At 45.1% G+C, this 141,849-nt stretch overlaps 1 protein-coding gene and 1 long non-coding RNA gene across 2 annotated transcripts; one reads left to right on the forward strand and one right to left on the reverse strand.

Moving 5' to 3' along the window:
• Window positions 1-2,706: 2,706 nt before the first annotated feature.
• On the reverse strand, window positions 2,707-95,790 carry LOC129810660 (single-stranded DNA-binding protein 3). Its single transcript, XM_055861396.1, has 18 exons — window positions 95,590-95,790; window positions 88,005-88,077; window positions 80,478-80,539; window positions 68,047-68,131; window positions 21,401-21,490; window positions 8,562-8,645; window positions 6,953-7,012; window positions 6,802-6,868; window positions 6,646-6,713; window positions 5,941-6,005; window positions 5,676-5,718; window positions 5,522-5,557; window positions 5,338-5,392; window positions 4,276-4,346; window positions 4,084-4,162; window positions 3,520-3,548; window positions 3,183-3,284; window positions 2,707-2,828 (listed from the first exon to the last, which is right to left on the reverse strand). The coding sequence occupies exons 1-18, from the start codon at window positions 95,643-95,645 to the stop codon at window positions 2,799-2,801; spliced, it is 1,155 nt and encodes a 384-aa protein (XP_055717371.1). The 5' UTR covers window positions 95,646-95,790; the 3' UTR covers window positions 2,707-2,798.
• Window positions 95,791-104,545: 8,755 nt separating this feature from the next.
• On the forward strand, window positions 104,546-108,070 carry LOC129869281 (uncharacterized). The gene is made up of 4 exons (XR_008761877.1): window positions 104,546-104,698; window positions 105,094-105,208; window positions 107,437-107,537; window positions 107,661-108,070. It is a non-coding gene; the product is annotated as an uncharacterized LOC129869281 (long non-coding RNA).
• Window positions 108,071-141,849: the final 33,779 nt, after the last annotated feature.

Below are 141,849 nucleotides of genomic sequence, written 5' to 3' on the forward strand. Positions count from 1 at the left end.
ATTTCTATTGGTAATAGAAGACAAGGACAGAGTGAGGATGCTCCAATTGCAAGAATAAACAGCATCATTGACATCATACATCCCCTTCACCGCCCTCTGTCCTTACAAGATAATAAAAGGACGCCTCAAACCCAGCTAAATGGATGACAGTTTATTTTCACATATGTATCCCGACCAGAAATAAGTGTTTAGGGTGCAGTTACTCTATGTTCACATGTTCAAGTAAATTTACATGCATATTTCATTTTTACCACAATTTTGTTTTGGCCAATCAAAATGTCCAGCACATCGTCTCTTTATTATGAAAACATGGACAGTTCATTTATAATTTACTTTCAGCTGTATTCATTGGTAGTGACTGACATATCAAAACATGTCAATGATATCAAAATGCATTATACAGTATTTACAAAAAGGAAATCAAAGGAAAGGAGGGCTCAAGAGTGTGAGGATGGGGCTTGTAGGGGGCGGGTGGGGGACAGAGGGCTGTGTGCCAGTCAGTCTTCTAGAGGAACACTGGAGCTAGTCGTTCCTCAAAACAACTTACCCAGAAGATGTCCCTGTTCAGCTCTGAATCCAAGCTACTCCATAAAGTATCTGCCAACACTATAGCAAGGTCACTGGCAAAAGACCAATCACAGACAGAGGCCAGAATGATATTAAATAAGAACAGAAATATGTAGCTTGTTGAAAAATGACTTTTTGAAATAAATGGTATCTGCCACTTAACAGGTTAGAGAAGCACAACACATAAGCAAATCACATGAAAGTTTGAGGAACAGCCTTGGGTCAATTCATTCCTTAGGTGTACATATTCTATGGCCTTTTTTGCACACAATTTCTTGAATAGACTTCATAGAAATGAAAACAAAACAAAAAACTAGAATAAAAGACATCGTTTGACTCACAATTCAGTCCAACCAGGTGGAATTCTCTAATTTCTCAAAGTACATATTCAAGTGTGAGTAGGTGGACTAAAAGCTACTCGGTTCTATAGAGCACTCCTTTCTTGTAGCAGGAGAGTGAATTAAGCCACACCGTGCAGTCACTCCAGTCATTTCACACTCCCATCACCAGTGGTGCTACAGCCACCCCATACCCAGGATCTAGCAGCCCATGGACAGGCCCAGACCCACAGAGGGAACAGGTGGATGGGAGCTCTGTGGAGTTGGCCCCTCTCTAAACTATGGTTGCATGTGAGAGGGGTCAGACACCGGATCATAAGGATCTGTGAGTTCAACCCTAACTGGAAGGAAGCAGATAGAGGTTTGTACACCAACAACAACGACATGAAAACCGATAGAACGTGGCCTGTATGACATAATCAGTAAATAAAGATTGAGCCTCGAGATTGTATGCAGGGAAGCAATGCAGGACGAGAAGGATCCACTTTCAGGATTCACAGACAAGTTGTATATCAAAACAACAAATAAACAACCACAATACAAGCTAAATATGTTGTATTTACAGGCAAGAGCAAATCCATAGAAGAACATAGAGGGTCTGTAAAACCCTTTCTGTCTTTACTGACTTGGAAGGACACAGGTTGCAAGACAGAATAATACATGTTCAAAGCCACCTGAACTGAAAGTAGAATTAGCAATTGTCCAAATTACATTTGATCAGTCCATCTTTGCACAGTAATGCAACAAGCCTGAACAAACACTTATATACACTGACTCAACATTTTGGGAGGGGTACGTGTGACCAGACATGTAGAAGACTGACAGACTAGAGTACCAAAGGATAAAGAAGTTTATGATATCGCCTCCATTTTCACATTCACGTTTTGGGGAACTCCAGTGCTAACATGGATGGGAGTCTTAGGAAGGATCATTCCTAGATGAGTGATTTCAAGCAGGTGAACAGCTATTCTTGTACTCCTATCACACTCTGCTTGAGTGTTTACATTTTGGTGCCATGGTTTTCTGGTAGTAAAGACATTGGCTACAAGTTCTGCGAAGAACAGAACAGAGAGGTATGCGTAGGGCGTTGAGACAAATAAACAAACAAGAAACATCAAATACCTAAAATCATGTAAACAGAAGTGTCATTGTGCATTTTATGAGTGTGTGCTTATTCTGTTGTCGATGTTGTTGAGATACAATGTGCCCTTAACATGAAATGATAACTACATCATTACAACAATATCAATTATGAAAATGATATCATTATTATTAATAAAATAAACATATAATAAACTGTTCTTGCCCTAATGCATCACCAGTTAAGCTTTTCATTTCAAAACAAGGACACATTAACTGAATGAAGGTGAGCCTCAAACCTCGCAACTGCTGCATGCAAAAACAACATTTGAACAAACAAATAACATGATAAAGTAGAGTGGCGCCACCAGCCTTGATGCTGAGAGAACTGTTGCTGAGGAGGGTTCCTGCAGACAAGACAGCCAGAGTCCCCCACTCTCACTGTCCTGGGCCTGTGAGGAAACCAGGCAGACAGGGAGAGTCACTGAGCTGGCTCTTCCTGTGGCTCTGAGACTGTTTCCTGCTCAGAAGCCCCACTTTGCACACACTGGGATGGGTGATCTAGATGGGAGTCCTGCGCTCCAGTGACATCCCGGGGGAGGGGGGACTGCAAAACACAGCACGCCATCCGGGGAGGGGGGGCTGCAAAACACAGCACGCCATCCGGGGAGGGGGGGGCTGCAAAACACAGCACGCCACCCGGGGGAGGGGGGGGGGGGGGGGGGCAATGCAAGATGCAGTGGGGTGGGGGGGTAAGGGGGAGAGATAAAAAAGAAACAAAATAAAATAGAATAAAATAATATAAAAAATAAATCACACACTCATCGTCATGTTGGGTGAATACTGCAAAGAGAGAAGAAGGGAAGGGGGGAAATAGATGAGCCAATGCTATATTACACTGTTTATATGATGCTAATTCAACATGCAAGCAATAAGCAACTTCACTCAATGTAATTACGATTTAGTCAACGTAAAAATGTGTTAACAAGCAGACTGCTTTATGAGAAAGCCAGGTAATTGGGAATTTTCTACGTTGACATTATAAAACAAATCCCATTTCGACAACGTGAAATAAAGACCGAAGAGAAAGTGTTTAGGATATAGGAATAAAGTCAGCAGTGAGATGAGAATTTGTTCAAAGAAGCACGCTGACTGATGGTTGCAGGTTAGGGAAGAGAACCACTGTGGAGAACTCACACTTTCACTTTGGAATGGGTTTAAAAAGTTGCCTGCCATCTCCCCATCATCCCGCGGAGTTCCCGGCGGGTTATTCATGCCTGCCATGTTGTTGGGAGAATTCTACACAAAACAGAGAAAGAAACAAATCAAGATTTACCAAGACAGGCCTTTCCACTCTCATCAGCCTTTTCTAGTGACTGGATGTCATCATAAAGTGCCATTATTGAATTTCTGGCAGCTTTGGGTCCAAACCAAATCATCAGTATTATAAGTGCTTTGGATAAACTTTAGCTGATGGGTGTGCGTTGAAATGAATGTAAGTCTATCTAATATGGAGTCTTTTATAGAGGCTTACCTTTGGCAACCCATCCATGTCACCAGAGCCTGAAAACAACGAGAGAGAGAGAGAGATTGACATGAGAGAAAAGCTCATCACTGTAAAGCTATAATCAACATCTCTGGCTGGGGATCACATTCAACACTTAACACAGCTAATGTACTTTAATTAAGCTATTTGTTTCAAATACAGATGAGACTCAACTTCATTGGCTTCATCGATCATGTCTCACCTGTCTACATAATCAATGTGCCTGCGTGCTGCCCACATAATCTGCTTCCACTTCAATCAATACTACTATGAAGGGAGCATTCCCTCTACCATCCACAAGAGGGCATTGTCACAATAGGAAAGTGCTACTTCTCACAGAACTCAGCTACCGATTTTCAACAATTTTAACTAGATTCTACGGTAGTTCTACGGTAGTTCTAAATTACTGCCTAATATTGACACACAATTTTCTGAAATGTAAATGGTCCAGTTCATCACAATGGTTAAACAAATTCCAGACACAAGTTGTACATGCTGACAGAGAAGAATATTCTAAATGATTGTCAGCTGATCGCTGCTGTTAAAACTCACCTAGCGATCCGTTCATATGGTGTGGCTCCATGCTTCCCATTCCACCCATTGGGCCATCAGGGCCCGGCCCCATCGGGAACTGTAAAAAAGTTACAACTTACTGAACTTTGTCATTATCATATTCAATTGTATAATGATCATCTCTACCGATTTGAAAACAGGAAACTCATGAAAAACAAAGAGCCCGCTTACATTAGGTCTGTTACCACCAGGGCCAATAGGATTCATCATTGTGTAGATGTTTTCACTGGAATTTGTGGAGTCTGGTGAGAAGGAAACAGTTAGTCCAGGCTACAGTAACTGAGCACAACTACACAGTGTTGTTCTGTATTTCCTTCAGCCACATGCATGGACAGCTTTGAGATTGAACTCTACAAAACCACCAAACATGACAATGCTCCATACAGACACATGCAGGTTGTAATTCATCTAGCCACATGGATTGGGAAAGCCTAATGTCTCACACTTTTCATATCTCATGTTTCCATGAACTTGGGGTTAAATCCTGATGACTACAGTAGAAAGTAAACAAGACCAGCACATCATGTTGCTCTCCTTGTGTCTCCATCCTGAATAGAATATGAGGATAGAGGTGACCTTGAGCTGACATTGCAGTGTGGTGATAGGAGATACATGTATATAACAAATTAAGGGATAGATAAGAGAGAATGAGTGAAAGAGAGAGGGAACAAGAGGGAGAGAGAAGGGGAGCAAGTGAGAGAGCAAGAGAAAGGGAGTGTGGGGTTTGATGCCTGTTTGTGGCCCTGGGTGTAGGTTGTGCAGCAGGTTGTGCAGTCGTGACGGAGGGTGTGGCGAAGTGTGGGGGGGGCCATGGCGACTGCAGTGGAAAACTGTGTTCCAGCTCTACGTGTAAGGAGCACTGTGCACAGGTTGCCCAGGCAACGCATCACAATAGAAGTATGTATATAAATAATAAATAGTGGACACAAAAAGAAACCGCTCCACACCCGAACAAAAGCTGCACATCCACAGGATGTTAGACCAGAGCGGTTTGTTCTATCTGTGCTGTCCTCAACAGGAACATCAGACTGATCACAGTCAGATGATCACAGCTCAATACTCTGCTAATTTACACAGGTCCAGTATAGACGACACATAAATAGCTACGCTTGTTAAACATACAAATCACTCAATATGTCAGTGTGGCTGTGCCCACAAAGTAAATGAGCACTGGGAGTTTAATTAGAGTGGGATTAGTGAGGAGGCACATGGAGACAAATAAGTAGGACGAACCTCCTGGACTAGGCATGATGGGAGTTCCTGGTGGGCCTCCGCCCCCTGGAGGACCCTGGGATAAAGATGAGAGGAGAGAGAGATTTAGAGGAATGATATTCCCAAAACATCTGGACATATAAAGTAGCAGTCAGATGTCAGCTATGGCCAAGAATACTAGTCATTGTTTAGGCTTGAGACTTACCACATAGTTTCCTGGAGATGAGGAGGAATAGGCTATCTATAGAGAGAAAACAGAAAGGGGACACAATCAGTAAACTTGTGACTTTCACAAAGAAATGGCTCTAAAAACCAATAAGGCATTAGAGTGATTGAGAAGGTGAGTGAGCAGGACTTACTGAGTTTGCGTTGGGATTGGGCCAACCTCGACCTCCAGGACCCCTGACACAGACAGAGGGGAGGAGAAGAAGTTGTGTGAGAGAGGTTCACTGCAGAACAAATTAGAGCTTGTATTCCCTCATATTGTTGCTTGTCAAATATTCTTACATCCCATCAGTGCTATTAATAGAAATTGTATTAGTAATTCAGATATTTGGACAAAATAAATCATCATAGTAAGTAGATGGAGGTGATGAAATGCCTTTGGAGAATGACTGTACTTACATGTTCATCCCTGGCATTCCTGGCCCCATCGAGTTGGGAGGAGGCCTCATTCCACCACCATAGTTCTACACAGAGAGGAACACACAGCGTCAACCTTTCATACTACCGAGGAGAATACATGCCAGGGATCACACTCTCATTTGTTCCGTTTGAGCCAGGCGCTGAGATTTTAATGACTCGATCCTGATTAGTAATGTATGTGTATAACGATAACAGGGGCAGACTTGTGTGTGTCTAAGTTGTGATGTGATGGCTGCACAGTGGGAGCTTGGCAGGACGGCAGCGTGGGGCAGGACACAGAGCAGCTCCACTCAGAGGTAGAGTTTTGTTCAGCAGACGATTACACTTGTCGAGCAGATGCCGCACCAGCTGCTGAATTGTTGACTGCCAAAGTCACACAGTAAGGGAGGCGGGGAGAAGGGCAGCAGGGCACAGAGGGCCACGATGCTCAAACTGACTGACTTGGTGATTGGAAACTAGACAGCGGAATTAAAAACTCAACGAGGAGAGAGTGGTACTTGAGAGGTATTATGTCAGGCTTGCTTTGAGACCGATAGAAAAAGGTTGAGACTAAACGTATGGAATAAAGTAGAGATGAAAGCAACCTTGTGTGTTCAGTGTGTTGTGCTGTAAAGGGACATGGGGTTCGTGGACAGAGGGGTGGAGCAGCAGACTTTAGGGGAGAGTGATGGTGCCTGGCTGTACCTGTGGGCCCATGCCGCCCATCCCTCTGGGGGGGTTCATCCGCATCGGGCCGCCCATGTTTGGATGTCCTGGAGGAGGAACGATTGAGAGAAAGTTGTCAGCATGGGACAATTTCAGACCAAATACATTCTACAAGCACATATCCTTAAGTTATACCCTGTGGTCTGGTGGGATCCAGACTGTTTGGCAGGAGTGGTTGTGACCCTGGGACTCCCACAGGTGGCTGAAGGAAGACGGGAGAGAGAGAAACATTAGCACAGAGCATTCAACTCCCTAAAAATGTACACCTCAGAGATAGATACCTTACCTGATTTGGCATGCGAAGTGAGGGACGAGGTCCACCTGGGTACCGTGGGGACATGAAAGGCTGTGGGGAGGAGGACAGATGTTAACGTTAGTCCTATCCATCATGCTACTGGGTTACTTGCAGCTGTCAACAGGGGGAGCCATTGTGCTGGAGAAAAAGCTCCAAGTTTGAAGGTGCTTTGTTGTCATTCTACACAAGGCAAAGGTTGTGTCAGGGTTCTGAAGACCAGTCCTTAGATGCTGAAAACAAATAGAACATACAGAGACAGAGAGACAGATATATAGCTAAGGGTGAACATGGTTGTGGGTGACGCAGCATGTTGAATGAGGGAACAGGAGCGGATGAGGGTACAGATGGGTGGTGGATGTGGTTGGGAGGGTGTGCAGGAGGGTAGTGAAGAATACACAAACCTACATCTGTTTTTCCATATGCATCCACACACTGTACTGACCATCGTACCACAGAGAGCTACAAGAAACATTTCTAAATTGTGATGCAACCACAGAAAATAGCTCAACGTATCTAACGAAACAATACAATTCAGAAAATAATTTAATCCATCAAGGGATAACAAACTTAAATATAATATAATCATCAAGAGTGCAACTAACCAGTGTGATTGACAGTAAATCATTACAAACACATTATCACGCTATAAGAAATGCGTACAGGCAGGCGAAACATGACACCATGACAACAAAGAAACAGGCTTTCAGAGCCAATTAAACGCAAGCTACTAGTTGGGCGAGGGGAAACGAGGCCAGCTGGAGGACAGCTTATATAATGACCAGGCCCTGAAGGGAAAGACTGCCGTTTCCCCTCCACCCCCTCTCTCTCCCCTTAGGTCCCTCCCTGTCTCTCTCCCCCAATCTCCATCTCTCTCCCTCTGCCTTTGTCTTAGCCAAGTTGTGGTGAGTTTGTGTACGAGTGCTCCACAGTGTCAGGCCCTGCTGCAATATTAATGGGATATTGATGGGAGATGGGATAGTGAGTGCTGGGCTTAGGAAGAGGAGAGAGTCGGCCTGCTCCTCCCCTCCTCTCCTTCCTACAGCTGGGCCAACACAGCTGAATTATTTATCCTATCTACAGCGTCATGGCCACTGTCTGTCTGTCCACAACTAGGTAGCAGGGCAGTTTGTATAGACATATGTTGTGGGGGGTGGGAGCCAGGTTAGGAGTGGGGGTAGGGAGAGAGGGGGTGTGGATGAGTGAGTGAGTGAGAAAGATAAGGAGTGAGTGGGTGTAGAAGAGGAAGAGAGGGAGGAAGAGAACAGAGGCCTCTGTGTGAGTGGATAGGCAGAGGGAGATAGTGATTGAGTGAGAAAGTGGAAGAGGGACTGCCTGCCTGTGTGAGAAACACTCTTTTCACGCCACAAGTTACGTTTTCATAGCAGGTTAGGAGAAATTATGCAGCAGGTAGGGGGAATGTGCCAGGTTAGGAGAATTAGGTTAGGAAAGGGGTTAGGGTTAGCGAAAATGCTCTTCTAACCTGCTAAGAAAATCCCTTCCGGGCGTATCTGTATCGACGTGGCGCGAAAAAAAAGTTTGTCCCTGCCTGTGCAGCGAAAGGCGAGGGAGAGGGGCCAGAGTGTGTGTGAGTGTGTCTTACCTGGCCGTGAGGTCCCATCATAGGGTTGTTGGGGTTGTGTGGGGGTGGCTGTGCGTGGGGTGATGGCTGGGAGCCGGGAGGTCCCTTTAAGAGAGAAGAGAGAGGGAGATGAGTGATACAGTGATGCTTGGAGGACCATGGACTGAACCTGGCTGTAGCTGCTCCGTCTACCTCACAATAACAGCAGCACAGGACAGAAGCAGCAGTACAATACACCACTATGGCTAACTGTTCATAATGTCCGTACCGTAGATCACTACCACAACACATATGAATGTATGGATCTCCAATATAGTTATTTAAATGCATCATACATCTTTGTGTTGAATAATATGTCCAAAGAAATGAAATTAACACAATGAATCTCTTAAACTTAATTTCTAACCAACAGAACATCTATCTGTGTAAAAAAAAGATGGCTGAGATGACAAAAGAGCTGATCATATACAGGAACTATGTAAACATATGACATATGGAACAACTGATAACTAACCTCAGATAACCTGCTAAGCAACCACGTTCAAACCAGGACCTGTTCCGACTAACAAGCCATATGTAAACCCAGAGTCATACAGTGTACAGAGAGGAGACCACACACGTTCACAGCCACGTGTTATCAACCAGTCTGTGAACCTCCATGAGACCTGAAGCACTCAGGTAACCATGCAACACACACACACACACACACACACACACACACACACACTACCCTTGAAGCCTTCAGGTAATGTTGCAGACTGGTAATCCTGCCCTTTCAGAATCAGCAATACCAGACACACACCTGTATGAGTACCAAGCCCATCCACCAACACATACGTCCCCATTTCACCTGAACGTCTTTTCACGGCAGCAGAGAGACACTGATCGTTTGCAGGTCTTTGCACCTGGCCAGGAGACAATTCTACTATTCAACGTCATCTCACTAGGAAGAGCCGACCTGTCTGATGAAACCTAATTCTCGGTAAATCAAACAAGCTCTCTTCAGTTCCAACAGACCAAGCAGCAGCAGCTGCACAGATACCAGCAGCATCTTCTCATTCTCACCCACCATGAGAAGCTCTGGCACCGGGGAGATGGTGGTGAGCTGATAGAGGAGAGCAGTGAAAACCCGTGGGCACTGCTTGAGCAGAATAAACAAAGGAATAAAAACCTCGACTAATGCATTCAACTATTATTTCATAAAAGATGAATTACAGATGCAGTACAGAAATGCTTCAGCCCGAGAAGTCAAGCAGCAAGTCAAATCTGGGTGGTTGAGAGGTGTACAGGGTAAATGGGGTAGGCAGTCAGCCATTGTCCTCCTCAGCCACCTCACGTACAGGCTTCTCCATGCGACAGCCATGTTGATAAAGGCACATAGCTGTGGATCTATGAGGAGCTCTTGAGATGAAGTGTTTGCAGCGTGGTGTATTGAATCCACATAAATTGTTGCCCAATAGAGCGTTTCACATGAAGTCTTCACAAGTATGTGTTTTGTATATAAAACCCACTTACCATAGTGGCCTTGTGCTTTCATTCCCAATTCTTACCTATATAGAGTGGAGACATATATTCCATTTTTAAATGGTAACAAATGTGACTGCATCTATAGAGTGGTAGCTCATACTGTAAGTGTTCTAGAAATGACTGAGGTGGGTCCTGAGCAGCGTTTTGGGTTGTGGTTAACACCAGCTGCGCTTGCTGGCCTCAGCAGGTTAGCATGGAGGACTAGCGCTGCAGTGGAAGCGCCGTCCATCCGTCAGACCCCAGAGTTATTATTGTTGGGGAGTCTGTCGTAGCAGTTTTTCTAACAAGCCACCCCTGCAGAGCCAGGCAACACTAGCCCAGCTGCTGTAACCTGCAGCCCCCAGCTCCTCCTCTCTCTATCTGGCCCTCTATAATACCTTATAATGGAGCTCCACTCGCTACTCTGGCCTCCCTCAGTCTCCATGCTATTAGGACTGAATGGGGAAGCATATGGCATTCATGAGGTTTGCGGTCCCTTCGATGTGTGCCTGCAGAGAGAGAAAGGGACTAGGCCAATCCGCGTCTGTAAAACAACGCGGCTGGACTGCGTGTGGGTGTCTGTGCGAGTGTCTGTGTTTGTAAGAGTGTGTGTGTGACGGGGGGACCGGGGGGGGGGGGGGGGGGTAAATGAAGCAATTAATACAATCATTTTCAACCCAGCTAAGGAGATAACAGCTTGGCAGCGTACCACAAACCCATCAACAACCCCCCCCCCCCGACTTACTCCCAGACTCCCCCTCCTCAGATCTGCATTAGGAAGAACACAACACCTCTGCTACTGCTATCCCTGAAGGGATAGTAACACTGAACACAGAACGGATGGCTATACTGAGCCAGTCATGTGTATGCATGTACCGTATATACAGTACCACCCACCACCACAAGAGGGCAGTGTGGAACTACTGAGAGAGGCAGGCAGAGCACAAAGCCAAACTGAAACACAACAAACAAAGCCTGGATGAACAACAGCACAATGCACACTCATTGTCATTCCTTTCTTACATTCCAGCGGGCAGAGGCAGCAGCTCTACAGGCTCATGGCATGGCAACATGTCAGCTCGGTGGGGAGAGACTGCCCCGAGTGTTTTTCCCCCCGAGGAGACTGGAGAACAGTGCGCTGACAGTCGTTTAGCATGTTTCTGTGAGTCACTGCCGTGTATCTATGATTCCTGCCTCAGCGGTCAGGAATGTCAGTCGATATGCTACTTCCAGACTCCAGACAGACCGTTGATAGAGGGAACAACAGAGTGGTTGGTAGTGGAGAGAGAGAAAGGGTTGGCCCTGGAATGCCAACATTCCTTCTCCAGTGGTCCCATTCACTCATCACTTCTTCTACTAAGCATTTTCAAACTTTTACCTCTAGGATCCAGTCTAACCTACCAGGGACCAAGCCATCTCCAATCACAATGGGTAGTCCAACGCAGATTTCAGCACCCGATTCTCAACAAGAGAGTAGCTACTATACCTAAGCTAGACAAGTCTACCTATCGCTACCTCGACTCAGACACATTCAACTGACCTCAAACTCAGTTAGTCTTGATTTAGAGTTTACACCCGGGCTACAGAACTACAAAACGTTCAATGGTGATCCAACTTCAATGACAGTTAGTGACTATGGAGAGACATTCCTGTAACAGTACATATGGATTAGAAACCGTCTCTGTTCCATTTATCACCAGCGTTTACTACTTCAGTGTTAGTAATACCAATGGATTGACATTGTTTTCTTCGATCCCCACTGGGCCAACATGCTGTTAGTGTGTGCCGGCAGTTTCTCCTTGTCCTCTCCTAGTGTGAGTTGGGCCTGCCCTTCCCAGAGGGGCTGCTGCAGTGGAGTTTTGGCGTGAGGATTATTAAGCGGGCTGACCCCTGCTATACCAGGGAGAATCGCAGATCCGGGCCAGACGCCAACATGCAGGCTTTGTGGTCCTCCTTCCACACTTCTCTCGCTCCTCTCCTGCAGGAGCCTGAACTGAGTCCTGGCCTGCAAGGTACAGATTAGGGGAGTCTTGAAGCTGCGGGGCCCCCCCCTCTACCCCCCGCCCAGTCTTCGCTTTCTGGGCTGCTGCTACCACGGCAGTGCTAGGGTCACCTATGTTAATTACCCCTCTCCTCTGCATCTGGGACGGATGGTAGAAAACACACTGCCTGCTATTACTGTACACACACACACACACACACACACACACACACACACACACACACACACACACACACACACACAATCATACTGTATGCAGTACTGTACACCCTAGCAAGAACCTTCTGAAATGCTCTGATTTATGCACTACTTTTGAATACTTTTTCATGTACTTCCTTCCCTAACCGAAAGAGACAGTCAGACAGGTCAGGAGACATGAGGAGAGAGAAAGAGAGAAGCAGGATGTGGAAGATTGAGGAATGGTGAAAGAATAGAGGAAGGTAGCTGAATCCTGCAAAAAGGAGAGGTTAGCAGGAGAAAGAGGGGGCAGAGACAGGAGTTTGTGTGTGTGTGTGTGAGAGAGAGAGAAAGCGAGAGCGAGAGCGAGAAAGCAAAAGAGAGAGGTAGCAGGCACATGGAGGGAGGAGAGGAGGAAGGTCATTAGTAGACAGAAGACAGCGCTTGTCCATAACAGTGAAGTGTTTACCATTTTCACTGGGAGCTTTCAGAACACCACAACTCCTCTACAGAGGTCTAAGCTAAGATAAGATAAGGATAAGAAATATAGTAGTACAAACAGAAGTAACACATGATTAGCAAGATCTTACTGTGCATAGGCAACAACGACATTAGACTACATGACTGGGAGGAGCAGTCTGTTAGAGAGCTCTCTGTGTGTGTTTCCCTCTACAGTACACCAGTTTAAAATGATGCCAAGGGAATAACTGGTGTCATCGTTGCTCCATACTATAAACTACTACACACTGATCCACAGCATTGTTCCGGCCTCAGTGTCCACTTGCTGGGGGAACTTGATAGCACACATATGAAGCTCTGGAGGGAGCAGCGTGTGTGTGTGTGTGTGTGTGTGTGTTGCAGGCTCTCGTTTCACACTCCTTCCCTCCTCTCTCTCTCTTGCCTGACTGGCCGCTGAGCAGGGAGGGAATTGCTGCAGTGGAGAACACTGGAGCAAGACTCCCCCCCCCCCCCCCTTATCTGTCTCTCTCCATCTCAGCCTCCACTCTCCCTGTCTGTCTCTCTCTCCCTGTCTCCCTGTCTCTCTCTCTCTCTCTGCCCCCCCCTCTCTCTCTGTCCCTCTCTCCCTCCAATGCACGCAGCAGACTATTTATGGAAAGCAATGTCACTCACGCAACACCATCAGATAGCAGCTCCCTGCTCTGATCACTCCACATACATCATTAACATTGCCTACGACCCCAGCACGCACACTCCCCCCCTCTCTACCTCCCTCCCTATAAAACCCCCACACCGAGACAACGTGGAAACCATTTTTGCTTCATGACATTTACAAGTGTTATTTTCAGGATATTTTTTAGCTATGGTGTGTGTGTTCGCGTGCGTACGCACAGTCAGATAGGGTTTGTGCCCCCATCATCAGGTGATCTCCCTAGCCTCCCAGACAGTCATCAGAGAGCAGTGATGACAGAAGCAATTAGAGGAGCAACACAACCCAGAGAAACATCTCCCTCCCACCCCGACCTCCCTGGCCACACAGACTGATGGAGGGAGTGGACACAAGGACATATGGGAAAGAAAGAGAAAGACAGAGCCAGAGAGAGCTAGAGAGACAGAGAGAGCGAGAGAGACAGAGAGAGCGAGAGCGACAGAGAGAGCGAGAGCGAGAGCTAGAGCGACAGAGACAGCGAGATCTAGAGCGACAGAGCTAGAGCGACAGAGCTAGAACGACAGAGCTAGAACGACAGAGCTAGAGCGACAGAGCTAGAGCGACAGAGCTAGAGCGACAGAGCTAGAGCGACAGAGCTAGAGCGACAGAGCTAGAGCGACAGAGCTAGAGCGACAGAGCTAGAGAGACAGAGCTAGAGAGAACTAGAGAAAGCGAGACATAGACAGAGAGAGCGAGACATAGACAGAGAGAGCTAGAGAGACAGAGACAGAAACAGAGACAGAGAGAGACAGAGACAGAGAGAGACAGAGACAGAGAGAGCGAGAGCGACAGAGCTAGAGCGACAGAGCTAGAGCGACAGAGCTAGAGCGACAGAGCTAGAGAGAGCTAGAGAGAGCTAGAGAGAGCGAGAGAGAGCGAGAGAGAGCGAGACATAGACAGAGACAGAGAGAGCGAGACATAGACAGAGAGAGCTAGAGAGACATAGACAGAGAGAGCGAGACATAGACAGAGAGAGCTAGAGAGACAGAGACAGAAAGAGCTAAAGAGACAGAGACAGAGAGAGACAGCGACAGAGAGAGACAGCGACAGAGAGAGACAGCGACAGAGAGAGACAGCGACAGAGAGAGACAGCGACAGAGAGAGACAGCGACAGAGAGAGACAGCGACAGAGCTAGAGCGACAGAGCTAGAGCGACAGAGCTAGAGCGACAGAGCTAGAGCGACAGAGCTAGAGCGACAGAGCTAGAGCGACAGAGCTAGAGAGAACTAGAGAGAGCGAGAGAGAGACAGAGCTAGAGAGACAGAGCTAGAGAGACAGCGACAGAGAGAGACAGCGCCAGAGAGAGACAGCGCCAGAGAGAGACAGCGCCAGAGAGAGACAGCGCCAGAGAGAGACAGCGCCAGAGAGAGACAGCGCCAGAGAGAGACAGCGCCAGAGAGAGACAGCGCCAGAGAGAGACAGCGCCAGAGAGAGACAGCGACAGAGAGAGACAGCGACAGAGAGAGACAGCGACAGAGAGAGACAGCGACAGAGAGAGACAGCGACAGAGAGAGACAGCGACAGAGAGAGACAGCGACAGAGCTAGAGAGACAGAGCTAGAGAGAACTAGAGAGAGCGAGAGAGAGCGAGACATAGACAGAGACAGAGAGAGCATGACATAGACAGAGAGAGCTAGAGAGACAGAGACAGAGAGAGACAGAGACAGAGAGAGACAGAGAGAGAGAGAGACAGAGACAGAGAGAGACAGAGACAGAGAGAGACAGCGACAGAGCTAGAGAGACAGAGCTAGAGAGAACTAGAGAGAGCGAGAGAGAGCGAGACATAGACAGAGACAGAGAGAGCGAGACATAGACAGAGAGAGCTAGAGAGACAGAGACAGAGAGAGACAGAGACAGAGAGAGACAGAGACAGAGAGAGACAGCGACAGAGCTAGAGAGAAAGAGCTAGAGCGACAGAGCTAGAGAGACAGAGAGACAGAGACAGAGAGAGACAGAGAGAGACAGAGACAGAGAGAGACAGAGACAGAGACAGAGAGAGACAGCGACAGAGCTAGAGAGACAGAGCTAGAGAGACAGAGACAGAGCTAGAGAGACAGAGAGAGAGACAGCGACAGAGCTAGAGAGACAGAGCTAGAGAGAACTAGAGAGAGCGAGAGAGAGCGAGACAGACAGAGACAGAGAGAGCATGACATAGACAGAGAGAGCTAGAGAGACAGAGACAGAGAGAGACAGAGACAGAGAGAGACAGCGACAGAGCTAGAGAGACAGAGCTAGAGAGAACTAGAGAGAGCGAGAGAGAGCGAGACATAGACAGAGACAGAGAGAGCGAGACATAGACAGAGACAGAGAGAGCGAGACATAGACAGAGACAGAGAGAGCGAGACATAGACAGAGACAGAGAGAGCGAGACATAGACAGAGAGAGCTAGAGAGACAGAGAGAGCTAGAGAGACAGAGACAGAGAGAGACAGAGACAGAGAGAGACAGAGACAGAGAGAGACAGCGACAGAGAGAGACAGCGACAGAGAGAGACAGAGACAGAGAGAGACAGCGCTAGAGCGACAGAGCTAGAGAGACAGAGAGAGCGAGACATAGACAGAGAGAGCTAGAGAGACAGAGACAGAGAGAGACAGAGAAAGAGAGAGACAGAGACAGACAGAGACAGAGCTAGAGAGACAGAGCTAGAGAGAACTAGAGAGAGCGAGAGAGAGCGAGACATAGACAGAGACAGAGAGAGCGAGACATAGACAGAGAGAGCTAGAGAGACAGAGACAGAGAGAGACAGAGACAGAGAGAGACAGAGACAGAGAGAGACAGAGACAGAGAGAGACAGAGACAGAGAGAGACAGAGACAGAGAGAGACAGAGAGAGACAGCGCTAGAGCGACAGAGCTAGAGAGACAGAGCTAGAGAGACAGAGCTAGAGAGACATAGACAGAGAGAGCGAGACATAGACAGAGAGAGCTAGAGAGACAGAGACAGAGAGAGACAGAGACAGAGAGAGACAGAGAGAGACAGAGAGAGACAGAGAGAGACAGAGAGAGACAGAGAGAGACAGAGAGAGACAGAGAGAGACAGAGAGAGACAGCGACAGAGAGAGACAGCGACAGAGCTAGAGAGACAGAGCTAGAGAGACAGAGCTAGAGAGACAGAGCTAGAGAGACAGAGCTAGAGAGACAGAGCTAGAGAGACAGAGCTAGAGAGACAGAGCTAGAGATACAGAGCTAGAGATACAGAGCTAGCGAGACATAGACAGGGAGAGCGAGACATAGACAGGGAGAGCGAGACATAGACAGGGAGAGCGAGACATAGACAGGGAGAGCGAGACATAGACAGGGAGAGCGAGACATAGACAGGGAGAGCGAGACATAGACAGGGAGAGCGAGACATAGACAGGGAGAGCGAGACATAGACAGGGAGAGCGAGACATAGACAGGGAGAGCGAGACATAGACAGGGAGAGCGAGACATAGACAGGGAGAGCGAGACATAGACAGGGAGAGCGAGACATAGACAGGGAGAGCGAGACATAGACAGGGAGAGCGAGACATAGACAGAGAGAGCGAGACATAGACAGAGAGAGCGAGACATAGACAGAGAGAGCGACATAGACAGAGAGAGCGAGACAGACAGAGAGAGCGAGACAGACAGTGAGAGCGAGACAGACAGAGAGAGCGAGACAGACAGAGAGAGCGAGACAGACAGAGAGAGCGAGACAGACAGAGAGAGCGAGACAGACAGAGAGAGCGAGACAGACAGAGAGAGCGAGACATAGACAGAGAGAGCGAGACATAGACAGAGAGAGCGAGACATAGACAGAGAGAGCGAGACAGACAGAGAGAGCGAGACATAGACAGAGAGAGCGAGACATAGACAGAGAGAGCGAGACATAGACAGAGAGCGAGAGCGAGACATAGACAGAGAGCGAGAGCGAGACATAGACAGAGAGCGAGAGCGAGACATAGACAGAGAGCGAGAGCGAGACATAGACAGAGAGCGAGAGCGAGACATAGACAGAGAGCGAGAGCGAGACATAGACAGAGAGCGAGAGCGAGACATAGACAGAGAGCGAGAGCGAGACATAGACAGAGAGCGAGAGCGAGACATAGACAGAGAGCGAGAGCGAGACATAGACAGAGAGCGAGAGCGAGACATAGACAGAGAGCGAGAGCGAGACATAGACAGAGAGCGAGAGCGAGACATAGACAGAGAGCGAGACATAGACAGAGAGCGAGACATAGACAGAGAGAGCGAGACATAGACAGAGAGAGCGAGACATAGACAGAGAGAGCGAGACATAGACAGAGAGAGCGAGACATAGACAGAGAGAGCGAGACATAGACAGAGAGAGCGAGACAGACAGAGAGAGCGAGACAGACAGAGAGAGCGAGACAGACAGAGAGAGCGAGACAGACAGAGAGAGCGAGACATAGACAGAGAGAGCGAGACATAGACAGAGAGAGCGAGACATAGACAGAGAGAGCGAGACATAGACAGAGAAAGCGAGACATAGACAGAGAGAGCGAGACATAGACAGAGAGAGCGAGACATAGACAGAGAGAGCGAGACATAGACAGAGAGAGCGAGACATAGACAGAGAGAGCGAGACATAGACAGAGAGCGAGAGCGAGACATAGACAGAGAGCGAGAGCGAGACATAGACAGAGAGCGAGAGCGAGACATAGACAGAGAGCGAGAGCGAGACATAGACAGAGAGCGAGAGCGAGACATAGACAGAGAGCGAGAGCGAGACATAGACAGAGAGCGAGAGCGAGACATAGACAGAGAGCGAGAGCGAGACATAGACAGAGAGCGAGAGCGAGACATAGACAGAGAGCGAGAGCGAGACATAGACAGAGAGCGAGAGCGAGACATAGACAGAGAGCGAGAGCGAGACATAGACAGAGAGCGAGAGCGAGACATAGACAGAGAGCGAGAGCGAGACATAGACAGAGAGCGAGAGCGAGACATAGACAGAGAGCGAGAGCGAGACATAGACAGAGAGCGAGAGCGAGACATAGACAGAGAGCGAGAGCGAGACATAGACAGAGAGCGAGAGCGAGACATAGACAGAGAGCGAGAGCGAGACATAGACAGAGAGCGAGAGCGAGACATAGACAGAGAGCGAGAGCGAGACATAGACAGAGAGCGAGAGCGAGACATAGACAGAGAGCGAGAGCGAGAGCGAGACATAGACAGAGAGCGAGAGCGAGACATAGACAGAGAGCGAGAGCGAGACATAGACAGAGAGCGAGAGCGAGACATAGACAGAGAGCGAGAGCGAGACATAGACAGAGAGAGCGAGACAGACAGAGAGAGCGAGACAGACAGAGAGAGCGAGACATAGACAGAGAGAGCGAGACATAGACAGAGAGAGCGAGACATAGACAGAGAGAGCGACATAGACAGAGAGAGCGAGACATAGACAGAGAGAGCGAGACATAGACAGAGAGAGCGAGACATAGACAGAGAGAGCGAGACATAGACAGAGAGAGCGAGACATAGACAGAGAGAGCGAGACATAGACAGAGAGAGCGAGACATAGACAGAGAGAGCGAGACATAGACAGAGAGAGCGAGACATAGACAGAGAGAGCGAGACATAGACAGAGAGAGCGAGACATAGACAGAGAGAGCGAGACATAGACAGAGAGAGCGAGACATAGACAGAGAGAGCGAGACATAGACAGAGAGAGCGAGACATAGACAGAGAGAGCGAGACATAGACAGAGAGAGCGAGACATAGACAGAGAGAGCGAGACATAGACAGAGAGAGCGAGACATAGACAGAGAGAGCGAGACATAGACAGAGAGAGCGAGACATAGACAGAGAGAGCGAGACATAGACAGAGAGAGCGAGACATAGACAGAGAGAGCGAGACATAGACAGAGAGAGCGAGACATAGACAGAGAGAGCGAGACAGACAGAGAGAGCCAGACAGACAGAGAGAGCGAGACAGACAGAGAGAGCGAGACAGACAGAGAGAGCGAGACAGACAGAGAGAGCGAGACAGACAGAGAGAGCGAGACAGACAGAGAGAGCGAGACAGACAGAGAGAGCGAGACATAGACAGAGAGAGCGAGACATAGACAGAGAGAGCGAGACATAGACAGAAAGAGCGAGACATAGACAGAGAGAGCGAGACATAGACAGAGAGAGCGAGACACAGAGACAGAGCGAGACAGACAGAGAGAGCGAGACATAGACAGAGAGAGCGAGACATAGACAGAGAGAGCGAGACATAGACAGAGAGAGCGAGACATAGACAGAGAGAGCGAGACATAGACAGAGAGAGCGAGACATAGACAGAGAGAGCGAGACAGACAGAGAGAGCGAGACATAGACAGAGAGAGCGAGACATAGACAGAGAGAGCGAGACAGACAGAGAGAGCGAGACAGACAGAGAGAGCGAGACATAGACAGAGAGAGCGAGACATAGACAGAGAGAGCGAGACATAGACAGAGAGAGCGAGACATAGACAGAGAGAGCGAGACATAGACAGAGAGAGCGAGACATAGACAGAGAGAGCGAGACATAGACAGAGAGAGCGAGACATAGACAGAGAGAGCGAGACATAGACAGAGAGAGCGAGACATAGACAGAGAGAGCGAGACATAGACAGAGAGAGCGAGACATAGACAGAGAGAGCGAGACACAGACAGAGAGAGCGAGACACAGACAGAGAGAGCGAGACATAGACAGAGAGAGCGAGACACAGACAGGGAGAGCGAGACACAGACAGGGAGAGCGAGACACAGACAGGGAGAGCGAGACACAGACAGAGAGAGCGAGACACAGACAGAGAGAGCGAGACATAGACAGAGAGAGAGAGACATAGACAGAGAGAGAGAGACATAGACAGAGAGAGCGAGACATAGACAGAGAGAGCGAGACATAGACAGAGAGAGCGAGACATAGACAGAGAGAGCGAGACATAGACAGAGAGAGCGAGACATAGACAGAGAGAGCGAGACAGACAGAGAGAGCGAGACAGACAGAGAGAGCGAGACAGACAGAGAGAGCGAGACATAGACAGGGAGAGCGAGACATAGACAGGGAGAGCGAGACATAGACAGGGAGAGCGAGACATAGACAGGGAGAGCGAGACATAGACAGGGAGAGCGAGACATAGACAGGGAGAGCGCGACATAGAAAGAGAGAGCGCGACATAGACAGGGAGAGCGCGACATAGACAGAGAGAGCGCGACATAGACAGAGAGAGCGAGACATAGACAGAGAGAGCGAGACATAGACAGAGAGAGCGAGACATAGACAGAGAGAGCGAGACATAGACAGAGAGAGCGAGACATAGACAGAGAGAGCGAGACATAGACAGAGAGAGCGAGACATAGACAGAGAGAGCGAGACATAGACAGGGAGAGCGAGACATAGACAGGGAGAGCGAGACATAGACAGGGAGAGCGAGACATAGACAGGGAGAGCGAGACATAGACAGAGAGAGCGAGACATAGACAGAGAGAGCGAGACATAGACAGAGAGAGCGAGACATAGACAGAGAGAGCGAGACATAGACAGAGAGAGCGCGACATAGACAGAGAGAGCGCGACATAGACAGAGAGAGAGCGAGACAGACAGAGAGAGAGCGAGACAGACAGAGAGAGCGAGACAGACAGAGAGAGCGAGACAGACAGAGAGAGCGAGACAGACAGAGAGAGCGAGACAGACAGAGAGAGCGAGACAGACAGAGAGAGCGAGACAGACAGAGAGAGCGAGACAGACAGAGAGAGCGAGACAGACAGAGAGAGCGAGACAGACAGAGAGAGCGAGACAGACAGAGAGAGCGAGACAGACAGACAGAGCGAGACAGACAGAGAGAGCGAGACAGACAGAGAGAGCGAGACAGACAGAGAGAGCGAGACAGACAGAGAGAGCGAGACAGACAGAGAGAGCGAGACAGACAGAGAGAGCGAGACATCTGGACAGGGATTAGGTCAGCTAGAGACTAAAAAAGGAGGTGGAGAGGGGGATAGGCTTAGCATGTTGTGTGGTTTGAGGGTATGGACAAAGAGAGAGAAGTAGAGGTTTTACTTGAAAGAAGCCCGGGGGCATGGGTCCGCCAGGCATGCCATCGTTGGGGGGCATGTTGCCCATCACCGGACTGGGGGCAGCGGCTGCACTCTGTAAAACACAAAGGAAACACACACACACTTAGTACTCTGAAACACACACACACACACTACTCAGAAACACAGATCAAAACACTGTATACACATACAGTACCAGACAAAAGACACATCTACTCATTCAAGGGTTTTTCTTAATTTCCTACATTGTAGAATAATAGTGAAGACATCAAAACTATGAAATAACACATATGGAATCATGTAGTAACCAAAAAAAAAAAAAAGTGTTAAACAAATCAAAATATATTTTATATTTCATATTCTTCAAAGTAGCCACCCTTTGCCTTGATGAAAGCTTTGCACACTCTTGGCATTCTCTCAACAAGCTCATGAGATAGTCACCTGAAATGCATTTGTGACAAGGTAGGGGTGGTCAGGGAAGATGGCCCTATTTGGTAAAAGACCAAGTCCATATTATGGCAAGAACAGCTCAAATAAGCAAAGAGAAACAACTGTCCGTCATTACTTAAAGACATGAAGGTCAGTCAATACGGAACATTTCAAGAACTGAAAGTTTCTTCAAGTGCAGTCGCAAAAACCATCAAGCGCTATGATGAAACGGGCTCTAATGAGGACCGCTACAGGAAAGGAAGACCCAGAATTACCTCTGCTGCCGAGGATAAGTTCATTAGAGTTTCCAGCCTCAGAAATTACAGCCCAAATAAATTCTTCACAGAGTTCAAGTAACAGACACATCTCAACATCACTTGTTCAGAGGAGACTGAGTGGATCAGGTCTTCATGGTCGAATTGCTGCAAAGAAACCACTACTAAAGGACACCAATAAGAAGAGACTTGCTTGGTCCAAGAAACACGAGCAATGGACATTAGACTGGAGGAAATCTGTCCTTTGGTGACGAGTCCAAATTTGAGATTTTCGGTTCCAACCCCCGTGTCTTTTTGTGAGACGCAGAGTAGGAGAATGGATGATATCTGCATGTGTGGTTCCCACCATGAAGCATGGAGGTGGTGTGATAGTGCTTTGCTGGTGAAATTGTCTGTGATTTATTTAGAATTCAAGGCACACTTAACCAGCATGGCTGCCACAGCATTCTGCAGCGATACACCATCCCCAAGCATGCAAAGCAGTCATCAAGGCAAAGGGTTGCTACTTTGAAGAATCTAAAATGTTTTTTTTTTTTAATTGGTTACTACATGATTCCATATGTGTTACTTCATAGTTTGATGTCTTCACTATTATTCTACAATGTAGAATAGTAAAAATAAAGAAAAACCATTGAATGAGTAGGTGTGTCCAACCTTTTGACTCGTACTGTACGTCATACACACTCTCACCACAAGAGTCTGACGTGGCCTAGCTTCCACTGCTTGGTGTGTTTTTTACAACAAGAGGAAGGACATTATCGAGACATTGATTGTTTGGGTGGTTTTGGCGTTTTCAGACAGCGGGAGGAATTGGCGGAGAAAAACGACGCAGTTACAGCGTAACGTTTATCTGGAACATGAATGTCTGGCTCAGATTGCTTCTCCGTCGCCGCATTAAGACGATATTAAAAAAAGACAAGCATCTGTCGGTCTATGAATCTGTGAACATTTCTGCTGAGTAGAAATAAAAACACAGGGCATGGATGGAGTATATGTGTCTGGCTCTGGTGAAATCTCTCCTAAGCAGTTAAATGGGGTTTGGAGTCCCCTCCCCCAATGTATGTACTGTATGTAAGGCAGTGGCTGGGTCTGTTGTGTGTTTCCCAGGCTGTCTATTCACCAGGCAGCACCCAGTGAAGGGGATTACACAGCTGCCCAGAGCCCCCCACCCCTCCTCTCCTCCCCTCTCCCCCACTGTAACCAGATCCTCCCCACAGCCAGCCACAGAGCAAACAGCCCCTCCATCCCTGACCCCTATCGGCCCAGAAACTCACTAACGGGCCCTGGGACCACAAGGCACAGCGCATGCACAAGCGCGCACACACACACAATGGCTGCTACCCCTGGTGTGAGGGTGTGAAGCCGTAAGCCCCACGGGCACCGTCAGGGACTGAGAGCAGAACACACCCAGAGGGGCCGGCCCATGACACACAAACACCCTCACACAGCTTCTCCTCCTTAGTGTATATAAAAGGCCTGTGATGAGATTGCAAGATAATGGTAGTAAAGAAGATGTTTTCATTACATACAGTTGAACCAGGTGCCACTGAACAGAGGCTGTATACCTTCTGCTTTATTCAGCAGCCAAAAGAAAATATTGACTGTATAAATGGTGGATTATAATTTTCTCTGCAGCTTCAACAACAACAAAAAGAGAAGAGTGGGAGAAGGAAAGAGAGGAGAGAGGGGGAAGTGAGTGGGAGAGCAGAGTGAAAGGCGAGAGGGCAGAGGGGAGGGGAGTGAGTGAGCGGAGGTGGTTAACAGAGTTTGTCAGCACGTATTTACTCAATGGCAGTGGTTAGTCCAGCACAGTGGAGCCATCATGTTGGCTGATTGGCCTCGTGTGCCATTTACACACTACTGCCATCATGTTGAAGCTAGAAAACCCTCCGAAACAAACACGGCAGCACTCCGCATGTTAAACATGTCAGGGCCGAGCCAGTGGAAGAACCATGTAGTCACAGACTGGACTGAACCAAAAATGGGTATGATGGCGGCACACGGGAACTGTCATTGCAGACTACTGTCTCATCCAGACTCCTGGTAGGTCTATGACACATAGGGCTCTGACGGTCATGACATTTTGGATAGCGGTTATTGTTCAACCAAAACATATACCAAAATAATATAAATACTTGAGTATATATATATATATATATATATATATATATATATATATATATATATATATATATATATATATATATATATATATATATATATATATATATATATATATGAGGGATAAAAGATTATATTTAAAGCAGTTGCCTTCACACAGGTGGTGGTTCCTGAGTTAATTAAGCAATTAACATCCCATCATGCATAGGGTCATGTATAAAAATGCTGGGTAGGCCATTATTTTTTTACATTATCTTGGCTACCATGGCTATTTGTATTTATTATGGATCCCCATTAGCTGCTGCCATGAGCATGAAAACTATGTAAACCATATTCCATGGCCGTCTCAGTCAACAGATCTCAACCCAATTGAACACCTATGAGAGGTTCTGGAGCGGCGCCTAAGACAGCATTTTCCCCACCATCAACAAAACCCTTTTTATTCTGGCAGTTACCTGTGTGTGTGTGTGTGTGTACAGTTGTGGCCAAAAGCTTTGAGAATGACACAAATATTAATTTTCAAAGTCTGCTGCCTCAGTTTGTATTATGGCAATTTACAAATACTCCAGAATGTTATGAAGAGTGATCAGATGAATTGCAAAGTCCCTCTTTGCCATGCAAATTAATCCCCAAAAAACATTTCCACCGCATTTCAGCCCTGCCACAAAAGGACCAGCTGACATCATGTCAGTGATTCTCTTGTTAACACAGGTGTGAGTGTTGACGAGGACAAGGCTGGAGATCACTCTGTCATGCTGATTGAGTTCGAATAACAGACTGGAAGCTTCAACAGGAGGGTGGTGCATGGAATCATTTTTCTTCCTCTGTCAACCATGGTTGCCCGCAAGGAAACACGTGCCATCATCATTGCTTTGCACAAAAAGGGCTTCACAGACAAGGATATTGCTGCCAGTAAGATTGCACCTAAATCAACCATTTATCGGATCATAAAGAACTTCAAGGAGAGCGGTTCAATTGTTGTGAAGAAGGCTTCAGGGCGCCAATGAAAGTCCAGCAAGCGCCAAGACCGTCTAAAGTTGATTCAGCTGCGGGATCGGGGCACCACCAGTACAGAGCTTGCTCAAGAATGGCAGCAGGCAGGTGTGAGTGCATCTGCACGCACAATGAGGCGAAGACTTTTGGAGGATGGCCTGGTGTCAAGAAGGGCAGCAAAGAAGCCACTTCTCTCCAGGAAAAACATCAGTGACAGACTGATATTCTGCAAAAGGTACAGGGATTGGACTGCTGAGGACTGGGGTAAGGTCATTTTCTCTGATGAAGGACCACAGAGTGAAGGAAAAGAAGCCAACAAGTGCTCAGCATATGTGGGAACTCCTTCAAGACTGTTGGAAAAGCATTCCAGATTAAGCTGGTTGAGAGAATTCCAAGAGTGTGCAAAGCTGTCATCAAGGCAAAGGGTGGTGACTTGGAATAATCTCAAATATATTTTGATTTGTTTAACACTTTTTTGGTTACTACATGATTCCATGTGTGTTATTTCATAGTTGATGTCTTCAGTATTATTGTACAATGTAGAAAATAATAAAAAATAAAGTAAAACCCTTGAATGAGTACGTGTGTCCAAACTTGAGATAAAACAGATAAAAACAGAGATAAACAGAGATAAAAACACACAGACGTACACAGATGGAGAGACAGAGACAGAAGACTGTCTGAGCAGAGAGAATTACAGGTGGCCTCATCTGCATTATCTGCAGTGTGATCAGTGGCATGCTGGGTAGCTGAGCTGAGCGCAGGCGACCGGTTGGTCAGTAGAAGCTGACATGGACGGCAGGCTGGGCTGCTCATGTTGGGGAGGAGAGATTGGGGGGGGGGGGGGGAGCCTGTTTCTGAAGCACACAGCCAGCTAGTCAGCCAGCCAGCGAGGCTCCACTGCACTCTCAGGTAATGCAGCGAAAGGCCTGTTCTCCTTGTTGCCATGACAACCCCGACCTCAGCTCTTGCTCTCTAGTGCCCATTAAAACCCTCAGGCCGTCAATCATCAGCCTGGCCAGGGAGCAAGAAAGAGAGGGAGAGAGGAAGAGGGAGGGAGAGAGTGTGGGAAAGAGAGAGAGAGAGCAGAGATAGAGCGGGAGAGAGATGGAGTTTAAAGGAGCCTGTGGCTTTTGATAGCTGGCCTGTTTGCAAGCGCTAGCTCCCTCTCTCTCATGCACACAAACACATGCACACAATACCCCCACAGTATTTAACCCTTTACACACACACCATTGTCTCCGCTCCTTCTCTCTCCTGTATTTCTGCAGCAGCAGCACTGCGTCCTGCTTACTCTCCCTTCCCTCCCCTCTATCCATAAATAATACAGTCAATGATGGTTCCTTCCAGTGGGTCTGTATTTATATCTCCTCCTAAGAAGAACACACAACCAACCCAAACCCATTGATTGTTCTGTGAGCACTCTGAAGTAATTAGCTACCGCTGTTTAATTATCAGTATCCATCCTGCTGCCTAGCTGGACATGAGACAGTGAGTGAGCGTTGCAATCTGCCCCATTGATCTAGACCTGGGTTCCAGGGGGTAATAGATCCAGTCTTATCTGCTGAGACAAGCAGGGAAACACAGATCACTTGCTGGCTGGCTGGCTGGCCACAACACAAACACAGAGCGAGAAAGAGAGAGACCGCTCGACTCCTGCAGACACTACTGCTATAAACACAGTCCAGGAGTGGATTTAGCCACTGTGTTAAACCTACATTATTCACCCATGCTACATCTGTTCTCTTCCTGCTACAGGAACAATATGAATATCAGAGCTGGAGATGAACAGCAGACTGGCTGAGTTCATTAATGGTAATACTAAGAAGTCCTAGTTCAGTTTTTTTGGAAGATGAGGATTTAGAAGAAATCTGGGGTTGATGAGTAGGTGTGAGAGGCTCCAGACAGATTGGAATAAAATCATTTCAGATAGAGGGTGCTGTGTGTGTGGGGGGGGGGGGGGGGGGGGGGGGGGGTATAGCCATACACTGGGCCAGCAGTGAGACCATAGTAGCAGTCAGTAGAACAGAGTGTAGCTGGCAGACAGACTGCTTGGCTGTGCATCTGCTGGGACTGGAAAGCCTCAGTCAATCTCCATGACCAACCACTGAATTCGTGGCCACGCGACTGCTGCCTGTCATCACCTCTCCCACTCTGCTCGCACCTCTCCCACTCTGCTCGCACCTCTCCCACTCTGCTCGCACCTCTCCCACTCTGCTCGCACCTCTCCCACTCTGCTCGCACCTCTCCCACTCTGCTCGCACCTCTCCCACTCTGCTCGCACCTCTCCCACTCTGCTCGCACCTCTCCCACTCTGCTCGCACCTCTCCCACTCTGCTCGCACCTCTTCCACTCTGCTCGCACCTCTCCCACTCTGCTCCTCTCTTCAGTCCCAGCTTCAACTGCTCCAATCATTCTGTCACTGAAGTAAACTCCTTAAAGATTAGCTGGAGAGGCTGCTGGCTGACAGATGTGCCTTTTAATCAATGGGAGAGCGGGAGCTGCGTGGTGCAGGAACTCAGGAACCTGACTCCAAACTTGGCTACACAGGAAAGCCCTCCATGACAAGTGGAGAGAGGAGGCCGGCTCAGCACACCGCTTGCTTTCATCCCACTGCTCCAGCAGCTGTTGTGTCAATCAGGTAAATTAATTACCAGTAAACAAATCTGCCAGGGAGGGAAGAGGGAACCCCCTCGCCCCTCTCGTCCAACCCAATCCCCAGACCCCTCCCCACACCCACACCTCTGCCTCGTCAGCATCCCACAACAGGGCCCCTGGAGTCTCCAGCTGCCTCCCAGGCAGCCCTGTGAGCGGTCAGCCCAGGAGGAGGCATCTCGGCTGGGGAACTGTCACCACCCATCTTGCCCTGGAGCACCTGCTTTGTCTCCTGCTGCTTTGCAATCTCCCCATCACAGACACACTGATGCAGATATAATAACTGGCTGACACTTGTGCTGAGAGCAGACAAACACATACAATAACCATCAATGTGCCAGCGTGCATCTGTCAGTGTCTGGCTAATTTATGTGTGGTAGTGGTAGAGCAGCCCAACTGGCAGGTAGTAATGAATGAGATGGTAGTGTGTGTGAATGTTCTTGGTAGGGTTAACGTGTGACAGACTCTCTGGGGATGTGTGTGTGGCACATTACAGGTGTAAAAACAACAAACACACCTCTCTCCAGTCTGGTTGCGTTGGCGTTTAGGAGCAGCTACCTCTCCCAGCCTGCGTGTGTGTCAGGGTTAAATTACACCTAAGTGAAACTGACACAAACACGCGTGAGTGGGGTGCAACATGTGTCCGGATTCTGCTGTTGGCCTTGTCATGCACACACACACACACACACACACATACACACACACGGCCGTGGAGGCCTTTATTGGCAGTGTCAGATGTTAATGACCAGCGGTGAGGATGCCCTGCTGTTCATTCCACTGACCGCCAGCCACAGGTCCCCCCGCTGGCCCTGCTCTTTAATTACTAAGGGGTGAGGACAGCAAACCCTGCGCGCACCCCCCCCCCCCCCCCAACCCCATAGCGTGAAGAACGGTGAGCACTCCTCCTCTTCCTCCCCTCATTAGGCCAGTGTCAGCCACTAGAGGAAGTTGCCATGATGGAGCTCCAGTCTAAACAAGGACAAGGCTCCTGTCTTCTGACTGCCACCAGCCACACACACGACTAATTGAAGATTATTAATGCCACTAATTAGGGAATAGGGTGGCTGGCGCTAGGAGACTCCACTGTGTGTGTTGTATACAGGAGCTCAGCAAATGTGTGATGTTGATCTCCACCTCTCCTTTAAATCCTTTACAGCTGCTTTCACACAGGTGTTACCACCGATGCGGGTTGCTCTGATAGGGACTCTAGAAACACACTGAGTATTGACGGAGGGACATACAGACAGAAAGACTTCAGTCAATGGCGGTATATGGTTTGAATAGTACGTGTATGGTTTTTCAAAAGTCTTTGTCAAAATGAATTCATGACGTAATTCGAAACCCCGGTAACAATCAAACAAAAAACAATATAAATTAACTAACACCATCTCCAACAAGTACAGCATCACAGCATTGAATACCACACACACAGACACACACATCAGTTAGTGTAGCCTGAATGAACTGTATAATCCCTGTCTGTCAATGAGATCATCACAGCAGTTCTGATTCACTGTTCCTTACCTGCAGGCTGCCTGATCAAAGAGCTCATTTTATAGGCCTCACTCAGACATACTGCCTCTCTCCAACACTTAAAGGGCCAGCGTAGCACCAAACCGGGATCCCAGTACCCATCTAGGCCAGAAGGTTTTCATAATATAATACATTTTATGGGCAAGACCTCCTATGGGACTTATTAAAAATGAAAAGACTTTCTGGCAGCCTGGTTACCAATATCTCCAACCCCCCCCCCCCCCCCCCCCCCGCCCCCTTTCTCTCTTTCTCTTACTATCCCTGTACAACTGCATTTTATTTTTGCAGGAGGGAGGGAGGGAGGGAAGGCTTAGAGAGGGAGAAAGAGGGAAAAAATAAAGAGAAAGAAAGAGCAGGGAAGTTAGAGAGAGAGGTACACACATTCCACAACGCCAAAGGCGACATGGTTGGACCTTAAAAGCCTAAACGAGACGTCTATTGCTCGCAACAATAAAATAATTACCATATATTATTCCTGCTAATGTGGTAAAATAGTCAAATGAGCTTTGTAAATATAGAATACAGAGAGAGGTAAGGGGAAGAGGTGAGAGCAGTCTTCTCAACCGTGTGGTTTCTGAGAGCTACTTTCGGGGGCGGCGGTGCTAGTATCACTTGCATGTTGTGGCCATTTTCAGCAACTCGGGCCTGTTGACTGTGCTATCTGAGAATGCTAATACAGTACTCCTCTCCAACTGCACAAAGCCACACAAACAAATTGGGAGGGAGATAGATTGGGGTTGAGGGGCGTGTTAAAGGCTGAGACGTTTAAAACGGTCCCAGTCAGTCCAGTCTGATCCAGTTCCAGTCTAGACACCCTATTTCAGATGGGGAGTATTACGGGCCTGGCTGGCAGGAAGGGCATTCCCAGGGGAGCAGGACACCGCTCCAAATCCAGAGGGGCGTAGGGGGCGGGGGTCGAGCTTTCACTCAGGAGCACCACTGCCACCCCCCACCCCACCCCCCCACCCCCAACAGAGGCACCAGTCCTTTGTTGACTAACCCTCAGCTCATATACATAACAGTACACTTGTGAGGATGTGTTAGTACGTGTGGAACATCTATTGTGAAGACAGTGGGGGCGCTAACTGTTGTTGACCGTCTTCAGAGTCTTCCACCTTTAACCTTACAAAGCGATTTTCGAAGAAACACAAAAAAGGCATAGGTATTCATTTTCTTGTGCTCACCCACAATGCACATGCCTTTTAGAAAGCTATTGTCCCAGGTGGAAATGACCTAGTAGGTGTGTGAACATATACTTTAAGGACCAACAGAGCTAGAGGGAACAGGATTGAGACAAGGAGTTCATGAGCCATGAGAAAAATGTGGGACCTGCTAATAAACAGCAGCTGTCTTTTCAGTGCACTAAGACAAAGGTTGCAGCGCCAACATGTCCCGCTGCACCCCCCCTCTCCAGGTCTCTGTTTCTCAGTTCAGAGTCAGTCACCTTGTGGCCATCAGGACCCAGGAGCACAGCACCCAGAGCTCCTCCCGGAGAGAGAGCAGCAACCGCATTCCCAAGACAATGGAGGGTCTGTGGAGCTGCCTGAACCTTTGAGGGCCTGGGGCAAAGAGAGAATGAACAAGGGAGGAGAGATAGAAAGATAGAGGAGAGAAGAGAGAGAAAGGAGAGAGCTACAGAACAGAGGGAGCAAGAACGACTGCAGGAGAGTGTGGACACATAGGGGACGAAGTGTACGAGTGAGGGAATGCTGGCACGGCTGTAGTTTGGAACTGATAAGGATAAGATGGGAAAAAGGGAGATAGGAGGGTAAAAAAATGGAGGGAACTCATTTTCAGGAATACAGGGGAGGAGAGCTGAGAAACAGAACAGCTTTCTCCCTCTGTCGCATCACCTTCCTGCCTGTGTAACCATTACAGAACTCAAGGAATTCAAACTGTTCTGCGTGCCACACCACCAGGCACACACACACACTGTCCTATAAAATGTCTCTGTCACGAGCAACCACAGAGCACTATTTGAGTAAAAGGCAGGAGTTATTTGTGTATGGTAGGAGAGGCTGAGATTGGCCATAAACCACATCTCTGTCCACCCACCCTGGCCAGCATCCCCCGGACCACAGGCTGAGAGAGACATACAGCCGCAGCATACTCACTCTACCTAGTAGAGTTCACTGGGCTGGTGGTGGGGCTGGACTAGAATACACAACACAGAGACATGCAGGCAAACATACACACACACACACGTCAAGCAGCCAGCACCCCAACACTTCCTGGGCCTGACCAACTGCTGTTTGGACACTATCGGGTAAATATTTACCTTACAGGATGATCGTAATGGAGGAAGGGGGATGGGGGAAGAGAGGAAAAGAGGAGAGGGGGCAGTGGTAAGGTTTCCCGTGGTAATGTTTCTCACTTTCTTTAACATGAGCATGCATGTAAGCGGGCTAACTCACACCAGCATCGACATAAATAAATATATCCCGAGTTAAGGGCTCCTGAATGGTGCAGCGGCCTAAGGCACTGCATCTCAGTGTTGGAGAATTCACTACAGACCCTGGTTCGATTCCAGGCTGTATCACAGCCGGACGTGATTGGGAGTCCCATAGGGCAGCGCACAATTAGCCCAGCGTCGCCGGTGTTTGGCTGGGGTAGGTCGTCATTGTAAATAAGAATTTGTTCTTAACTGGCCTGCCAGGTTAAATGAAGGTTTAAAGAAAGAGAATACCACTATCATGCTCCCTCAGAGAGAGATGGAGCCCCTCGCTCCCTCCTTTTGTTGTGAGAGGGGCTCCAGTAGTTGGCTAAGAAGCCCAATAGACTCCTTAGCGGAGAGTATTCATTGCAGGAGTGAAGCATGCTTACGGTTCACTGCTGTTTGGTTTGTTCTCTGAGCGGTTTCCTCAGTGTTTTACCCCCTCTACCAGCACCCCTCCCCCAGCCAGGCACCCTCCCTCCCCAGGGCCTCCCCACCCCCACAGGCTGTGCTGTAGCAGTGCTGCGACCCCCTCTCTGTGCCTCCTCTCCTCCGTCACTGCGCCTTTTTTTCAACTTCTGGTTTTGATGATTCGGTATCAACCGCCCTTTTGCCCTCTCTTCAATTCCCTCACTCAACTCAATCTCTCTCTGTGACACTGTGCATTGCCACCTACTGGAAATGGATACGTTAACACATGTGCATGCACAGCTAAAGATGTTTATTCCTTCTAGTGTGTTTGGACACATACCAACAGAGATCCAACACAACCCCCGTGAATATATTCATGGAGACATGCTCCCCCTCCTCGATTAATAGTCTAAATATGTCAGTGATCACAGAGAGGCAGCCCATCCTGATCAGCCAATGAGACCATCCCCCTCTCTTCAAGTCCCCCTCCCTCACTCTTTGAGTTCCTCTTCCTCTCCTCTTCCTCCCCCTCCCTCTTCTCTCACTCAACTCCTTCCTTCTCTCCTCCTATACCTCTCTTCCCTCCCTCCCTCATACAGAGTTTATTAGCCATGTTCACTTAGAGCCGAGGCGGCAGCCTGCCAATCTACACATAAACATGGTGCATTGCATATCACAGCCTTTCTGCAGGTAACGCAAACACTGGAAAGATTTCAGCCACATCAGCAAGCATTGTATAGACAGGTTGGCTGACAGCGTTATGAAAATGATGTGCGCGCACCGATGGGGCAGGAAGCAGTGCTTTGTTATGATTCTGAACGGTCAGATACAGTGCTTTCAGAAAGTATTCATACCCCTTGACTTATTCCACATATTGTTGTGTTCCAGACTGAATTCAAAATTGATTAAATATATTTTTAAATCTCACCCATCTACACACAATACCCCATAATGACAAAGTGAAAACATGTTTTTAGAAATTTTAAGAAATGTATTGAAAATGAAATACAGAAATATCTCATTTACATAAGTAAACAAACCCCTGAGTCAATACATATTAGAATCACATTTAGCAGCGATTACAGCTGTGAGTCTTTCTGGGTAAGTCTTTAAGAGCTTTGCACACCTGAATTGTACAATATTTGCCCATTATTCTTTTAACTTCTTGCGACTATAGGGGGTGCTGTTTCAAATTAGCATAATTGTCTCTACAGATGAAACGGCTTCCTACTCAATTCTTGATCGTACAATATGCATATTATTGTTATTATTGGATAGAAAACACTATCTAGTTTCTATAGCCGTTTGAATTATGTCTCTGAGTGGAACAGAACTCTTTCTACAGCGAAATCCATGACAGGTTTTGCGAAGGTCTGAGAGCGAAGCTCTGATCTCAGTTCAGTTTAAAGGGGTGTGTATATCCTATGGAACGACACGAACTGCACCCGCCTTCCCCTGGATGTCAGTAACCAATGAGAAGTGGAATGGGCTTCCTACGTAACTCTCAGAGGTTATAAAAGACCAAGGAGTGAGGTACGCCTTCTTTTCGTCGTTGAACTTTACGCAGAGAGAGACCTGGGGATGCCATTTTCGAACGCTCACTAATGAACTTTAGATATATCAGTCTGTAATTTAATTTGATATAGGTGTTAGAAACATCATAACGAAGCTATTTGAAACCGAGTTATATCAGATTATGAGAGTATATTGCTATTTTTCGGAATTTCCTCAGTATTGCGTATTGAGGATTTGGACACGTTAGCTAATGTTAGCAATTGTTAGCTATAGTTAGCTGCTATATCAGAAGTTGAATGCAACGTTTTACAACCAAGCAACGATTCTTTTGGACAAAAGTACCACTTGGCCAAGATTCCGATGGAAGCTCGTCGAAAAGTAAGAGCTATTTATGATGTTATTCCATTTTTATGTGGAAAAATGTAAACTCAATAATGGCAAATAGTGACGCGGTTATTGCGGCACTAGTCTGTCTGTAACGCACACTGTATGTCTAGTAACGTTAATTTTAAAAATCTAACTTAGCGGTTGCATTAATAACTAATGCATCTTTCATTTCATGGCCAACCTGTATTTTTTTAGTCAAGTTTATGAATAGTTTGATAAAAATAGTTGTATTATCATGATGCTGCCGGGCAGATTGCTTGAGTAGTTGGACAGTATTTCCATTGTGTAAGCACGATTTGTGCCGCTAAATATGCACATTTTCGATCAAACTCTATATGGATTGTGTAATATGATGTTACAGGAGTGTCATCGGAAGAATTCTGAGAAGGTTAGTGAAAAAATGTATATATTTTGGCAATGTTGACGTTATCGCTCTCTTTGGCTAGAATCTATGCTGGGGTAATGTTTGAACATGTGGTATGCTAATATAACGATTTATTGTGTTTTCGCTGTAAGACACTTAGAAAATCTGAAATATTGTCTGTATTCACAGGATCTGTGTCTTTCGATTAGTGTATGCTGTGTATTTTTATGAAATGTTTGATGATTAGTAATTAGGTAATACACGTTGCTCTATTTATTTATTCTAGTCCATTTGTGACGGTGGGTGCAATTGTAAACTATGAAATCTACCTGAAATATGCACATTTTTCTAACAAAACCTATCCTATACCATAAATATGTTATTAGACTGTCATCTGATTAGGTTTTTTCTTGGTTAGTGGCTATCAATATCTTAGTTTAGCCGAATTGGTGATAGCACCTGATGGAGTAAGAAACTGATGGAGTTAGAAAAGTGATGTCTTTTGCTAACGTGGTTAGCTAATAGTTTTACATATTTTGTCTTCCCTGTAAAACATTTTAAAAATCTGAAATGGTGGCTTTATTCACAGGATCTGTATCTTTCATTAGGTGTCTTGGATTTGTGATTTTATGATATTTAGATGCTACTATTTAATTGTGACGCTATGCTAGCGATGCTAATCAGTGTGGGGGGGGGGGGGGGGGGGGGGGGGTGCTCCCGGATCCGGGGTAGAGGCTCGTTAGAGGTTAAAACTTCAAGCTCTGTCAAGTTTTCAAGTTGTCATAGATTTTCCATTCGATTTAAGTAAAAAATGTAACTAGGCAACTCAGGAGCATTCAATGTTGTTTTGGTAAGATACTCCAGTGTATATTTGGCCAAGTGCTTTAGGTTATTGTCCTGCTGAAAGGTGAATTTGTCTCCCAGTGTCTGTTGTAAATTACTGAACCAGGTTTTCCTCTAGGATTTTGCCTGTGATTTGCTCCATTATGTTTATTTTTATCCTAAAAAACTCCCTAGTCCTTGCCGATGACAAGCATACCCTTAACATGATGCAGCCACCACCATGCTTGAAAACATAAAGAGTGGTGCTCAGTTATGTGCTGAATACAAAACATAATGCTTTGTATTCAGGACATAAAGTTAATTTCTTTGCCAAATGTTTTGCAGTTTTGGAATATTTATATTCTGTACAGGCTTCTGTCTTTTCACTCTGTCAATTAGGTTCGTATTGTGGAGTAACTACAATGTTGATTCATCCCCAGTTTTCTCCTATCACAGCCATTAAATTGTAACTGTTTTAAGGTCACAATTGGCCTCATAGTGCAATCCCTAAGCAGTTTGCTTCCTCTCCGGCAACTGAGTTAGGAAGGACGTCTGTATCTCCCAAGTGGCGCAGCGGTCTAAGGCCCTGCATCTCAGTGCTTGAGGCGTCACTACAGACACCCTGGTTCGAATCCAGGCTCCATCACAACCGGCCGTGATTGGGAGTTCCTGACATTGTCAGGGTTTGGCCGGGGTAGGCCGTCATTGTAAATAAGAACAAATTCTATGGGACTTCCAATCACGGCCGGATGTGATGCAACCTGGATCACATCCGGAGATGAGGTAGTCACTCGGGCTCCCGAGTAGCACAACATCTCAGTGCTAGAGGTGTCACTACAGACACCCTGGTTCGAATCCAGGCTCTACCACAACCAGTCGTGACTGGGAGTCCCATAGGGTGGCGCACAATTGGCCCAGCATCATCCGGGTTAGGTTTTGGCCGGGGTAGTCCGTCAACTGACTTGCCTAGTTAAATAAAGGTTACATAAAATGTCAAATTAAAAAAACATCTTAAACATTATTATTGCACACAGAGTCCATGCAACTTCTTATGTGACTTGTCAAGCTCATTTTTTACTCCTGAACCTATTTAGGTTTGCCATAACAAAGGGGATGAATACTTATTGATTCAAGACATTTCAGCTGTTAATTTTTAATTAATTTGTAAACATTTGTAAAAACATAATTCTACTTTGACATTATGGGTTATTGTGTGTAGGCCAGTTACAATATCTAAATTTAATCCATTTTAAATTCAGGCGACCGTAACACAACAAAATGTGGAAATAGTAAAGCAGTGTGAATACTTTCTGAAGGCACTGTAGCTAGCAATAATGACAAGAAGCTGCCATGTGGGGAATTGTGGGTGGCTCGTTCCAGCTAGTTTTATCTTGTTCTGGACACCATGCCTTGTTTTGAAGTGTTCTGACTAATTTCTTGTCAATGCTAATGTGCCAAATTGCTAGCTAGCTCACCAACAACTGTATATTTGAGAGACAACACGTGCTCATTGTGCAAATCTTTGTGCAAATCTTTTCAAACATTTGGAGAGGAAATATAGTTTACATGTCAACAATCTAAGTTAACCCCGTCTGTTTTGTCCCATAGTTGCACACGTGTCAGTTTTGTTGCTAAACAACCAACCCGTCTATATCATTTGGAATCATTGCCGCTATTTGCTTTCAGTTTAATCTCGCTAGATCTATTAGAATGTTTTAATGAACATGTGTTCATTTATAGCACAACATAATATAATTGAAGAAAAGTGTTCATTTCTAGATCATATTCAAACTGTGAAATGTAAAACTAGGGCTGGGCAGTAAATTGGGAAAAAGTAGCTATATACACTGGTAATCATTCATGGACCAGTTGGGATTTTTACTTTACCTTCTAGTATTTTAATGTTTGATTTGCTACATAAAATAATTCAGTAATGACTTGAAAAAATTATGGCACTGTTTTTATCGCCAGTAGGAAACAGCTGAGAACTGCTAGCTTTGAGAGGGCAATCTTGCCAAATAAAGACCGCCGGGAATTGGTCAACTACCCCTAGTGGTGAAAATAAGCCAAAAATGCACAGTCAGAGGAAAATAATTATTCTGCCAAGGAAAATATTTTGGGAAGAAATAGAGGCATACTAAGACAAAAGAAAAGTGACACTGTGTGTAGCTAACAAATTAGTGCAGGAAATTAAGAAATGTATTAAAATGCTGGAAGTGAATTCTGGATTTAAACAATTAACAATTCAAATGGCAAGCATTGGTCGAGTACCAGAGTTAGAGGCTACAAAATAGGATTTTGATTCCTATGCAATGTTCTACAAACGACTACTTCACTGTCAGTGTTGTCCTATTATTTGTGGTTTGAGTTTGGTTAAATCAGTATGAAGCAATCAGAACGGAGAAAGCCCATTAAAACCACTTAGAATTAATTTGTTGCCATCCTAGGGTCATGCACTACCCATAAAGCATATTTAGAACTTTTATTATTCAGAAACATCAAATACCGTTGAATAACGTCAAATGAGACAAATACTGTGATATGACATTTTGATATGACATTTATGACATGTCGCCCAGCCCTGATGGAAACAACCGTAATGATTTTAATTCAAGAATGCCCACATTCAAGGGCTACAGAAGTTAGTTTCCTATAAGCTCTCATGTAGAACCAGAGACATTCCTTGGTTTGTGGCCACATTTCACGTCAAAACCATGGTGATGTTTCAGAAGTCAAGGCTTCCATCTTTTCTTCATCAATGAAAGAGAGATCTTTCAGCCCAAACAGAATTGGCAGGCACAGCACATATAACCAAGGTAACGCAAAACCATCACCCAGAACATTGGGTCTTTTACTTTGAAAAGGAAGAGACAGTAAGCATGAAACACACAGAGAATCTCACTGCCGATAGGTACTTATCACAGTGGGAGGCCGTTCCTTCCCTTGCTAAAACAAAAGCGATACCTGCTGCGTGCCGACCCGATAGCGACAAACCTGCCGTTTCTACTTATTGAATCGCAACGCTCGTCAGTGGCCAACAACTTGGCTTCTAGCCAACCAGAGAGCACAAACCACCACATGGGGGAACCAACAGGAGTGACAACAAAAAGGGGGGGGGAAATAGGGAACTTTCTCCGTACATCCACGGTTAAATGTCATGAGCCAGTCACACTTCATATGCAATGTAGGCTATGGGATGGTAGCCAGCTGAGTGCACAGACGCAATGCACACAACACTAAATACAAGCTAGCTAACCACCGTTTCTAGTATTGACATGATTATTAAATCACAATGGATTAGCTTCCATGAAACAGCTGCCTGTGTTATTGCAATGTATTTAGCTAGCTATGTTGTGCTGGATAGCGAATATGTTAACGTTAGCTAAACATTTGCCTATGAGATGGCAATGGCAGTATGGGATTACGTAGAGTGAATTAAATTGTTTTTCGTCATCTTGCTAGTTAGTTATCTAGATGTGGCCATCTGGCTAGAATCAGTAAGGGCTTTCTACAAAATAGCAACATTAGCACAGCTAGCTAACATTGGAATCTAGACCATAAACTAAGCAACACATGTGGAAATGCATTGCCAAACAACACTACTGTCACTTTCTGGATTGGAGTATTTTAACATGGCTGAGTGGCTGACGACTTCAAGGTCTTTACGGTGTGAACACGAAAGAGATTGGCTGTCGACACCGTATAGGTGCTAAGTACTGTCGGCAGGCAAACGTTCGACAATCCTACCAGTGTGTCTCTAAACTAGATCAGTGTATGATGCGTTTCCCCGTAATCCAGTACATTTAGATCTGATCCCAGATGCTTCTCCAAAAAGGGTGTGTGAAAGGGATGAGGAGGAAGGCTGATCTGAGGGGACTAGAGTAGGTAGTTTTGCACGATAATCTGAAACTTCATTACTTTTTTGATACTAGAATAATGAAAAACGGTTCGGTAATAGAATGTGTTACTTCCGGTACTTCTATCAAATGAGTCTCACGTCGTATACTGATTGAGAGAGGATCAAGTCTGTCTATCAGCGCAGCCAGTGTCCCCTTATAGCGCAAGCACACCGTTCATTTCTCTTGCCTGCTCCACTTTCTCATTGCTTGAGCTAGCTTTCTAGCCTGTCCTGACTGACAAGGAACCACTTGCACTGGGAGTCTGGACTGCATCCTGTTTAGCGCCCCACTCATGCTGCACAGAAGTTAACACATTTAAATAATGAAATACGGAATGTAGAAATATGTTGAAACTTAATTACTGTTCGCAAAACAATGTCCATAAAAGCTGGAACACTTTACAATGCAATAAGTTACAGGTAGCGTCCAGCTTTGTAGGTTTTCATTACCAGCTTACAGCTGAAACCAACAGTACTTTGTATGTGGCCATAATGCAAAATATGCAGATTTTCACAACTTTGTTCATTCACTTAATCATCGCCCTCACTCATCTCCGCCTCACATCCCGTGTGGCTCAGTTGCTAGAGCATGGCGCTTGCAACAACAGGGTTGTGGGTTTGATTCCCAAGGGGGACCAATACAAAAAAATGTACGCACTCATTAAGTCACTCTGGAGAAGAGTGTGTGCTAAAATGACAAAAATGTCCAATGTAAATGTCTCCTCCTTCACTTAAACAACTGACTCCGTGTGCAACGCCTGTGAATGACGTCATTACTGGGTTAGAGACAGCACACACTTTTAGAAAATAAGAAATTGCTACTTCTATGCAAATGTTGATCAGTACAATACAATAAGTCCCAAATGTAAGGGAAACAGATTTTTTGTCATTGTTTGGCATCTGTAGCCCCATGAAATCAGCCAAAATAAACTCAATGCCTGCACACACAATGTGCATTCACATGTATTGTGAATTTACCCAGTTTATCAAGAGATGTACTATTCAAATAAATGATTATCATTATGTTGTGATGTAGTTAGATTGTTTTTACCAAAGTCATTGATATGATGGTATAATTGATTCATTAATGCATACATGGATGTCTCAGAAATATTTACAAAACATGTAATGATATCGAACTCAAAAGATGCCCAACGATTGAACAGCAGTAGCTGAGTATATCTGTCTGGATCAAGTGCGCAGTATCGTTTTGGTATCGCGTATCTTGATGGTATCGAGTATTTTGATATTAAACCTGGTATCGGTAGTGAAGTAGTGAAGTAAAAATTCTGCTAAGAGAAGGGAACCCTCCTCATTAACAAGCTATTGTTGTTGAAACACACACAGGCCAACTAATGCTGTGGAGACCACTTGTTTTACAGTCGATGGGGGTCAGTTAAATGAACAAACACATACGGCGGTAGATGCACAAGCATGCACACACACGCAGAACAGTTTGCGCTTACAAGGCACTAAGAGTACCATTTTACAGTACAGTGAAACCGATGTATGATTCACTATAACTACATGAAATTACAACATATCATGAGTTTTAAAATGACACTGCAGGCTTATGGGGTTCAGTCTGGCCAAGAACAGGCACTAAGACCCAGGGGAGATCCCTCATGCATGTTCCCCCATACCCTTTAACACACAGTGCCCAGGCTGCCTCCTGTTCTCCCTCCTCCTCTCTCTCTCTCTCTATGCTAATTTTGCATGTGAACATGAGCAGGCCGCAGAGTCCCTGGAGGAGAAATAGGGTCGTCTGCCTCCGCTCTTCTCCTTCTCCCTCCTCCTCCTCCTGCCCCAACACCCCTCAGCCAATAGAGTCTGGGTGTCAGGCAGCTCACAGAAGCCGTTGTCATGGTGACAGGTCCTGTCTGTGCTCTGTCCCTGAGGCATCCCAGATCGAGAAAGCATCGTGTTTATGAGAGAGAGAGAGAGAGAGAGAGAGAGAGAGAGAGAGAGAGAGAGAGAGAGAGAGAGAGAGAGAGAGAGAGAGAGAGAGAGAGAGAGAGAGGGGAGAGAGAGAGAGAGAGAGAGAGAGAGAGAGAGAGAGAGAGAGAGAGAGAGAGAGGAGAGAGAGAGAGAGAGAGAGAGAGGAGAGAGAGAGAGAGAGAGAGAGAGAGAGAGAGAGAGAGAGAGAGAGAGAGAGAGAGAGAGAGAGAGAGAGAGAGAGAGAGAGAGAGAGAGAGAGAGAGAGAGAGAGAGAGAGAGAGAGAGAGAGAGAGAGAGAGAGAGATGAGGGCAGACAGAGAGAGAAAAACAGAGCTAGAGATAGACGTGAGGGACTGAGAGGGGGAAGAGAAGGAGGGATAAAACTGCCCTACTTTGACCAGCTATTGTTCTGCTTATGTGGGGCTGGGGATGGCGGAGCACAGGGGGTGGTGAGGGCGGTGTGTGGGCCAGGTCGGGCAGGCCTCCCCGCTGCGGGGCTCACATGGCCTGCAGACACCCAGGCATCTCACACCCCTATTCCTGGCACCTCCACCCAATCTCTGACCTTTCCTCAACTCCAGCAGACAGAGCTGACCCAGTCACAGGGCCAGTCCCACATTTATTCCTCCCTCTTCGAGGGTCGCACATGGACCCCCCTTGCAGATTTGCTCCGGATCATGTAACAAGCCAGAAACACCCTGCACCTGGTGTTGCCTAAAATAAGGTCCCCAGCCGCTGATCCGTGGCATGACGACAGGCTGCTCAGTGGGGCAGTGTCAACGACAGGGCCAGGGCTCCATCAGTCCTCCTCACCCACAGACTGACACTACGGAACATCACAGACACAGCATCATGAAGAGGAATACAACACACACAAGGCACTAACATATGGCAGCAACACCATAGCCTAACCATGCCAAAGCCTTCAAAGAACATCTAGCCAAGCCAGATACGAACTAATAGCTGCTTGTCCATTCTCCTGGTTTCTCTATTATTGCAAGCTATGGTAATGGTGATATTATTGCACAGGTGACAGGGAACAGGGCTCCAACATACAGTGAAACCAGGGAACATTATTTCCCAAAATTCACACTGCTTATTAATCATCCACTGCTACAGTATTGCTGCCATCGTCACATAGTAAGAGCATATGAAGAACACAGAGCAGATGATAGCACCAGTGTCAACATTTCAACAACAGCTACCCAGTGATCTGGCCATCAGTGTGGACACCATTGCCAGAGAGCAGGTGGCGGCAATGGGGCGAGCCATGCTACCCCTCCCCGCAGGGCTCAACCTAGTCACCACCCTCTCTGTGTTAGTGCTATACTCTACCTTTTGCAATAGGCTAAGAAATAATAACCTAACGTTTTCTAAATGAAGTGAGCGTAACGGAAATTGTGTACACTTGACTCTCCTTGGCGAGGCCTTTCCGTGGCATTAATTTCAAGGTAAACAACTGAAGAGGCACATTACTCCCACAGGAGCTTCTGAGGCTGGAGGTTAGTTAAGCCCCTTTTCATCAAATCAGAACAAGTACCAGTTGGAAGCTAATCCCGTTTGGCGACCGGACCCCTCCACTGAAATGGCACAGCAGGGTGCGCTGATGAAAGAGGGAGTGATATGAGGCACATGAAAGCCTGAAGAGGCTGGGGCACAGCCACCGTTTAGCCAGCATTGTGTTGCGCCACTGTACAATAAGCTAGTTAGATCTTTAAAATGGAAAAATATGGTTCAAGTCATTTAGTTATTCGGAGAAGGGCAGCCATCCAACACATCCCTGGATACGAGGCTCTGCTGTGAACGTTTAAAGCCACCTGATGCAGCTATTAAGACAGACCTCTCTATAGGAACCAATGTTCTACTGTTGGTCATTGCTGTTACCACCTAAATGTCCAAAATAAATAGCTCCAACCTTCATTCCCGTCATTATAAATGATTTGGAAAAACAAAAAAAAACATGTTTGACTGATGTGGAATTGGAATGATTCGGACAAGAAAGACACTTTTTTATATTGATGTGTACAAATCTAATGGACTATTTAAACACTGGGCTATTCATATCTATCAAATCAAAGTTTATTGGTCACGTACAGTGATTTGCAGATGTTAGGGCAGTAATTCTTAGCAAATAAATAAATAAGAAATATCAGAACAAGCAATGTCAGAAACCAGAATATAAATATATAAACTGGTTGGTTCAAGCCGGAATGCTGATTGGCAACAGCCATGGTTTATCAGACCGTATACCACGGGTATGACAAAACATGTATTTTTACTACTCTAATTACGTTGGTAACCAGTTTATAATAGCAATAAGGCAACTCGGGGGTTTGTGGTATATGGCCAATATACCACAGCTAAGGGCTGTGTCCAGGCATTTCGCATTGCGTACTGCATGAGAACCGTCCTTAGCTGTGGTATATTGGCGATATACCACACCTCCGTGGGCATTTTTACTTAAATATATACTGAACAAAAATATAAAAACACCACATGAAACAATTAAAAATATTTTACTGAGTTACAGTTCATATAAGGCAATCAGTCAATTGAAATAAATTCACTAGGCCCTAATCTATGGATTTCACATAACTGGGCAGGGGTGCAGAGGAGCCAGGAGGAGCCAGGCCCAGCCAATCAGAATTAGTTTTTTCCCACAAAATGGCTTTATTACAGACAGAAATAATCCTCATTACCCCTCGATTTAAGTTGACACTGCATGTCAGAGCAAAAACCAAGCCATGCGGTCGAAGGAATTTTCTGTAGACCACCGAGACAGGATTGTGCAGAGGCACAGATCTGGGGAAGGGTACCATAACATTTCTGCAGCATTGAAGGTCCCCAAGAACACAGTGGCCTCCATCCTTCTTAAATGGAAGAAGTTTGGATCCAACAAGACTCCTCCTTGAGCTGGCCGCCGGCCCAAACTGAGCAATCGGGAGAGAAGGGCCTTGGTCAGGGAGGTGGCCAAGAACCTGATGGTCACTTTGACAGAGCTCCAGAGTTCTTCTGTGGAGATGGGATAACCTTCCAGAAGGTCAACCATCTCTGCAGCACTCCACCAAATCAGGCCTTTATGGTAGAGTGACCAGACAGAAGCCACTCCTCAGTAAAAAGGCACATGATCGCCCACTTGTATTTATTATGGATCCCTATTAGCTGCTGCCAAAGCAGTAGCTACTCTTCCTGGGGTCCAACAAAATTAAGGCAGTTTATACAACTTGGGAGTTTGCCAGAAGGCACCTAAAGGACAGACCATGATAAGCAAGATTCTCTGGTCTGATGAAACCAGGATTGAACTCGTTGGCCTCAATGCCATGCTTCACGTCTGGAGGAAACCTGGCACCATCCTTACGGTGAAGCATGGTGGTGGCAGCATCATGCTGTGGGGATGTTTTTCTACGGCAGGGATTGCAAGACTAGTCAGGATCAAGGGAAGGATGAATGGAGCAAAGTACAGAAAGATCCTTGATGAAAACCTGCTCCAGAGCGAACAGGACCTCAGGCTGGGACGAAGGTTTACCTTCCAACAGGACAATGACACTAAGTACACAGCCAAGACAACACAGGAGTGGCTTCGGTACAAGTCTCTGAATGTCTTTGAGTGGACCAGCCAGAAACCAGATATGAACCCGATAAAACATCTCAGAAGACCTGGAAATAGCTGTGCAGGGACACACCGCATCAAACCTGACAGAGCTTGAGAGGATCTGCAGAGAAGAATGGGAGAAACTCCCAAAATAGTGCCAAGCTTGTAGCATCACATCCAAGAAGACTCAAGGCTGCCAAAGGTGCTTCAACAAAGTACTGCGTAAAGGGTAAACCTGCAAAATTTGAATACTTATGTAACAGTGATATTGTTTTTTTGCTTTGTCATTATGGGTTATTGGGTGTAGATTGGTGAGGTAAAAAAATATATATATAATATATATATATATTTATATATCTCTATACAGTGGCCTCCATCCTTCTTAAATGGAAGAAGTTTGGATCCAACAAGACTCCTCCTTGAGCTGTCCGCCGGCCCAAACAGAGCAATCGGGAGAGAAGGGCCTTGGTCAGATACACTGTATATACACAGTACCAGTCAAACGTTTGGACACACCTACTCATTCAAGGGTTCCTCTTTATTTTACTTTTTAGTACAAATTAGAATAATAGTGGAGAATCAAAACCATGAAATAACACATATGGAATCATGTAGTAACCAAAAGGGTTAAACAAATCATAATATATTTTAGATTCTTCAAATATACACCCTTTCCCTTGATGACAGCTTTGCACACTCTTGGCATTCTCTCAACCAGCTTCATGACGACATGCTTTTCCAACAGTCTTGAAGGAGTTCCCACATATGCTGAGCACTTGTTGGCTGCTTTTCTTTCAACCTGCGGTCCAGCTCATCCCAAACCATCTCAATTTGGTTGAGGTCGGGTGATTGTGGAGGCCAGGTCATCTGATGCAGCACTCCATCATTCTCCTTGGTCAAATAGCTTTTACACAGCCTGGAGGTGTGTAGGATCGTTGTCCTGTTGAAAAACAAATGATAGTGGGACTAAGCGCAAACTAGATGGGCTGGCGTATCGCTGCAGAATGCTGTGGTAGCCATGCTGGATAAAGTGTGTCTTGAATTCTACATAAATCACAGATAGTGCCACCAGCAAAACACCCCCACACCATCACACCTCCTCCATGCTTCACGGTGGGAACCATACATGCGGAGATCATCTGTTCACTCTGCGTCTCACAAAGACACAGCGGTTTGAACCAAAAATCTAACATTTGGACACATCAGACCAAAAGGATGGATTTCCACCGGTCTAATGTCAATTGCTTATATTTCTTGGCCCAAGCAAGTCTCTTCTTATTATTGGTGTCCTTTACTAGTGGTTTCTTAGCAGCAATTTGACCATGGACTGATTCACACAACCTCCTCTGAACAGTTGATGTTGAGATGTTTCTGTTACTTGAACTCTGTAAAGCGTTTATTTGGGCTGCAATTTCTGAGGCTGGTAACTCGAGGTAACTCTGGGTTTTCCTTTCCTTTGGTGGTTCTCATGAGAGCCAGTTCCATCATAGCACTTGATGGTTTTTCAACTGCACTTGAAGAAACTTTCAAAGTTCTTGACATTTTCCAGATTAAGACATGAAGGCCAGTCAATGTAATGATGGACTGTCGTTTCTCTTTGCTTATTTGAGCTGTTCTTGCCATAATATTGACTTGGTCTTTTACCAAATAGGGCTATCTTCTATATACCACACCTACCTTGTCACAACACAACTGATTGGCTCAAACACATTAAGGAAAGAAATTCCACAAATTAACAAGGCACACCTATTAATTGAAATGCACTCCAGGTGACTCATGAAGCTGGTTGAGAGAATGCCAAGAGTGTGCAATGCTGTCATCAACGCAAAGGGTGGCTAATTTGAAGAATCTAAAATATAATTTTGATTTGTTTAACACACACACACACAAACACCCCCCAATTAGGAACACCTGCTCTTTCCATTAGATAGACTGACAAGGTGAATCCAGGTGAAAGCTGTGATCCCTTATTGATGTCACTTGTTAAAGAAGGATTTTGAAACCTTGAGATATGGATTGTGTATGTGTGCCATTCAGGCGGTGAATGATCAAGACAAACGATTTAAGTGTTTTTGAATGGGGTATGGTAATAGGTGCCAGGAACACCAGTTTGAGTGTGTCAAGAACTGCAAAGCTGCTGGGTTTTTCATGCTCAACAGTTTCCCATGTGTATCAAGAATGGTCCACCACACAAAGGACATCCAGCCAACTTGACAACTGTGGGAAGCATTGGAGTCAACATTGGAGTCAACATGTTTTCACCACCTAGAGTCCATGCCCTGACAAATTGAGACTGTTCTGAGGGCAAAAGGGGGTGCAACTCAATATTAGGAAGGTTTTCCTAATGTTTTGTACACTCAGTGTATAATGGTGTGTAAAAACAGTATGGACAGTATATGAATAGAAAATGTGTGTACAGCAGTAGTTATATAGGATACTAGAAAACAGTACATAAACTGGGTAAAACAGTATGCAAACATTTGAAATTCTGTGTTGTTTAATTACGGGTTTAATTATGGGTGTTGTTGTAATAGCTGAGCAATGTAGAACCACAGACGGAACGTAGCACCACAGACGGAAGGCAAGTTGATAACAGATGGATACAAATTAGTGACAAAGTAGCATTAATATTCCATCTCTTAACCCCCCCACCACTCCCCCAGCTCGCCTGCCTCCCTGGCCCATCCCGGTGTGCGTTGCGGCTCTCCGCCCTGGCCCAAACAGGAAGAATACTCCAAACATAGCCCCTCCCCCAGTAGCCCTGTAGCCTCACAGGAAAGTAGAGAGAAATCCCTTGGTGGGTCGGCCAGATTAAACTGCCACTGTAATCCGCTTGGCTTTCACCTCCTTGTCCTCAACCGAAGAGAGAGAGAGCGGGATGGGGAGAGGGAGCGGTGGAGGAGGGGGTAGAGAGAAAGCAGGAGGAAAGGGGAAGAGGGAGGGAGGAAGAAAAAGAGGAAGGAGACGAGGAAGGGGGAGGTAAAAGACAACAAGGGCACACAGAAAAAAACAGATGCAATAATGAAGGGAATTGAAGAGGACTGGTTAAAATACTGAATGCTATGTAAAAGAGATATGAAGGACAAAGATATGTAGAAGAGCAAGAAGAACGCTCGAAATGGAGGACACATAACAGTTGTGGACCATGTAACAGAGTGTTCAAACATCCAAGAGATGAAATACTGTATATCCATGGCTGGATTGAAACCTGACGTCCGTCCTTAGCAAGGAGTGTATAGATTGATACAGCACTGGTTACAATAAAACTAGTGCCAGTCAATAAACAGGTCTACTCTAGCCCCTCTCAACCAGCCATAAGACCCCTTGTTCACAGTCATCATTTACAACAATGATGAACTGCATAGATGGGCCCAGGTGGAACCAAAATAGACTTTCAATAAAAACTAGAGCACTAAGGCTGCTCCTTCCTACTAGCATAGCCCAGACATCTCACCCAGACATCCTCTGTGTGTGGGAGCGTGTCCGCAGGGTATTTGGGAAGAGTGCTAAAGTGTGGAGAAGAAATAGAGTTAACAGGTATTCCCCTCAGCCCCCACCCCTCCATACCTCTATCCCGCCTGGGCTTAACAAGAGAGAGCGGAGGGGATAGGGGGAGAGAGAGAGAGAGAGAGAGGAGAGAGAAAGTGAGAGAGGGAAAGAGAGCCCTGGGAGTCAGACAGGAAGTAGGAGGATATCCTGTGAGAAAAGGTCTGTGATATACGAGCAGGGCCGCTTCGAAACAGGCAGAGGGAGGGGGATACTCCTTCACACCAATAAAACCAGGGGTGGTGGAACTAGGAGAGGAGGAGGGGAGGAGAGGAGGCCTTTTATGTTGAAATGAGGCACGTCAGGTGACCCAGTATTTTGAATGTCAATTTCAAATCAGAGTGCTGGAAACACACCACAGCACATAAAGGCACACAAACAGATGTGCAGGGCAGCTTCTCCCCGTTGTGTGGATAAGGGCTGGTGTGTTGAGGGGTTCTCTCTACTCATTCTAGGCTGTAGAACACACACACACAGCGGTCAGTGATTGATGGGTTCAGGAAAGGGCTCTTCAGCTCAGGAAGTCCAGTCTGGGTCTGTCACAGTCCACAGAGCCCAGCCTCGGCACCATCTGCACGTGCTCAGAGGGCCTCTACCTCATCCACACACACGTATACTCTCCACACAACACTCATGAGACTCAAGACACACACACCACTTTTCTCATGTGTTTAACTACTTTCATATAGTACATTTCCACCAGAAAGCATACACTTATCATTCCATGGCTGACACACACACACACACGTCAGTAAAGTAGTAACAGGCAGGCGTTATTGGTCGATACAGGGCAGAGTAGAAACCTCTAAGGCAGTTGTATAAGGAAAGGGGTGAGGGGTGCACACAGCACACACATTCCAGTGTGGGGAAGGAGGGTGGGTCTGTGTCAGGGCTTCATGATGCCGTTTCTGACGGAAGCCATTACTGTGAATAATTGACTGCCAAATGAAGACAAATGATATGATTGCACTGCGAGCACAGTAGTCAATCCTCTATCTTGGAGGTTCCCATTCAAACGCATTGATCAGCTTTGCAGCCTAAGTAGCTGGCCAGGAAACTAAATGGTGGCGATCAATACCATTTAACAGATTATTGACTGTTGACTGGTTCTTCCAGGGATCAAAATAAAAAGGAATGGAGAGAAATAAGCAAATCAAATAATGGAATGAAAACAAATGAAATTGGAATTTGTTCCTTTGGATCGCTGATGATGAATGGGATAGGAAAACACTGAGGCAGGACAGAAAATAACTAAGTGTCTGTGTGTGTGCGTGCGCTCCTGTGTTTCCCTCTGTGCCTGTGTGTGCGTGAGAGACCCCAAATTTTGCAGGTTGACAAATACCAAATTAGATTAGAAGTTGGGTCCTGTTCTTGAATCAGCATCTACACACTATACTGCATGTGGAGTGATAGAGAACAAGTGTGCTGGTTCAATAGTGTTTAAAGACTCGTACTAACCACAGTATAGCTGATGTAGATAGGGAGTCCAATAATGAAGACCACCTTGCCAACACAGCTTTATACCTCCTGGGATCTCATCCTGACACATACTGTACTAACATACAGACTCAGTGGCTGTGGATCATTTCAACTCCTTATCATGGGGGCGTTTCTTAGAAAGTGCTCCTTTGTGTTATGGAACCTAACAGAGAGAAGGGGGAGAAGAGAGGCTGCTGAGGAATGAGAGGGGTGTGTGTGTGTGTGTGTGTGTGTGTGTGTGTGTGTAAGGGGGGGGTTAACACCCTCCACCGATCCCAAAGCACTGTAGTGTTTTACATACCCAGCACAGTGTTACCATGGTGACTAGGCCCAGTTCTGGGGCCTGACCCATGAGGCAGTGCCTGCCTGTGTGCATGTATGTTACTATGATCTGAGCATGTGCATGTATACTAGTCAGTACACTCAGACTCGCAAATGTAGTAATCATTAGGCAATTCAGGGGATCTATGTGAACGTATTAGTCTTCAGGTTTACTACAGCCCATCTATAAACATATGTGTATATGTGCGTGATTGATATTCTTTCTCCAATTTTATATGCAATGTGTACATTTAACTTCTGGAGAAATAATATATGTGGTTATAAATTGTATTGAGCATTCAAGCATCAGTAAGAGTCAGTTTGCATGTGCATATGGGAATGTGAATTTGGATATGTAGGAGATTGCATGTACGTGTGCACGTACTGGTCTTTAAATGCTGTGTGTGTGTGTGTGTGTGTGTGTGTGTGTGTGTGTGGCTTGCCATCTCTCAGTTCAGCAGAACCTCATTAATTCAGAAATGGAAATCATTTCTGCATGGAGTGCACAGGAGACGAGAGAGATGGAGAGAAAGGACGCACAAGAGAAAGAGGAGAGGGAGAGGGGGGGGTGATAGAAGGAGTGTAATCAATCTACATTTTTGTATAATACTTTGGTATAATATAAAAGTATTGTGGGGAAAGATATTTACAAGATAGATGTAGTCTGTAATGTGCAGAGTATAGGATATATTACCAATTCGTATGACAATTTCTGGAAGGACTTTAGATTGCATTGTTATTACTATAGTCATTAAAATGGTCATATTCTAAAAACTAAGCAATGAATTATTCCGTTATCCAGAGGTTACAGACATATGAACATCTAACCTCAAGAGTATGAGGTTTGAATGACTTTCACATGCCTAGTGTGACACATATTGTACATCAAAGGTATAATTGTGGCCATAAAAATACAGCATCACCTTTGTCATTGAAATGCACAGAAGTGAATGTTTTACTGTGGCTTTATTAGTGTGCCAGTCACAGTCGGTGAACAACTACATGTTAACAGTGTTTATGTTTGGATGAACCTTCAATCACCATCACACTTACTTTACATCCACTACTATTGATTGGCGCAAACGATGGAGAATGTCAAGGCAATGTACAATGACATAGAACCACTGAATATGGGACCAGGGTGGTAACCTAAATTCTCCTACTATAGGCCATATAGCCTATATGATTTTTTGAATATTTGACGTTAAGTCAACATGTGCATTAGGGTTATGCAGTACGCAGATTTTCATATCGTAATATCGTCCTTTGCACATGACGAGATTTACAGGCTTAGTACACAAGGGGGCACCAAAAAGAAATCAAGAAATATAAAAAAAAAAATGGGCGTCTATTACCAGAATGCTAACAAAACTACGAAAATAAACAAATTGCAAAGACAGGCGATCCAGCTCATAAAGTTATACATGTATAGGTAGGAGCTACCGAATGTCATTTTTGGCGTGTTTGTAAGCGTATTTACAAGCGAATGTGAACGTGAGACATTATGCAAATGAACAGTTTAGAACAACAGTACTGGCTCTGGAGCAGCATGTGTACACGCCGTGTCTGTGTGGAGTCTGGAGTCGCTAGGACAACATGCCTGCCTGCTCTGCTCGGAGAAGAGGGGGGAGTAGCAGACTGGCCGAGAATGGAGAGGAGAAAAAACACAAGGAAATCAAGATACAGATAATTCATCAAAAGGGCTTCGACTTCTCAAACACCACAGAAAGCTAACAATATGATGCCCTGTCACCTTAATAATTAAGCCACTTACATAGATAACTAGCAAGTTTAACTTAAGGGTTGCGTTAACGCATCAGACAAATTTTGTGATTCAGTTGCACTTCTCCACTCGGATGAGAATACACAAACGGGCATTCTATCAGGAGACAGACTGATGTGTAGCTACTTTTCTCAGGTACTTTTCTCAGTGTAGCCAACCTACTTTTCTCCAGTAAAATGCAAGAATAAATGAAGCAAAACATTGGGAAATGTAGCTAGCTACATTCTTTCTATACTGAACTAAAATATAAAACGCAACATGCAACAATTTCATTGATTTTACTGAGTTACAGTTCATATGAGGAAATCAGTCATTTGAAATAAATTCATTAGGCACTAATCTATGAATTTCACATGACTGGAAACACAGATATGCAAGTTGGTCACAGATACCGTAAAAAAATTTTTTTTTTAAAGGGCCTCACAATGGCCCTCAGGATTTCGTCATAGTATTTTTGTGCATTAAAATTGCCATCGATAAAATACAATTGTGTTTGTTGTCCGTAGCTTATGCCTGCCCATACCATAACCCCACCATGGGGCACTCTGTTGACATCACAACGCTGACGTCAGCAAACTGCTCGCCCACACGACGCCATACACATGGTCTGCGGTTGAGGCCGGTTGGACATACTGCCAAATTCTCTAAAACGACGTTGGAGGCGGCATATGGTCGAGAAATTAACATAAAATTCTCTGGCAACAGCTCTGGTGGACATTCCTGCAGTCAGCATGCCAATTACACGCTACCTCAAAACTTGAGACATCTATGGTATTGTGTTGTGTGAACAAACTGCACATTTTAGAGTGGCCTTTTATGGTCCCCAGCATAAGGTGCACCTGTGTAATGATCATGCTGTTTAATCAGCTTCTTGATATGCAACACCTGTCAGATGGATGGATTATCTTGGCAAATGAGAAATGCTCACTAACAGGGATGTAAACAAATTTGGGCACAATATTTTAGAGAAATAAGCTTTTTGCTGTATGGAACATTTCTGGTATCTTTTATTTTAGCTCATGAAACATGGGACCAACACTTTACAAGTTGCGTTCATATTTTTGTTCAGTGTATGATAAACAGAAATATGGATGGCCATGCATCATTTTTGCAAAAAATATCTTGCTTTTTCATTGTAAGCTCATTTACTTGTGTGGCTGCCAGCCAAATAGCGTTGCACTTCTGTTGTCATCTGATGAAAATGAAGCTGTTTTCTGCTGAAAGTGTTGCACTAATGCATTTTCTGTGAAGGAAAACTATAGTTGCATATCCCTGATCACTCTATTGAAGCAAAAAACAAACACTGTTGGCTTTAATATAAAACACGACCCCTGTCAATACACAGCTGGACTCAACTGCTCCCGCTTTCTCCTGTTGTGCTATTTACAAACAAAATACGTGACTGGCTCAACTGTTCTGGGGAACTGTGCTTCGTTATGAGCATTCAAGCATCAGTAAAAGTCTGTTTGCATGTGTAGATGGGAATGTGGATTTGGATATGTAGGAGATTGCATAGTGTGACAGGTGAAATTAGGAACGCCATCTGCTTTATCTCCTATTGCATTGCACAAGTTGACTGCAGGTATTTACTTAAAAAGCTGCTACAAATATTAAAATGTTATTTCCAAATACCCCGGTATATATGGTATACCGCCCAAGCCTAATGTGCATAAATAAACAAACAAACAAATAAATAAAAATAAAGAACTGGTTAGCATGATAAATAAATAGCCATCTTCCCTGGCAGAGGGCAGATCCGTGCTGAGCCTTTTAGAGCAGCCTCCTCCCGCCCCCAGACAATATGGAGCAGAAAGTAATCTGGCCATGCACTGAGGGGATTAGAGCCTCCGTAGCGCAGCACAGCAGTGTAGCACAGCGCAGCACAGAGTAGAACAGTACAGTGCAGTCCCACAAACCAGGCAAGACCAGCCTGGCCTGGTCCGGACAAACTTAGTTCAGTCTAGCCTAGCTAAGAACAGCACAACAGTCCCCAAACCAGGTCAGGCTGGTCCCAGCATAGCAGAGACAAATAGATCAGCATCAGTCCGACAGGCCATAACACACATGCAAAGCTTAGTCATGCAAAGGCTCAGTCAATAACATGCAAGAATGCCATGTTCTCAGAACTCTAAATTAACACATTCCATTGGTAGCACTGGACTTAACTTATATTAAAAAATTTCAAAAATCTATCAGAAAATCTGTTTCAGTTGAGATACAGCCTACATTGGGCCTATATGAATTCAAGCTACTTTTGAAGCACATGTTGTGATTTAGAAACTAATATCTAACACTGTAAAGATGTTGATACAAATACCCGTCATTGAAAGTCATTTGTGGAATATTAGGTTTCTGCATTGTGTAATGTTTTCCTATTGAGATTCATTATTGAAAATGGTATACTGACAGGTGATGACATGCAAGAGATCTGTCATTCATTCATAAATATGATCATAGATCTCCTGAAAAGGCTTGGCCTTTCTTTCTGTGCAACCAAAGTTTGGATATACTGGTAAAGTTACCAGGTGGTTAAGTAGCTATCCAACGAGGTAACATGGTGGGACCAAGTGTAAACAAATGGTTAACGACGCACAGTTTATGAACGACAAGGCTTATGAATGAAAAATGCAGTCCTGGCGATCCTCTATATAGAAAGACAAGCTGGTGCTCCTGTAATATGGGTCACGGCTGGTTTCCCACAATGAACTGCGCCTTCGCGGCCAGATGTGATGCAGCCTGGATTCGAACCAGGTACTATAGTGACGCCTCTTGCACTGAGATGCAGTGCATTAGACCGCTGCTCCACTTGGGAGCAGTATAAATGACATTAATTCATCTAAAGCTTTTGCAACTTCATAAAGTTCAGGTAATGTACCACCGAGGACATGGCAGAGTTAAAGCAATGTGTGATTTGAATTTTGGATTCCAGTCCTTTCAGAATTAGAATGTTAATCTTAATTAATGGGACAGCTCTGCTTTGACCCCTAGATAACCCCTGGCCTGCCAGCCTGATGACACAACACAACAGAACAGCAGTCAACACCACATGAAAAAAATACAAAATAAAACACACAGGGACTGGCTACACCGAATGACAGATGACTCTTTACACAGTGCAACAGTGCTATGGAAGTACTACAGTACAGTACGCACTCTCATAAACACCACCAAGTGAGATAAACAACACTGATAGTTTTGTATTAATAATACTACTGTATATCTAGTAAAAAAAATATATTCTATCAAACAGAATGTCACTGAAGAGAGAGAGCAAGTGAAAGAGATAGGTCTGTGCTGTGTTGTGCTATGACACCAGGAGATGAGACAGCCTCCTGTCTGTAGTCAGCAGCATTAGAACGGTGGTTGGCTTTACAGGGAACAGTACACAGTGCTTTCAGCACAGAAGGCGAGGACAAATAAGTACCATGCTGGTGAGAGACTGCTGGGGTAGTGCTCTCAATCGGTGTGTGTGCGCATGTGTGTGTGTCCTCACGCATGTGTGTGTTCATGTGTGTCTCCTGCCAGTCTCACATAAGCCCAGCCCATAGAGAGATTCTATGTGAACTGCAGTCTGGGGCGAGGGGGGTGCTGGGCGGCCATGACAAAAGCCCAGAGAGAGACCCTCTGGCCTGGGTCAGATGTGTCCCCCTCTCATCTCCTACACATCTGTACAGGCTCCAGGTTAACCACGCGTCAACTACAGAACAGAGAAAAGGACTTAACATGGCTGTGTCACACCACACAGATGAAAACACACTGCTATGTGGGTAATGAGTACCGGTTCTTACTGAACAAGGAGAGTTAAAGAAAATTAAAACATTGCATGTTTTTTGTGCTATTTCCATCTAACCTGGCATGAATTGGAGCCAAAAGATCCTCAAAAAAGGTGCTTGCTTGCACACCCACACTTGAGAGTACACACACAAACCCGGCCCAGTGGCTCCCACAGGCTGTATGTCTGCGTGGGGACAAGGGACTGTGCTGATGGAAGCTCTGCCCCGGCACGCATGTGTTCCTTTACTGCCATCCTGGGCATATTTACAGACAGTGACTGTAATGCACAGTAATGATTATTTTTATACCATATACTTCCCCAGCCTTTCACTGAGCGTGTAATGGCTCCCCACTGACCCAGTGATTACCTCTGTGGCTCCCCCTGGCTTCCCCTTTACCTACTGGAGAGATGCCTCGCCAACACCCCCAGGTTCTCCTCAAGGGTGTGTGTGTGTGTGTGTGTACTAGCATGTTTGGTGAATGGTGTGCGATGCTGTAAACATGAGTGATGAGGTCCTCACTTCTCATCCTGATTCTTTCATTTTGACAAAACCCTTCAACAAGGAACATTGTTTTCCAAATAGAAAAACCTAAACGCACAGCCGTTATTCGGTATAACTTCTACATGTTAATAAAGCCAAAAGAAATCCAGACAGACTTGAATCTCTGCGTTTATTTCTGCCTGTTTTTTAAAAAAGGGGGGGGATTAAGTCTGCATTTAGTGAGAATTTAAATTGCAAATAAGACTGTAATTGTTTTTGTCTTTAATCCTAGCAGGGAGGGCGGCAGTGTAATGCAGAGTTGAGACAGTTGCACGTCTCAGCCATTCATTCTCAGGAGGAGTGGGTTTGTCTCACCACTTGACTCAATGAGCATGGTGTCCAAATGACTGACACACACACATTAAAAGAGGCAGGTTTATTTTCATTACGAATTGGGGTGCCCAGCTGGTACTTGAGACTGGTACAATGGCAGGCCTTGGGTGACAGAGCTCGGCCAATGCAGGCAGCACTAGCAGCAGAGCAGACACACAGCCTGCCAGCAGCACAGCCTGCCAGCAGCACAGCCTGCCAGCCGCACAGCCTGCCAGCCGCACAGCCTGCCAGCCGCACGGCTGCCCACTGACTCCTCTCAGAGAGAGAAAGAAGAGAAAAAGAGATTGCACAAGAATGATGAGCAGAGAACAATGAACACAGTGAGGTTGAAACAGAAAAAAAGTGAAGGATGTCGAGGTCAGAATGGGAAAATTAGGTGAGTCAAAAAGCTAATATCAAAGACGCTTGTTAGCTAGTTTACCATCAGCAGCAAACCACTACTTCATACACCTATATATTCCCCTGCTCATCATTTGAAAACACACACCTAGCTGGATTGTGATGTGTACTCTCGGACCATAAAATGCCCAAGCAATCAAACGTGTGTTATATTAACAGAGGCAGTAGCTCAAACGTGAGTAGATTCGATTGGGGATTTGTGTGGGAGAAAATAAGGCCTTCCTCTACAACTCCCAACAGCAATAACAAATGTGAACGTCTGGAGATCCATTTCAGTCCCGTGGAATTAACTGACAAGCCATATCACCATCAGTGTTAGCTCTCTAATGAGCCTCGCTGTAAGAGGAACAAGCTCTACAGGTGTTGGAGAGAATATATATAGCATGACCAGGTTGACCACGGGTCTTCTACCTAAGAGCTGGGAGTGGACATTCACCACTATCCTCACCCTCTCTTCCCATCTCCCTCCTCAGCGCGGGGGGGGGGGGGGGTGCACCGCAATAAAAACAGCCGGCCTGGGTCGGAACATCGCCTAGGGGAATGTGAGGCTTCCCAAAAGCAGACGCTGCAGCATTATTTGTGTAATGTCAGTAATTTATGCCAATTTCTGCAGGCAGGGTATTTTTTCAGAATGGTGTGTGTAGATGTGGTTGGAGTGTGGCCAGCCCCCAGACTTCAAAGCTTTGTGTGACTGTAGATCAAACAGTGGCAGGAGAGGAGCAGAGCTGTGACTGGGCTGCTCCAGACAGGATGGCACGGCTACATGCACACCTCTGACTCAGGGGCAAACCTGACCCTCGCCAGCCTGTGCCCTCCCCCCTCCCAGGGCACTGTGGTAGCTTCCTCCTATAGAATCAACTCCACACCATAATCAACAGTCCCACAGAAAATTCACACACTTACGCTAGTAGACTTCCAACAGCATGCCCATATACAGTTTGAGTAACACAAACTCCTCCAAAAGGGGACACCAATCATTTAGAGATGCATCTGTGCAGCTTCTTAGAGGACTATTGAGACCAAGCTGATAATGACCCAAATAAGTCATTGTGTGGCATGTATTAAAAATGTGTAATCTGCAGAGTGAAAACCTAATTCAGCACCTCTCCACCTACACCCCTCCCTCTTAGAACTATTGAGATTAAATACCACCAGCCAACCGCATGGTTAAGCGTGCGCAGAATCATCCTGTGAGGAAGCAAATGATAAACAAGAAAGATCCATAATTCTGTCACTCCCGGACCCACAGTCGACCATACAGCTCAGGGGCAGAGATTTCAACCCTTTGTTCAGAGGTTCAGCTAGGAAACGTCTCCACAGAGATACATAGAGACGTGAGATGTGGACTGGCCCTTTCATTCCAGGCAGAGAGAAGAGAGGATGGGAGACAACAACAGTAAACACGGAGCAGAAAGACAGCCCCGCTCAGTCACGGGTGTCAGCCCCGCAGCCAAGAGCCACAAACGGTCTGATAGCTAGAGAAAACAGTGGAGAGGAGAAAACCTGCCAGAGAGGGAGAGGGAATGAGAGCGGGAGAGATGGAGGGAATGAGTAAGAGAGCAAGAGAGGGACAGAGCTGGCAGGAGGGAGGGAGAGAGAGAGATGGGGCATGCCTTTACAGTGTGTACATATCACCACAATATGAATAAGATATGGCAGTGCCAATCCTGCCTCTATTACACCTCATCTCTGCCTGTCCCCCTCCCCCGTCTCCGCTCTCCATCCATACATCGTCTCCCTATATGGTATTATAATTCCTCCATGTCGTCATTCCGCCCCCGCTTCTCTCCTTCCCCTGAGCAGAGCGGGCACCGCTGGCACACAGCCAGATTACCCAATCAATCTCCTCTGAGAGAGGGGGAGGGAGACGAGAGGGGGAGGAATAAGAAAGAGGGGGTAGAGACGAGGAGGCGAGAGGAGGGGGTGTTAGAGTGAGAGGAGGACTGTGCACCAGACCTAAGAGAAACCGAGGCAAGAGAAAGGCGTAGGATGAGATGGAGATATTTATTTTAAAGGACAGAAGGTGAGACGAAGGGAAAGGCTGAGGCAAAGCGAACGGTTTATTGAACTGACTCATTGAAATGGGGAAAGTGAGCACCTGTTCTAGATGAGAGAAACGCACACAGTCAGACAAAGTACACACAAAGGATGGCTTCTCAATGGTTGTTGTTTACAGAGAAGCGCTCCAGCCCCGTGCCACCTGTTTCAGTCCTGCTGGACACTCCAGTCTGCCACAGCTTGGCTACCTCTCAAATGACACCCTATTCCCTATTGAGTGCACTTCTGACGACCCACTATAAAAGAGAATAGACGAGTGTCATTCGAGACATCCCACATCATTTCACTCTCCTGACACAAGGCAACCCCTACATTATACCATCAGCTCTATTGACTGCCTCTATTCGTCTGACAAGAGGTTATGACACTTAAGTATTCAAGTCAGCGCAGGTGTCAAAGTGATATTTTACAATAGAAAATCATGTCACACAGACCCAACATCCTGAATGTCATTTTACCTGATGCAATCGGACCTTTTCAGACTCGAAGCAAACAAAGGAAGAGTTATGGAGTTCTTTGTGTAGCTGGGAAGGACTCCTAGTCATTACCAAAAGGTTCAGGGAGAGGCCAAATCAAAGCTTACAAATGGAAATGGATATTCATAAGCAGACAGGCCAGTTCAGTTTTCAAATGATCAGCAGTTGCTATTTTTCATAACATGTTGAACAAAAACTAAACAGGAAGTTGACTTTTAGATGAGCATCTGCCTTTACTTGTCCGCACTTCCACTGACAGGAGAGTCTCCATCATAGCTGTCTGAATGAGAATAGTCAATCCAAACAAATCATATAGACAAGCATGATGAAGCTCATCCAGAGAGTATTAAGACACGGCTTTGTGAATGACGCACTTCTGTCACTAAATCAGTGACACTCCGGAGGCGCTGATGTCACAGTGGCAAGAATCGCAGATGTGTGGGGTCACGACCTCTAGTTTGTGCTAAGAACAAAGGGTGTGTTCGTAAATGCAATCTGGAGTGCCAGAGAGCGCTCAGAGTGCACACTGGATGCTCTGGCTGAGGAGTAGGGTTGATCCGAGCGTTCTGAACTCACGACGGCAGTCAACCACCCAAGCTAACTGGCTAACGTGGGCTAACGTGGGCTAGCTTGCGAGCTACTTCCAGACACAAATGAAGGAACAGCTCACTCTGACCATTTTACATGCCCTAGCAGAGCTGGTTAGGCTGTCTTCATATTATCCAGAGCGTTGGGGATTATAACTGTGTTGCTGGCAACAACTTAATTATGCTTTTTTGCAGACGTTTATAGACACCGGCCATATTCAACCGGTGTTGAGCGTTCGTAAATTCATCAATTATTCTGCGCTCTGGCACACTTAGGCGAGAGTGCTCTGAAATCGGAGTAGATAGCCAGAGCGAATTTACGAACGCACCCAAAGTCTAACGATGAAGCATTATTACTTCCTGAAAGTGTTTGTTTGTAGCGGCGTCATGCCCATAGGGGGCACAGGAGCACGTGTCCCCCCAGATTTGTCCTGTTTTTTTGTTTTTTTCTTCTCTATAATACTACTAGCCTCCAAACAATTGTATGAAATTCATAAGTAGTTACCTCATAACTAGCTACCAAGAAGTCATTTCAGTCTATCAATCAAGTTAGAGTAGTTAGCTTATCTAACTTATCTGGTATGCCTGCTGGCAAGTTTGGTAGCAATTACTAAATAATGGTCCCGTGTGGCTCAGTTGGTAGAGCATGGCGCTTGCAACGCCAGGGTTGTGGGTTCATTTCCCACGGGGGGACCAGGGTTCAATTCCCATGGGGGTACCAGGGTGAATATGTATGAACTATCCAATTTGTAAGTCGCTCTGGATAAGAGCGTCTGCTAAATGACTTAAATGTAAATGTAATAATCACCAGTCAGGTACAGACAGCTCAAGAGGTATGAGATATGCAAAAAAAATACCTGTGTATATATATTATTTATAATTTTTTACACATAGAATTAAGCATAATGATTATGGCTGTAGATTGCAGGAAAAAGCTATTTCAGGTGTTTCTAAATTCTCCAACTTCACCCTTCAGCCATTCTCACGTACTTTGTGACTCCTAAGATTTTTGGGGTGCATTACACCCCTGTAAGTGTGTGTTTCTGACTTTCTTAATCATGCCGCTATTCCTTTCATAATTCATTCTGAATTACCAAAAGAAGTCTCATGTTTGGAAAAACAAAACATTTCCTCACTCTAAGCACTCTTTTGAGGAACATTCAAATTCAAGTAGGAAAGAGAATTATGAATGTGGATTTCTCTCAGTAAGTAAACATGATGTGAAGACAAAATAGGAATCAATGAAACGGTTTTAACAATAAGGAATAAAGGAAAATTCCTCTTAAACATTTGTAAAGGCTGTGTTTTTCCGTTCCATGTATCTCCAGTGTGGTGTGTTTCGGGTGTGTGTTTATGAAGGTTTGTACCACGTGGGATCTGCCATCCAGGGGTGCAGAGTCTTTCAGTTCCGGGAGCCCAGCCAGAGTCAGAATCCCACCAAAATCCAGTGATTAACCATGAACCATCACCCAGATTTGAGGATTAGAACATTATATTCCCCAATCTGGAGGGCCTATAAAGTCTACCTCCCAGGCCCCAGGAGAAGGAAACAGGAGAGGGTTTGGGTCATGGTGGATTCCTTCAAACCCAGCCAGGGCCACCATCATGTCCTTGGACAGTTGACACAGTAACAAAACACAACCAGTCAGTCAGAGACGGCATCTAAAATGTGTGGACCCATATAAACTCAGAGTCTAACACCAGAGACAGAGTCTACTGTTCCCCTTGGGAGTGTGACTCATGGGAGTCGTGTTGTTTTTCTCCATGTGATCCTGGGAGACATGGCGGGGGAATAGGGCTGTTATCAGCCGGGCCGCGACAGTGACTTGATCAGGCCACTGGTCCACAGGGATCGGAGCGGCTGGAGTTAATCAGACAGAGACAGGCCCGGGGGATTCACGCCTCCACCCCCACCCTGGTCCCCCCGCCACAGCCCAAGGTAAGGTTCTTCACACAACATTAACCCTGTGTACTGTCTGTCTGTAACCCCGAACACGCCGGGTCCACCAGCAACACAGACAGAGTTATGGAAATGAACATGACTGAGGGATGGGAAGATTTGATTATAGACAAACTTATTGAAAAGTTTCAGGGTTTTGCATTTTCATACAGTTCAACCAATCTGCTCAATCCATCCAGTAGAAATATACAGATAAACGTTGAATTATAACATACTGTCATGCCACCAACATTAATTTATTGTGATCAGTGATAGATGTACTTCTTGTGAGGAAGACAAACGTCCACTTCACAGAGCCAGGACGAGCGGATACACTTTGACCCTTTGAACTTCAGCCAGGTCAGGGGTCAAGGAAAACTGGCCATTAATCCTTGAATTAGAACAAAAAAAAAGAGCAGGACATCTGAGCCCCTGTGGCCGTCCCCAGAGCCCCACAGCGTCCACACTGGGCTGACCATTGAGTAGGACAGATCCCCTCAGAGGACCTTCAACTGGAGCCCGACATCTAGACACTGGAGCTAAGGACGTAATGTATCTTTAGGTGTGTGGGTTAGGTGCCTTACGAAGACCATGGCGGTTTTGAAACGTGTGTGCGTGTCACTAAACGATTCTGAGCAGACATTGCTTTCCTTCTTTGTTCAGGTCCTATGTCACATTTAGATGTAGGTAAGTACTCTTTTCTTGGAAGTCCTAACCACTAGTCCTGCCACAAACTCACTGAATGGGTCGTCAGAGTTAGCATGGAGGGTAGCTGACGGTTGAGACAGGTAGCTAGCTACCTCGAGAGTGGTGCTGAGGGATTAACTGAAATGTCAGTTGTTTTTTTTAAACAACTAATTGACCTACATCAGTTCAATTATTTGAATTCCATTTCGTTCTGTTTTTTTCTGAGCTCAATGCACACATTGCACTGTTTCTCTAGAGATAAATCAGATCAAGCCTGAACTGTGCGATGTAGTAGGGAGTTGTAGTTTCCAACAGGCCAATATTCTACAAAGTTTGGTAATTAACTACAATGACCATAATCCATTTCACATCTACTTGTCCGGTCGGTGCTTCTTTTACACCCGCTACGGAATAGACAGAAGAATTAGTGATGGGAAGTTCCGCTCTTTTTACTGACTCTGATCTTTGACTCGTACAGTCAAAAGAAAAAATATTTTGACTCATTTTGTTCATTTGAGTCAGTAATGCCCTGAGCACCCAGGACCCCCCTACTGGCGAACGATGAACCAAAAACTTGAAATAATCATGATTCTACAAGCCTCTTGTTCCCCCGTAATCTGTGATTGCTAGGCATAAAAATACAATTATTTATTGATACCTTTGAAAACGAGGTCTTTGTGGCCACAACCAGACTAGATTGTGAACGGAATGACTGCCGCGAGGGAGATTTGCCCAATAGGCTACGAACTGTAGCAGCCACCCAAACAATTTGTTCACGAGTTTGAGTGTTGAAGCAGCAGAGGAAAGCTGTGCATATTTTTGTTCTACAAAGTGGTGTCCATCAATAACATTCAATAATCAAATTGATTGCATTCATTTTTGCACCATACTATCATTTATCAGTCCTAAACATGTATTTTCCTTCTCTATGCTGCCTGCAGCATGATCTATTTTTCTGCTCACACACGAGACAGTTCGTTGTTGGAGCACATCTCTGGAGCCGCTGAGCCGGAGGAGCGCATATTAATCCTGCTGTAGAATTCATCGCGGCCAGCAGGTCTAATGAACAACTAAAATGAACAAATCACTCGGAAAACCAAAATCATGACTCTCGAGTCATTAAAAAGAGTAGTTCAAAAAGAACGAATCGTTCGCGAACTACACTTCACTAAGAATAATGCGCAATCATGAGGGGATTTCGAGAGCAGCTGTTGCTTCGTGAAGTATCTATACCTGAAAATACATGATCTAAGTGATTGATAGTTGGTATTCAGCAGTCATGAAAGTATGCCTTATTTACTTTGAAGAACTACAAAATAGTGATTTTAGGCAGCAGCTCTATAGAGATGACTTGGAATTAAAAAATAAATTCAGCAAATAAAACAAACGTAATACACAACAAATATTTTGATGATGGTTAATAAGTGATAAGAAGTAGGCTGTTGAGGGCAAAAGTATGTGTGTGTGTGGGGGGGGGGGGGGGGGGGAGCAACTCAATATTAAGAAGGTGTCCTTAATATTTTGTACACTGAGTGTGGATTAATTGGGGACACGTGTCAGCTTTAATTAAGCATGGGGTTTAATTAACCATGTAATTAACCCTTTAGACCCCAGTAGAATTCTAGAATGCTGCTGTAAATTACTGAGCATTTTCAAGATAAAGCAAATTTTCTCACATTTCAAACAAACAGACATGGCTCAAAAACAAAGAACAAGTGACAAATACAAGTTAACTTAGTTTTAAAGAAAACAACCTATCGTTTAATATGACACCACATTCATGTCAATAGGAACAACCCTCATTTTGTCTACATTGTGTAAAGACACTCACTATCAAAAAATGATTAACACTCAACACAACAAAAAACACTAGAGTATTTAAATTGTAGTAAATTTGACTAAATTACTCACTCAAAATGTACCAAGTATGATATATTATACTTATAAGTATTTACATATAAATAAATAATCCAAAATGTGACCAGAGTATTTAAAGTATTTAAAAACGAATTTATTAACAACGATTCATACTTATGTAACAATGTAAAAATGCAAACACCTATTCGGAGACTATTTCAAAATGTAGGTAACCTGTGTCAATAAGATTTAGTACAGACCAGGCCTGACACTAAGAGATAGTAGCCTACTTTGACATCAATTCAGTGAATGCAACAAGTATGAGATTGAGTCAGATAAAGAGAGAAGATACAAAACACAACAACTTTTCAGAGACAATAAAAGATTTGTAGGACAAATTCATATTTCACACTGTAGCACAACCCCATCCTGCAAAATGGCTCAGAACACAGAGCTTCCCAAAGGAGGTTTCTACACAGCTCCCACTCTTTGCCCTGCGTCCACTCCGGATGCACACCACACTTGTGCCCTTCAAACTTCACCTACTTTCCAATGAGTTACAACTCTGTCCACACGCCCTGGTGCCACACACTTGGCTCCCCTTCCTGCCACTGTAGCCATATCAAAGAGAATACACAAGCTGTATTTTGAATGCCTTCAGGGCCCAGCGCCTGTGGCTTCTGGGAAGGGGCCTTTGCAGGGTCCCCCACACAATGTATGCATTTATGATGGCAATGTTGAGCATCCCCCAAAACACATACTACCACAGTTTTCTGCCTGTGCGTCCAACATTGCAATAGCTCCTCAGTTGGTCAAGATGGTCAACCCTGCCCATTGTCTTGTTGTAATCCCTTACAAGCTATGGAACAGATATACATTCCTACCAAAACCCCTGCCACGGTCACTTTAGGTCCAAGCGGTGTGGCACAAGGTTGAATGGTGGGACTTGGGGCAGACACACGCCATGGAAACGTAGGCTCCCCTCTCAGGTATCATCATCTGCTTCATCATCTCCCTCCTCCTCCTCCTCCTCCTCCTCTTTCCCTCCACATCTCTATGCCTCAAAATCATCTCTAACTCCTCTTCCTCCCTGCCTTTTGCTGCTGAGCCCTGACTCTCCATATCACTTCCTTCTCATTCACTGACCTAAAGGAACAGAGTAACACGGGGAGAGGAGCAACAACTAGGATACAGTTATAGGAACATAATCTCTCCCTCTCACACTCTTTTTCCCTCTATTTTCCTCAACCATGCACACACCATCTTTCTAATTTACCTCGGTACCGGTACCCCCTGTACATAGCCTCGGTATTGTTATTTTATTGTGTTACTTTAGTTTATTTAGTAAATATTTTCTTAACTATTTCAACTCTTGATTTCTTGCCTAACAGACTAACTACAGAGTTCGCCAATTTTAGCTGATTATTTACGAAGCTGGGACGGTTTCCAAAATGAATTGCATCGGTAGAAAGAGGACAAAACAAGCAACTTGTTAGATGGTTACGTAAACAAATATCCAACTCATCATATGAGCTCCACTGTGCGGGCCTCGACCCTAACATGACAGTTAAGCTGTCAAATAATAGGAAAACAAGGCAATGTATAGCCTATGAATATCTGCACCTAGCAAACATGACAAACCATAACCTATGCCCAACAGATGAACACAAATTACTCTAGCCTTCATGTCGGTGGCTAGTTAGCTGGTTATCTGTATGGCTAGCTAGTGAGAGTGAGGTTGACGCTTCGTGAGCGCAGCCCAAATGTAATGCTACACACAACTTTTCTTGCCTGACAGATTAACTAGCTAGCTATAGCAAGCAGCTTGGGCCGTTTCCATTTGAATTACATCGGTAGAAATGAGACAAAACAACCAACTAGTTAGCGGACTATATACACAGCTAAACACCAACTATTTCCATGAGATAGAGCAATCAATCATTCATTCGAGCTCCACCGCTGATGGGCTCGCCTGTACCAACCAAGTTATCATGAATGACTTGCTAATCTGTGAGCAATTCTCCAAGTTTCACAGCATCGAATGTCGACAACACCAAACATATACCTGCTGTTTACTTATTTCACTCACCTGGACATTCTCGCTTTTCAAAGTGCAAGGACGTGTGCAAATCCGTATCACCAACCAACATAGATAAAACCTCTATCACAGTGAAAAGTCATGTCGGCTTCGGCACTGTCATTTTGTGGAATGAAGTCAAAAAAATATATATATATTTAAAAAACTGAAAAAGTCAAATGAAAGCATACCCTGTTTCCAGTTTCTCGTTGATGACAACAGAAACGCAAATACGATAGGCTGTTGGCAAGTTATTTTGGGAAATTGACACAGATATTGTTAGAAGAACAAGGCTGTTCGCGGCAGCTATTGTAACTTAAGAAAGGCTGTCGACGGCCGCTCCGGGTTCTAAAGGGTTATTAATCTTGTGCAATACACACTCACAACAAATGAGTCTGTTCTGATGGAGGTCTGGTCTGTTCATACTCGTCAGACTACATGGGAGTGCGGAACTGCACAGAACTGGGAAACCTGCTACATTAAAATGTCTACTGCAGAAATAGAACCATCATGACCCATTTCCAAAGCTCATTCCCCAACTGGCCAGGTGAACATCAAGCTAGTAGTAATACAGTCTGACCAACATAACCTATTAGCTGCATAAGACTTACTTTAAACATTTTAAAGGGTATGTCATACCACTATTTAGTATAGCCAAACCATGACCAAAAAAAGAGAATTCTGCACTATGGTATGGCGGTGATAACAAATAAAACGAATTTGCCTTGAGTGAGGCAGATGAAGTCCGAGGGGACTGCAGCTTAACCTTCAAATCATTCAGGTCCCGCCAATGAGCTAGAGGTCACAATCAGTGGGCACATTACCATGGTCATTTGCAGTCCGAGATTGGCGTCAACAAAGAGCCTCCTTTTATAGGCGGGAGGCCCTCCACATGTTCAGGCAGCACATCAATTCCAGCACCAGGGAACATCCAGCTCTTCTGCAGATGAGAGGGTCAGGGAAGACAAGCCCATGACCCCTAGGCCACCCCCAATTGGGCCCCATGCATCGGCCCCAGCACTGAACTTAATCCAGGACAACAGCTCACCAAGTTGCTTTATTTGCTCCCACCCTTATTGAAACCATTTGAAGGCCAATAAAAACCTTGCAGAGGCGTGACATTTCACCTTCAGCAGACAGTTTAGGTAAGGCTCAGAGGTCAGGGGTCACAGGGAGGAAGTGAGAGGGGTAGCCAGGAAACTGTTTCACTAAGCTTAGGAGGATATAACCTATTGCAGTAAGCAACACTACATTCATATCATGACCAAAACCACCAAAACAATCATGCACGCAAATGTCTCAATTTGATGTTGCAAAATTAACATTGATAACAGTTAGACATTCAGTAGCCCACACACAACCACGTGACAATGGCCACTGTGCCTCTGACACAACACCAGTGACAGGTTGACAGAGTTGACTCACATAGTCGTGGAAAGCCTTGGCCTCGCTGGAATGTTCGCATGTCTCTCTCCGGTCCGGAGCAGCGCAGTACAGATCCCAGAATACACTGTGAGGAGAGAGAACATGGTTGGACATAGTTTCAGTTTACACTAACAGCCAGATATTGTTCACATGACTGAGTTGGTTGGAGCATGGTGCTGGCAACATCATGCAGTTGTGGGTTTGACTCCCTCATGGGACACATGCATGAATGTACACACAGTACGTAGACGTGTGAAGTGTAAGCTAAATTACCATCTATCCATGGAGACCACAACTATGACAAAGTGAAACATGATCAAGCTAAACAGTTAGTTGTCAGAGGTGTCTTTGCTTATAACCAGGGTTTAAATTAAGAACTTTGTCCGTTTATTTTCCTAAACTATTCTAATCCAACCCGTAGTCCGCCTCAGAGCTACAGCAAAGCAGTGTCATCGAATTGAACCATCTCATGTACAGTGGCTCTCATTCTGCTGGGCCAGAGATGCTGGTTACTGATCAATTACTTATGATATTTGTTAATTAAGGCAAATCCAGTCCTTAAGGGTTGAAGAGGGCACCAGGTTCCAATCCAAATGCTCCCAATTACTTAATTGAAATTAATTACCTGTTTAACTAGTCCCCATTAAATTGTGCTTGCACCTAAGATATTGATTTAATGGATAGCACATAAAAGCTGCTGATCTGACTGGGGCTCAAGAGAAACATTACGCTTTTTCCAAAACATTCGAAGGCGAATACTCCACAATATGCATTCTTTCCGCTGAGACGGCAAAACCAGACTTCTAACGTGTGAAACGCCTGACACTTGATATGACAGACTGCAAAATGGAGCAGAAAATGAGCTGATGACCCATAACTGTGCGTGTATCAGATAATCATTCATCGCCTCAGTTTGAAAACATACAGTACCAGTTAAAAGTTTGGACACCTACTCATTCAAGGGTTTTTATTTTTTTTACTATTTTCTACATTGTAGAATAATAGTGAAGACATCAAAACTATGACATATCATACATGGAATCATTTAGTTACCAAAAAAGTGTTAACTTGTTATGGATAGGGGGCAGCATTTTCACGTTTGGATGAAAAGCGGGCCCAGAGTAAACTGCATGCTACTCAGTTACAGTTGCTAATATATGCATATTATTAGTAGATTTGGATAGAAAACACTGAAGTTTCTAAAATGATATCTGTGAGTGTAACATAACTCATATGGCAGGCAAAAACCTGAGAGAAAAATCCAACCAGAAAGTGGGAAATCTGAGGTTGGTCGTTTTGCACCTCAGTCCCTTGAAGATACAGTGGGATATGGGTCATGTTGCACTTCCACTAGATGTCAACAGTCTTTAGACCCTTGTCTGAGGCTTCTACTGTGAAGTGGGGCCAAATGAGAGGGGAATGAGTCAGGTCTGGCAGAATGCTTTGAGCTCGTGACGCTCGTTCACGTGAGAGTGAGCTCTGTTCCATTTGCTTTTCTACAGACAAAGGAATTCTCCGGTTGGAACATTATTGAAGATTTATGTTAAAAACATCCTAAAGATTGATTCTGTACTTCGTTTGACATGTTTCTACGGACTGTAATATGACTTTGTCTGAACTTTTGCCTGGACCTGCCCGCGTGTCGTGAGTTTAGATTGTGTACTGAACGCGCGAACAACAAGGAGGAATTTGGACATAAATGGACTTTATGGAACAAATCAAACATTTATTGTGGAACTGGGATTCCTGGGAGTGCATTCTGATGAAGATCAAAGGTAAGTGAATATTTATAATGCTATTTCTGACTTATGTTGACTCCAACATGACGGATATCTTCTTGGGTTGTGTTGGTCTCTGAGCGCCGTACTCAGATTATTGCATGGTTTGCTTTTTCCGTAAAGTTTTTTTGAAATCTGGAACAGAGGTCGCATTAAGGAGAAGTATATCTTTAAAATATGTGAATAACACTTGTATCTTTTATTAATGTTTATTATGAGTATTTATGTGATTTGACGTGGATCTGTGCAAATTCACGGGACGTTTTAGAGGCAAAGCCAAATGGAAACTGAGGTTTTTGGATATAAATATGAACTTGATCGAAAAAAACATACATGTATTGTGTAATATGTTGTCCCGGGAGTGTCATCAACTCATGAAGAATATCAAAGGATAGTGATTAATTTTATCAATATTTCTGCTTTTTGTGACTCCTCTCTTTGGTTGGAAAATCGCTGTATGCTTTCTGTGACTAGTTGCTGACCTAACATGTTCTGCATTCGCCGAAAAGCTTTTTTGAAATTGGACACTGTGGTTGGATTAACAAGAATTGTATCTTTAAAATGGTGTCTAATACTTGTATGTTTGAGAAAATTGAATTATGAGATTTCTGTTGAATTTGGCACCCTGCAATTTCATTGGCTGTTGGCGAGGGGTTCCGCTAGCGGAACGGGGTTCAGTCCTAGACAGGTTAAACAAATCAAAATATATTTTATATTTGAGATTCTTCAAAGTAGCAACACTTTGCCGTGATGCCAGCTTTGCACACTCTTGGCATTCTCTCAACCAGCTTCATGAGGTAGTCACCTGGAATACATTTCAATTAACAGGTGTGCCTTGTTAAAAGTAAATTTGTCTAATTTCTTTCCTTCTTAATGCTTTTGAGCCAATCAGTTGTGTTCTGAAAAGGTAGGAGTGGTATACAGAAGACAGCCCTATTTGGTAAAAGACCAAGTCCATATTAGCTTAAATACGCAAAGAAAAACAGTCCATCATTACTTTAAGACCTGAATGTCAGTCAATGCGGAATATTTCAAGAACTTTTAACATTTCTTCAAGTGCAGTTGCAAAAACCATCAAGTGCTATGATGAAACTGGCTCTCGTGAGGACCACCAAAGTTTAGAGTTACCAGCCTCAGAAATTGCAGCCCCAAAAAATACTTCACAAGGTTTAAGTTTTTTAAATATTATTTTATTTAACTAGGCAAGACAGTAAAGAACCAATTCTTATTTACAATGACGGCCTACCTCGGCCAAACCCTAACGACACTGGGCCAATTGTGTGTCGCCCTATGGCAGCCTGATTCACAAATCTGGCCTTCATGGTCGATTTGCTGCAAAGAAAGCACTACTAAAAGGACACCAATTAGAAGACACTTGCTTGGGCCCAAAAAGACGAGCAACGGACATTAGACCGGTGGAAATCTGTCCTTTGGTCTGATTAGTCCAAATTTGAGATTTTTGGTTCCAACCGTCATGTCTTTGTGAGACGCAGAGTAGGGGAACGGAGGATCTATGCATGTGTGGTTCCCACCGTGAAGCATCGAGGAGGTGTGATGGTGCTTTGCTTGTGACACTCAGTGATTTATTTTGAATTCAAGGCACACGTAACCAGCATGGCTACCACAGCATTCTGCAGGGATACACCATCCCATCTGGTTTGCTCTTAGTGGGACTACCATTTGTTTTTCAACAGGACAATGACCCAACACACCTCCAGGCTGTGTAAGGGCTATTTGACCAAGAAGCAGAGCGATGGAGTGCTGCATCAGATGACCTGGCTTCTACAATCACCCAACCTCATCCCAACTGAGATGGTTTGGGATGAGTTGGACGAAAAGGATAAGCAGCCAACAAGTGCTCAGCATATGTGGGAACTCCTTCAAGACGATTGGAAAAGCATTCCAGGTGAAGCTGGTTGAGAGAATGCCAAGCGTGTGCAAAGCTGTCAAGGCAAAAAGGGTGGCTACTTTGAAGAATCTCAAATATAAACTCAGCAAAAAAAGAAACGTTCCTTTTATAGGGCCCTGTCTTTCAAATATAATTCGTAAAAATCCCAATAACTTCACAGATCTTCATTGTAAAGGGTTTAAACACTGTGTCCCATGCTTGTTCAATGAACCATAAACAATTAATGAGCATGCACCTGTGGAACGGTCATTAAGACACTAACAGCTTACAGACGGTAGGCAATTAAAGTCACAATTATGAAAACTTAGGACACTTAAGAGCCCTTTCTACTGACTCTGAAAAACCTCAAAAGAAAGATGCCCAGGATCCCTGCTCATCTGCATGAACGTGTCTTAGGCATGCTGCAAAGAGGAATGAGGACTGCAGATGTGGCCAGGGCAATAAATTGCAATGTTCGTACTGTGAGAGGCCTAAGACAGCGCTACAGGGAGACAGCACGGACAGCTGATCGTCCTCACAGTGGCAGACCACGTGTAACAACACCTGCACAGGATCGGTACATCAAAAGATCACACCTGCGCGACAGGTACAGGATGGCAACAACAGCCCGAGTTGCACAATCCCTCCATCACTGCTCAGACTGTCAGCAGTAGGCTGAGAGAGGCTGGACTGAGGGCTTGTAGGCCTGTTGTAAGGCAGGTCCTCAGACATCACCGGCAACAACGTCGCCTATGGACACAAACTCACAGTTGTTGGACCAGACAGGACTGGCAAAAGTGCTCTTCACTGACAAGTCGCGGTTTTGTCTCACCAAGGGTGATGGTTGGATTCATGATTATCGCCGAAGGAATGAGTGTTACACGCAGGCCTGTACTCTGGATGCCTGATCGATTTGGAGGTGGATCGTCCGTCACGGTCTAGGGTGGTGTGTCACAGCATCATCGGACTGAGCTTGTTGTCATTGCAGGCAATCTCAACGCTGTGCGTTACAGGGAAGACATCCTCCTGCCTCATGTGGTACCCTTCCTGCGGGCTCATCCTGACATGACCCTCCAGCATGACAATGCCACCAGCCATACTTCTCGTTCTGTGCGTGATTTCCTGCAAGACAGGAATGTCAGTGTTCTGCCACGGCCAGCGAAGAGCCCGGATCTCAATCCCATTGAGCACGTCTGGGACCTGTTGGATCGGAGGGTGAGGGCTAGGGCCATTCCCCGCAGAAATGTACGGGAACTTGCAGGTGCCTTGGTGGAAGAGTGGGGTAACATCTCACAGCAAGAACTGGCAAATCTGGTGCAGTCCATGAGGAGATGCACTGCAGTACTTAATGCAGCTGGTGGCCACACTAGATACTGAATGTTACTTTTGATTTTGACCCCCCCCCTTTGTTCACGGACACATTATTCCATTTCTGTTAGTCACATGTCTGCGGAACTTGTTCAGTTTACGTCTCAGTTGTTGAATCTTGTTATGTTCATACAAATATTCACACGTTATGTTTGCTGAAAATTAACACAGTTGACAGTGAGAGGACGTTTCTTTTTTTGCTGAGTTTATTTTATATGTTTAAGATTTTTTTGGTTACTACATGATTCCATATGTGTTACTTCATAGTTTTGATGTCTTCAGTATTATTCTACAATGTAGAAAAAAGTAAAAATTAAAGGAAAACCATTGAATGAGTAGATGTAGCATCATGGCGCCGGGGATGATGGCTGACGTTTTACGTGCTCCTAACCAACTGTTTTTTTGTTTGTTGTAACTTCTTTTTTTACTTATTCTTTACATAATATTGCTGCTACCGTCTCTTATGACCGAAAGTAACTTATGGATATCAAACAGCGATTACTCACCACGAACTGGCAGAAGCTTTTTTCTCTCACTTTAACGAGTCTGACGAGCCCAAAGTGAAGGACATACTGCTTTCCTGGGAACAGGCCCAAATCCCTGTCATTTGCGTGAAGAGAAGACGGAGAAAAAGAGAATGGAGGTCGGGCTGCCTTCTGAGAATTAGTAGGCGATCGGAAAAAAAAAAAACACTGCCTTCGGTTGTACTAGCTGACATGCAATAAAATTGACAACCTACGAAGAAGATTAAACTACCAACGGGACATTCAAAACTGTAAAATCGTATGCTTCACGGAGTCGTGGCTGAACGACAACATTATCAACATACAGCTGTCTGGTTATACGCTGTATGGCAGGATAGAACAGTGGCGTCTGGTAAGACAAGGGGGGCGGACTATGTATATTTGTAAACAACAGCTGGTGCACGATATCTAAGGATGTCTCGAGCTATTGCTTGCCTGAGGTAGAGTATCTCATGACAAGTTGTAGACCACACAATCTACCTAGAGTTGATCTGTATTTTTCGTAGCGGTCTACATACCACCACAGACCGATGCTAGCACTAAGACCACACTCAATGAGCTGTATTCCACCTTAAGCCAAACAGGAAATTTCTCATCCAGAGGCGGCGCTCCTAGTGGCCTGGGACTTTAATGCAGGGAAACAAATCAGTTTTACCAAATTTCTATCAACATGTTAAATGTGCAACCAGAGGGAGAAAATAAAACAAAATTTGATGCATACAAAGCTCTCCCTCACCCTCCATTTGGCAAATTTGACCATAATTCTATCCATCTGATTCCTGCTTACAAGCAAAAATTAAAGCAGGAAGCACCAGGGACTCGGCCTATAAAAAAAGTGGTCAGCTGAAGCAGATGCTAAGCTAAAGGACTGTTTTGCTAGCTCAGACTGGAATATGTTCCGGGATTCCTCCGATGGCATTGAGTTCACAACAGTCATTTGCTTCATCAATAACTGCATCGATGACGTCGTCCAAACAGTGACCGTACGTACATACCCCAACCAGAAGCCATTGATAACAGGCAAAATCCGCACTGAGCTAAAAGCTAGAGCTGCCACTTTCAAGGAGCGGAACTCTAACCCAGAAGCTTATAAGAAATCCTGCTATGCCCTCCATCAAACAGGCAAAGCATCATTACAGGACTAAGATCGAATCGTACTACACCGGCTCCGAAGCTCGTCGGATTTGGCAGGGCTTGCAAACCATTAGACTACAAAAGGGAAGCACAGCCGAGAGCTGCCCAGTGACACGACAAGCTAATCTACTTCTATGCTCGCTACGAGGCAAATAACACTGAAACATGCATGAGAGCATCAGCTGTTCCAGATGACTGTGTGATCACGCTCTCCACAGCCGATGTGAGTAAGACCTTTAAACAGGTCAACATTCACAAGGCCAGACGGATTACCAGTACGTGTACTGTGAGCATGCACTGAGCAATTGGCAAGTGTCGTCACTGACATTTTCAACATCTCCCTGTCCGTGTCTGTAATACCAACATGTTTTATGCAGACCACCATAGTGGGCTGGTCATGGCTCACAACACCATTATCCCAGAAACCCTAGACTTGCTCCAATTTGCATACCGCCCTTACAGATCCACAGATGACGCAATCTCTATTGCACTCCACACTGCCCTTTCCCACCAAGACAAAAGGGGCACCTATGTGAGAATGCTATTCATTGACTACAGCTCAGCATGCAACACCAAAGTGTCCTCAAAGCTCATCAATAAGCTAAGGACCTTGGGACTAAACACCTCCCTCTGCAACTGGATCCTGGACTTCCTGACTGGCCACCCTCAGGTGGTAAGGGTAGGTAACAACACATCCGCCACGCTGATCCTCAACATGGGGGCCCCGCAGGGGTGCATGCTCAGTGTCCTCCTGTACACCCTGTTCACTCATGACTGCACAGCCAGGCACGACTCCAACACCATCATTAAGTTTGCAGATGACAACAGTGGTAGGCCTGATCACCGACAACAACGAGACCGTCTATAGGGAGGTCAGAGACCTGGCCGTGCGGTGCCAGGACAACAACAACCTCTCCCTCAACGTGATCAAGACAAAGGAATTGATTGTGGACTACAGGAAAAGGAGGACCGAGCACACTCCCATTAACATCAACAAGGCTGTAGAGGAGCAGATTGAGAGCATCAAGTTCCTTGGTGTCCACATCACCAAGACAGTCGTGAAGAGGGCAAGACAAAACCTATTCCCCCTCAGGAGACTGAAAAGATTTGGCATGGGTCCTCAGATCCATCGAGAGCATCCTGACTGGTTGCATCAGTGTCTGGTATTGCAACTGCTCAGCCTCCGACGGCAAGGCACTACAGAGGGTAGTGCGTACGGCCCAGTACATCACTGGGGCCAAGCTTCCTGCCATCCAGGACCTCTATACACCAGGCGGTGTCAGAGGAAGGCCCTAAAAATTGTCAAAGACTCCAGCCCCCCAGTCAGACTGTTCTCTCTGCTACCGCACTGCAAGCAGTAGTGGAGCGCCAAATCTAGGTCCAAGAGGCTTCTAAACAGATTCTACCCCCAAGCCATAAGATTAATTGTTCAGCAATCAAAATGGCCACCCAGACTATTTGATTTGCCTACCCACCCCCTCTTTTACACCGCTGCTACTCTTATTATCTATGCATAGTCTACCTACATGTACATATTACCTCAATTACCTTAACTAACCGGTGCCCCTGCACATTGTACCGGTACCCCCTGTGTACAGAGTCAGTCTCGCTATTGTTATTTAAATGCTGTTCTTTAATGACTTATTCCATTTTTTTAACTGTATTGTTGGTTAGGGGCTTGTAAGTAAGCAATTCACTGTTGTATTCGGCGCATGTGACTAATAAAATTTTGATTTGTGCCCAAACTTTTGACTGGTACTGTATATTGTTACACTTTTATAGGAGTGGTGCTAAAACTCTGTATTTATTGTACACGGTAGGTACATTCATATCTACGGTCTCATTACAGTGTAAGCACAGTGAAGTATAGCAAAGATACAAGTACCTCTGTTTTTATATAATAACACATTTTACTTTCTACTAGCCACTGCTCTCTGCTCTCAGGTGTGCACTGTCTGGGTCAGCTGTCCTGTGCTCCCTGATGAACAGCACAGAGAAACAGAGTAGAGAAAGCTGGAGAACAGAGAAGTGTGTGTATGTTCATGTGTTCATGCGTGTGGCTCTATGCATGTGCGCGAGTGTGTGTGTATGTGTTGAGGGGGCCCATGAAGCCTGCCCTTCAGTCACTTGACAATAAAGCCAGGCTGCATTATCATATCTATCAGCTGCCGTTAAAGAGATTGCAGCTTTGTCAGAGCAGCGCTTGCCGAAGGGAGACAGAGGGACCATCTCAAATCCAATCAGCTCTCTGGGAAATGAAATAAGACGCGTGTTATAGTTTGTTACTGAAAAGCTGCAACTAGGTGCAAACCAGGGGATGGGGACTGGGGAGCAGGGTTATCATAACCTGACACCCTCCAAAGTTTCAAATAGCAAAGTTGATTTGTCTCAGTGAGACTGTACATGCAACACTGGAGCATGTCTGAAGGAGTCCAAGATTAGTTTAAACTAGCTAGCTATAGGTTGAAAAGCTCAGACCTTTGTCAACTGGAGATGTTCATACTGTGGATGCATTCTCTCCTTAAAAGATGCACTGTCAAACTTTTGTATAATTTCAGCCAGTCGTTTTTGAATGTAGTGCTCACAAGAATGGTACACCACCCAAATGACATCCAATCAACTTGACACAACAACTGTGGAAAACATTGGAGTCAACATGGGCCAGCATACCCGAGGAATTGAGGCCATTCTGAGGGCAAAAGGGGGTGCATCTCAATATGAGGAAGGTATTCCTAATGTTTTGTACACTCAGTGTGTGCAGATATGTGCACCATGTCATTGCTCTCACTCGAACTCTGCTGTGTCCAACGAGCCGTTATGCCCACCCTGCAAACTCATTGGATAACGCTGGGCAAGCCTTTTGCTAGGTGTCACTCAAATAGCAACAGGCTGAAGCTCATTGGCTGAAACTCAAATTACTAGGGGGCTGGCACACGTGGGGGAAAATGGCGCTGCACAGCTTCCAGAAAACAGTAGCTTTTAAAACTACGGATTTCGTGGCTAATTGAGGTAAAACCGTAATTCTGCTCATGAATTATATGCATGTATGAACTACATACACATTGACACATCCAGCCCAAAGCAGGAGGTTTAAAAAATAATAATTTTAAACTCACTAGTCGCCAAAGAACCGCTCAATCTCTAAATAAATTAACTTGGCTGTGTGGAATCCCTAAGATTAGTCTGGGTGTGAGATTCATACTCCAGTTTAAGAGGGCATGCACATTCTGCCATATCCAAATGAACTGCCAGTCAAAACAATGTGGAAATGTGGGCAGCATAAACAGGCCACACACACTTTCCACAGCATCAACATTCATAAGACAATTACAAAAATGAAATGCCATTGTGATAATTACTGCAATTAACTGTGCTCTGACAAAGCCTGGTGGTAACAATGTGCCTTCCGCCATTATGGGCAGAGTAAACACAGACAAGTGGTTGTAAGGGCCTGGGCATTAAATCAACAGTGATGTGGCTGGAGCCACAGAGCAGCCAGGCTAAGGAGAGGACAGGAGAAGAGAGGAGACATGTTGACTATGGCTGCTACTACTATTATTATCAGCCTGAGCTGCTCTTAAATGGGACAAAACCTGCAAGCAGAAAAAAAAACGTTTGGTCTTTATTACCCCACTGAAGTTTGCTATTCTCCTGGTACCAATGTGAGGCCACAAGAGAAACAGGCACTCCCCATCTCTTAAAACAGTACGCCATGTAAATCTGTTCTAGAATTCCACAGGAGCCCTCCCCTCAGATTTCACTAATAAATTCAACATCTGAAAATGGGCGAAGAGAATAAAGGAAAAATGTGTGCGCTTCTTGTTAAAGATGACAGAGGAACAGATTACTCCTTTATTTATTTAACAAGGGGAAAGCTCTGGCCAGATGATCTAGTGTCTTTCTCGGTCAGGTATAGCAGCTCTACTCTGCCTGACACAGACAGGCTGAAAGGAACCACAAAGCCCCAGGTTCCTGCCTGATACCTGCTTTTATAAAGAATAACCAGGAGATCTAGGCAAGTCTTTGCTGGAGTGTTTTCTTTGCCCCTCGCAAGGAGGAATTTCAGCTGGAAGCAATTTGAGGGATGATCCGTGTACATAGTATTGTGGTGAGGTTCTCAGAGGGTGACAGAGTGGATGTCCAGTGAAAACTGGCTAAAACAATTGATTTGGCCGACCAATGTAGAGAGCTAATGACACAATCAACACCTGCACCCCTCTCGGAGCCCTGGCTTTATCTCTGCGTCCATAACAACAGATGTGGATGACTGAACCCCTCCCTCAACTCATTCAGCCCTGCGCGGCCCAACAGGAAACTGTTTGAGACAGAAGCAGGGAAGAAAACCCAGGGTGGGGGATTTGGCTGTTTAACACAAAGGAGACTGGAATGTAAGGAGTTAATCCGTTTGGGGTCTCTTCCGCAAACAAAGGACAGGCCTTCAGACAAAGGTTGAGGGAGGGGAGTGGTTGGCTTTCCCTTACCATCTGGACCTTTTGTTTGGGGGAGGGGGTTGACGTAGGAGGGGGAGGCCCCCCAGTGAGCCTCCCCGTCCACATGCTGCAGCCCCAGACAGACACCCTTCCACTGGGTCACACCACACTGGGGCCCTGTTCAGCTAATAATCTCTCTCCTCTGCAACTGCTCATACACACACAGGGGGCTCCCTCAAACCGTGCCTCAGCAATCGGAGACTTTAAAACTTTGAGGGTTAGACAACGGGAAAGTAAACTTGTCCAAAAACTGTATGTTTGTGTATGTCAATCTGTCTGTGCTTCTGGTAGATTAAAGTGAAATCTGTCAGACGGAGGGAACACAGGCTCTCTTAAGGACCATTATGAGCTGTGTAAACATGATTCACAATTAAAACAGGTCAGCAATTCAGGGGGCAGAATGCCGCTAAAAATGCCCCTGTTCAGCGGTGGAGGGTAGAGGGGATTCTCAGGATGAGGAGCGCAGGACAGAGGGCAAACAAAAACTGCCTGTGAACTCACTCCCTCTCTCCCCGTCTCGCTCTTTCCTTTATCTATTGCTCTCTATATATTTCCCTCCATCAGCTAGAGGGGAGCCCAGGCATGGGTGTTTCCTTCTCATCCAGTGAGAAATACATGTCAGCCTGTCAGTTCAGAGGCGACTGCATCCAGGTCGTGAATACACTGAAGTATTTATTTGGTATCAAAACGTCTGACAAGTCCGCTACAAGAGGAAGAATACAACTCAAGCTGGTTCTACAAATACCATAGATAGAGACCATAATGGGTTAGGTGTTTTCAACTCCGACAAACAGAAAGTATAAAACTTATTTACAGTATCAGGTACACATGCTGTAATCATAGCTTAACTTTTAAAAGAAATACCAACCTTGTTCAAATTTGAGGTAAAAGGTATTGTTGGGTAAAATTATAAGAGAGACATTTGTCAAACACTTATCCGGAGCGAGTTACAGTAGTAGTAAGTTAATACATTTTCTCACTGGTCCCCCGTGGGAATCGAACCCACAACCTTGGCATTGCAAGCACCATGCTCTACCAACTGAGCCGCATGGGATCAGGACAATTGTAGTTCATCATCCAGTGAAGAGTACAGTGAAGAGTACAGACATCAGAAGACGTACCTGTCGTTACCAGCAATTACCTCCCCACTCCTATACATCATGTCGTGAATGGCACTGTGTGTGTGTGTGTTTGTGTTTGTAGACTGTGGCGTTTAAATGCGACTCCACATAGAAGACAATGTACGTACCACCACCATGAGTGTAGGAATCCAGGGGGCTCTCCCAGTGTAATGTTCTTCTCCCATCGGATCTGAGAGAGATAGAGAGAGAGTTAAGACTCTGCCGCATGTGCATCCATAATGCATACACACCACTTCACCTCAGACAGACATGCAGTAAGAATGGAGTGCAGAGAGTGTGGATCTGACACTAAAAACATCTCAGTAGCAGCTCCTCACACTTCATACACCTCTACTCCCCATATCTGGCCACTGAGATAAGATCAACCCAGAGATAGCACTAAAAGGGCAGAGTGTGGTAGCTAGCTAACTCAAACTGCCACTGTCTGTGGCCGATGTGTGAGCTACAGAACATTGCAGGCACTGTAGGTATCCTCGCTTGCATGCCAAACTTTCTGGGTTTCTCCTGTTATGACTAGGACACAGGGTTTTGCTGACTGACTTGACCAGGGACAATTATGTAACTATGGCCAGGACTTTTTCTTGGTCAGGTCAAATCAAATTCTATTGGTCACATACACGTGATTAGCAGATGTATAGCGAAATGCTTGTGCTTCTGGCTCCGACAGTGCAATAATATCGAAAAAGTAATAGCGAACAAATTACACAACATACACCCAATACACACAAATCGTAGTAGGAATGAGTTAAGACTATATACACAAGCGATGTCCGAGCGGAACGGACTAAGATACAGTAGAATAGTATAAAACACAGTATATACACATGAGATGAGTAATGCCAGATATGTAAACTTTAAAGTGACTAGTGTTCCATTCCTTAAAGTGATCAGTAATTCCTCGTCTATGCGTAAAGACAGCAGCCGCTAATGTGCTAATGATGGCTATTTTTAAGGTCTGATGGCTATTTAACAGTCTGATGGCCTTGAGGTAGAAGCTGTTTTTTAGTCTCTCGGTCCCAGCTTTGATGCACCTGTACTGACCTCGCCTTCTGGATGATAGCGGGGTGAACAGGCAGTGGCTCGGGTGGTTGATATCCTTGATGATCTTTTTGGCCTTCCTGTGACATCAGGTGCTGTAGGTGTCCTGGAGGGCAGGTAGTTTGCCCACTGTAATGTGTTGGGCAGACCGCACCACTCTCTGGAGAGCCTTGCGGTTGCGGGCGGTGCAGTTGCCGTACCAGGTGGTGATACAGCCCGACAGGATGCTTTCAATTGTGCTTCTGTAAAAATTTGTGAGGGTTTTAGGTAACAAGCCAAATGTCTTTAGCCTCCTGAGGTTGAAGAGGCTCTGTTGCGCCTCCTTCACTACACTGTGTGTGGGTTGTCCATTTCAGTTTGTCAGTGATGTCTACAAAGGAACTTGAATCTTTCCACCTTCTCCACTGCGGTCCAGTCGATGTAGATAAGGGGGGGGGGGGGGGGGGGGGGGGGGTGTACCCTCTGCTGTTTCCTGAAGTCCGGGTAAGGTAAGGTAAGGTAGAGGTGATATGATCCTTGATTAGTCTCTCAAAGCTACGGGGCGATAGTCATTTAGTTCAGTTACCTTTGCAGGAACAATGGTGGACATCTTAAAGTATGTGGGGACAGCAGACTGGAATATGTCCGTAAACACTCCAACCAGATGGTCTGCACATGCTCTGAGGACACGGCTAGGGATGCCGTCTGGACCGGCAGCTCTGAGGGTTAACGCGTTTAAATGTTTTACTCAAGTCGGCCACGGAGAAGGAGAGCCCACAGTCCTTGGTAGTGGGCTGCGTCGGTAGCAATGTGTTATCCTCAAAGCATGCAAAGAATGTGTTTAGCCTGTCCGGAAGCAAGACAGTCTCGGCGACGTGGCTGGTTTTCCTTTTGTAGTCCGGGATTTTCTGTAGTCCTTGCCACATACGTCTCGTGTCTGAGCTATTGTATTGCAACTTCACTTTCTCTATACTGATGTTTAGCTTGTTTGATTGCCTTGGAGTGAATAATTACACTGTTTATATTCTGCCATATTACCAGCCACCTTGCTCTTGTTAAATGTGGCGGTTTGGGCTTTCAGTTTCGCGCGAATGCTACCATCTATCCACGGTTTCTGGTTAGGGTAGATTTTTTTATATAGTTACAGTGGGTACTACATCTCCTATATACTTCCTTATGAACTCAGTCACCGTATTCGTATATGCGTCTAGATTATTTTTTTGCACGCTACCTGGACCATATCCCAGTCCACCTGATCAAAACAATCCTGAAACGTGGATTCCGAATGGTCAGACCAGCTGTGAATAGTACAGAGCACGAGCACTTCCTGTTTAAGTTTCTGCCTATAGCACAGGAGGAGCAAGATGGAGTCGTGGTCAGATTTGCCAAAAGGAGGGCGGGGGAGGGCCTTGTAAGCATCCCGGAAGTTTGAATAGCAATAGTCGAGAGTCTTAGTAGCACGAGTAGGACAGTCAATATGTTGATAGAATTTTGGCAGCCTAGTCCTCAGATTTGATTTGTTAAAATCCCCAGCTACAATAAAATGCAGCCTCAGGATGTGGTTTCCAGTTGCATAGTCCAGTGAAATTCTTTGAGGGCCATCGAGTTTTCGGCTTGAGGTGGGATGTAAGCGGCCATGGCGATGACGGAGGAGAACTCTTGGGAAATAATAAGGTTAGCATTTAATTGGGAGGTATTCTAGGTCGGGTGAACAAAATGACTTCAGTTCCTGTAAGTTCCTAGAATTACACCATGAGTCCTACAGGCCCTACAGCTGAGCCTTGAAACGTGGCATGTAATAGAGGCCAAATGCAATGCAATGTAGTTGTAAGGCACGTGGCTGGTGATCAGGACTATATTGTTGGTGTGACTGTTACCAGTTTTATAGGCTCTCCTACACACAGCTGATGAATGAGACTAACTTACGTGTGGGCCAGTGGAGGCTGTTCAAGGGTTCTGCTGTGCATGGGAGCAGGGAGTGACTGTTCCGAGGAGATGGGCGAGTGTGCAGGGGTAGGACGAGGGGTTAATTGAGAGGCAGGAGAGAGGCCAGGTGATAGCTCTCTCATTAGGTGGCATCGAGCAAGTGTGTTTTGCTTCAGCGTATCTAGAGGGACTGAATTCCCTTATCTGTTCAGGTGGGAGACAGGAGGGCTGGAAAGGGCCAAACATGCGTTGGAGAGGTCCTGAGATTTTAGCATAGTAATTATATTGGCGTGATGTGGCTGACTGTAGAATTGTTGACATTTCTATGTGATGAAAAGAGACGTGAACAAAGAAACTTTTAACTTTTAACTTCTAAAGTTATGAGTATTGTTGAGAGTATGGGAGCTATAAAGGCATTTTGAATATTGCGTACTTACTTATTACTCTATCATAAAATATGAAGGGCAAGATGAGAGGACCAGAAAGCAGGAAAAAATAGTTTGAAAACATCACTGATAAGTATCTCTGCATTATACGGTGTATGTGATTTCATATATTTAAAACAACTAAAGTACAAGCAAATTACCTGGAAAAAGGCCTCTGCATGCCTCATGGAAATAGACTGAGGAGCAGAGCTTCTCCCTCCTGTTGCCTGTGATCCATAACTTAACCCTTATCCAGCAGCACACCAATAACACTCCATCTCAGGGAGGAGATTCGCCCAGGAGGGTTCTGCAATCAGCAAGCCTCACTACTTAATCTCTCCGAGCTGGTCCCAGATCTGTGCTTAATATTTTAGTCCAGTTCTGTGCCTTGGTGGCAGTTAGTCGAACACTGCTGCCTGCAATGAGCCGTTTAGGGCAGAGAGAGGGAAAAGCTTTTGGGCAGGTTAGGTGATTGATGTATTGATTTATCAGCATTGTAATAGACTAGGTTACTGTTTGACTTTGTGGTGTCAACCTGGACAGGTTGTGGCTTGATTTAGCCTCGCAAACACACCTTGAGATACAATGTCTAATGTTTAGATTCTATAGCCTGATATCCGCCCTTTTAAATTATAATTTCCATGTGTGACATTATCTCAGTCACATTAAAGGCTGCTCTCTCATTACAGGTTATGTTTTGATAACACATACAGTGCATTCGGAAAGTATTCAGACCCCTGGACTTTTTCCACTTTGTTACATTACAGCCTTATTCTAAAATTGATCAAATAAAAATCTACACACAATACCCCATAATGACAAAGCAAAAAGTTTAGCAAATTTATATTTTAAAACCCCAAAAATGTATACCTTATTTACATAAGTGTTCAGACCCTTTGCTATGAGACTCGAAATTGAGCTCAGATTGATCATCACTGAGATATTTCTACAACTTGGAGTCCACCTGTGGTAAATTCAATTGATTGGACATAAGGTCCCACATTTGATAATGCATGTCAGAGCATAAACCAAGCCATGAGGTCGAATGAAGTCTGTAGAGCTTCGAGACAGGATTGTGTCGAGTCACAGATCTGGGGAAGGTTACCAAACAATGTCTGTAGCATTGAAGGTCCAAGAACAAAGTTGTCTCCATTATTCTTACATGGAAGAAATTTGGACCCACCAAGACTCTTCCTAGAGCTGGCAGCACTGCCAAACTGAGCAATCGGGGGAGAAGGGCCTTGGTCAGGGGGGTGGTGACCCAATGGTCACTGACAGAGCTCCTCTGTGGAGATGGGAGAACCTTCCAGAAGGACCACCATCTCTGCAGCACTCCACCTGTCAGGGCTTTATGGTAGAGTGGCCAGACGGAAGCCACTCCTCAGTAAAAAGGCACATGACAGACAGCTTGGATTTGCCATAAGGCACCTAAAGGACTCTGACCATCAGAAATAAGATTCTCTGGTCTGATGAAACCAAGATTTAACTCTTTGGCCTGAATGTCAAGCATTACATCTGAAAGAAACCTGGCACCATCCCTACGGTGAAGCATGGTGGTGGCAGCATCATGCTGTGTGGATACATTTCAGCGGCAGGGATTGGGAGACCAATCAGGATCAAGGGAAAGATGAAAGGAGCAAAGTACAGAGAGATCCTTGATGAAAACCTGCTCCAGAGCGCTCAGAACCTCAGACTGGGGCAAAGGTTCACCTTCCAACAGGACAACGAGCCTAAGCACACAGCCAAGACAAGGCAGGAGTGGCTTCAGGACAACTCTGGATGTCCTTGAGTGGACCAGCCAGAGCCCAGACTTTTCTAGAGACCTGAAAATAGCAGAGGTAAGGGTCTGAATACTTATGTCAATTCTAAAAACCTGTTTATGCTTTGCCATTATGCGGTATTGTGTGTAGATTGATGAGGATAAGGCTGTAACGTAACAAAATGTTAATGGGTCTGAATCAGATGCACTGTAAATGGCGGGGAACATATGGAATGTGTGTGATTCATTGAGAAAGATAAAGAGCAAGATCTTAGTTTAAGACTGAGGAGAAAATACACATAGCCTGTGTATAATAGTATGCTGTAAATTCCAGGTCATGACTGTATCTCTAAGGAAATTAGGCTGCTTTAGAAAACCGCCATCTAACGTTCCTTTTCCTGTGTGGTTGATAAGGGACACCCAGCTGAGGCAAAAATAAATAAAATGCGCCTGTATCTTTCAAAACATAACATACGTAGGTCTGGGCCATGCGTCAGACATTTTTGAACGCAGTGACACAGGTACAGTCATGAACAGTGGTGAAACATCAACGCTGTAATACATGATAACAGCTGAACAGATTATAATACAGGAGGGGAAATGCTGTGATGTAAGCTGGGTGAATCACACCACTGAAATAGTTCTGTGCTTGAACACAGGCCAGAGTTTTTTTTTATATGAAATAAATCATGAGAAAAATCACAACCTTTCATTGCACTTGAAAAAGATCACTTTAGCAGGTCCAGGGGTTAAGAACATTATTAACCAATTGTACACATTCATCCAACTAAATGAACATATTAAATCTGACTTCTAACACATGGGAGTGTTAAAGAGCAGTTATGAACCAAATGAGCATATACACCACTCCAAAGGTGTGAGTAGAGCTCTCACTGCTGGTTAAATGAATGATAAATAATCTAGGAGTTAAATAGACTAGTATGAGCATCCAGGGTATCACTGAGAGAGGATATTAGAGTTTAACCCAACTTTTTCAGAAGGCACACAGAGCAGTATAAGTAGGGCCAGGAATTTGTCCTGAAGAAGTAACCTCTCATGGCCCTAGTTATGGCTTCCTGCACCAGTTAAGTGGTCACAGAACCTCCTGACCCTAGGGAAAGGGCACAGCTGATACATAGTAGAAATAATATTTGTCTTTACCATATAGTCCTCCATTTTTTGCGTGCCAGTAAAGTTCTTCCACAGCCATAATGGTACAATATTTAGTGAGCAGCATAAAAGGGGTCTACACACATTAAAGAGACAGTAGATACGGAGCATAGCGCAGTAGTTGCAATGTCGTTTTTCCCGTCACAAAAAAGGCGGGAGCATTCGACACACTTTTGTGCAACTTGAAAACTGAGACGTGCCATATCATTCCTTACGGCGCCATGTTGTACCTTGATCTGATCTATAGGCTATACGTCAAAGTAGCATATTCGGCATTGATAACCAAATACATTCTCAACGACTGTTCAAACAATAGACCAAACATTGTAGCCTTATTAGAATCCCCCCCAAAAATGTATTTTGTTGAGAAGTAACTACTTCTAGACAGTAAAAACAACTGGTAGCCATATGCCTTTTCTCCGTGATATGACCACATTTAGATGTGATATGACCACATTAGATGTTTTGCTGACATAGGAGCGAATACACTGAAGCAGCATATCAAATTGGAATTATGTTATAGGTTACATTGGTGAGTAGGCTATAAGAATATTTGCCAGGGCAAATTGATAAATTGTATTATTTCACATAAGGGAAGATGTGGGAAGCTAGGTTAGTGCTAGCAGAATAACCTACAGCCTACTAGCAGGCACAAAACGAGGAGATGTTAATCAAACCTAAACTTTCATTACATGTAGGCCTAGCTATTAATTAAATATGCAGTTGGTTCTCTTTCAAATTAGCTTAGTGAAGTTCAACGCGATTTCTCTTTGTCTACCTCAAAAGGGGGAGACTTGAGAAAAATCTCTGTTATTGCCCCCTTGAGAACGCTGCTATCTGGGAGACTAAAGATGCATGGACCGGCACGTAGATCTATGCAAGTGAAGCTTGTAGCAAGCTTAAGGCGTGAAGGTATTAGAGAGGTGAAGGCCTGAATACTAGGCCACTATGGAGGAAGGATGTCCATTAAGGAAGAGGATGCAACACATTACATGGGCTATTTCTCATTGACAGTTCAGGTGCTATCAGGCTAATAGAGGAAGGAGCATGGCCTAGGTTTTGATATGGAACCCAAACATTTTTTATTGTCCTTATAGAAATCTTAAGACTAATACTGCTGTTATTCATCAACTTATAGCTTAGTCTAGACACATTACATCCATATCATTGTATACAAAACTTTGGAATCCAATTACTTGTGTTACAAAGCAGAGACGCCCAAATTGGTTCTTGACCCCAGGGCTACCGCTAATGTAAATTCCATCCCTCGCTATACAATGGAGAGGAATCCCATTCATCCGTTCACCTCAGGAAGTTCTTCTAAAGCCATTTCTTACCTCTGACAGGAAGGTCTGTGCTGATTTCTGTGCGCCGACGTGCAGCAAATACTCGTACACATATAAAGCTAACCTGGAAAACAAAGAGAAAAGGGTCAATGTCGAGGCTCCATCCCCTCCTCCTCGCTCTGGAGAATCTCTCACCCTCTCCCGGGCTAGCAGGCAGCCTATCCAACTGGCGCTCAGGTGAAAAATGAATTTGTACTGGATCTCTCCTTACAGACCAGTGGGGTTAACCAGGAGAACGCAGGCTTTGTCGTAATAAAATACAATTGTGTTTTTGGTCAGACCTGTTGCATGTACACAGTATTAACATTTACAGTAGGAGCCAGAGACTTTCACAATGACAGCCAGATAACATGCGGACTCTAAGGAGAAGCCATTGGGAGGCTCTAGAAAATAAGAGCATCTGTGGTTTACGGAGCTCCTCCTTTAACATGGATGCTGAGGAAAACAAGAGGAAAGCAGAGACAGCCAAGCGTGGGTCGGTGTCACATTATCTGACAACCCACTACCTTGTGCATTTTTGGTATCATTATGACTGTCATTTAGACGCCTGTGCTGGCAATTACTGTGCTCCCTGTGCTCCTGGACTAGTGATGAACCCACACTCTACTAAGAGGGAAAGGGCCTCCCGAGTGGCGCAGCGGTCTAAGGCACTGCAGAGCTTGAGGTGTTACTACAGATCCAGGTTCGATCCCGGGCTGTGTCGCAGCCGGGAGACCTATGAGGCGACGCACAATTGGCCCAGCGTCGTCCGGGTTAGTGGAGGGTTTGGCCGGCCGGGATGTCGTTGTCCCATCGTGCTCTAGCGACTCCTGTGGCGGGCCGGGCGCATGCACGCTGACACGATCGCCAGTTGTACGGTGTTTCCTCTGACACATTGGTGCGACTGGCTTCTGGGTTAAGCGAGCAGTGTGTCAAGAAGCAGTGCAGCTTGGCAGGGTTGTTTTTCGGGGGACGCAAAGTCTCTTGACCTTCGCCTCTCCCAAGTCCGTATGGGAGTTGCAGCAATGAGACAAGACTAACTACCAATTGGATAACAAAATTGTGAAGAAAAAAACCGAAAGAAAAGTCAGTTTGGTTAAATCTGTCTCAGAAACACTTGTGCTGGATGTTGAACCAAGCACAAGGGATATCGACTCAAAGTAATCATTCATTTGATATGCCAGCTTTATACAAGGGAAGCATTTCTTCCACAGACTGCAAAAAAACAGTTTTGACTAACGTTAGACATTAGTTAAAGGGGACACCTATCTTCTTAATTATTTCTCAGTGTTACATCAGACGTATTAATTTCACTGCTCATTTCAGTAATCTAGTGTAAACAAATGGTTCTGGACACAACGAACACAATCATGGCCACAGTGTTTTATCTGGTCTGTCTGTTTTATGGCTGTGGATTTGTTATGCTGGAGTGACTGCTTACAGCAGGGGTGTCGAGGTCCAGAGTCGCACTTAATTATAAATCCTCTATCCACAGCTTTGTACATTTTCTTTTACACTTTATTTGGGTAGTCCTTCTGTAGATGCTCTACAGATGGTCATACTATTAACCAACTATCTGTTGATAAGCAACTGCTTGCTAAGGTTACGGTTAGGTTTAGAGTAAGGGTTAGGGTACGGGTTAAGGTTAGGGCAACGGTTAAGTTTAGGGTTAGTAGATAGTTAGTTGAAATGTTACCGATAGTCTGTGTAGAGCATCGGATCCGGCCCACGGGCCGTATGCTTGACACCCCTTGCTTAGAGGGTAGGTCAAGGGTGATGGTAGAAGAGAAGGATGGGCAGAACAATGGGTAATGGCATGATATTCAAATGAATGACACGGTGGAGCAAACCGCTGGCTGCAATATTTCCATACGCATCTCATGATAGAGGGGAGTGTCACCACGCGACACTACCTGGTAACACTGAAAATGCTTTGTGGCGTTTGTAATCACGTCTCAACTGAGTTTAATTCAAACCAGCCAGTGAGAACTGAGCACTGAGAATGTGCTCTGAAAGAACTTAAATGAAACCAGTCAAAAAACGAAGCGCTCCTTTAACCAGGAAGTACCTGTGCTCTCCCAGTCTGAAAACTTGTCAGGTTCCTGGTACAGAGGGGAGGCGGCTGGTGTAAAATGTAAGAAGACTACCTCATGGCTGTTTGTAATACCCAGCGGCATGCGTGGACTTCTATAAGCTGGTCCACACTGAACTGGATCGAACAGAAATTCCCATGAGTACCCTGATGAAATTTTCATGGCTACACTGGTATGATCTGAGGGGTTCTGTGCCCTGGTGATGGGCACCTGCCCCTGTTCTAATGCATTATTTAAAAACACTCATTCAATCCTGGCTTCGGGGGACACCTTTTGTTGCACTGTCAGTAGCACTGAGTGTAACTCCGCCAAGGGAAGAGGGTTGTGGAGACTCTCCCTGCGCAGGTAGAGATGGCGTCAGCAGAGGGAAGGAGATCGAGAGAGGGAACTTGCTAGGCGTTAAGACAACTGTGTGATGGTGTGATGAGAGAAGGGAGATCTACAGGATAATGACCATAGTGGAGACACTAGGGCCACACATGACAGGAGACAGACAGAGCACTGACACCAAGCACAAGGCATACGTTCATACAAAAACCTTCACTGAAACGAGACTCCATCTGACACACACAAGCTCCATGTCCTCTGACCTCCCAAAGGGAACATCTCCATAATAATATATTTACAACCCCTGAGTACCAAGAGTGGTGCTGGGTCATCTTCTCTGTCATTTTTAGTGATGTCTCAGGTGCCCCCAAAAAAATCTCAACATCCTTATCCATTGCTCTGCTGGTCCAGTCCACCCCTCTAAGCCACTGCTCTCTTCCGTGCCAGACTCCAGCTAAAGAGCTCTGAGGCCACTGAAACCCCATCATCATAGATAATGGTCATACAAATTACATGCTGTGGAAAGGTTAGGAGACAAGAGACCAGTAGACTTCTCTCAGTTAGAGAACTACTGTTGAGTGGGTGGTTTAGTTTGATCCTCTCTGTAGTGACTAACGTTAGAGGCAGGGACAGGGAGGCAGTCAGCAGCCCCTGCTCCACAGTCAGCCCAGAGTTTTACACGGTGTCCACACTTCAAAGGGAGATCTTCCACCTCATCCAAGGTACACTCCTGACATCCCACCCCAGGCTATCAGACTATGCTCCCGCAAGACATGAAAGCACCTCTGCCAAGTTTAGCCAGCTAAAGCACAGACAGTTAGCAAATTAACTTTCCTGTCTTGATGTAAATAATTCAGCAGCGAGAGCATGGGCTTGGTTAGATAAGGTATGCATGGGCTTGGTTAGATAAGGTATGCATGAGAAGTGATGGAGAAGGGAGTTGGGGTGAATGCAAGATAGTAATTGTATCAGTTTTCATAATGCCCTTTTAGTTTTTTCCTTGTTTCACAAAAGCCTAGGCCTAGAGGAATTAAGATCATGATCGCAAGTTGATGAGTACTGACATGTCTTGTAAGCAAAGGAGGATGCATAGATTAAAAGGACACCTCTGGAAGCATTTCATTCTCCAAGTGTTAGGCTACCTGTTTATGAGATGAAACTAAGATTAAATTAACATTTTTACACTGCCGGCCATTTTTTGCAGACACAAAACAGTGACAAAAGACTGTACACACGCATGGCTTAAACCAGCCATGGGTTAATCCACACACACACACTTCAGCTTAATAAACGTAAAAATTGATTCCCATTGCCAAAGTCATCTCTGTCTCTTTACCAGGAGCTAGCCTCGAGCTAAATTGACTCCACAATTATGGACATGCTCCGCTTGAAAGGACGCCATTGTATTCTAACCTGAGAGTCTTCATTTTGGGGAAATTGATTCATTTCAACAAAAGTTTGATTCTATGAGAAAGATAGAATAGCATCAGGATACCAAGCAGACATGGTTTATAAATGGAATAAGCAGCTAATAGATATTGTTATCAGTTAATAATGAATATGTACTACTAGTGTACTGAAATAACAGTGATTTGGACTACTCCACACTGTCTATACTTAATAAATTAGCTACATAAGACTTAAACAAAGGTATCATGTCACTATAACATTAATATAATGTGTGGGCTAGTGTAATCAACAGAATACACTTAGACTTTGTGAGTTTGTCTGTGCCGTGACCAACCTGATTACTGACTTCATGCACGTAGCCTCAATATTTATACTGTCTCACTTATTTAAAAAGTGAGAAAGCTAACAAATATGTGCGGATGCATCAATGCACCAAATTAATTGACTGTTGACACCTCTGAATATGAGCATATTCATTCAAAGCAAACCAGAGAAAATCAGAGGTTCGTCACAAAATAGTGGCATGTTTCTGCATACGTGAGTACGTGGTTCTTAAAATGTCTTTCTCAAAAGTCCAAAATGCATATGGCAGGGCCATCTGTGTGCTAGCAAAACCATGCATTCAGACCTCAAGAACTCTATTAAACTCCATGCGAATATAGGGGAGGGTGGGGATGTAAAGAAACACATTCAAATCAAACACTTTATTCAAGATATTCAATTATCCTCTGAATATTATAGAAATGTCTTATAGGCCTAACCTATATGTATAGAGTATGCATTGCCTTAAATGTAAAGACTACAATGTGTGACTGGGTCACGCACGACCGACTACTGTATCATGATAAGAAACATTCAATTTGATGAATTCCATGGAAGGGCCCTGTGATAGCGGGTTCCTCAGCACATTTCAATGACGTTGTAATTAACAAACAATAAGGTCATATTAATGTTGGAGCCTCTGTTTCAACCCTGTGGAAATCAAATTAAATCAAGTGCAGAAAGAGTGAGTGTGATGGAATTAATTCCTCTCGTCACAAGGGCACGAGTTCTTGTTCTAAATTTTTCCACAGGCATCTGACGCTTCTCCTCAAGGACAGGTAAACAAACAAACATCTCTTCCATTCTTTACATCTCTCTTGAACTCTAGGTTGAGCATTTCCTTGAATGACACAGTCATCAGATTAAAATCTTAGTGATTTCGTAGAATTTTTTGAGAAAAAAAAAGTTACCAAGCTCAGGTTCAGTCTTTATTCTTCTAGATTCCTCCAAGGTTTTGATAGGCCATTATACCCTCCCCATTCTTGGTGCACTTTTATAACTTCTATCTGCTCTATCAGTGGTTCTGTACTAGATACCTTTACTCTACGGTCTCCCCTCTGCTGTACCTAAACCAGCAAGTATTCTACACATGTTGGTGAGAAATGGACGACCTCCACATGCACAGAGAGAGAGACCATATAGTTCTTTCATTTCAATTTCCAAATTAAGTAGGAGTTAATCTAACAAGACTTCAGACAACATGGGTAGCGTCCTGACTAACCATAGCGTAAAGAGAAACATGCGTTTGCCTCATGGTGCATGGCAGAGTCATTAGTTAGGTGAGAAGGTAAGTGCATCCTCACTCTGGCCATCACCTGCTCACCGGACTCTAAGAACACACAGAGACAGAACTCACACATGCAGAGGATGGTGCCAGGGGGTTCACTGCTTAAACTGATGCCAATCAATCAAATAACTTCATTTTTCTTGTGAATGAAACTTCTTGTGTGGAATGGTACATACAACAAGACAAAGGACATACGGGACAACTGTATCTTAATTTAACTTCAAGGTAAAACTTAAAGGGATGGGGTGGAGGGAATATTGTTCTACTGTCACAACTACTGTATGTCTTTGTATTACTAGGTGAGGAAATATTCTGTCAACACTACATTTTAAGAGCACTTGTGTCTAAGGGATCTGCCTTTGATTGTAAACAAATAAGATGCATATGTAGGAATCCACAAGTTTTTAAAAGGATTCCATATAATAAAATCAGGTAATATCTGGGCATCCCATGCCCATTCAAAATGCATTATTCTTGCTGTATTGGTACATGAACCACATGGAATTGTTTTCAGTTAGGATTCATACTCCCTCAGCACACAATGCTGCCTCCGTTTGTCAATACACAGGAAAGATTTTCTCTAACGGAGAGAATATGCCATTTACTTCACACATTCGGGTGAAATTTGGGTGAAATTAAGACACAGAACTGAAGCCAACAAGTAATACTTATCATGATGATCCCACACAGTCAGCAATAGGATGAATGCACCTTAGGCAAGTAAGTTTAAATATTTTTCAATGAAAACTAACTACATAATATCATTCTAACATCTGGCTGAGCAGCAAACGCTCCAAAAGTTTGAAAATTGGTCATTTTTAAGAAGTGTTTATTCATACATGAGAAAAAAAGCAACATGCATAGCTATCCAGCTGCCTTGATCTAATCGTATGCACAGTATTCACTGTGATCTTGGGACAAGAAACTCTGTTCATAATTGTGTGTCAGTCATCGGTTACACCGTCTGTGAAAGGTAAATATGTAACAAAGTGTTTCTCATATCACAACCTTCTTGGAATCATGCTGTGCCATGAAGAAAGCGGTGCTACTCTTATCAGAATCCCTACACAATAGTTTGTGTAGCATAGAAAGCAACAAAGTACATAAGATGTAGCCTTCATGTAAAGCACTGGATTAAATCAGAGTATCCATTTATGATCAAAATCGTTCATCTGACATCTTAAAAGTTGTGGCAGTATCTCTGCTTACCCCTAAAGAGGATAAAAGATTCGTTTGAACTCTGATATAGCAGTTATTAATATTCAAAGCATCATAAATGAAACAAAATATTTCATCGAAAGGATTGAGATAATTTTTTTCATAAGTGTTAGTCCAAGGTTTTTAAAACATGTATCAGTTCGATATAATCTAAAAATGTTACAGTAACACTCCAACATAGATGATACATTGCTTATACCATGCCTAAAAAAAGTTTACGTATGTATAAACTTCCTTTACCATGGAGTGGAGTTTAGTCCGGTAATGTAGGTATAACTAATGACAAGTACAAGTTTAATTTAACAGACAAGACAAAGTCCTCGTCATTTCCTCATGTGGGATGTCCTGCACAAGTCCTTAATAAACACGAATATGGTAAGAAAACATGTAACATAGACGTCTAGAAGATATCTAGTAGACCTTCTGTACGGGTCGATTGCATTTTGAAAAGTCCCTCGTAACACGTCTCAAAACTTTACACATTCAAACAATGTGAGAGTCAGCGTCAATGCAACTCCATCTAGAAAGGCATCAGACATATTCCATATTTTAAAATAGAATCTCAAGAAGAAAATATTTTTTCGCAGTAGCAATTCTGTACTTCATGCAATCGCTTCATGCGCGCGACATTATATCTTTAAATTACAGAAAGGGACACATTTGGAACCCCAAATGAAACATAGCTACAAAAGACTGAACAACTCTTCCGTGCGTTGCGTTCACAACGTGCGAAAATTTCGTAATAAATATCATCTAAAAGAACGAGAAAGTGCAACGAACAAGGAAAAAAGTTAAAGAGACGTGCCACGGCAGGGGTAAACAACACTCAGGAAAGCGAGCGAGTACTGTACACACCTTTAAATTATGGTAGCTATAGTTTAGAAAGTTGGAGCTTCCTTTTAACCATGTAAAACTCTTAAATGGTGCATAATTCACTTACTTTTCTCTCGCTTGACTATCGGAAGGGACGACAGCTCCTTTACCTTTGGCGTACATGCTGGATTCTGTTTTAAGACTTTTACCCCTCTCAACACCTGTCAAAGAAAGCAGCCAGGAAAACGTTCTATCTCCATAGCTACCCCTTTAGTGTTTTTCCTCCCCCCTCCTTTTTTTTTTTTTTTTTTTTTTACATCTCCAACATTGGCCACAAATCAGGCACAGTTTCTATTGGGGGGACTTGAAACAGACCGCTGGTGGATTTTTTTTCCCCTCTTAACCGCTGTTCGAGAATGTATTCTTACTCCCTCCGCTATGGAATGGTAGGGGCTTCTTAAAGGAGAACGCACACTCTTCTTGTTTACTGACCTCAGAAACATGTAAGAGATTGAGATATGAAAAACAGACTAACGGAAGCCCTCAGTTTAAGGCCTTCGTACTTGTTTGAATATAAATGTTCAAAATGGCAATTTTGTCTGACCATGATACAAAAAGTATTTACTTTATAGATGTCTCTTTTTTCTACCAGGTTACAATGAATGGACTGAACTGAATAATGTACCCATTAGAGAGCTCTCAGCATTACAATTCTGACTGGGGAAAAAGGAGACTACTATGGGTAACATACGTAAGACATGTACCATCATAATCAATACAAATAAATGTCTAGGTTTCGCAATGAATAACTACGATTCAGAAGAGAACATGTCTAAGAAAACTGGGTAGGCTATAGCAAGCTTTATTTTGAGAGGTCACTCACTCAGACCTATGCAGACTTCTTAAATGTTCAGTCCCTGAAAGAGAAACAAATGGATTGTGCTCACTAACTGGGAGAGTACATGAGCTTTGTGTACTACATTTCACTGTCAGCTGATGGTTTACATTTCTCAGATCATACATTCAAAAGGGCTCTACTGGATTGACCAAAGGCTCAAGCCCATTTTCGCTGCACTCCAACGTTGACTTAATTTACTGAGCAGTCCTGGGGAGGTGAGGGGCTGGACAAATACATTTCACGGTAGCTAATTGAATTATACAAATAGCCAAACTGACCATTGTGTGAAAGGCTACTGCCAGCATTAAAACATATGAAATAACAAATCAGTATCCACAAAATGTATCAGATTAAGTATTATGCATCACAACTGAGTCACAGATTTGTAATATATTTTACTGAGGATGTAAATATGCCTGTTGTTGGGCATATTAGATTTCTCCATTGTGTAAAAGCATTCTTTTCCTATTGAGATGCATTACATAGAATATTGTAAAATGTCTCTTTAAGAACATCACGTGTATGATGACATGCAAGAGATCAGACATTCATTAATTGCTATGATCATTGATCTTCTGAAGAAGCTATTCCTTTTCCTTTCTTTCTGTGCCCCCAAATGTTCGGATACAGCCTACTAGCAAAGATTGTATAGTATGAAGATGCCTAGAAATTGCTTCTCCAAAAGAAATCCCTGATCACGCTTGTAGACGATGTCATGGCGACGTTGGTTAGCTAAGCTCATGCCAGAAACATGTCATCGGTCTCTAGATCGTCTCGCGCCAAACTGCGCATGTGTAGGCCATCAAATCAAAGGCACTTCTTTGATATAAAGTTGTTTTTGACAAAAATGAAAACGTGTCAGTTTGTTACTTTCACTAAGTTGGAGTAATAACATGTACAGCTACTTTAGGCATTGACTCAAATCTAGATGTGCCTTTAAATCTCGAGAAAATGAACAACTAAGGAAGAATTTTTCACTTCTCCCATTGACTTTCCAAACCTCTGTCTGGTCTGTCGAGTCTGCTTCGAGAAGCGTTCCCAGATGTTTCGAGCTGTTGGTATTCTGGGTTTAGAAACTCCATACTTCTAGCAAAGTTAGCAGGTTGTTAGCTAGCTAGGTAACATGACTGAACAAAAAGTAAACAAATGGCCCGCAAGTTGTTTTAAAACAGCCCTTTTAAACAGGTTAATACTCGCAAGGCCGCGTGACCAGACAGAATACCCAGACGCATCCTCAGAGCATGCGCAGACCAGCTGACAAGCATCTTCATTGACATTTTAAACCTCTCCTTGTCCCAGTCTGCAATCACAACATGTTTCAAGCTGACCACACTTGTTCGTTTTCCCAATAACTCTTAAGGTAACCTGCCTAAATGATAATAGCCCTATAGCATCCACATCTGAAATTATGAAGTGCAATTGAACGTCATGGTTAAGGGCATGTAAGTAATCATTTCACGGTAAGGTCTACACCTGTTGTATTCGGTTCATGTGACAAATACAATTTGATTTGATTTGACATCAACAACATCATCCCAGATACCCTGGACCCACTCTAATTTGGATACTGCCTTGCATAGGAACCCTGGGACTGAACACCTCCCTCTGCAACTGAGTCCTGGACTTCCTAATGGGCAGATCCCAGGTGGTGAACGTAGGCAACAGCATCTCCGCCACACTGACCCTCAACAAGGGCCCCCCCCCCCAGGGGTGTGTGCTTAGTCCCCTCCTGTACTCCCTGTTCACCCATGACTGTGTGGCCACGCACGACTCCAACACCATCAAGTTTGCTGATGACACAACGTTGGTAGGCCTGAACACCGACAGCGACGATACAATCTACAGGAAGGAGGTCAGAGATCTGTCAGTGTGATGCCGGGACAACAATCTCTTCCTCAATGTCAGAAAGAACAAGGAGCTGATCGTGGACTACAGGAAACAGGGTGTGGGGTGGGGGGGGGGGGGGGGGGGCACGATCCCTGAAGACATTTGGCATAGGCCCTCAGATCCTCACCAATCCATCACAGCCTGGTATGGCAACTGCACCGCCCTCGACCGCAAGAGTGTGGTGCGGATGGCCCAGTGCATCATTGGAGTCGAGTTCCCAGCCGTCCAGGACATTTATACCAGGTGGTGTCTGAGGAAGGCCTGAAAAATTGCCAAAGACTTCAGCCACACCAGCCATGGACTGTTCTCTCTGTATGTGGTTGTGTGACGCCACACACACAACCACATACCCACACACCTACACACACACCATCACACGTACACAATCACATATACAGTAAATGCTGCTGCTACAATGATTATTATTATTATCATTATTTATCCTGCTGCTCAGTCACTTTTACCCTTGCCCACGTGTACATACAGTGGCTTGCGAAAGTATTCACCCCCCTTGGCATTTTCTCTATTTTGTTGCCTTATAACCTGGAATTAAAATTGACTTTGGGGGGTTTGTATCATTTGATTTATACAAATGTCTACCACTTTGAAGATGCAAAATATTTTGTATTGTGAAACAAACAAGAAATAAGACAAAAAAAACTGAAAACTTGAGCTACTATTCACCCCCCCAAAGTCAATACTTTGTAGAGCCACCTTTTGCAGCAATTACAGTTGCAAGTCTCTTGGGGTATGTCTATATAAGCTTGGCACATCTAGCCACTGGGATTTTTGACCATTCTTCAAGGCAAAACTGCTCCAGCTCCTTCAAGTTGGATGGGTTCCGCTGGTGTACAGCAATATTTAAGTCATACCACAGATTCTCAATTGGATTGAGGTCTGGGCTTTGACTAGGCCATTCCTTGACATTTAAATATTTCCCCTTTAACCACTTGAGTGTTGCTTTGGCAGTATGCTTAGGGTCATTGTCTTGCTGGAAGGTGAACCTCCGTCCAAGTCTCAAATCTCTGGAAGACTGAAACAGGTTTCCCTCAATAATTTCCATGTATTTAGTGCCATCCATCATTCCTTCAATTCTGACCAGTTTCCCAGTCCCTGCCGATGAAAAACATCTCCACAGCATGATGCTGCCACCACCATGCTTCACTGTGGGGATGGTGTTCTCGGGGTGATGAGAGGTGTTGGGTTTGCGCCAGACATAGGGTTTTCCTTGATGGCCAAAAAGCTCAATTTTAGTCTCATCTGACCAGAGTACCTTCTTCCATATGTTTGGGGAGTCTCCCACATGCCTTTTGGCGAACACCAAACGTGTTTGCTTATTTTTTTCTTTAAGCAATGGCTTTTTTCTGGCCACTCTTCTGTAAATCCCAGCTCTGTGGAGTGTACGGCTTAAAGTGGTCCTATGGATATATACTCCAATCTCTGCTGTGGAGCTTTGCAGATCCTTCATGGTTATCTTTGGTCTCTTTGTTGCCTCTCTGATTAATGCCCTCCTTGCCTGATCTGTTAGTTTAGGTTGGCGCCCCTCTCTTGGCAGGTTTGTTATAATGCCATATTCTTTCAATTTTTTTATAATGGATTTAATGGTGCTCCGTGGAATGTTCAAAGTTTTGGATATTTTTTTATAACCCAACCCTGATCTGTACTTCTCCACAACTTTATCCCTGGCCTGTTTGGAGAGCTTCTTGGTCTTCATGGTGCCGCTTGCTTGGTGGTGCCCCTTGCTTAGTGGTGTTGCAGACTCTGGGGCCTTTCAGAACAGGTGTCAATATACTGTGATCATGTGACACTTAGATTGCACACAGGTGGACTTTATTTAACTAATTATGTGACTTCTGAAGGTAATTGGTTGCACCAGATCTTATTTAGGGGCTTCATAGCAAAGGGGGTGAATACATATGCACGCACCAATTTAAAAAAAAAAAAAAATCGCATTTTTTTGAAACAAGTCATTTTTTAAATTTCACTTCACCAATTTGGACCATTTTGTGTATGTCCATTACATGACATCCAAATAAAAATCAATTTAAATTACAGGTTGAAATGCAACAAAATAGGAAAAACACCAAGGGGAATACTTTTGCAAGGCACTATATGAATACTTTTGCAAGGCACTATATCTACCCCTTCTCCAGCTGTATCCCTGCACATTGATGATACTGGTTCTGACCTTGTATATAGTGTACATAGTCTACCACAGTATGAGTCATAATACCCATAAACCTAGCGGTCAAACACGGAAATGGTGCCAATCGATTTTCCACCATTCATTTTATCCATTGGAGATTTTAGAGACACTTAAAATAAGGGCTGTGTTTCGTGTAGGCTTAGCCTGGTGTGACGTTTTGATAACCGTGTAAATCTCTCTCGGACAAGGTGACTTTAATCAATATATTTGCTTGTATTTACCCCCCCAAAATGAAATGCTAATTAGCTGCTGATGTGGCTATCATAAATAACAACAAATGTCTGTCTCAAGCTTCCCGTCACTCCTCAGCCATGATGATCTGGACGATACTGCCGAATCGAGGCAAAGGTAAGAATCTCAGGAATAACTATCTACTGTTCCCCGGGCACCGAAGACGTGGATGTCGATTAAGGCAGCCCCCTGCACATCTCTGATTCAGAGGGGTTGGGTTAAATGCGCAAGACATATTTCAGTTGAAGGTATTCAGTTGTACAACTGACTAGGTATCCCCCTTTCCCTTTAATGTTAGCTACATTTTGTAATTAATACATTTGCAAAAGTTGTTTAAATGGACAATTCTGTGAGCTCTCTGGGAAAGATTTGAATTGAAAAGGCCTGTTATCTACCTAGCTAGCTCATTTCTAGCTAGTTAGCAACATTAGTCTAGCTAGATTAGCCGTCTATTTGTCTAGGCATTGAAATGCCAGAGAAAATTCATAACAATTATTTTAGCTTTCTTTGGCTTTTATAAACTAGTTAACTAGCTAGCTAACTTAGATGGTGAATGTTTGGGCCCCCGAGTGGTGCAGTGGTATAACTTCTTATGGCTGCAGGGGCAGTATTGAGTAGCTTGGATGAAAAGGTGCCCAGAGGTGCCCAGAGTAAACTGCCTGCTCCTCAGTCCCAGTTGCTAATATATGCATATTATTATTAATAATGTTTCTAAAACTTTTCTAAAACTGTTTCTAAAACTGTTTGAATGATGTCTGTGAGTATAACATAACTCATATGGCAGGCAAAAACCTGAGAAAAAATCCAACCAAGAAGTGGGAAATCTGAGGTTTGTGGGTTTTCAACTCATCGCCTATCGAATACACAGTGGGATATGGGTCAGTTTGCACTTCCTACGGCTTCCACTAGATGTCAACAGTCTTTAGAACCTTGTCTGATGCTTCTACTGTGAAGTGGGTCCGAAGGAGACGGGAATGAGTAAGGTCTGCCATGAGCTGATCATGCTCTGACCATGCACGTTCACATGAGAGGGAGCCCTGTTCCATCGCACTTCTGAAGACAATGGAATTCTCCGGTTGGAACATTATTGAAGATTTATGTTAAAAACATCCTAAAGATTGATTCAAATCAAAAATCAAATCAAATCAAATTTTATTTGTCACATACACATGGTTAGCAGAAGTTAATGCGAGTGTAGCGAAATGTTTGTGCTTCTAGTTCCGACAATGCAGTAATAACCAACGAGTAATCTAACCTAACAATTCCACAACTACTACTTTATACACACAAGTGTAAAGGGATAAAGAACATGTACATAAAGATATATGAATGAGTGATGGTACAGAACAGCATAGGCAAGATGCAGTAGATGGTATCGAGTACAGTATATACATATGAGATCAGTAGTGTAGGGTATGTAAACATAAAAGTGGCATAGTTTAAAGTGGCTAGTGATACATGTATTACATAAAGATGGCAAAATGCAGAAGATGATATAGAGTACAGTATATACATATACATTATATTAAGTGGCATTGTTTAAAGTGGCTAGTAATACATTTTTTATCAATTTCCATCAATTCCATTATTAAAGTGAGCTGGAGTTGAGTCAGTATGTTGGCAGCAGCCACTCAATGTTAGTGGTGGCTGTTTAACAGTCTGATGGCCTTGAGATAGAAGCTGTTTTTCAGTCTCTCTGTCCCTGCTTTGATGCACCTGTACTGGCCTCGTCTTCTGGATGATAGCGGAGTGAATAGGCAGTGGCTCGAGTGGTTGTTGTCCTTGATGATCTTTATGGCCTTCCTGTGACATCGGGTGGTGTAGGTGTCCTGGAGGGCAGGTAGTTTGGCCCCAGTGATGCGTTGTGCAGACCTCACTACCCTCTGGAGAGCCTTGCGGTTGTGGGCGGAGCAGTTGCCGTACCAGGCGAGGATACAGCCCGACAGGATGCTCTCGATTGTGCATCTATAGAAGATTGTGAGTGCTTTTGGTGACAAGCCAAATTTCTTCAGCCTCCTGAGGTTGAAGAGGCGCTGCTGCGCCTTCTTCACAACGCTGTCTGTGTGTGTGGACCAATTCAGTTTGTCCGTGATGTGTACGCCGAGGAACTTAAAACTTACTACCCTCTCCACTACTGTCCCGTCAATGTGGATAGGGGGGTGCTCCTTCTGCTGTTTCCTGAAATCCACAATCATCTCCTTTGTTTTGTTGACGTTGAGTGTGAGGTTATTTTCCTGACACCACACTCCGAGGGCCCTCACCTCCTCCCTGTAGGCCGTCTCGTCGTTGTTGGTAATCAAGTCTACCACTGTAGTGGCATCCGCAAACTTGATGATTGAGTTGGAGGCGTGCATGACCACGCAGTCGTGGGTGAACAGGGAGTACAGGAGAGGGCTCAGAATGCACCCTTGTGGGGCCCCAGTGTTGAGAATCAGCGGGGTGGAGATGTTGTTACCTACTCTCAACACCTGGGGGCGGCCCGTCAGGAAGTCCAGTACCCAGTTGCACAGGGCGGGGTCGAGACCCAGGGTATCGAGCTTGATGACGAGTTTGGAGGGTACTATGGTGTTAAATGCTGAGCTGTAGTCGATGAACAGCATTCTCACATAGGTATTCCTCTTGTCCAGATGGGTTAGGGCAGTGTGCAGTGTGGTTGCGATTGCGTCGTCTGTGGACCTTTTGGGGCGGTAAGCAAATTGGAGTGGGTCTAGGGTGTCAGGTAGGATGGAGGTGATATGGTCCTTGACTAGTCTCTCAAAGCACTTCATGATGACGGAAGTGAGTGCTACGGGGCGGTAGTCATTTAGCTCAGTTACGTTAGCTTTCTTGGGAACAGGAACAATGGTGGCCCTCTTGAAGCATGTGGGAACAGCAGACTGGGATAAGGATTGATTGAATATGTCCGTAAACACACAAGCCAGCTGGTCTGCGCATGCTCTGAGGACACGGCTGGTGATGCCGTCTGGGCCTGCAGTTTCTACTGACTGTTATGGAACTTTTTGACAATTCGTCAGCTTTTAGTGAACGCGCTTCGTGACTTTGGATTTGTTTACCAAACATGCTAACAAAAGTAGCTATTTGGACATAAATGATGGACATTACCGAACAATACAAACATTTCTTGTGGAAGTGGGAGTCCTGGGAGTGCATTCCAACGAAGATCAGCAAAGGTAAGTGAAGATTTATAATGCTATTTAGGACTTTTGTTGACTCCACAATTTGGCGGGTAACTGTATGGCTTCCTTTTGTGGCTGAACGCTGTTCTCAGATTATTTAATATTGTGCTTTTGCCATAAAGCTTTTTTGAAATCTGACACAGTGGTTGCATTAAGAACAAGTTTATCTTTAATTCTATGTAAAACATGTATCTTTCGTCAACGTTTATGATGAGTATTTCTGTTATTTGATGTGGCTCTGCAATTTCTCCGGATATTTTGGGGGCATTTCTGAACATGGCGCCAATGTAAACGGAGGTTTTTGGATATAAATATGAACTTTATCGAACAAAACATATATGTATTGTGTAACATGAAGTCCTATGAGTGTCATCTGATGAAGATCATCAAAGGTTAGTGATTCATTTTGTCTCTATTTCTGCTTTTTGTGACCCCTGTCTTTTGCTGGAAAAATGGCTGTGTTTTTCTGTGATTTTGCGATGACTTAACATAATCGTTTGTGGTGCTTTCGCTGTAAAGCCTTTTTGAAATCGGACACTGTGGTGGGATTAACAAGAAGTGTATCTTTAAAATGTTGTGAAATACTTGTATGCTTGAGGAATTTTAATTATGAGATTTCTGTTGTTTGAATTTGGCGCCCTGCACTTTCATTGGCTATTGTCATATCGATCCCGTTAACAGGATTGCAGCCCTAAGAAGATAAGACACTGCATCTCAGTGCAAGAGGCGTCACTGCAGTACCTGGTTTGAATCCAGGTTGCATCACATCTGGCCGGGATTGGAAGTTCCATAGTGCAGCGCACAATTGGCCCAGCGTCGCCTGGGGTAGGCTGTCATTGTAAGTAAGAATTTGTTCTTAACTGACTCGCCTAGTTAAATAAAATGAAAATTGTTTGTGGGTGAGGGGGGGGGGGGGCTGCCTACTACATGTACTACTTGACTTGTAGCTCCCCTAGCTAGGTGTATTATTTCAGTCTGGCTTTTTGAGAGGTTTCAGAGATGGACTGATTATCATCCTCTCTTGAGTCAACAGTGTGCTTACTTTACTGCAGGAAAACATTTATATTTTTGCTTTTACCCTCTGGACAGCAGATCATTAGTATAGCTCGTAGGCAAGTTTATGTAACCTATTCAACCTGCTATGGTGGGTTTTAAATTAATTGGAATTCACACGTTTGTTTTTGAAGTAGAATTAAGGGGGTATTGATAAATAACGTGTGTGCCACTCTCAAGTTGAAGTTGAAGTTGTTGACTGATGCCATGGCGGCGGCTGCTAAGAAGAAGGGAGCATCTGCGAACCAGAAGTCTGCAGTCAAGGCAACACTGATCCACACCTGCCTTGTGTCTCGTGAGTAGTATTGGTTGGTACAGTATGTACCTTCAGGTTCCTTTCCATGTGTAGGCTATTGTACTGCCCTATGTGGTACAGTCTTTCATACCGTACAGTTGAAGTTAAAAGATTACATACACCTTAGCCAAATACATTTAACTCAGTTTTTCACAATTCCTGACATTTAATCCTGGTAAAAATTCCCTTTCTTAGGTCAGTTAGGATCACCACTTTATTTTAAGAATGTGAAATGTCAGAATAATAGTAGAGGGAATTATTTATTTCAGCTTTTATTTCTTTCATCACATTCCCAGTGGGACAGAAGTTTACATACACTCAATTAGTATTTGGTAACATTGCCTTTAAATTGTTTAACTTGGGTCAAACGTTTTGGGTAGCCTTCCACAAGCTTCCCACAATAAGTTGGGTGAATTATGGCCATTCCTCCTGACATAGCTGGTGTAACTGAGTCAGGTTTGTAGGCCTCCTTGCTTGCACATGCTTTTCAGTTCTGTCCACAAATTGTCTATAGGATTGAGGTCAGGGCTTTGTGATGGCCACTCCAATACCTTGACTCTGTTGTCCTTAAGCCATCTTGCCACAACTTTGGAAGTATGCTTGGTGTCATTGTCCATTTGGAAGACCCATTTGCGACCAAGATTTAACTTCTTGACTGATGTCTTGAGATGTTGCTTCAATAAATCTACATAATTTTCCTTCCTCAATATGCCATCTATTTTGTGAAGTGCACCAGTCCCTCCTGCAGCAAAGCACCCCCACCCCCCCCCGCCCAACATGATGCTGCCACCCCCGTGCTTCACGGTTGGGATGGTGTTCTTCGGCTTGCAAGCCTCCTCTTTTTTCCTCCAAACATAATGATGGTCATTATGGCCAAACAGTTCTATTTTTGTTTCATCAGACCAGAGGATATTTCTCCAAAAAGTACAATCTTTGTCCCCATGTGCAGTTGCAAACCATAGCCTGGCTTTTTTTATTGTGGTTTTGGCGCAGTGGCTTCTTCCTTGCTGAGCAGCCTTTCAGGTGACGTCGACATAGGACTCGTTTTTCTGTGGATATAGATACTTTTGTACCTGTTTCCTCCAGCATCTTCACACGCTCCTTTGCTGTTGTTCTGGGATTGATTTGCACTTTCGCACCAAAGTTCATCTCTAGGAGACAGAACGCGTCTCCTTCCTGAGCGGTATGACGGCTGTGTGGTCCCATTGTCTTTATACTTGTGTACTATTGTTTGTACAGATGAACGTGGTACCTTCAGGCGTTTGGAAATTGCTCCCAAGGATGAACCAGACTTGTGGAGCTATACAATTTTTTTGCTGAGGTCTTGGCTGATTTCTTTTGATTTTCCCATGATGTCAAGGAAAGAGGCCCTGAGTTTGAAGGTAGGCCTTGAAATACATCCACAGGTACACCTCCAATTGACTCAAATGATGTCAATTAGCCTATCAGAAGCTTCTAAAGCCATGGGATCATTTTCTGGAATTTTCCAAGCTGTTTAAAGGCACAGTCAACATAGGGTATGTAAACTTCTGACCCACTGGAATTGTGATACAGTGAATTATTGTCACGCCCTGACCGTAGAGATCCTTTTTATGTCTCTATTTTTGTTGGTCAGGGCGTGAGTTTAGGTGGGCATTCTATGTCTGGTGTTCTATGTTGTCTATTTCTTTGTGTTTGGCCGTGTGTGTGGTTCTCAATCAGAGGCAGCTGTCTATCGTTGTCTCTGATTGAGAACCATATTTAGGTAGTCTGTTTTCCCACTTTGAGTTGTGGGTGATTATTTTCTGTGTAGTGTTTTTCGTCACCTTACAGAACTGTTCGTTTGTCGTGTTGTTGTTTTGTTAGTGTTCATATTTATTAAAATAACGTATTATGAATACTTACCACGCTGCACCTTGGTCATCTTCTCCTTCTCCCGACGACGTTCATTACAATTATAAGTGAAATAATATGTCTGTAAACAATTGTTGGAAAATTACTTGTGTCATGCACAAAGTAGATGTCCTAACCGACTTGCCAAAACTATAGTTTGTTTTAACAAGAAATTTGTGAAGTGGTTGAAAAACAAGTTTTAATGACTCCAACCTAACTGTATGTAAACTTCCGACTTCAACTGTAATTGTAGTAGCTTGTTGCATTGTATTGCTTAGTTTATCAATTGTGTCAACTTGAATTAAATCTAAGCCACAGACTGTTAACTTCCTCCATTTTGTACTTGGCCTTCATAGATGCATTCAAGCAGAAAGCATCCCAAGTCTACAACGGTCCCAGTACTGGTTGATGTTCAGGCCTAAGGGACCCCACACACTCAAATGGGCCTACAACCGGGGTAAGATTCTTCCATCATTCATACACAGTAGACATAGTGTAAACCACCATTTCGTCAACAAAATGTTGTCCTTAATGCTTAAATTGTGTTTGTGGAAATGCTGTCTTTAATGTTGTGATTCAGACACACCATGATGACCACGATTTGAATGATGCAATTGAGACGGAATGACGTGAGGGACCCTGAGTACGACTGGACATGGACCGGATATTTGTGACAACGACCTAGAAGGGGTGCAGAAACACTTTATGTTTAATCCATGGCCAACCATCTCTCAAGGTACCCCTTATTCCACACTACGTATTTAATAGTCCCTCAACTTTGGACACTTTGGAACTCTCCATCTTAGCTCTGTAAACCCTCCTTCACCCATTTTCCATATGCTGCTTCCTTCACTTGTTCTTCTCCTGATTGGATAACATCTAGACTCAGGAACACATTTAAAAATGTTGTGTTGTACTGTTCTTGCTACCTTTTTTTCACCTGTGTAACGCAGTCCTTTTATATTAAACCTACCTTACACATCCAGTTGTTTCTCCATTTGTAACTCACCCACCAAAAATCCAAATATGCTGTTTTACATGTTGTGTTATTTGTTCTGGTCTAATTCCTATAATGGAAAAGCAGAAGAATCTGTGCACTCTCGGATAGTAATAATATTTCACATGGTGCTCTTCAATGTCCCACGTTTATGGCATTGATGAATAAATCATTTTATGTTTACCTTTATTCAGATGTGTATATGTTATGTATGAAAGGCATATGTATACATTGTTTACTATTGATTTATTTAAAACATTGTAATTGTTAGATTTCAGGTGTTTGACGTGATTGATGGGTGACTAGGTGCATTCATGGTTTTGGATATATTGTATAATGAGTTAATCTGGCTTTGAACAGAATATGTCAACAAGTTAGTTCTGAATTGTTTAATACAGCAATGCATTCTGACACCATGAATTTAAATAGATTTAACCTTGTTCATATAGTTGGCAGAAATTATAAGGGATTAAATAAAGACCTCTATCAGCTGCAGGAGAAGAGGATCTGGTAAAAAATAAGGGTAGGCTGCTAGTATCATGTAGGTAGGTAGCTAGCTATATAGCTTCTTTGCAAAAAACCTGCCTAGCATTCATGGCACATTATTAATATCTGACTGCTACTAGGATAGTATTCTGTACAAGACAAGACCAAATGCATAAATAAGACAAATATTAGTTACATTAAATATGGAACTATCAGGTATGAAGGTAAGACCCAGATGCAGACAATGTCAAATGAACAATGGTTTAATAATCCAACAGAGGCAGGCAATAGACAGGTCAAGGCAGGCAGGGATCAGTGAACCAGAGGTGGGGCAATGATACCGGCAGGCAGGCTCAGGGTCAGGGTAGGCAGAGGTCAATAATCCAGAGATGGGGCAAAGGTACAGGTCAGCAGGCAGAGTGGTGAGGCAGGCGGGCTCAGAGTCAGGACAGGCAAGGGTCAAAACCAGGAGGGTGAGCAAAAGAGAGACTGGGAAAAGCAGGAGCTGAGACACAAAAACCCTGGTTGACTTGACAAACAAGACGAACTGGAAACAAACAAACAGAGAACACAGGTATAAATACACAGGGGATGATGGGGAAGATGGGCAATACCTGGAGGGGGGTGGAGACAATCACAAAGACAGGTGAAACAGATCAGGGTGTGACAGTATCCCCCCCCTCTAGGGTGCCATCTGGCGTCCTACCTGGGCGCATACCTGGTTGACTGGGGTGCCGGCGGTGGAAGTTGGTGATGAGGGCTGGGTCCAGGATGTCCCTAGCGGGGACCCAGCACCTCTCCTCCTGGCCATAACCCTCCCAGTCAACCAGGTACTGGAAAGCCCTGCCCCATAGTCAAACACTCAGGAGGCATCTCACCATGTACGCCGGATGGCCATCGATGACATGGGGAGGAGGGGTGGGCCTGGAAACAGAAGATAAAGGGCTGTGAGACACAGGTTTAATCCTAGACACATGGAAAGTAGGGTGAATACAGAGGGTACGGGGTAACACAAGACGAACAGCAGTGGGGCTAATAACTCTAGAGTTGCCTATACCTTCATCCGCCGCTGTCGCCTATACCTGGAAGTGGTCTTCAACCGAGCGGCCCGGACTCTCTTCCAGGTATGGCGACAGCGGCGGATGAACATCTGGGCAGAGGGATTGCTGACTTCCTCCTCTTGCTCGGGGAAGAGCGGAGGCTGATATCCCAAGGAACACTCGAAGGGCAAGAGACCCGTGGCAGAGCAAGGAAAGGTGTTGCGAGTGTACTCAACCAATACCAGTTGCTGATTCCAGGTGGTAGGTTTAGCGGAGACTAGGCAGCGAAGAGTCGTCTCTAAGTCCTGGTTGGCTCGCTCCGACTGGCCGTTGGACTGGGGGTGGAATCAGGAGGACAGGCTGGCCGACAACAGTAAATTAAAATGTTAAATATTTATTTTGTTTTGGATCGTAGCTAGTAGCTAGTTAGCTGACAGAAAAGATGTCAGCCAGACATGATGTGCATGAGTGAAGGGATTTTTAGTCTTGCATGATGTCTACTTTGATGCTAATTAGAATTTTCAAAACTGAGATTAAATCGAGCCGAATATATTGATTAAAGTTACCTTGTCTGAGAGAGATTTACACGATTATCAAAACGTCACCTCCAGGGTAAGCCTACACGAAACACACCCCTTATTTGAAGTGTTTATGAAATCCACAATTGATAAAAATGGATGTTGGAAAAACAATTGGAACCATTTCCGTGTTTGACCGCTAGGTTTCATGGGTATTATGACATGTCCACTGTGGGGCTCTATTCTCATGTGTTTTACGTCTCGTGTGTTTGTATATATCTGACCTAATATTGATTCTGTGCACTTTAAGATCCTATTCTTGTCACGATCGTCGTAATGAGGGGACTAAGGCGCAGCGGGATTGAAGTTCCACATCTTTATTACGGTGAAACTTTAAACAAAAACAATAAACCAAAAACAAAACGTGAAAGTAGTGGTGTACATGCACAAACACAAAACAATATCCCACAAACACAGGTGGAAAAAATGGCTACCTAAATATGATCCCCAATTAGAGGCAACGATTACCAGCTGCCTCTAATTGGGAACCATACAAAACACCAACATAGAAATATTGAGCTAGAACACCCCCTAGTCACACCCTGACCTACTACACCCTAGAGAACCAAGGGCTCTCTATGGTCAGGGCGTGACAATTCTGGATATTCTATTTTCTTACATTTAATATTAACTGCATTGTTGAGGAAGTAACCAGTGCATGCAACAAATAAACTTAGATTTTATTTGACATGGTTAATGGATGTAAAATGCAGGCCGCCAATCCACCATAGGAAGAAAAATAATTGCGCCAGTAATATGGGTCATAGCTTTCATAGAACCATTTGGGCTAGAAGCAAGCCATTTTTGCTGTAGTAAAAGTACAACCATGATGCTAACTAATATACACTCGCTTTATTCTCTAGGGCACTCGGAAACAACAGTAGAGCAAAGCCTAATCATTAGAACAGTTATTATCTGGGTAATTTTTTTCTAGCCGCACTGGTGCTCCGAAATAAAAATTCCAGGTAGCACAGCAAAATATTTAGCAGCATATGCAACCAAAATGGTTGAACTTTAGAGCCCTGGCTGAGGCTGATGTTGGGAGGACGTCAAAAGGGGAGTGAAGAGAAAGTCCGTAATGTGGCCAGTTGTACCCTTGTATGTTGAGCAACCTCAACTGAAACCTAAAAAGTTAACTGCCCCCCCTCCCCCATTGACAGTTTCATTTCTAATTGAATACCTAAATTCTGACTCCATCGTTAAGAAGTGGCTGGGGGTGGAACTACTCATGCTCAATTATTTATTGTCTTGATGTGGTAAAATTAACCTTCATAGACCACCAACCTGCACAGAGCAACCTTCCTCTGTAGTAAACATGTTATATCTTTGTTATACAATGTCAATAGAAACACAATGGATACGTGTAGTGTAGCAACCATTTCAACAGTGCAGTGTGTCCTTGTGGTGTGCGAAGGTGCACTATTGGAAATTATTTGTATTTCCAAATATTCGACTGAGTTGGAATAAAAAACAATAGCTTGCCGTCCAGCAGAGGAATTCCCCCAGCTCCTGCCATTGTGGGGCCAAATGATAATTAATCACAGGTTGAATAATTTAATGCAGAGCCAATGGATGCTTTTCTCCCGATTCTCAGCACCTGCCTTAGGAGTGTCCCTGGGGCCAATGAGGTGTGTGTGTGTGTGTGTGTGTGTGTGTGTGTGTGTGTGTGTGTGTGTGTGTGTGTGTGTGTGTGTGTGTGTGTGTGTGTGTGTGTGTGTGTGTGTGTGTGTGTGTGTGTGTGTGTGTATGTTTGGTGCTGCGGCCTCTTTTGGGGCCAGAGAGAGGGAGAACAGAACCCAAAACAACCAAACACAGGGCAGTACTGAAACCTCCGCCCTGCTCTCCTCTGACTCAGCCCTGACTCATAAATGGTGCCCTGATCCTTCTCTCTCCTTCACTTAGGAGACTCTGATTCCTTTTTGTGCTTGTAAAACTACAAACCTGAGGCCTTAAATGATGGAATCCGCAGAAGGGGGAAACAGTGTCACCGGCCGCTCCACCACCATTGTTATTGTTTCTGTTGCCGAGTTGAGGATCGTTGCGCAGCTTGGTAAAAACAATTGCAGTATATACTGTATTGTGTAGTACTATCGCACATGCAATGATGTCCGATGGGAAGAAACGGTGTTCGTTATTTGCAGTAACTTCTTTGTTGTTGTAATATCACAAATGGACGCGGATGTTTCACCATTTAGGATTCCAGCTTTAAACAGCATATTCAGGCGTACTGTCAGACATGCTCAAAGTTATGTAGACTATACTTTAAAAAGATCAGTGCACATACTTGGTGACATACTCAAGATTCCCAGGATTCATTGAATCAAGTACAACACTTAGGGTAACAGTGCATGTAAAAAAGTAGTAATTATCATTCTATTAACAACATATGATGATAGACTAAAAACATCTATCAATTGTGGATTCAGCCACAGACACAGTACAATAGGAGCCAGATTGGGGTGAATTATCTCTGGACTGATATTCTCTTGCTGATTGGATTAAGAAGTCAGAAGATCCCTCTCACATGTTGATAGGACCATTTCACCACAGATGTCACTACCGATCTACAGTATACAGTAAGTACATCGCTACCTAAGGTCTAAATACCAACCCTGGCCCCATCTGCTGTATGTAACCAGGAAAATATCTGACAATAGGCTATCTGTAAATACGCTGTTTCTTTAAGTGGTGTTTAATGCCCTAAGCATGTCTTATATAATACCATGATGCAGCCTATAAACCCAGATGTGGACCAGTCTGCCCCTCCTCTTGGGTTGATTTGATTTGATTCTCTGGTTTGTCTTGGTCACCAAGTTCATCTGTGGCACCTCACTCTAAACATCGCCTGTCCATCCGCCCCCTCCATGTGAAAGCCATTGGCACTGTGGTGTCTAGAACAGGAGGCCTGGGAGCTGCTTGGCACACTGTGTACTGCGTGCTGTGGTACAGAGTGCTGGGTGTCACGGTAGCTCCTCCACTTGCTCGCCAAGCGGCCGCCTGTTCCTTTAAGAGGCAAAAAGAGCCGGACCGGGGAGAGGCGCAGAGAGGCAGCCGCAGCAGTGGTAATGTTCTCATGTGTTTTCTTTCTGTGGGAAGTGCCACAGCTCCACCACAGCACACACACACACTTGCATACATGCATGCACAAACACATATACACACATGTAGGCATGCACACACACACACACACACACACACACACACACACACACACACACACACACACCACACACACACACACACACACACACACACACACACACACACACACACACACACACACACACACACACACACACACACACACACACACACACACACACACAGAGAAGCACAGACATGCACACACAAACACGCATGCACAAAGGCATACACACACACACAGATGCGCATAACACTGTGTGTTAGTGAGAGGTTCTACCCTCTCACAGTCAGAGGAAGGAGGTTCATGTTATTGATGACTGTATTCCACTGCCGTTTTCCAATCAGTTTACTATAGGAGTATGAAGAAGGAGAGGAGAGCAGAGGAAAGGAGAGATGGGGTTTCGGAGAGATAGTTTGGTTTGTTTGTTGGAGAGAGTGAATAACACCATATGGACTGCTACTTTGGCTGCTCTCAGGAAACATTGCAGTAATGATGCCAAAAGACCCTCGTTATTTTCTGTGATATTTGGGAGGAAGAATTTCCAGTGTTTTCCATTGTGGCTTCCTGCCCCTGTGTTAGATGGGGACTGCAAACAGACTTCCTGCTCCATACAGTGTACATGTCCCATGCCTGCTCAAAAGCCATTAACCATTAGACTATTCCAGGCTGCTCCCCCAAGTATATTGGCATTTCTTCTCTCAGACAGAGTGGAATTACCATCTCAATGCTCACAGAAAGCAGACCACAATAGCAGCTCTGAATGTGGCAGCGTTTGTGGCTTTGCCTGTTCCTTTAATAAGCTTTGTGCTGCCGAAATGCTCAGACGCACATAAGCCGGACCTGGAGGGCCATGGCAAACCGCAGTCAGAGTCTGATAAGGAGCGCTGGTAAAACATGTAGCATGGTAGGCACAGAGGCATGGTAAATTGCATCATTGGCAAAAAGGCAACCAGCATCCAAAATGCCTCTGTAGAACCCACAAGATCTGAATGGTGCCAAGTTTCCCCCTTCTTTCTCTCTCTGCACACCCTTTCTTTTTCTCCCTCCCTCCCTGACTCTTTCTCTGTTTCTGACCCTCTCTCTTCCAAAACATACACATGACCACACTTGCCAGCACACGTGCCCACACAAGCGCGTGCATACATTCCCCACCACCATGGCTGTCTCTACTGCTTGTCTCCCATGCGCCCTATACACTGCTGCCAGCATAGAGTGCTATGACCTCCCAGTGCCCGGAAGGGGGTGTGTGTGTGTGTGTGTGTGTGTGTGTGTGTGTGTGTGTGTGTGTGTGTGTGTGTGTGTGTGTGTGTGTGTGTGTGTGTGTGTGTGTGTGTGTGTGTGTGTGTGTGTGTGTGTGTGTGTGTGAAGTGGGAAGGGTTTCCAGATTCCGGTTTTTAGCAGACGGATAATGGGGGTTGTCACACCAGGGAGTCAAGGATAGACTCTTGTCTGTTACTACTGTCCTACAGAGAGCACTGGTATTAAATTGGCACTCTGCCTCCACCATTCATCCTCACTGTTCACCATTATATACTATAACCCATCCATCCCATACAAACAGTCAGGGGTCATTCTCAGCTTCAATCAAGTCTGTATGGTATTATATTAATATTTTTTATCTTATTGCATGGACCAGGAACATGTCCTACATACATCCTTACACAGCTTATTACAGTACACATACAATAATAGCACATACTCTACATTGCCTAGGTGGATATTTTGAAAACTTTTGAATGGTAGATTGCTGTTCAGTACACACATGACCAACTTTGACATTTTTTTTTTGAAATACATGTTTGTGTATGAAAACAGTAGTGAAGACAATGGGAAGAGATGGCTGCTGTTTGGTGTACAGAAGTCATCCGCTGTTTGTACTGGACTAACTTGACTAAAGTGCATGTGATGCAAAGCGGGGGTCAACAAAAGGACGGTATGGAAGGCTGGGAGGGAAGCAAGCTACATTATTATCCAGCCAGAGCTCTGATATGACTAATGCTCTTTAAAGTAAACAGCAATTTTTTACAAACACCTACACAACCGGATGACAGTTGCGCTTTGTGGTCCAGACTGTGGGGTGTTTAAAAAAAAAAAGATTAAACAAAATACATCCACAAATAGAATTCAAGGATAAGACCAGTATCTTACACAGACCATTGCATGGATATACAATATAAATACAAAACTATGTGGACACCCCTTCAAATTTGTGGCTTCAGATATTTCAGCCACACCCATTGCTGACAGGTGTATAAAATCGAGCACATGGCCATGCAATCTCCATAGACAAACATTGGCAGTAGAATGGCCTTACTGAAGAGCTTAGTGACTTTAAACGTGGCACAATCATAGGATGCCACCTTGGAATCAAGTCAGTTCGTCAAATTTCTGCCCTGCTAGAGCTGCCCCGGTCAACTGTAAGTGCTGTTATTGGGTTTCCATGGCCGAGCAGCTGCACACAAGTCTAAGAACACCATACGCAATGCCAAGCATCGGCTGGAGTGGTCTAAATCTCGCCGCCATTGGACTCTAGAGCAGTGGAAATGCGTTCTCTGGAGTGATGAATCACACTCCACCATCTGACACTCTGGCAGATGCCAGGAGAACGCTTCCTGCCCGAATGCATGGTGCCAACTGTAAAGTTTGGTGGAGGAGGAATAATGGTCTGGGGCTGTTTTACATGGATCAGGCAGGCCCCTTAGCTCCAGTGAAGGGAAATCTTAATGATACGGCATACAATAACATTTTTGACGATTTTGTGCTTCCAACTCTGTGGCAACAGTTTGGGGAAGGCCCTTTCCTGTTTCAGCATGACAATGCCCCCATACAGAAATGGTATGTCGAGATCGGTGTGACAGAACTTGACTGGCAGCACAGAGCCCTGGCCTCAATCCCATCGAACACCTTTGGAATGAATTGGAATGCTGACTGCGAGCCAGGCCTAATCGCCCAACATCAGTGCCCGACCTCACTAATGCTCTTGTGGCTGAATGGAAGCAAGTCCCCGCAGCAATGTTCCAACATCTAGTGGAAAGCCTCCCCAGAAGAGTGGAGGCTGTTATTGTAGCGGAGGGGAGACCAACTCCATATTAATGCCCATGATTTTGGAATGAGATGTTCGATGAGCAGGTGACCACATACTTTTGGTCATGTAGTGTACTTTATCTGTCCTCAGTGCTCAAATGACAAAAGCAGCTTCTGTATCTACAGTAGTTACTCTGCAGGAAACAACCTCTCATATGAACCCTTTCCTCTTACAGACACATTCATAACATAAATCAGGGAGGTAAAAGTAGGGGTATGGGAATATGCTCTCGTCTCATTGCGAGGATTTGAAAAGTAAAAAGTGAAAGCTGAGATAACACCATGGGAAGCCATGGGACCAGCAACACTGGGCCCCACGCTGTGGTGGAGGCTTCACAAGAGTGTTTTTTTTGCTCTGTGTGAAAGCATCCTGGTGTGTGCCAGAAAGGTAGTCATTGCTCCAGCATCAGTGGAACTGATGGGTATCTGAGGAAGCAAGGGAATAAGGAGAGGTTTTAGGGGCTTGTGTCTGACTGTGTGTGTGTGTGTACGTGTGTGTACGTGTGGTTATGTGTGTGTGTCAGAGGAGGCTGGTGGGAGAAGCTATAGGAGGACGAGCTCATTGTAATGGCTGGAATGGAATTAATGGAACGGAGTCAGACATGTGGATTGATGTGTTTGATACAGTTCCCTTCCAGCCAATGCAATGAGCCCATCCTCATATAGCTCCTCTCACCAGCCTCCTCTGGTGTGTGTGTACTTGCATGTGTATGTGTGTGTGGTTGTTCGTGTGATTGTGCGGAGTGTGCGCTAGTATGTGTGTGTGTGTGTGTGTGTATGTGTGTGCACGTGTGTGTGTGTGTGTGTGTGTGTGTGTGTGTGTGTGTGTGTGTGTGTGTGTGTGTGTGTGTGTGTGTGTGTGTGTGTGTGTGTGTGTGTGTGTGTGTGTGTACTGTGTCTGTGTTATGTAGAGGAGGAGGAGGAGGGGGGTGGAAGCCTTGTGGAAAATAGGTTGATGTGACCTACATATCCACATGGCTGCTCATTAGCATACACACATAATTCTGAGGCAGATAATAACCAGTGACTTGTGTCACAAAGACGGGCAAGAAGAAGGCTATTTACATTATTTGCATTGTGCCCTTTGTTTGCCTTTAACCGTGTCACCTCCAGGCCAGATGGTAAGCACTCAAATGAACCTCACCCGCCTGTAGTGACATGCTGAATGGACAAATGAAACTGACTGACTGGAGAGCGCTCCGTTTTGGGAATTGCATGACAGAAATTTACATGATGACAGTAATATTATAATGGCGGAGGTCGATAACCAGTTTATACTCTAGGTGATAACAAGTCTATACCCAGCAAACCATTAATGTACTCAGAATATTAAATTAAGTTGTGGGAAAGGTGTAAGAACATTCCCCCTAAAACACAAAATCTTTCAAGTTGTTTTGATTAGGTTGGAGAAAAATGTTGGTATTAGGGTGGAGAAAGATTTCATCTGATGTTGCAAGAATGTTAAATGAACATATTTTTCTGATGTTGTGAACAACATTTTAGTGAATGTTAGGAGAACATTCCAAGGATATTTCAGTTAAAACATTTTCGAGAAAGAACGGTGATCATTCATTTTTATTTTATTTTACCTCCTTTATCTCCCCAATTGGTAGTAGTTACAGTCTTGTTTCATCGCTGCAACTCCCGTACAGACTCGAGAGATGCGAAGGTCGAGAGCCATGCATCCTCTGAAACACAACCCAACCTAGCCGCACTGCTTCTTGACACAATGCACATCCCAACCCGGAAGCCAGCCGCACCAATGTGTCAGAGTAAACACCGTACACCTGGCGACCTGGTCAGCTTGCACTGCGCCCGGCCCGCCACAGGAGTATAGATTAGCGCATGATGAGACAAGGATATCCCTGCCGGCCAAACCCTCCCTAACCCGGACGACGCTGGGCTAATTGTGCGTCGCCCCATGGACCTCCCTGTCGTGCCCAGCTCCGACAGAGCCTGGGCTCGAGCCCAGAATCTCTGGTGGCACAACTAGCACTGCGATGCTGGGCCTTAGACCACTGCGCCACCCGGGAGGCCTTGGTGATCATTCTTTGAATGTTTGTGGGACGTTATCATCCCAATGTCAGATAAAACCCTAACTAGAACTTAATAGGAATGTTAGCTAATGTCCTGGGAATGTTTCCGGTTTGCTGTAGATCAAATCTAGCATGAACAATTCTATATCAATTTAGACCACATAAACATAGCACTAAAACTGTATCAATCAGATGCCTCAATGTTTTGTTACTCTAAAAAGACACCAAAAAAGGAAAAGAAAGAAGGGTAAAATATAAACCTTAATGTCCCTATACTTAAATGTGAAATGGGGGAATCTCTGTTTAACAATAGTGAGTCACATAATGCCTTACAACTTTGAATTCCGATATCTTATAAACACACAAATACCACAGATCCACAGGACACATTGAGAGATGTTTGAACTTTGCCTAATGTTCCCAGCCCCCTGACCGTGGAGGTTATTTGCTGTTGTCTATCTTTTTGCCTGGCTCTATGTGGCTGGAGTTTGCAGCAGTCATCCCCAGGACAGCTATTAATCACAGACTGAAATGATAGATGTTCTGCACACCAGCAATGCAATCTATTTTGCCTAAGTACAGACAGTAGATGTGCCATGCATATTTATCACTAGTTGTGGCTCGAGAACACGCACACGGCGCGTGCACACACACACACACACACACACACACACACACACACACACAAACACACACACACACACCTATTCTTCACCTCTGCCTGAAAACAGCATCAGCACCACAATGACACTGTGTTCAGAATGAAATATAACAATTACTGCTCCTGTGTAATGGCACATTGCTGACTCTCAAGAGCCATTTTGATTAGGCGCTGGAGGAATACTGGTCAGTCTTTGGCATGGGGTCTCTAAATTACTTTTCTACAGGCTTTTGTGACTCAGACGACCAGTGGATTCCAATGAATATGAATATAGGGTCGTTAACCCAGCACTCCCTGTTCTCTACTAATGACAAATCACTGGGTGCTGAACACATCAGACCACATACCTTTAATATTTTATAAACATATTGGTGGCTTTATGCAACATCTTTCATACAGTACTGTATGATGTGTCTTGGGTCACTGTTAACTAGGTTAGTTAGATCAGTAAGTATATTCACAGAGGTGATCACTAAGCCCCCCCCCCCCCCCCCCCCCCCATGCATGATGAACTGCCCCTCAGTAACTGAACTGCCTTGTTAGCTGGGGTTGGATGGTGGTGGGTGGAGGATGGGGGCTGGATGGTGGGGGCTGGAGGCTGGATGGTGGAGTGTGGGGGCTGGAGGGTGGAGGCTGGATGGTGGAGGATGGGGACTGGATGGTGGAGGGTGGGGGCTGGATGGTGGAGGATGGGGGCTGGATGGTGGAGGATGGGGGCTGGAGGGTGGAGGATGGGGGCTGGAGGGTGGAGGATGGGGGCTGGATGGTGGAGGATGGGGGGTGGAGGGTGGGGGCTGGATGGTGGAGGATGGGGGCTGGAGGGTGGGGGCTGGATGGTGGAGGATGGGGGCTGGAGGGTGGGGGCTGAATGGTGGAGGATGGGGGCTGGATGGTGGAAGGTGGGGGCTGGAGAGTGGAGAATGGGGGCAAGATGGTAGAGGATGGGGGCTGGAAAGTGGAGGATGGAGGGTCGGGGCTGGATGATGCAGAGTGGGGGCTGGAGAGTGGAGGGTGGGGGCTGGAGGGTGGAGGAGGGGGGGTGGGAGATGGAGAGTGGAGAATGGGGGGTGGGGGCTGGATGGTGGAGGGTGTGGGTTGGAGGGTGGAGGGTGGAGGGTGCGGGCTGGAGCGTGGAGGGTGTGGGCTGGAGGGTGGAGAGTGGGGGCTAGAGGGTAAAGGGTGGGGGGTGGAGGGTGGAGGGTGGAGGATGGAGGATGGGGGATGGAGGGTGGAGAGTGGGGGCTAGAGGGTATTGGGTGGGGGGTGGAGGGTGAAGGGTGGAGGATGGAGGATGGGGGCTGGGAGCTGGCAGAGATGATGATGAGCAATTAGCTGGAACAAAGAGGCGCATCGAAACCACAGTGGCAGAGGCATGGATGCAGACGCCAACGCCTCAGCAGCCATCTCCTGAAAACGCTTGGGTCCAATGTGGTTTTCAGTGTACAACACCAAAAATCGCACGTGCTCCCTGTACTGAAGGAGCAGTGTCAACTTACTGCTGATGTGGGGTATGGAGAGGGAGAGAGATGGAGGAAGAGAGAGGAGTGGGTGAGAGAGAGTGCGAGAGAGAGTGCGAGAGAGAGTGCGCGAGAGAGTGCGTGAGAGAGAGAGTGCGCGAGAGAGAGAGTGCGCGAGAGAGAGAGAGAGAGAGAGAGAGAGAGAGAGAGAGAGAGAGAGAGAGAGAGAGAGAGAGAGAGAGAGAGAGAGAGAGAGAGATTTTGACCCATGGAGATCTGGTGGCTTACACTACATTAAGTGAGAGGCCATGAATGGTTAAGGGGCATTCCTGTGAGATCACACACACACACACACAAACTCAGTCTCCCCTTCATACCCACCCAGACCAAGTTTCCACTGTTTCTAATGATGGAGACTTACAGTATTCAGGTTCTAGTTCAAGTAACAGACACATCTCAACATCAACTGTTCAGCGGAGATTGCGTGAATCAGTCCTTCATGGTCGAATTGCTGCAATGAACCACTTCTAAAGAACACCAATAAGACTTAGAGACTTGCTGGGGCCAGGAAACACAAGGAACGGGCATTGGACCGGTGGAAATCTGTCCTTAAGTCTGATTTGAGATTATTATTATTTTTTATTTTTTTGGTTCCAACCACTGTGTCTTTGTGAGGTGCAGAGTAGGTGAACGGATGATTTCTGCATGTGTGGTTCCCACCGTGAAGCATGGAGGACGATGTGTGATGGTGTGGTGGTGCTTTGCTGGTGACACTGTCTGTGATTTATTTAGGATTCAAGGCACACTTAACCAGCATGGCTGCCATAGCATTCTGCAGCGATATGCCATCCCATCTGGTTTGCGCTTCATGGGACTATCATTTGTTTTTCAACAGGACAATTACCCAACACACCTCCAGGCTGTGTAAGGGCTATTTGACCAAGAAGGAGAGTGATGGAGTGCTGCATCAGATGACCTGGCCTCCACAATCACCCCCCGTCAACCCAATTGAGATTGTTTGGGATGAATTGGACTGCAGAGTAAAGGAAAAGCAGCTAACAAGTGCTGGGAACTCCATCAAGACTGTTGGAAAAGCATTCCAGGTGAAGCTGGTTGAGAGAATGCCAAGAGTGTGCAAAGCTGTCATCAAGGCAAAGGGTGGCTACTTTGAAGACTCTCAAATCTAAAATATATTTTGATTTGTTTAACACTTTTTTGGTTACTACATGATTCCATTTGTGTTACATCATAGTTTTGATGTATTTGCTATTGTTCTACAATGTAGAAAATAGTACAAATAAAGAAAAACATTGAATGAATAGGTGTGCCCAAACCTTTGACTGGTACTGTATATATATGTAAAAGAATGTGCATATATTTGTTTACATCCCTGTTAGTGAGCATTTCTCCTTTGCCAAGATAATCCAGCCACCTGACAGGTGTGGCATATAAAGAAGCTGAATAAACAGCATGCTCATTACACAGGTGCACCTTGTGCTGGGGAGAATAAAAGGACACTTTAAAATGTGACATTTTTGAAAGAGTGTGCAATTGCCATGCTGACTGCAGGAATCTCCACCAGAGCTGTTGCCAGATAATTGAATGTTAATTTCTCTACCATAAGATACCTGGAACGTCGTTTTAGAGAATTTGGCAGTACATCCAACCGGCCTCATACGCAGACCACTGTCACGTTCGTCTTCCTCCTCGTCTGAGGAGGAGTAGTTGGAAGGATCGGAGGACCAAAATGCAGCGTGGTATGTGTTCATCATGATTTTAATAAACAGAGAACACTGAACAAACTATACAAAACAATAAACGAACAATGAACGTGAAGCTATATAAGAAATGTGCTGACACAAGCAACTAACATAGACACATACAAAGCAAACTATGGTCAGGGTGTGAGTTGGGTGGGTTATATATGTTCATTTGTCTATGTTGGTTTTTTCGTTTGGCCTGGTATGATTCTCAATCAGAGGCAGGTGTCGTTAGTTGTCTCTGATTGAGAATTATACTTAGGTAGCTTTTTTCCACCTGGATTTTGTGGGTGGTTATTTCCTGTTTAGTGTTTTTGTGTTTCACCTTTCAGGACTGTTCGTTTGTCTGTTTATTGTTTTGTTTCAGTGTTCAGTTTTATTATTAAATCATTATGGACACTTACCACGCTGCATCTTGGTCCTCCTCTCTTTCGCCCGACGAAGAACGTGACAGAACCACCCACCAAACAAAGACCAAGCAGCGTGGTAACGGGCAGCAGCAGCAAAAGCAGCGATCGCAGGACTCTTGGACCTGGGAGGAGATTCTGGACGGCAAGGAACCCTGGGCACAGGCTGGAGAGTATTGCCGCCCCAAAGCTGAGCTGGAGGCAGCGAAAGCAGAGAGGCGGTGGTATGAGGAGGCTGCACGTAAGCGCGGCTGGAAGCCAGAGAGGCAGCCCCAAAAATTTCTTGGGTGGGGGAACACGGGGAGTGTGGCTAAGCCAGGTAGGAGACCTGAGCCAACTCCCCGTGCTTACCGTGGAGAGAGAGCGACCGGGCAGGCACCGTGTTATGCAGAGATGCGCACAGTGTCCCCGGTGCGCAGGCATAGCCCGGTGCGGTACATAGCAGCGCCGTGTATCGGCCGGACTAGAGTGGGCATCGAGCCAGGTGCCATGAAGCCGGCTCTACGCATCTGGTCTCCAGTGCGTCTCCTCGGGCCGGTGTACATGGCACCAGCCCTACGCATGGTGTCCTCGGTTCACCAGCACAGCCCAGTGCGGGTTATTCCACCTCGCCGCACTGGCCTGGCTACGGGGAGCATTCAGCCAGGTAGGGTTGGGCAGGCTCGGTGCTCGAGACCTGTAGTGCGCCTCCACGGTCCGGTCTATCCGTTGCCACCTCCACGCACCAGCCCTCCGGTGGCAGCCCCCCGCACCAGGCTGTCTCTCCGTCTCCTCACTACAGGTGCTCCCGTCTGTCCAGCGCCACCAGGGTCTCCCGTCTGTCCAGCGCCGCCAGGGTCTCCCGTCTGTCCAGCGCCGTCTGAGCCGCCCGTCTGTCCAGCGCCGTCTGAGCCGCCCGTCTGTCCAGCGCCGTCTGAACCGCCCGTCTGTCCAGCGCCGCCAGAGCCGCACGCCAGTCCGGAGCTGCCAGAGCCGCACGCCAGTGCCCCTGAGATGCCCCTCAGTCCGGAGCTGCCCCTCAGTCCGGAGCTGCCCCTCAGTCCGGAGCTGCCCCTCAGTCCAGAGGCGCCCCTCAGTCCAGTGGAGCCCTTTAGTAGGGTTGCCAGTCCTAGGTCGGCGGCGATGGTCACCGTTCCTAGGAGGCCACAGAAGCGGACTAAGACTATGGTGGAGTGGGGTCCACGTCCATCGCCAGAGCCGCCACCGCGGACAGATGCCCACCCAGACCCTCCCCTATAGGTTCAGGTTTTGCGGCCAGAGTCCGCACCTTGGGGGGGTACTGTCACGTTCTGACCCTAGTTATTTTGTTATTTCTTTGTTTTACTGTGTTCAGGGCGTGAGTTGGGTGGGTTATCTATGTTCGTTTGTCTATGTTGGTTTTTTCGTTTGGCCTGGTATGATTCTCAATCAGAGGCAGTTGTCGTTAGTTGTCTCTGATTGAGAATCATACTTAGGTAGCTTTTTTCCACCTGGGTTTCGTGGGTGGTTATTTCCTGTTTAGTGTTTTTGTGTTTCACCTTTCAGGACTGTTCGTTTGTCTGTTTATTGTTTTGTTTCAGTGTTCAGTTTTATTATTAAAACATTATGGACACTTACCACGCTGCATCTTGGTCCTCCTCTCTTTCGCCCGACGAAGGACGTTACAACCACGGGTAAACACGCCAGCCCAGGACCTCCACATCCAGCTTCTTCACCTGCGAGATCGCCTGAGACCCGTCACCTGGACAGCTGATGAAACTGTTGGTTTGCACAACTAAAGAATTTCTGCACAAAATTTCAGAAACCATCTCAGCGAAGCTCATCTGCATGCTTGTCGTCCTCAGCAGGGTCTTGACCTGATTGCAGTTCGGCGTCGTAACCGACTTCAGTGGGCAAATGCTCACTGGCCACTGGCATGCTGGAGAAGTATGCTCTTCACGGACGAATCTCAGTTTCAGCTGTACTGAGCAGATGGCAGGTGGTTTTGCTGATGTCAACGTTGTGAACAGAGTGCCCCATGGTAGCGGTGGGGTTATGGTATGGGCAGGCATAAGCTATGGACAACAAACACAATTGCATTATATCGATGGCAATTTGAATGCACAGAGATACCGTGATGAGATCCAGAGACCCATTGTCCTGTCATTCATCCTCCGCCATCACCTCATGTTTCAGCATGATAATGCATGGCCCCATGTTGCAAGGATCTGTACACAATTGCTGGAAGCGGAAAATGTCCCAGTTCTTCCATGGCGTGCGTACTCACCAGACATGTCACCCATTATGCATGTTTGGGATGTTCTGGATTGACGTGTACGACAGCGTGTTCAGTTTCCGTCAATATCCAGCAACTTCACACAGCCATTGAAGAGGAATGGGACAACATTCCACAGGCCACACTCAACAGCCTGATCAACTCTATGTGATGGAGATGTGTAACACTGCATGAGGCAAATGGTGGTCACAACAGATGCTGACTGGTTTTATGATCCACACCCTACCTTTCTTTAAAGGTGTCTGTGACCAACCGATGCATATCTGTATTCCCAGTCATGTGAAATCCATAGATTAGGGCCTAACGAATTCATTTCAATTGACTGATTTTTTTATATGAACTGTAACTCAGTAAAATCTTTGAAATTGTTGCATGTTGCGCTTACATTTTTGTTCAGTGTCGATTAGCGTAGTAACAATAATGAGGACACAAACCTCCTGGGCCACGAGCGAAGAAGTCTGGGCCACGAGCGACGAAATCAACTCAGTATGTCTGGAAGTGTCCAAGTAAATAAATCAAAAATAATTGCATGGTTCCCCTACATTCCCCAAACTGAGTGGCAATGAAAAGCCACAACCGGATAGGATTAGACATCAGTCACTTCTCTGCCTTCACGGGTCACTGCCTAAAACAATATGAATCCAACCATAATTGTTTACCATATTTTGGGGGGGGTTGTAGTTTTTAAAATTCATATCAAGATCATTTAGTCCATTTTGTATCGCGGCTAGAATATGGGCTATAGAATTTAAAAAATAAATCCAGTTCTCTCTCACAAGGTTTTCTGAAATGATTGTCAAAAGCGAGTGGGCCATCCTTAGTGAGTTTTTTTTGCAAGTGCATGCACTATTGAATTGTCATACTATAATGCCATCATCATTTCACCCCTACCTACATGTACAAATTACCTCAACTAACCTGTACCCCCGCACACTGACTAAGTACCGGTACCCCCTGTATATAGCCTCGTTATTGTTATTTTATTGTGTTACTTTTCTTATTTTTTACTTTATTTATTTGGTCAATATTTCCTTGAACTGCACTGTTGGCTAAGGGCTTGGAAGTAAGCATTTTACAGTAAGGTCTACACTTGTATTTGGCTCATGTGACAAACAAAGTTTGATTTTATTTAATTTGATTCACATCATCCTGAACAGTTTTAAACTGAGTTGGATCCAGAATTAACCTTGGTATTACACAACAGCAATGCCATAACGGCAACATTTCCTCACTTTGTGTTGTGGGGAACGTCAGTCTATATTTCCATTCATGTAGACAATATTTAGATCTGCACAAAATGCCCGACCACAGGAAGAACTTTAACCAAAAAGAGATAGGGTTGAAGAACAGGGGGATAAATGGTGTGTGGAGGTCTGAAATGGGGTGAATCATTTGTGACACACTGCTGCCTCAATGCCCTTGGCCAATGGGATTGTTTTCCTGGGCTTCAGCAGATCTGTCTGTGTTCACAGTGGAGGAGGAACATCCAGACACTGATCCCCTGGCAGACCTGGATGGTCACAGGTTCTCATTCACATAACCTGTGGAGCTTTATTGTCCCTATACAACACATCCATAAATATCTTGCACACACAGCTTATTGAGTATCTAGCCGTAACCGTTAGCAAATCAGCTGCAACATAGTTCTGCATGTAAATGCGCAGTTAGACAACCCTAATCACTACAAAGTCCACCCATCCTCATATATTAGTACAGGTACTGTATGTTCACTTTACGGTTTCACTTTACATTACAGTGTCCTTATTACTGTGTAATTATGTACAGTGTAACAAGTATTGTAGGGTTGAGCCTAGGGTTAGGGAGAAACTGGGACATGGACATGAAGCTAGGGTTAGGGTTAGGAGTACAGTGTAAGTACTGTGTAACAATCCTTGTACTTTTTCGGAATAATTACACATTAATAAGGGCACTGTAATGTTACCAACGTTACTGTACTGTACATCTATTACTGGAGTAGTGAAAAGCTATTAGATAATCAAGCAACTAGCCTTGGCTGCAGTATTGATGCTCCTAGCCCAACTAGTCCCGCCTGTTCTGATTGAACTAGTTGACAACTACGGAGCTTTCTGATATTAGCATATTATCAGTACTTTTATAACACCATGTCAGAACCTGCAGAATTCCATCCCTCATTCATAAAAAAAGTACTGATAATTATATTAACCATAGGCCACTTAATCTGGTACAACACTTCCACTCACGGGTGGCGAATTGAAAGTCACAGCACTACTAAGCCACACCTCCAATATATGTGTGATTATTGTACATCTATATTAAAATGATTTGGTACAAAAATTTGTCATTATACTTGATTATCCGAATATGTACCCCAAAAGGTACCTAACAGTACCATATGAGATCCTATGTATACCTCCGAAGGTGCATTATGCTACAAACCATGTTACTGTACACTTTCACTAGTTTCATAAGATATAGGAACAAAACCAATTTTAGATTCGGTTGGTGACAAATGCAATAGCAGATAGAAATGAGGCCCTACAACCATGAATCTTATTAAACTTGCAAGAATATGCAGCCTCAGATGCAAAAGGAGACAAAGACACTCAGCGGGGAGCAGGGATGAACCTAGAGAACTACAAGTTGGACCAAAGTAGAGTCATCCTCAGACCGATGGCAACAACATTGCCTAAATTTCCCGACAGTCCTGGTCTAAAAACCCAATCCATTTGAGGAGAACAGGGAACAGTTTGTCCTCAGCCAGGGAGAGGTGTACTTCTCTCTAGTTCTAAAAGAACACCTATGTTTATTCAGCATTTTCCTCCTGTAAATTACTTTTTTGGGCACTGAATGTCTGAGGGTGAATGTCTGAGGGTGAGAGGCCTTCTCGGCAGACAGACTCCATAGACGTCAATGTAAAGTAGCAATGCGCAGCCCAATAGTGCTCCAGCCGACGAGCCTGTGCAGTGGTGTAGCCTACCTCTGGCTACTCGTTAGCACTGTGCTAGCTAATTAACACTGCCAAAGGGGGCATAATTTGAGGGGTGTAGCCAGGGTAATTACGGATTAAACAGAGGTTGTGATGTTGTTTCCTTTTGATGGGATTATTTACATGCCGCTCACTGCTGCTTTTATGACTCCCATCCTGATGTCATTGAAAACGTAACCTCTAACCACTGTGTGCTGCCCAGAGTGGTGGCTCTGGGCTGGATGGATGGAGCGCTCCACTCTGACACCATGGCACTGGTAAATTAACCGTATACACACTGCTGCACTGAGCTTTTCATTGTCTGGAAGTCACAGAGGTAAAGTCCATTTAAGGATCAAATACACCTGGTGTTCATTTGAATGTATACTCACTTGTGTGGAGTTTTGTGATTGTTTGGAGCTGGGCAGTCTAAATAGTGAATGGTCCCGTGTGGCTCAGTTGGTAGAGCATGGCGCTTGCAACGCCAGGGTTGTGGGTTCATTCCCCACGGGGGGACCAGGATGAATATGTATGAACTTTGCAATTTGTAAGTCGCTCTGGATAAGAGCGTCTGCTAAATGACTTAAATGTAAATGTGAATTGACCCTCAACAGCGTGTACCTGTACTCCACGACATTGAGGTCTACCCAACCAATGAGACCAGCCCAGTTGTTGCCCTGCAGTGACATTAGGCTGTGGTGCCATGGCAACCGTGGAGTGCCGCGTACCGCATATAGCTCCTCCCCATCACGCCCTCCCAGCCTCCCTGGCCGTGTGCCTCACCTGCCTGCCCAACCTGTCTCCAGATGCCACTGTTTGTCAATATTTGCATTAGTAATGTCTCCTCTTTTCTCTCCCCTGGCATGTATCACGTGTCAATGACAAGCTAATCCGGGGAGTAAATTTGCCTCCTTGTTTTGTTTGGTGGCTCTAATTTCGCTGCCGTTGGAAAATTACACATAATTGCAGCCTGTAAATGCTTATGCTCCTTTCTCTCCTCTCCAGCGACTATCCTCCCCCTCCCCCTCCGCCCTCCACCCTCCTCCACTTCCCCACCCCCCTACTCATCTGGGCTCTACTCTGCTCTCTGCAGCTTTAGTAAGATGGCTTCTGCTGGAGGATATGGCACAGTGTTTATCCATGTTCACTGAGACACACACACAAACAGGAGCATGTCCACACACACTTCCATGCTCGCACACACACACACTTAGGACTACAGGCCTGGGGTTGATAATGTGGCTGAGTGAAGCTTATTTGGTTTTATCATACAATTTAATTGCTTTAAATATGGTCTTAATTTCTTATAATTTGTCACTAACATGATTTGGTTCAGATGTCAATGCAGTTTCCTTTTGACCTCAAGGTTTTAAAAATATCATGTCACAGGGCTAGCCGTGCCCTATAGAGAAAGAGTAGGCCTACCAAAGCAGTTACACACACACCTGAGTCATCCTTCATGTCTATCTCAGTAACATCATTCCGGCACACATAAATCAAATCAAATCAAATGTTATTGGTCACATACACATGGTTAGCAGATGTTAGTGTGAGTGTAGCGAAATGCTTGTGCTTCTAGTTCCGACTATAAGTAATCTAACAAATTCACATCAACTACCTTATACACACAAATACACACAATGTAAAGGGATGAATAAGAATATGTACATATAAATATATGGATGAGCGAATGCGTGCAGCATAGGCAAGATGCAGTAGATGGTGTAGAATACAGGATATACATATGAGATGAGTAATGTAGGATATGTAAACATTATTAAAGTGGCGTTATTTATAGTGACTAGTGATATCTTTATTAAGTCTGTTTATTTAAGTGGCCAGAGATTTGAGTCCGTATGTTGGCAGCAGCCTCTTGATGTTATTGATGGCTGTTTAACAGTCTGATGGCCTTGAGAAAGAAGCTGTTTTTCAGTCTCTCGGTCCCAGCTTTGATGCACCTGTACTGACCTCGCCTTCAGGATGATAGCGGGGTGAACAGGCAGTGGCTCAAGGTGGTTGTTGTCCTTGATGGTCTTTTTGGCCTTCCTGTGACATCGGGTGCTGTAGGTGTCCTGGAGGGCAAGTAGTTTGCCCCCGGTGATGCGTTGTGCAGACCGCACTACCCTCTGGAGAGCCTTGCGGTTGAGGGCGGTGCAATTGGGTTGTGCTGTGGCGGAGATCTTTGTGGGCTATACTCGGCCTTGTCTCAGGATGGTAAGTTGGTGGTTGAAGATATCCCTCTAGTGGTGTGGGGGCTGTGCTTTGGCAAAGTGGGTGGGGTTATATCCTGCCTGTTTGGCCCTGTCTGGGGGTATCGTCGGACGGGGCCACAGTGTCTCCCGACCCCTCCTGTCTCAGCCTCCAGTATTTATGCGGCAGTAGTTTATGTGTCGGAGGGCTAGGGTCAGTCTGTTATATCTGGAGTATTTCTCCTGCCTTATCCGGTGTCTTGTGTGAATTTAAGTATGCTCTCTCTAATTATTTCTTTCTTTCTCTCTTTCTGATGACCTGAGCCCTTGGACCATGGCTCAGGACTACCTGGCCTGATGACTCCTTGCTGTCACCAGTCCACCTGGCCGTGCTGCTGCTCCAGTTTCAACTGTTCTGCCTACGGCTATGGAATCCTGACCTGTTCACCGGACATGCTACCTGTCCCAGACCTGCTGTTTTCAACTCTCTAGAGACAGCAGGAGCGGTAGAGATACTCTGAATGATCGGCTATGAAAGCCAACTGACATTTACTCCTGAGGTGCTGACCTGTTGCACCCTCGACAACCACTGTGATTATTATTATTTGACCCTGCTGGTCATCCATGAACATTTTAACATCTTGGCCATGTTCTGTTATAATCTCCACCCGGCACAGCCAGAAGAGGACTGGCCACCCCTCATAGCCTGGTTCCTCTCTAGGTTTCTTCCTAGGTTCTGGCCTTTCTAGGGAGTTTTTCCTAGCCACCGTGCTTCTACACCTGCATTGCTTGCTGTTTGGGGTTTTAGGCTGGGTTTCTGTACAGCACTTTGAGATATCACCTGATGTAAGAATGGCTATATAAATACATTTGATTTGATTTTAATTGCCGTACCAAGCGAGGATACAGCCCGACAGGACGCCCTCGATTGTGCATCTGTAAAAGTTTGTGAGTGTTTTAGATGGCAAGCCAAATTTCTTCAGCCTCCTGAGGTTGAAGAGGCGCTGTTGCGCCTTCTTCACCCCGCTGTCTGTGTGGGTGGACCCTTTCAGTTTGTCCGTGATGTGTACGCCAAGGAACTTAAAACTTTCCACCTTCTCCACTACTGTCCCATCAATGTGGATGGGGGGTGCTCCCTCTGCTGTTTCCTGAAGTCCACGATCATCTCCCTTGTTTTGTTGATGTTGAGTGAGGGGTTATTTTCCTGACACCACACCCCGAGGGCCCTCACCTCCTCCCTGTAGGATGTCTCGTCGTTGTTGGTAATCAGGCCTACCACTGTAGTGTCGTCTGCAAACTTGATGAATGAGTTGGATTGAGTTGGAGGCGTGCATGGCCACACAGTCATGGGTGAACAGGGAGTACAGGAGAGGGCTGAGAACGCACCCTTGTGGGGCCCCAGTGTCTAGGATCAGCGGGGTGGAGATGTTGTTTCCTACCTTCACCACCTAGGGGCAGCCCTTCAGAAAGTCCAGGACCCAGTTGCACAGGGCGGGGTCGAGACCCAGGGTCTCAAGCTTCATGACGAGTTTGGAGTGTACTATGGTGTTAAATTCTGAGCTGTAGTCAATGAACAGCATTCTTACATGGATATTCCTCTTGTCCAGATGGGATAGGGCAGTGTGCAGTGTGATGGCGATTGCATCGTCAGTGGACCTATTGGGGTGGTAAGCAAATTGGAGTGGGTCTAGGGTATCAGGTAGGGTGGAGGTGATATGGTCCTTGACTAGTCTCTCAATGCACTTCATGATGACAGAAGTGAGTGCTACGGGGTGATAGTCATTTAGTTCAGTTACCTGAGCTTTCTTGGGAACAGGAACAATGGTGGCCATCTTGAAGCATGTGGGGACAACAGACTGGGATAGGCATTGGTTGAATATGTACGTAAACACACCAGCCAGCTGCTCTGAGGACGCGGCTAGGGATGCCTTGTGGGCCAGCAGCCTTGCGAGGGTCAACGCGTTTAAATGTTTTACTCACGTTGGCCACGGAGAAGGAGAGCCCACAGGCTTTGGTAGTGGGCCGTGTCAGTGGCACTGTATTGTCCTCAAAGTGAGCAAAGAAGTTGTTTAATTTGTCTGGGAGCAGAACGTCGGTGTCCGCGACGGGGCTGGTCTTCTTTTTGTAATCCGTGATTGACAGTAGACCCTGCCACATACCTCTCATGTTAGAGCCGTTGAATTGCGACTCTACTTTGTCTCTATACTGAGCTTTGCTTGTTTGATTGCCTTGCGGAGGGAATAGCTACACTGTTTTCATTCGGTCGTGTTTCCGGTCGCCTTGCCATGATTAAAAGCGATGGTTCGCGCTTTCAGTTTCGCGCGAATGCTGCCATCAATCCACGGTTTCTGGTTAGGGAAGATTTTAATGGTCACAGAGGGTACGACATCTCCGATACACTTGCTAATAAACTCGCTCACAGAGTCAGCGTATACATCAATGATATTGTCTGAGGCTATCTGGAACACATCCCAGTCCACGTGATCGAAGCAATCTTGAAGCGTGGAATCCGATTGGTCAGACCAGCGTTGTGTTGACCTGAGGATAGACGTATTCCTGGTCGTAATGATGGTAAGTTGACATCGCTTTTATATCCAATAGTTCTTCCCGGCTTTATGTAATAACACTTGAGATTTTCTGGGCTAACAATGTAAGAAATAATACATACAAAAACAAAAACTGCATCGTTTTCTAAGGACCTGAAGCGAGGAGACCATCTCTGTCGGCGCCATCTTGATCCACATAAGATGACATGTTGGCGAAAATACATGTGTAGTGTAGCACTACACACATAATCCATGAATCCACGCTCTTGATTCCATGGCCATTTTGGAATGTTTGTTTGTAGTCGGGAAAGGCCTACTGGCATGCATTCATTGTGGTGAGTGCATGCTCACGCAGATTGTTTGTTGTTATATCTTAGAGAATCAAAGTTTATTGGTCGCGTACACAGGTTTGCAGGTGTAATAGCTGCTTGTGTTACGAGCTCCAACAGTGCAGTAGAATAACTTGTGTTACTAGCTCCAACAGTGCAGTAGAGTGTCTTGTGTTACTAGCTCCAACAGCGCAGTAGAATGTCTTGTGTTACTAGCTCCAACAGTGCAGCAGAATGTCTTGTGTTACTAGCTCTAACAGTACAGTAGAATGTCTTATGTTACTAGCTCCAACAGTGCAGTAGAATGTATTGTGTTACTAGCTCCAACAGCACAGTAGAATGTCTTATGTTACTAGCTCCAACAGTACAGTAGAATGTCTTATGTTACTACCTCCAACAGGGCAGTAGAATGTCTTGTGTTACTAGCACCAACAGGGCAGAAAAATGTTGTCACGTTCCTGACCTTATTTCCTTTGTTCTGTGTTGTTTAGTTGGTCAGGACGTGAGCTGGGTGGGCATTCTATGTTATGTGTTTCTATGTTGGGTTCATTGTCAACTAGCCTGATATGGTTCTCAATCAGGGGCAGGTGTTTTACGTTTCCTCTGATTGAGAACCATATTAAGGTAGGCTGTTCTCACTGTTTGTTTGTGGGTGATTGTTGCTGTGTCTGTGTTTGTTCGCCACGCGGTACTGTTTCGTTTCATTCGTTCGTTTGTTCCTTCCTGTTCGTGCGTTCATGTTTTATGTTCTCAAGTTCAGGTCTGTTCACGTCGTTTTGTTATTTTGTATTTTGTATTTTGTTTAAGTGTTCCCAGTACGTTCTGTTCTAAAGAAATAAAATATGGATACATACCACGCTGCATATTGGTCCGATCCTTGCTCCTCCCCAGACGAGGAGGAAGACGAACGTTACAAATGTCTTGTGTTACTAGCTCCAACAGTGCAGTAGAATGTCTTGTAAATACAATAGAAATACACAAATAATCAAAAATCTAAACAAGAAATTAAGAAATGACAGAACAGGTCAAATTAACAATCTTGAGTAGATATAGAGTGAGCATGTGTGTCACGCCCTGACCATAGAGAGCCTGTTATTCTCTATGTTGGTTAGGTTGGGGTGTGACAAGTGGTGGGTCATCTAGGGGATTATGTGTCTATGTTGACCAGGTATGGTTCCCAATCAGAGGCAGCTGTTTGTCGTTGTCTCTGATTGGGGATCATATTTAGGCAGCCATTTTCCCCTTTGTGCTTTGTGGGATCTTGACTATGTTTTGTGTAGCTGTCTGTGAGCAGCCCAGAACGTCACGTTTCGTTTTTCTTCTGTTTTGTTTGGTGAGTTTATTATTTATTAAACATGTGGAATTCTACACACGCTGCGCCTTGGTCCAATCATTCAAACGATCGTGACAGAAGATCCCACCAACAACGGACCAAGCAGCGTGCCCGGGAGGTAATGGCATCCTGGTCTTTGGAGGAGATTAGGGAGAGCACATCCTGGACTTGGGACGACATAATGGCAGGAGAGAAGAGCCTGCCATGGAGGCAGGCGGAAGCAGCGAAGGAGGGACAGTGACAAAGTCGGGGAGGAAGGCCACAGAAACCCCAAGCATTTTTGTGGGGGGGGCATGGAGCAGGCGGCGGAGCCGAGGAGTGAACCAGAGCCAGTCTGGGAGAAGAAGGAGAATTTTGGAGGAGAGAGAAATGGGAGAGTTGTTGAGTTGGTGGAGGATGCACGGATTTGGAATAAAGGAACGTATTGTCAGTTTGGTGCCACCTGAGTCAGCTCCCCGTACTCGTCCTGTGAATGTGTGTTAAGGTTCCGGAACAATTGATGCTGGCTATACGCACCAGGTCTCCAGTGCACCTTCACAACCCAGTACGTTCTGTGCTTGCTCCTCGCGCTCGTCCTGAGGTGCGTGTCACCAGCCCGGTACCACCAGTCAGGTCCGTCCTGTGCCTCCTCCCCGTACTCGCCCTGAGGTGCGTGTCACCAGCCCGGTGCCACCTGTACCGGCCCCACGCATCAGGCCTCCAGTGCGCCTCCACAGTCCAGTACGTCCTGTGCTTGCTCCTCGCGCTCGTCCTGAGGTGCGTGTCACCAGCCCGGTACCACCAGTGCCGGCCCCACGCACCAAGCTTCCGGCGGCAGTTCCCAGTCCAGAGCTTCCGGCGACAGTTCCCAGTCCAGAGCTTCCGGCGACAGTTCCCAGTCCAGAGCTTCCGGCGACAGTTCCCAGTCCAGAGCTTCCGGCAACGTTCCCCAGTCCGGAACCTCCTGAGACGGTCCGCGGTCCGGAACCTCCTGAAACGGTCCGGAACCTCCTGCGACGAACGGCGGTCCGGAGCCTCCAGCGACGGTCTGCGGTCCGGAGCCTCCAGCGGGGATTCTCAGTCCAGAGCCTCCTGCGAGTGTTCCCACGGTTCGGAGTCCCCGGCGACGACCCATGGTCCGGTTCCACCGGCGACGATCCACGGTCAGGTGCCGCCAGCGACGGTCTGTGGTCCGGAGCCTCCAACGACGGTCTGCGGTCCGGAGCCTCCAGCGGGGATTCTCAGTCCAGAGCCTCCAGCGGGGATTCTCAGTCCAGGTTCCCACGATTCGGAGTCCCCGGCGACGACCCACGGTCCGGTTCCTCCGGCGACGATCCACGGTCAGGTGCCTCCGGCGACGATCCACGGTCCGGAGTCCCCAGCGACGATCTACGGTCCGGAGCCTCCGGTGACGACCCACGGTCCGGAGCCGCCGGCGACGACCCACGATCCAGTTCCTCCGGCGACAATCCACGTTCCGGTGCCTCCGGCGACGATCCACGGTCTGGAGCATCCGGCAAAGCGCCCCACACCGGAGCCGCCCCCGATGGTAGATGCCCACCCGGACCCTCCCCTCTTGAGTCAGGATTTGCGGTCGGAGTCCGCACCTTTGGGGCGGGGGGGGGGGGGGGGGTAATGTCACACCCTGACCATAGAGAGCCTGTTATTCTCTATGTTGGTTAGGTCGGGGTGTGACTGGAGGCGGGTCATCTAGGGGATTATGTTTCTATGTTGACCAGGTATGGTTCCCAATCAGAGGCAGCTGTTTGTCGTTGTCTCTGATTGGGGATCATATTTAGGCAGCCATTTTCCCCTTTGTTGTTTGTGGGATCTTGACTATGTTTTGTGTAGCTGTCCATGAGCAGCCCAGAACGTCACGTTTCTTTTTTCTTCTGTTTTGTTTGGTGAGTTTATTATTTATTAAACATGTGGAATTCTACACACGCTGCGCCTTGGTCCAATCATTCAAACGATCATGACAATGTGTCAGCATCCAGAATATTTATATGGTGTGTATATAGACAGTATATATTCTGGAAATAAAATGGTATGTACAGTAGTAGGTATATTAGAATGGGCTAGGTCGAGAATACATTATATACAGTACTTACACAGTGAGTAAACAACAATATAGAAACATAATATGAGATGACCAGCATTCAATGACTCTATATACATGGGGCATTAGTCTCAGGGTGCAGGGCAGAGTACCAAGCAGGTAGCCAGCTAGTCTGATGACCTGGAGATAGAAGCGCTTTTCAGTCTCTTGGTCCCGGCGTTGATGAACCTATACCGTCTCTGTCTGCTAGAAGGCAGTAGAGTGAACAGACCGTGGCTCGGGGGTCTGATCTTCTTGGCCTTCATTTGACACAGGGTGTTGTAAATGTCCTGGAGCGCAGGCAGCGTGCCTCAATGTGGTTGAGGGCGATGCAATTTCCATACCAGGCGGTGATGCAGCCCAACAGAATGCTCTCAATTGTGCATCTGTAGAAGTTTGTGAGGGTCTTAGGGGCCATATCAAATTTCTTTAGCCGCCTGAAGATGAAGAGGCGCTATTGCACCTTCTTCACCAGGGTGTCGGTATGGTGGGACCATTTCAAGTTCTCAGTGATGTGCACGCCAAGGAACTTGAAGCTTTTGACCCTCTCCACTGTGGCCTCGTCGACGTGGATGGAGGCGTGCTCTCTCTTCTGCCTCCTGTAGTCCACGATCAGCTACTTAGTTTTTTAAAACATTTAGGTAGAGGTTATTTTCCTGGCACTAGGGCTCTAACCTCCTCCCTGTAGGCTGTCTCATTGTTGAGTCATGTATAGCCACGCAGTCATGGGTGAACAGGGAGTACAGGAGGGGGTTGAGCACACACCCTTGGGGGGCACCCGTGTTGAGAATCAGTGTGGAGGAGGTGTTGTTGGTATCCTCACCACCTGTTGTCGGCTCGTCAGGAAGTCTAAGACCCAGTTGTACAGGGAGGAGTTTAGAGCCAGGGCCCTGAGCTTAGTGACAAGCTTGGAGAGCACTATGGTGTTGAAAGCAGAGCTGTAGTTGATGAACAACATTCTTACATAGGTATTCAACCTGCCTAGGTGGGATCGGCCGATGTTTATAAGAAAGACACTGATACTTTTTATATTCTGAAACATGATGAAGTGTATTGTAAAACATTGAAATCAAAACTGTTTGTTGTCGCCATTGAAACTCACTTGACACTTGCACTTGTCTGTTCAAATAGGACATGGCTAATCTGAGTTGAGAGAGTCCAAGAGAAATTGTATATACATAGACTTGGAATCACTGACCACTATAATAATGGAACACTAGTCACTTTAATAATGTTTAAATAATGTTTACATACTGCTTTACTCTTCTCATATGTATATACTGTATTCTATTGTACTGTATTTTTAGTCAATGCCACTCTGACATTGCTCTAATCTAATATTTACATATTTCATAATTCCATTCTTTTACTTTTAGATTTGTGTGTATTGTTGTGAATTGTTTTTAGATACTACTGAACTGTTAGATACTACTGCACTGTTGGAGCTAGGAACACAAGAATGTCACTATAACATCTGCTAAATATGTGTATGTCACCAATAAAATTTGATTTGCTTTGATTTGATTAGCGGGGTTCAAACCAAGAGTGGTAAAGTAGTCTGGAAGGAAGTGGGGATTTATGAATAGTTTGGAATTTATCCTATTTTACTGTGTTAGTACCCTTAAGTTGAATTGTTTTCATTATAATTTACTTTGATTCATTTACGGTACCTGATATTATGTTTTGGAGATTGTTATTTGTCCTTTAATATCTTTATTTGATTGGATTAGCTATCCTTGGTTTTTTATCTTCAGTAGGAGCTACGGCTACATAAAGGCTGGAGTAGAGCTCCACAGGCACCACAGATAGAACAACGAGACAGATATTTCACCAGATGTATAAACGTAAAGCATCTGGTTGGTGTTTACACTCACTACCAAATATGGTGATGAGAGGAAGCGCAGTGGGAGAAGATGGATTTTGGCTGAAATTCTGCTAATCTTCTCATCGATGAAACATTTGATCTCCATAAATTTTCTGTTTCCAAAACTAGAATCTGTAACAAACAGAGTGGACTGCGTTTTGTAGACTTTACCCGTTGCCAATGTTTTTTAAATGGTGTTGTTTATTGCACATGCGCACTTCCCAGAGTAGGCGTTCCCTAATGGAAATATGCAAATATACACTAGAGCGCACCAATAGGATCTCACTAGCTCGTGCTAAGCTCGGCCCACCTCCTTGCTTGTTCTGCCCACTATGATTAATTTGCTCCTGTTGGAAACGACAGTCTCTGGTCTAGTTAAAAGAATCTTTGGGCAGACCATGGGAAAGCTTTGATGAGGAATCATGTAACTTTTAGGGCCGAAGCCAAATGGACATGGCCTAGACCCATAATATCTACTAAGCTAACATATGGAATTGTTTTAAGATGGTCATAAAATGTATCATTTAGCCATTTGATTTGGAATTTTAGGACCTCTAAGTTTAAAAATATATATATTAAAACATTATTTGTTGAAACATTGAATTTGGCCTTTACTACTAAAGCCCATAGAAACACATTGAATATCACATTTGTACATGGCAAAACAGACCGTCCTATATGTTAAAGATTAAAAATGTAGACCTATGTTTGGTCACGTTATTTGTGGAAAAGGCTTCTGGATGTCGTGAGAGGCTCATCGTTCGATGGTGGTAACTTATTACTTTGTAGCTTACACGGATTGGGTTATACAGACAAGTTTGTGATGACTTTCTGGTCCGGATCCTCTCATGTATAGAAATTGGCTGCTTTCACAAGCCCCTGTATGGAATAGGCGCAAACTTTATATCGGTGGAAAGAGGAGATTGAGCTGCAGCCACTTCAAAATCTAATTTATTATTGGTGGCATACACATATTTTGCAGACGTTATCACGGGTGTAGCGACATGCTTATGTTCCTAGCGCCAAGAGTGCAGTAATACCTAACAATACAAAGGCAATCAAATCACATTTTATTCGTCACATGCGCTGAATACAACACCTTACACTGAAATGCTTACTTACAAGCCCTTAACCAACAATGCAGTTTTAAGAAAAATAAGTGTTAGGTAAAAAATAAGTAAAATAACAGTAGTGAGGCTATACACAGGGGGTACCGGTACAGAGTCAATGTGTGGGGGCACCAATTAGTCGAGGTAATTGAGGTAATATGTACATATAGGTAGAGTTAAAGTGACTATGCATAGATAATAACAGAGAATAACAGCAGCGTAACAGATGAGGGGGAGGGGACAATGCAAATAGTCTGGGTAGCCATTTGATTAGCTGTTCAGGAGTCTTATGGCTTCCGGGTAGAAGCTGTTAAGAAGTCTTTTGGACCTAGACATGTTGCTCCGGTGCCACTTGTTGTGTGGTAGCAGAGAGAACAGTCTATGACTAGGGTGGCTGGAGTCTTTGCTAATTTATAGGGCCTTCCTCTGACACTGCCTGGTATAGAGGTCCTGGATGGCAGGAAGCTTGGCCCCAGTGATGTACTGGGCCATACGCACTACCCTCTGTAGTGCCTTGCTGTCGGAGGCCGAGCAGTTTCCATACCCGGCAGTGATGCAAGCAGTCAGGATGCTCTCGATGTTGCAGCTGTAGATCTTTTTGAGGATCTGAGGACCCATGCCAAATCTTTTCAGTCTCCTGAGGGGGAATAGGCTTTGTCTTGCCCTCTTCACGACTGTCTTGGTGTGTTTGGACCATGATAGTTTGTTGGTGATGTGGACACCAAAGAGCTCTCAACCTGCTCCACTGCAGCCCCGTCGATGAGAATGGAGCCGTGCTCAGTCCTCCTTTTCCTGTAGTCCACAATCATCTCCTTTGTCTTGATCACGTTGAGGGAGAGATTGTTATCCTGGCACCACATGGCCAGGTCTATGACCTCCTCCCTATAGGCTGTCTCATCGTTGTCGGTGATCAGGCCTACCACTGTTGTGTCATCGGCAAATTGAATGATGGTGTTGGAGTCGTGCCTGGCCACACAGTCATGAGTGAACAGGGAGTACAGGAGGGGACCGAGCACGCACCCCTGAGGGGCCCCTGTGTTGAGGGTCAGTGTGGCGGATGTGTTGTTACCTATCCTTACCACCTGGAGTGGGTCTAGGGTTTCTGGGATAATTGTGTTGATGTGAGACATGACTAGCCTTTCCAAGCACTTCATCGCTACAGACGTGAGTGCAACGGGTCAGTAGTCATTAAGCAGGTTACCTTAGTGTTCTTGGGCACAGGGACTATGGTGGTCTGCTTGAAACATGTTGGTATTACAGGCTCAGTCAGGGACAGGTTGAAAATGTCAGTGAAGACACTTGCCAGTTGGTCAGCGCATGCTCGGAGTACACGTCCTGGTAACCCGTCTGGCCCTGCACCCTTGTGTATGTTGACCTGTTTAAAGATCTTACTCTAATCGGAGAGTGTGGCTGTTCTATCTTGTCACAACAGGCGGCTGTTCTATCTTGTCGATGCAGCATAAACCCCGCCAGCTGTATGTTATTCATGTCGTCGTTCAGTCACGACTCGGCGAAACATAAGATATTACAGTTTTTCATGTCCCGTTGGTAGTATATTCGTGATCGTAGCTCGTCTATTTTGTTATCCAATGATTGTACGTTGGCTAACAGGACTGATGATAGAGGAAGATTTCCCACTCGCCGTCGGATCCTTACAAGGCACCCCAATATAAGGTGAGTAATCGCTGTCCTGATATCTAGAAGCTATTTTCGATCATAAGAGACGGTGGCAGAAGCGTTATGTACAAAATAAGTTACAAATAACGCGAAAAAACACACACAATAGCACATTTGGTTAGAAGACTTAAAACGACAGCCATCTCCTCCGGCACCATTCTGTCTTTCCGTAAATCCCCAAAATAAGTCTGGAATATAAATATATACGGTATATATATGATGGTGTTCCTAGACATTATGGACAGTATGCAGGAAACGATAAGCATAAACACATGTGGACCTATTCAATATTCAAAACGATGTCACAGTGTGACGCACAGGTGTGTCAATCGACTCTAGGGGGTTAAGGGCTAGATTCAATCTAGACCGCAGAAGATCGCGTTATAATTTATAACGCGCCTGACATTTGAATGTAATTTCCGATTGAGCCGACATATGCAACATAGTGTCTCCATACCACTGCCTCTGCTCTAATGCTTCCAAGCCTCCTATTGCTGGGCCAACCCTTACACATTCCTTCACAGGCACATAGAATATGACCTAGATATCATAAAGGAGATTGCACTGCCGAGTGTAGTTGTAAAATGCCAATAACCCTGACTAGATCATATTTTAAACTGTCTTCATTAGAAGCTCAAGTCTATAGGTTAATTTCTATGGTCTTATTCTTCTTTCTGTCGATCACAGACAAGAGGTATTTTATTCATTCTGAGTAACAAATTAGGCCTGCAGCAGAACAGAACCCCAGTGCCATTCTGGGCCACCACTTCTAATCTGGACTGGGACTGCTGTG

Source organism: Salvelinus fontinalis, chromosome 14, assembly GCF_029448725.1.
Source record: "Salvelinus fontinalis isolate EN_2023a chromosome 14, ASM2944872v1, whole genome shotgun sequence".
Taxonomy (NCBI): Eukaryota; Metazoa; Chordata; class Actinopteri; order Salmoniformes; family Salmonidae; genus Salvelinus; species Salvelinus fontinalis.

Bases quoted from the DNA above. Each gene is read 5' to 3' on its own strand.
- LOC129810660 (XM_055861396.1), bottom strand. From the start codon at position 95,645: ATGTACGCCAAAGGTAAAGGAGCTGTCGTCCCTTCCGATAGTCAAGCG. The intron at 8,646-21,400 runs GTAAAACCTCTA...TCTCTCTTAAAG, and splicing joins TGCCCCCGGGCTTCTTTCAA to GGACCTCCCGGCTCCCAGCC. The intron at 3,285-3,519 runs GTAAGCCTCTAT...TGTTTTGTGTAG, and splicing joins ACATGGATGGGTTGCCAAAG to AATTCTCCCAACAACATGGC.